At 44.1% G+C, this 140,036-nt stretch overlaps 1 protein-coding gene across 15 annotated transcripts; it reads right to left on the bottom strand.

Moving 5' to 3' along the window:
• Nucleotides 1-24,083: 24,083 nt before the first annotated feature.
• On the bottom strand, nucleotides 24,084-131,577 carry FGD3 (FYVE, RhoGEF and PH domain containing 3). Of its 15 annotated transcripts, none has more exons than XM_065074937.1 (20): nucleotides 131,199-131,443; nucleotides 75,137-75,307; nucleotides 67,641-67,809; nucleotides 65,947-66,544; nucleotides 57,919-58,008; nucleotides 56,623-56,759; nucleotides 54,822-54,978; nucleotides 52,381-52,519; nucleotides 51,689-51,747; nucleotides 49,077-49,223; nucleotides 48,471-48,563; nucleotides 47,956-48,035; nucleotides 47,491-47,521; nucleotides 46,874-46,975; nucleotides 43,007-43,069; nucleotides 36,482-36,604; nucleotides 34,510-34,662; nucleotides 31,564-31,704; nucleotides 27,229-27,331; nucleotides 25,247-25,466 (listed from the first exon to the last, which is right to left on the bottom strand). In XM_065074937.1, the coding sequence occupies exons 1-19, from the start codon at nucleotides 131,344-131,346 to the stop codon at nucleotides 27,266-27,268; spliced, it is 2,667 nt and encodes an 888-aa protein (XP_064931009.1). In that variant the 5' UTR covers nucleotides 131,347-131,443; the 3' UTR covers nucleotides 25,247-25,466; nucleotides 27,229-27,265. The 15 variants fall into 15 exon arrangements, with proteins under 15 accessions (XP_064931013.1, XP_064931015.1, XP_064931016.1 ...); XM_065074938.1 differs by having other exon boundaries at nucleotides 25,271-25,466; nucleotides 27,242-27,331; XM_065074941.1 differs by lacking the exon at nucleotides 27,229-27,331 and having other exon boundaries at nucleotides 24,084-25,466; nucleotides 131,199-131,577.
• Between the last annotated feature and the right edge of the window lie 8,459 nt (nucleotides 131,578-140,036).

Here is a 140,036-nt window from a genome sequence, read left to right as displayed (position 1 = left end):
TACCAAGGCAACTCACTACACTGGCCCTGCTCCTCCCACAGCGTGGTACCTTGATTCTGAATTTTATACGTACTTTTTCATGTGTATTATTATTCTAAAAAACAAGGCAACCTCGCTTGCACAGTCAGTAATGACGTTTCCATCCTGCCATTTCTGTCACCCATTAGCAAAACAAAGATGATGATTCTGACGTGGGATCCTCAGTTAGGCACTCTCCCACGTAAAGTTTTTAAAGCAAAGTGGCTTAAGTCCTCCTATTTTGGCAGAACATAATATTGGCATAAAAACCAGCCTATACCAAGTAGTTCAAGCCCTAGGAAATCCATCAAGAAGCAACATTTTTTTCTGCTTTCCCTTCTGCTCTGGGTGATGCTCAATGGAGCCAGGCTTAAATAGAAACCATTGTAAAACCAGCGACTCCAGAGCTTGCAAGGAGCCTTGAGAGATCTCCAGCCCTCCTGCATTCAGAGCAGAGTGAATGCCGATCTCAGACCACGTTCCTCAGTGCTTTACCCAGACCACAGCTGAGGATCTCCAACGTCAGTGATATCTTTGGAGGGCTGTGGGCTTCTGTTCTTGTGATTAATTATCCTCTAAATGAAAAATATGTTTCCTTATCTCTGGTCCTTTGTTTTAATCCGTGTCCACTGTCTGTTATTCTCCTGCTGTGCACCTCAGTAAAGACCCTGACTCTTCCTCATTGCTTCCAGAAAGTGGATATCGGGTCCACTCTAAGCAAGTCCAGTTTGCTTGGCTGCCTCTTCTAATTTCCTTACCATCTTGTTTGTCCTCCAATGGACTTGCTGCGGCTCATCAGCATCTCCCTTATATTCCCTTCATCCAAACCTGGGAGAAGTGCTACAAGAAAACTAAGAAAAGGACAAGAACATACAGAAGCCAGGAGAAACGTAACCTGTTAAAACCTCAAATATCACATACTACGGCTGATAAAAACCAATATCACTTAACCAATATATCCCATGGCCAGAGCGCTCACAACTGGTGTAAACAGTCTTACTCTTTTCCTGGTCTCACACACTCATGCACCTCATCCCTGCCCTAAAGGGCAGCCTTGTTTTAATTCTGTTAATGAATCTGAAAACACTATGGAGGTGCTTATGTGCTCCAGCAGATCTTCAAGAAAACAACAAAAGCAATGATTGATGACACAGGCGGGCATTTGCTGCCTCCCTGAGACAGTAAGATCCCCAAGAGCACCAAGATGCTCTCAGCTGCTTCCAGCTACGTGGGATGAAGACACTAATGACAAAGCTTCTTCCTAAAAATGTTATTTGCCCTTGTTAGTTGCTTAAGACTCAACTCTATTCCCCTATTACCAGAGGCAGTTATCTTGGAACTTATCTATAATTCCAGGTCAGGAATCTCAATTGGCAGTAGATTAAGTTGGAGGTGGAGAGAAGGAGTAAATGAGGGCATTTTTCTTGTATCTTACAAAATCACTACCTTTCCTTACAACTGGATATGTCATCACTCCAGCAACTGATATACCTGAATTATAGTGGGTCCAATTATTTAAATTTCACACCACTTTTCTTCACGAGCTCGGCATAGTCTGCCGGCAGATGCAGGTTTTCTTTACGCCTAGCAAAGCACTGGCTGTCCAGAACACTGGGTCACCTTATGAATAGCAATTAAAATCTGCAATTTTCACTTGGAGTATTTTACCAGTGATAGTTTTAGATATTAGCAATCTTATCAGAAAGTAACAAAGCAGCTAAGAAAGCCTCAGTCTCCTCAACCCCCTCAGCTCAAGAGGATAAATTTTAGCTGACAGGGGGTTGATCTGGTATCATATTATAGTGCAGTAATCATTTTCCCTTTGCTCTCTATGAAGTGGGAAGTGAAGTTAACCATCATTCTCTTAACAATGTGAAAGATTAAGTAGTCCATTTCCAAATTGCTGCAATAAAGCACAATTGGCAGGCGGGGTGAAGATGAGAATAAAAAAAAGTAAAACGCTACAAGTAGCGGGCTGAAGGAGCAAATGGCACTTCCGAAGGAAGGCATGGGGCTTGGCTGTGTGCTTGCCTTGGAAGATCTGTAGGTCTTGGTCTCCTAAGGAAGTCAGGAGGGGTGGAGGTGACAAGGAATCTCTGCAGAGCCAAACCCAAGCTACAGCTGCTGTGCATGGAAGGCCTGAGGAGGGGGAGTGTGATTTCACCCCCCCTTTCACACACCAAACAGCTCCTTCTCACTGCTTTGGTTAAACTATAAATACAAGTGTCCTGTCATCATCTTCTCTGATCCACCCCCTCTGTTCTCCTTAGGGATGGCTCTGGCTTTCCTGTATCCCGCATGGAGAGCCCAGGGAACACCACGGGGGCCTTTGGGTAGGAGATGTCCCTCGGGATCACCCTCCCCATGCCAGACATGATTCGAGATTCTCGTGATGGCTGCTTCGAGACTTGGAGAACAAGCCCCTGGGCCTCAGGTGGTTGGCTTTTAACAGCAGGAGTTACAAAGTCCACTCTTGCATTAATAGATTAAATATTAGAGAAGTGCCCAGGTGTGGTTTATTTTACCTTCTCTAACAGAGCACACAGCGCCCAATGCTTTCAGAGATGGGTGCAGTCTGTGCCAAACACAGGTGAAAAAGCAGTACTGGAGCAAAGAGGTCATTCAGCTAAGGACCACAGGATCACAGAATGTTAGGGATTGGAAGGGACCTCAAAAGATCGTTTAGTCCAATCCCCCTGCCGGAGCAGGACCAGCCTGCATACACCTCAAACAAAGCTTCATTTGAGGAGTTTGCTTTGAAAAAAAAAGAAAAAAAAAAAATGTTTGTTTAGTTTTCTTAAAAACAAAACCAAACAAACAAGAAATTCAGTATTTATATAGCCAGAGTGTGTATGAATGTATTCCTGTGGTTTACATTTTCACTTGCCTCACACTCCAGGTTACCTGGAATAGCAGAAAAATCTTCTTGAGACATCTCTGACTCAGGCAGGATCGCCTGTCCAGCCTGAAGAACCCTCAGAGCTGTGGGAGGCAGGATCACTTCGTAAAGTATCAGTCAAACAGCTACAGATTCTCCAGCTACTTCTCAGACTCCTAGTGCTTGAAAAACGTGATAATAACAGGGGAACGGCAGTGCCAATGCCTCTCTCTGTCCCCATTTGCCTTCTCTTTTGCTATCTTTTCTCTGTAGGATACAAACCCTTCCAGGCACCGGCTCTTCATTCCCACAAGGTGCATTATCCTGTGGAGCCCTTACTTGTGCCTATGGGTTTTTTTCTAATACGTGTGTACTCTACAACATGTCATCTTGCGGGTTGTTGGCTTTTGCATTTGTGTTTTTAACACAGGAATTCAGAAAAGACCAGAACCACTTTGGAATGCATTTTAAAAACATTTTCCATATTACAAATCCCCATCCTCCTTGCACTTGGAGACCATAAGGGACTTCAGATAAGAAGCGGAACCTTTCAGGTTCCCTTCCCTCCCAACAGGCACCGAACAATTTAACTCCCTTTTGTTTGTTTTCTGGATGGCTGCATCTGCTCAGCACAGGGTTGATTTATATTGGACATTAGAGCGCTGTGCTCAGGAGCTTGCTAATCTTTCAAAAAACACTTCAGTGCATCAGCTCTATCTGGTGCTCTGTGTGTTTGTGCATATATATTTGATGTGTATATTATATATACGTATAATACACAGACATATATATTATATATTACATATATAATATATATGCATAAACAAAGACACATACACATCTATGTGTGTGTATATATTTAATGTTTCTATGTATGTCTGTGTATATATATTTTATATTTATATGTACATAAATATATATGCACTTCTCTTGAGGGAAGGCTTAGGTTGAAACAATTATTTCAGCTAATGTGGGCAAATGAGCGGGCAGTGGACAACATCAATAACAGGAACCAAATAGTTCACTACAGCAGCGATCTTTCAGGACAATGTTTGAGATGCATTTGGTGAGTCCTACAGAAGAACCCAAGGCTTGATATATGGTCTAAATATTCAAGTTTTACATTGCACCCCAAAACTTTGATATCTGGTGAAGTGAAGAAGCTATAAATCAAAGAAGCATGCCATGCTTTTTTCTTTTTTTCCTATTTTCTTTCTTAGTTTTTAGTTTTAAATCTCTCATGTTATTTTTTAAGTCAGTGTGACCTGTAGTAGTCTGACCCTGGAGCATCCATAGCATAGACTGAATGATCAGAATAACATCTCAGGATATAGGAACAGACAGATTTCACTTTTTATCACTCTAAAGTTTTCTTTCTCCAGTCAGGGGAGAAAACTTTGGCTTAGGTCTATGAAGGTATTTGGATGTTTTATTCCTATTTAAGAACCTAATACTTCTTACGTAGGAGCTACATATGTAAACACCTCCACAAATCTGGGATTGGACATTTGAGCTTCACATGCCTCCATCTGTGAAACAGCGGTAACTTTACTACTGGAATGCATGGTTAATTTTTTTTTAGGCTTAATTTTTCTGGAAAATTAGTCCTTCAGTGTTAATCCAGTGTTTCACTAGTTAAACAGAAACAAAGACAAAAGCAAACGTTTATCCAAACACCCTTCTCCTGTTCACCTTCACTCATCCCACCCAGGTTTAGCCTCTCTTAGACCCAGCCTATCACAGCCAGCCCAGAAAGAGGATACTTCACAGAGAGGAGCTGAACGCTGTAGGGACACTCTGAAAACAAAGACAAATGCATTAAAGCCATGAAGTCAGCGCGCAGAAGTCACAGCACGCTGGGCTCCCACGTGCCGCCTCTCCCAGAGCGAGCCGTGCTCCTGAGTGGCAACCCTGCTTTCCGAGGATTATCGGGGATTAACGGCTGGCAGACTGACAGCCTTCAAAATGCAGCTGCGATCGTCGGTGTCACGTCACTATTCCCAGTGCATTCCCACCACGCCATTTAGTATTTTTACTATCTTTAAATCATCATGGATGGAGTCTGCTAGGGGCACAAAGATAGGAGAAAAGCGGTAACTGGCGCAGAGAAACCCGGTTAATTTGCTGACAACGTGCATTCTAAACCAGCAAGATGTGGAGTGTTTAAAAGACGCAGAGATGAGGTTCTTGGGGACATGGTTTAGTGCTGGAGTGAGGTTATGGCTGGACTTGATGATCTTGGTGGTCTCTTCAACCAAAATGATTCTATGATTTGCTGGACAGAAGAGTAAGGGATGGTTATAAGTACCTAAGGTCTGGGACAAAGCATTTATTTGGCTCATTGGTCTAAGGATGTGCATTACTGCACAGCCCAATCTGAGCTCACATGAAGTGTGTTCGTGTCTTCAGTCATGAGAACGATCAAGTGAGAATGTGCCAAACATGGCTGTGAAGTTACATAGTCCAGGAGAATCCTTAGGCAAATGGTCACAGAGCTGTCACAGTTTTACTGCTAAAATAATCGCTTCTTTCTCTTGCTGAGCTTTTTATTGGGAATATCGATCCCACCTTGTGTTAACTGGGTTGGGGTGCTCGTGGTCTGACTGAGATATTTCCAGCTGCCTGCCACTATGGTCCCGCAGTGCCATGACATATGTCACTTGTTCTTTCCTAAACCATATTATTCATTGTTTGCTTTTCTACATTTCAATTTCTATGGGGTTTGAGTGCCACTTTAAAAGCATTAATGTCAGTTTTCACACGTTTGCTACTGAAATTGAAAATAGCTTTTTGTGTTGCCTTGAATAAGGAATGAGTACACCATGAACTCTTAACAGTGAGGTGATGATATTCTCCGTAAATGCGGTTTTTGGTATTAATGCAGGCATCCTTTAAAACGATACTGTATTTCTAAAGCAAACACAGATAACCTCAAGCAACCTGTCTTCCACTGAAATTTAGTTGCAGAGTGCTTTTATAATGGTAATATATAGGAAACCTGTCATCTTGTGATGTCAAGAGCCGTGGTCCATCACTTTATAAACCATTCTGACACTGGCTGACAAGAAATGTCAATTTTTATTTACTACTATTTTTATATTTTTAAAATAGATTTGCTCTCTGTTCTCTTGGACTAATAGACTTAAAATTTTGTATCCAGCCTGAATTTCTACAAATAAGAAATTGATGGATTGTCCACAAGGAAAACCAACACCACCTAAATTTATAACAATGCCATATTGCCTCTGCATCCTGACATTCCCACTTTGCTCCCACTAAACTCATTCTTGGACTGGATCAGTGAGAGACTCCAAGGGTCATCATACCTTGTTTGTACTTCTGGAAAAAAGCCTCAGAGCATCTTACTTTGGAAGACCCACCAGAGGCACAGTGTTTACTACTTGATTCGATGTTCTGGCTCATGCAAGCAAAGGCTACTGGCCCTGGCACTTGCTGTTATAAGATTCTGCTTTTGTCTACCTCAGACTTGTCCAATTATAGTGTCTGGCTGAGGTTTCTCATCCAAATGAAAACTAGTTTTAATTCTCTCAGAAATTCTTAATTCCAATGGTAAGATACGGAAAACAGATTTCTTTACATCCTGTCTTTTATGGAAGAATAATTAATCTTTTACAAATTTTACTCTATTTTAGGGAAATAGGGGGAGCCAAAGCAACTTCCCCAATATCAAGTAAGTCAGTCTTGTTTCAAATGAATGCCATTCACTTAGTGGAACTTGCTTCATCTCTAACTTGGTCCGTCCTGAACCGCAGCACCAGGGTAAGGTTCGTGTAATGAGGCTGGCACACACGCAACTGCCAAGCCCCCGGGTCACACCAGCCCTGGGGATTTTGATCTGCGTAACTCAGAAGAGGATTGAACCCGTGTGATACCCGCGCCTGCTTTAGAAACTTTCACGAGATGAGCATTGGATTTGCTTTATCCCTTCAAAACAGCAACAGGAAGTAATCTCTAAGAAATATCGTGAAGCATTAGTGTACTGCTCCTAAGGGATGGCTCCATTACAGACTTATAGTAAGGCATTATTATCCTAAGCCTAGTGCTTACTTTGGAAGTCAGGGAAGAAGTGCTAATATGCCACAAATTTGACATGAAACTGATCTCTTAGGCAAAGAAAAAAAAACAGTGGCTATTACAATAATACTGTAGGGTCTGTTTGTCTCTGTGCTAATGGAAAATGGGGAAAATTCAACAAAAAGGGAGGAAATTAACTAAAGAGCTACTTGCAGGTGAAGCCAAATAGAAATCCCCTCTACATCTAGGGACAGCAAAAGCTGGGATGCAAATCCCTGATTATGTAAGACTTGGCAAGAGGCAGAAATTATCTCATGCTTAAAGATCAAACAAAGGTATACGGTCAGATCCTCAGGTAATTTAACAAACATAGTTGAAACTAAATCCATCTATTTGTACCAGCCAAGGAGCTGCCCACCATCCATTTTTATGAATTAAGATTTGTCTTCATGGTGAATACTCAGTGTTTTTCACGGTGCTACATTTCCCCCTGTGCAGTTTTAAATGGATTATTGCAATGATTTGTTTTATTGAGCCATTTTTATTTTAACCTTTTGCCCTTTTCACTTCATGCAATGCATTTGTCACAGTCTCTAAGTGGTGTATTCAAATAGATTTGCGCAGATGCTCTGCAAAATCATCAATTTGTTCATTTAGCGAAGGGCAGTGCTTGAAGGATACACAAGCACAAGTCTAGTATCAACCTCAGGAAAGTCTGTAGCTGATATTGGTTAATATTTCTTCTCCTAGCTTGTTAAGGTGACTGAACAAAGGAAATAACGCCAACAAACAAGGCGCTAACACATCACTATTGATTGACACAGTCAAAATGGCACAAGACACTGAAGAGGGAAAACATTCTTTGCCGCAGACACAGGCAGTCCGGGACAGAAATGCAAACATAGCCACTGCAGCAGGCAGCTGGCAGGGAAATATCGAAGGCTTGCGAGTGCTTCCCACACCTCACACACTGCAGAACAGCAAAAAGAGCTATTTTTTTACTCTCTTTCAGTCAACAGACTATCAACAACTGTCAACAACAGTCAACAGACTGTTGTACCCCTCGAGCTGTCAGCCAGCAGGCTGCTTGCAGGGTCACAGAGGTACGAACGTTCCAGCTCTGTCAAACACTGATGCCCGCTTTAAATGGAGTAACTGAGGTCAGGCTGGAAGTGTTAACAAATGTTGGGGAGGTTCTGCTTACAAACAGGACACAATAAATCACCTGGACAGGAGAGAACAAACCAGAAATGGGCTCTATGCCATGGTGCAAACCGGTGGTGAGCCACCTGCAAAAACATGGAGCGGCCTCAGGGCCTGGTCCTGCCCCGGTCCTAGTCCTTGCCACTGACCTTGACCCTGCTCCTGTCTCAGCCTTGACCATGCCCCAGCCCCTGACCTTGACCCTGCCCTTGGCCTTGACCCCTGTGCTTCCAAAAGGAGGTTTCTTGAACTGGGCAGCTTTGAAGCAAGGAAATCCAAAGAGGGGAAGCAAATATGGTCAAGGGTTCCAAGAGAGGGCTGAGCGAGCGAGTCAGACTCTTCAGCCCCCAAAAGAAACACCTGTGAAGATGCAAGTTGAGGTATGACCTCTAGCTTGGGATGTCTTTGAGCATCCCGTGGCTGGCCATCACACATTGCTAGACGCTCATTGCACATCGCCAGATGCTCCTTCACATCTGCTCTTGGCCATGGCTGGAAACAGGCTCCTTACCTGGCTGTGCTTTGTTCCCTGGGCTGACACTGGTGCTTGGCTCTTAAATTCATTGGTGTCACCTCCACAACACTGTCAGGGAAGGGGGACTGGCACAAACACAGCACCAATGTGCTCCAGTACCATAAGCATTTTGTTCCATCTGTAAAGATGTATATGATGAACATAAAGACATGTTCCTAATTTTCACTGCTCTACTATATGTTCTCTCTCTAAACACCTCCAGGGACAACCAAGAAATTCTGAGCTTTGTTCTCGTCCTCTCTGAAGCTGCTATAAGCATCCATCAGCAACAACACAATCCACAAGCACAGGGAAAAGACTTAGGACTCATGTGCCCCCCAGCCCACGCTGCTTTTAGAAGCAGATTTATGTACAGGGGCTATCAGCTACATTTGTGCTCACCTCGTGAGGCTTCATGTTGCTCAGATTTGGCAGCAGGGTCTCCCAATGAAGCTCTGAAACGGTGGCACTCGTTCTCCTCAAACCTCAGATTTGTTCTTCTATTTCTGGGAAAAAAAAAAGTCAAATGAACCTTGTGTATCCCCTAGTAGGCAACATGGAGGCTGGAGAACGAATAAACCAAACAAGTACACTGAAATCTAGACATTTTCATAACAGACTAAGGTGAATACTAAATAATCCAGCTGAACAGCTAAGTCTCAGTTGCCTCTATCAAAACCCAGCCCAGGTTACCCTGTGCAGATGGTCCCCAGCAGGCACGGTAGACAAGGACTATCCACCTTAATGTTTCCCATTTCTCACCAGATTTGTGGCTGCCCAGGGCCCGCTCGACCCTGCGCACAAGGTACCATGGATGCCATCCAGTAACTCAGGGCCAGATGTATTAAAAGGTCACACAGCATTTAGCGAAAACATAACTTCCACCTGAATGTTTCTTATTCCGTCTTCATCATTTTAAGGGCTGAGAGCGATTTGGAAAAAAGAAAATATACCTCTTCAGTGTGGGGGTTGAACTGCTGACATCAGGTCTTGTCCCAGGTCACAGAGCGGGTACAAAGAGCTCGGCTACCTCAGCACCAAAGGCCCAAGTGCAAGTGGAGGAGAGAGATCCAAACTGGAGCAGCTCATTCCTGGAACGCTGCGACATTCCAAGCTGCGAGTCCATCATCACCATGCTCCTCACTGGCTCCCAAATTATACACCTGCCAAAGTCCATCCCACGTCTAGGGAAGGGATAAAGAATTGAAGGCTCGCCACGTGTGTTTGCATTGTCACTGCCTTTGTCCTTGCACTTGGCAGCTCTCTTGTTTGTGTTTTTGCCTTTGCCAACTCTTCTTTCTGTCGGCACAACGCTACATTTTTAGTAGAATAAGAAAATTAATAGAAAAGCACTCAGACTGAAAATTGGGCTGGAATGATACTAAGTACACCTAATTGATTTGTTAATGAATGCCTTCTAAAACAAAACTGCTTTTGTTTCAACCCCTTAATCTGTGATTCTCAATTTCAATAAAAGAAAAAAAATGACAGACATCAGTTTAATTAAGCGCAGAGGGGGTGATGGGAACCTCAGCAAGACACAGCAGCTCCTGGTTAAGCAGCTAATCCAGGAGAGCCTCGGCTAACACCGCTGGGAGAAATGGAACAAGCTGTCTCAAATCCAAGAGCTTTAGCTCCCAGGAGCAGCGGTATTTGGGGATCCTGCAGTACCTGAGCTCAGAACACCACAGCTTGGTTTCGTTCTGCACCGACCGTGCTCAGAAAATGTGTTTTGTCACTCTGAGGCAGGCAGGGCCCGATGGCCTTGGTCTGTCAGCCGGTGCCACAAAGACCTGGTGTATTTTACTTCACAGTAGCAACCAGCAGAGTGGAATGGTTTGTTGATGCAGCTTGGCGCACTGTGTACCACACGCACAGAGAAGGTTGTTGATTTTGATAAATTGACCTCTTTTCGGTGTCATTTCTGAAATGTGCTTGACGTCAGGACATCTCACGCTGCTGCCATCGCACTTTTAATCCCCACTTCATTTAACTTCAGTCCCCTGTTTGAACCTGACTGCTGATGCCACAACTGGTCTTATCACTGCCAGCATATAACATTCAGCTGCATGCAGAGAGCTAGAGCGGGACTATTAGCAGCTTAAATCTTATTTATGCACTAATATGAAGGTATAAGTAGGATTTATGTGATGCTTAATCCCTGTGCTAGCCCTCTGCACAGAAGCAAGCTGTACTCAGACAAACAGATTTTAGGACAAAGGAAAGTCTTAAGCTTTCAGCTTCTAAGACAAATACTACCAGCGACTCCCATTTCCTCAGATTTGGAAGCTCCCGCTTCCTTCCAAATAACAGAAGGTGAAGAAAGAGAATGATATGAAGGTCCTGACCCCACAGCTTTTCATCTGGGCAAAATCAGATGGTGCTGCAGGTTCCTGACCAGCCCGCGGAGAACCGGGGCGATGTTCTCGGAGGAAGGCAGCTTGGCGCCCCGGGCCCCTCGCGCGGGTTTCTCTGCTACAGGAAACCGATGCAGACAGAGATAGACTCTACCACAAAAGCATTTTGTAGCATGTGCCCTTTCTCTGGTGATGCTTTGCTACTGCATTATTGTATGGTGCTTTGTTAATGCATTCATTGTCATTACGCGTGTTTCCCTTGATTTGCTTAGAATGCACATCCTTGAAGGATTTATGTTAATGAAGTCACAGTAAATGAGATTGAGGTCTCCTGCTGCATTTCTTGGTGCACACAGTTGCAAGAACCGCAACGCTGAGCAAGGGAACGTCATAGAGAGGAAATAGGTTTTGCCTACCAGCGAATAACTGGAGTGGTTCATTACGAGATGAAAAGAAAAACAAAACAAGCCATAGAAGATTTTTGTAAAGCAGGGTTTGTCATTTGGATACTTTCAGAATGAGCTGGTGTGGTCTGCAGTTTTTCAATGAGATAAGCAGACAATTCTCCTGCATGTCTGCAAACACAGAACAAAGCTCTGCTCCCACCTTTAAGCTGACTGTCAGCATTCTTAGCAGGAAATTTAGTGTGTTACACACCCCCTAAATTAGTGACCTGACTTGGATTTGCGACTAGATTTGAATTTATATGCAATAGCACCAAAAGACTTCAACTAAGATCCAAGATGCTTGGTGCTGTTGAGGCACGTAAGGACAGACAACCTAGAGACGGAGTCTGCGTTCAAAAACAGAGATCTGAAAGGAGGAACAGTAAGTAAAGAGTAGAAGAGTTGTCACAAGTCGCCGAGCAGGCTGGAAACAGGTGGGGAAATTGTCTCTCTCTGGCCGCTTCCTCCAACCTACTCCACTACACCCCATCAGCTTGGGCAAGACTTGCTTAGACCAGCCTTAAGCCATTGTGCTGTTGCCAGAACGATTTGTTTCCTAAGACATTGCCCAAGACAAAGTTAACTCATAATCAAGTGCTTCCCTCTCAAAAATGCTTTGAATACTTGGAATAACTGAAAAAAATCTACGTATTAAGAAAGCTTTTTCTCCTAGCTTGTAATTACAAAATGGATGGTTTCTGTATCAGCAAAGCTGCACAAACGGATGCTCCACCTTGGTCAACTCCTGCGCAAACTGGTGGAACTCAGTTTCTTTCTTTGGAGCAGTTTTCTGGAAAATACAACTACACTTACCAAAATAACACCAACAATGTAGCAGATTGAAGAAAAGCTTAATGAAAATGGTACCGCCTGTGCTTTCTACCTTGACACATGCTGACATGATATACATTTGGTGATACGGTTCAGTTCCAATAGTGTGGCTCTGAGAAGAGATAGGAAGAGGCATTATTAACAGTGGTGAAGATAATAACGTAAGGGAAACCAAACCTTGTGTCGAACAGTTCGCCACAAGGTTCTGAATATTTAGGATTTATTTTAAATATGAATGCATTGCTTCAGTTTAAATTTACCCCAAAGAAAATAATTACTTTAGTCCTGGAATTTTAAATGCAGATGTCTATGTAGAGACAACTATAAAAATACAAATAAAAATCAGATGTAAGAATTCTGTAGTCTAGAATTTGTGTTTATGTGAAGAAAACCTCAGCAATATTGTTCCTATCATATTTGTCCTCCTGTAATCCCTTCCCAGTCTTCCACACGTGCATGTAGTGCATGGGGCTTTGTTTCTATATTTTTGTTTGAACTGGTGATAAATTCAGCCCCCGGGGTGGTACAAATCTGAGCGATGTACAAAGCTCAGAGCAGGGCTCCTGCTTTAGATGTGAAACGAACGTGGAAGACAAATTGTTCAAGGAGCTCAGCTTCAACCTCAGACTGAATGTCATACGTCTCACAGGTTAGTACAGAATTCACAGGAATATTTGGGTCGCTCTTACCGCAACTGTGAATTTTCCAGAATTGCAGGCAAGCAGCTGAGCACATGGCTGGCTCTGTGCCGCTCTTCAGCCTGCAAACGACTGTCTGAGGAAACAGCTACCCCATCAGAGCAGAAATATGGAAATGAAGAAGAACTATATGGAATTTTCTGGATTTGTTGAAAACTTGTTTCACCCCTCTAGCATGCTCTGACCCCCCCCCATGCCAATGCACCGGGCTTGCAAGGGAACGAGTACATATGGAATTCAGTCCAAAGTGGCTTGAGAGACTGTAAAGGGCAGAAAGAGGTTTGGGCCACACTTAAGTCTTGCTCATAGGCAGCACTGGCCCTCTGCTCCACGGATACCCTGTGATGTGTGCTTAGCCCTATGAGGTTAGTAGTTCTGTTGACAGAGAACATTTATCCTCTACAGTTAAGCATCCGCTTTGGTAGGCTGGGCAAGGCAAAAGGTGCAATGAGTAATATGAAAACAAAACAAGCCAAAACAAACGAAACCAACTCCATAAATCTCGGGAGAAAAGTAAAACGTAGTTGACAAAGGACAATAAGGCTAAAGGGAGGTCAATGGGAATTTTACCACTGGATTTCTAAGCAGCCAGGATATGGTTTCAAACTGCGAAAACATTAGAAAGGGAAAAACTTCCACTTCCCCCTGTTTCAGAAAACAAAGCCATTATTTTAACCTGAACCACAGGGTTCGGAACGACTGTTTCCTCTCCTGGTCTGGTCCGTTATCACTGTGAGCAGCCTGCACAAACCCCCGCATTCTGCATTAACCAGAACCAGCATTATGTTGACACATTTCTTAATAACAGGCAACTAGGCCTATTAAGAATGTTATTAAACATAACGCTTGCAGCATAGTTTGGAAGGATACAGATTGTTTGTGATTAAAGCAGCCTTTACAGGTCTTATTCAAACTTCACCATAGCTGTGAACTAATCCACCCAACCCAAAGCTCCCTGCAACAACTGTGGCACACCAGGGGAAGCCCGGGCAGGGTCACCGGAGCACTGAATCCAAGGACTTACTGTGCTCCAGCACGTTCTTTGTGTAAATGCAAAACTGCTACAAAACTGGTGAGGCTCAGCTACAGACTGAGGCCTAGCTCTGTTTAAGAAAAGATGATAATCATTTCTTCTAGTCCATTGAAAATAAATTCAACCTAAATCGCATTCTAAATTAGCGTTTCATTACATGCAGTGTATATAGAAAACTCTGTTAAAAAGGTAGCGCAAAACAAAGCTTTGCACTTTTTAATTATAGCCATTATCCTCCCACTGCCAGCTCCTTTTCTTTTTTTCCTTTTCAATTTATCTGATGCTTGTGCAAAGCTCTCTATTAAGTCTGCCATTAAGGAAAGCGCTAATGGCAGTAATTAAACCTAAAGATTGTTGACTAGAAATCACTGTTTAGATTATTGGCAATTCCTGTACTGAGACCCCACTGTCGGTGAGTTCGTAAGACAGCAATATTCAAGAACATAATTTGGTGCAAGATTAAGAAAATACCAGCACCTGAAACAACTTCATGACTCTAAAATGAGTTGTAGGCTGGAAATAATATACTTTTTCATTCATTATTCGCTTTTGTGATGGTTCTCCTTCCCCTGGAGCGGGGGAGCACTAAGGCCACCCCACTGGGGTTGTTCTGTCACCCCTTCGAGACAATGGGACAGAGCCGGTGGCCCAGTTTGAGCCAGTCTCTGCCAGCAGCGCGCTGGGAACACAGCAATGGCACAGGCTGCAGCAATGAGGGTTTAATTAGTGGAGCAAACGGGACTTCAGGACATAAGCTGAGTGGGTGTACCTGAATAATGTCACCAGTGGGGCAGGTGTGTGTGCAGGAGCCACAGGAACTGCCCCCAAAGACAGGAGATGCACATGCTCACCCCGCACGTCCCACTGACCAAACCATCCCACGGCTTCTGTCTTCTCTTCATTCACGGTCCCTGGAGCCAGTTCCTTTCAGCTTTACGACACAGAAATGGTATGCCCATGATATATTTTTATAGAGGCTGGTGATTGAAACATAAAAATAGAAGAGATTGAGCTTAAACAGTCTGTCACAGTTTGCACGGTGGGATGGTTGTGATTAATACCCAAACAACATGTTGTTGGTTCTCGCTAGATCAAAGCAGGATAAATCCATAAATTTGAAAGAATTAATCCACTGTCAGAACACAAACTCCCAAATCCAGCAACTGCTCATTTTCAAGGATGAGACTGCTGAATAATAAATGACATTTAGGCATCCAGTGGTAATTCTTCAGAGTTATCACAGAATCCCAGAATGTCAGGGGTTGAAGGGCCCTGGAAAGCTCACCCAGTGCAATCCCCCCATGGAGCAGGAACACCCAGATGAGGTTACACAGGAAGGTGTCCAGGTGGGTTGGAATGTCTGCACAGAAGGAGACTCCACAACCTCCCTGGGCAGCCTGGGCCAGGCTCTGCCACCCTCACCAGGAACAAGTTTCTTCTCATCTTTCAGTGGAACCTCCTGTGTTCCAGTTTGAACCCATTACCCCTTCTCCTGTCACTGGTTGTCACCAGAAGAGCCTGGCTCCATCCTCCTGACACTCACCCTTTCCATATTGATCACCATGAATGTGTCATCCCTCAGTCTCCTCTTCTCCAAGCTCCAGAGCCCCAGCTCCCTCAGCCTTTCAGTTATTGTAATTATGAGTGTGAATATTATGGTACTGAAGTACCAGTTAGCTGGAGTTAGAAGCTGCAGTTTCAGGAGCACATTTCGCTTTCAGCGACAGGTCCCGGACTCACGGTGTTTCGAAGCTCTTCCTCAGCCAGGCACTGCGGAGCAGCTCCTTTGTTCAGAGTGAGCTCATTAGCAAGCTCACATTAATTTGCAAGTGATTATGTTGTGGGTATAGCCACAAAAGATGTGGGAAGGGAACTGGCGTTGAATTGAAGTCTCTGGAGAGTCAGAGGTCAGGAAGGTGCTGTGGGGTCACCACCTCCACAGCCTCCTCAGGACAAGGGGGAAATACAAACCCAAACTGTTCTGCTCTCGTTTCAGCTGGTGCCCACAAAGTGCCGTGGCTCAGCTGGAGCAGGGACAGGCACAGGTTTTATCTGAACGACTGGCTTTGCATCCCTGGGGCTGCAAGGTGGTTAACGGTCCGCTGTTGGGAAGTAAATCTTTGGACATCGCGCTGTGAATCCACAAAAGCTCAGCTGACTACGGCCCATAAAATAGTAACACCCTGCAGAGCTAAGCCATACATTCCTCTTTCCTACTTAGTGCTGCTGAGAGAGGAGGGGTAAATAGGATACTCGGTGGAAGCATCAGCCATAAAGCCACCCAGGTTAAAGAACAAAGTTATTTTTCAGCAGGAAGAGTTCCCGTTTCACACCACATTTAAGCACTTGTGTTGGTATGAGGCAGGACGCCGCATCAGGTGTTTGTCACCAAGATGTGGATTTGAGACCTAATTAGCAATGACAGAGCATGTTTAATGAACAGGGGCTCGTTATTGAAGACTCTAAGCCAGCACCACGTAACAATTTATCATTTGGAAAGAGTCCAGCGTAGGGCAACCAAGATGATGGAGGGAGAGGAGCCTCTCCCTTATGAGAAAAGGCTGAGGGAGCTGGGGCTCTTTAGTTTGGAGGAGACTGAGGGGTGACCTTATTAATGTTTACAAATATACAAAGGGTGAGTGTCACGAGGTTGGAGCCAGGCTCTTCTCGGTGGCAAACAATGATAGGACAAGGGGTAATGGGATCAAGCTGGAACACAAGAGGTTCCACTGAAAGATGAGAAGAAACTTGTTCCTGGTGAGGGTGGCAGAGCCTGGCCCAGGCTGCCCAGGGGGTTGTGGAGTCTCCTTCTGTGCAGACATTCCAACCCGCCTGGACACCTTCCTGTGTAACCTCATCTGGGTGTTCCTGCTCCATGGGGGGATTGCACTGGATGAGCTTTCCAGGGCCCTTGACATTCTGACCCCTGACATTCTGGGATTCTGTGATTCTATGATTTGAACTGGCCAACCTGCGGAGCAATGGCTGCCCGGTGGGAGGGAGCTCTGGGAGGACACCCCCGTGTCAGGGGGTGCAGGAGCGGCTCAAGATGGGGAGAGGGCAAAGAACAAGAAAGGTTTGGGCAGTAAACTGTTTGCAGAGATGGAAACTAAGACAAAGCAGAGGGAAATTAACAGCAAAGCAAAGTGGTTGGCCCAAAGGGGATGGAAGCATTCTGCCGATTCCATGCGCTCCTGCTTATCCTGAAGATGTCTATTGCATCTTCGCTGTTTTCTTGCTAGAATGCCATTTTCTTTGCAGCTTGGCAGCCCAGCAAGAATGTGGTATGTTTTAGAGACCTTTGTCTTCATCTTTGTTTCTAGATTTGTCTCATCAGCAAATTTACATTTTTCTTACATATTTGGCCATATTGCTGTGACTGACTTATTTTTAAAGGAACCAGTTTTGCCTAGGGGAGCAACACAGTTTTATCAGTCCTGCGCAACAAGTCTCCCCATTCGCAGGCAGGGCTCCAGCTCTTACCTCAGCAAGGCGCCATCTTCCTCACTTTTCTTCTTGTTATATTTAGAAAGGTTTTTAAAAGTCAGTCATGATCACCACAGGTGGCCCCTATTTGAGCAATACTAGCGAAGGACAAACAAGAAAAGGCACACGGGGAAAGGCAAAGGAGGAGTAAGAGAATAGAGGCTGCTCTAGAGGAACCCCATGAGCACCGCTCCGTCGGCACGGCCATCAAACAGACATTTTGTCACATTGCAATGTGACTTTGTGCACCCACCACACAACAAATGCCTGTCGTGACAGCACTACTTTGTAAGAAAAATGAGTATTTTAATGTGGTTCGCTTTTAAGGCTAAAATTCAGCCGTAGTTTAGAGTAAGTATGTCCTGCTCCCGCTTCCAGCTGGTATTTCTCTCTTCAACTAAAGATGCAAATCAGGCTCCACAACATTCTTCCTTGAAAGTAGAATTTCGAAGGGAGGAAAAGTGATCCACAGAGGAAAAGGGATGAGCTTGAAGAGCACAAAAGCTATCCAAAGGACAGGAAAGGAGGTGGTGGGAAAACAGAAATAATTTAGGAATTGCCACGCTCCTCTAAATGGTTTTGCATGGCTAGTGAACCTCCAACTGCGTTAACTGGTGCCTATCACCTCAGCGTGCCCTGTGAAAACAACCTGTAAAACATCTCTCTAGGAGATTGCTCTGGGATTTACAGGTTGCCTGGGGCCACACTTACCTGCCTGCACCCAGGGCACCATCGGGATGAAATGGCTCTTTGCAATGGCTGGAACAAAGGGGAAAAGCTTCGTAAAAGCTTCATTGCTTTGTCACAGGGCAAATACAACTTCTCTCTTTTTTTTTTCCAGTAAGCATCTGTTCTCAGGATACCTTTTTAAACATTTTTTTTCTTTCTTTCTTCATTTAACTTAACTCAGCTCTTCCCAAGCCATTTCTTTCTGTATTATTTATTGACCTTTCTTTCACATCCCCAGGGACTTGCTTCTTCAAAAATCATGCAAGTTTCTAGTAACTGCAGATGATCACCAGACTATAGCAAACACCACAGTCACGTTGTGGTTTCTTACCTTGCAATATATTCTCTAACATTATGCTAAAATGTGCATCCGTGGCCTCGGGCCGTGCATTATCAGCAGCTCCAGCGCTCTGCCTCACACAGCACTGAGAGCCCTGGCGATCGACACAACGGCTCCGCGAGAGCACTTCCCTTCGGTTCATTTATAAAGTCACCAACTACCGCGATAGCTCCAGATGCTGCGTGACGAGTGGAAAAAGGAGAGGAGGAGGATGAGGCTGCCAGTGCAGAGCCACCAAAGCCACCCTCCTCCCGCCTGTGCCCTGGGGATGCAGGCAGGACCTGGGGAATTCCTCCCTTCCCGTGTGTACCAGGGCCCGGTCACTCCTCAGATCCAGAGACACACACAGGTACACGACAATTAATTCAACAAAACCACTCGCACTACTGCCCTCTCTCAAATCCCTACCTGTAACTTGTTTGATAATGATAATGATCCTATAAGGATTCCATTTATTAGCTTGCAGTAGATATTTTTGGCTGTTGCAACTCTTTGGCTAACCAAAGCGAGAGCAAACAATACCTCATTTTTTTTTTTTTTTTAAATGAAATTACCTTCTAAAGCAAAAACTATCCAGGCCCCTTCCTCTCTCCCAAAATTACTTGAAAAACATTACACTGCAAAACTAAAGACTTAGACTTGGGCCGTGTTCAGAATATCCATTGTCTGTAGACGTTTATTCTGATCTCCCTCTCTGCACGTATTGCAATACGTATTCAGTGCACAGGATGAAGCTGCTCCAGGGAGGGTTCAGACCCACATAACCAAGGAAGTTGTTCTCTACCGTCTCATTTTGCGTGAGGACTGTAAGGAGGTTACAGGTATGCCCTATCTGCCTTTCGCCAGAAACGCTTCCATTAACAGAGACAAGGCAGACTGATTGGTTTTGTGTGAAGGGTGCTCAGAAGTGCACCAGCTCACAGGACAGGACCATCCATTTAGTTTTAAGCTTTGCTTTGATGAACAAGAGCCATATGGCACATCCCCTTCCTATGGACGTACAACGGCACCCGTGGACACATCGCAGTGTCACGCAGCAGTGACAAACCCGCGCAGACATGCCTGCAACGGCTGATTGAATCCATCCAGCCTCGCACCGTCACTTAACACAACCGTTTGTCTCCCAGCTCCAATTTGATGTGTCCTGACACTGGTTAAACGGGGGATTTGAAGCTTGATAATCAAGAGTGGTTTCCTCATGTGAACTCATGAGCACGTGGTCCATATCCTCTCTCTGGGCACTCAGGTCCTGGAAATAGATGCAATAGGTGAACTGGACATGCACAGGGCCTGTTATTATTTTGTCAGTGAGTGTCTCTGGCACAGCCTAAGGGGTAGGGTTCAGATTTTCTCTCTTCTGTAATACACAATTTTGCTACCATATCTAATTCATAATTGCTCCTTCTCCCCAGCTGTTGATACACCACCCCTGAAGCCCTACCCAGCTCCAGGAGCTGTACAACACACACCATTTTACTTCCCTTCCACGTTGTTTTCAGTAAAAAGCTTTTCCTACTTTAATTCTGTGGCTGAGTTATTCCCTTTCTCCATGATGTGGTTTCAATAGCGTTTATTCTAAGTAAAAAGACTTCCAAAGACGCAGTATAAAATTGTCCACCCTATGAAGAGCACAATGGCACTTGAGTTCCCGGTACCTTCCTACCCGGGGCCGCCTGTGGAAACATCCCAGCGCCTCCAGATTTGCCCAAAGCACCCAGACTACTATGATTTAACACCACAGGCAACTTCAAAGTGCTGGAAGTGAATATGTCCTGAGATCCCTTTGCAGCTTCAGTATAATCTGCATCAATACTGGCCCTTTTATCAAAGCAAAAATATGCTGTCCTATGTGGAGACTGAAATGAATAATGCATGTGCAAGGCCAGTACACAGTGTTCCATTTTTCTTACCCAATTCAGAAGTCAGCCATTACCAGTTTCACACCAAACATTGCCATCTTCACCCTGGAATTTGAAAGCTGTTTCTTCAGCACTAGAAGTGGGACTTTGTATTTTCCACTTTACCCTCTTCTTGCAAGTTATAAACCTCTATGGCGCAAGACCTTATACATCAAATGGCTAATTCTTATAACACAGTGCAAAAGGCTTGACAGATTCTTGCCCATTATGAGATAAATGACCATTTCTTTCCAGACTTAAATACAATAGCTACAGACCATATGAGATCTCTTCGATCCGATTAGGGAACTAAGAAACTCCCATGTCTGCAGAGCATCTTCCTGAAACACAGGAAAGTTATTCAACATTTGCAAGGAAAACAGGACCACTGGACAAATTTTGGAACTTGGAGATTAGATCTTTCCAATGCAACATGTGTAGTCTAGACACGGGAACATGGGCTCTTTTCTAAATTGTGGAGATTTATTGGTTTCCTCATCCAGCTCAACACGACCCATCATTGACCAGCACACGCTGCTCTGAACCCGGCTGGGGCGGGAGAGCAGAGCCAGGGCAGGGGCAAAAATACTGAGAAGAGGGTTTTTTGAAATCTCCTGTCAGTCAAAACCAAATTGACATTGCAGGCCGGATCCCAGGTTCATTGAATGCATTGGTGACGTTAATATAATTTATTCCATTGTTGTTTGAATTTTGAACCACTTTGATAAGACATGTCTACAGGAAAGTCTTTAACACTATCGATGCTAGCAGCAATTCTAAGCAAGCTAAGTTACAGCTCCCCAAAACTCTATTTCCAAGAATGCAAACAGAATTCTGCCTCTAATCTAATGTCCTGTGATCACAGATCACACAGTACCTGCGAGTACAGCCAGCAACCGCTTTCTGAAAAGCCTGTTTTACCATGATTATCCAGCAAAACGCAATGACTCCATGCCGCCGAGCTTCCCTGGGCCTGCAGCTGCCCACCCCAGTGAAAACGCAGCGCGAAGCAGCAGCCCCGTGCCAAACCTGGCCAGGCCCCATGCACACTGAAAAAGAGAAACGGGAGGTATGTAAAAAGGGAAGACGCTTGTTTACAGGATATGCACTCGTTTATATTTAGCAGCTAAATGTTCCGTGCTGCTGGTGAAAGACAATGAGGGAAGTAAGGCAGCTGTCAGCCAGGGCAACCACCACCTTTCATCTGCAGTTTCAGTATTGCTGGGCAGCTGTTTCTGGGAAAAGATGCCAGGATGCAAGAGGTAAGAAAACCATAATCGTTTGTTACATCATCCCAAAGAACATGAAACAAGTATTCCTGCTTTTCACATGAATAAGATCTACTAAAAGGTAATATTTACCTCTTCATGTCCTGGAGCTCACTTTGTGGCTTGATGAATGCCTGTTAAACTCATGACTTGATTGTCATTCTTTGAACCAACTCAGTAAATGAAGAATGATGCTCTCTTCATTTCAGAGCCAAATCAAACAGAGTATAACATAGTTCTTTCAGAATAAAATAACACTTTCAGCTTTATCATTTGACCTAAGTTCTTTTTCATTAACAGCCAAATTGCTGGAAATCCAGTGCCCTGTAGAGAAGCAAGAGATCTTCTCCTCCTTTCCTAAACCACTAAGAAAAAATTGCTGACCTTTGTATCACCCTCCTCTGAGTGACTCAGTTACATCTGACTGAGCCGTGCTTGTAATTGATTTACCGGAAGGACGATCGGAGCAACAAAACTTGACACACATAGGAAACCTTTCTTTATGTGTCATATGGTGCTCGGAGACAAATACACCAGATACACCTCTGGGCTCATGAGAAATGTTTCTGTATAGAAGGTTAGTCTGAACCGACATGTTATTTTCAAAACCTATGCAAATTCAACAAAAAACCCCATGCAGCAACCAGGGGAAGTGTTGGGAGGTTTCTGTACTATATCCATCTGTTCCATACGCATACAACAGCTGAAACACAGTGCCAACATCGCATAGGTTCGGACTTTGCCTTGTTCTATAGACAGCAATGGGAATATTCCACTAAGGCATATGCATCCAACTCCGCAGGATCTTCTGCTTTCCAACACTGAAGACCGATTGCCATCTCACCCACCATTTAATACTCTAGTCTCATCAACAGAAGGCTCCACGCAACCAGCACCCAGCAGGCACCGCACCCGTGTGCCCAGGGAGGGGCATCGCATGAAGCTGCTTTCATTATAAAATTAAATTATATGCTTAAAATATCAAACTAACCAGGGAGCACGCAGAGTTTGGAAGCTCAGGGAGCGTTGCTTGGCTTAGCCGACAAACTTTGACTTGCCTGTTTATCATCATGGGAACTACGTCGCCATCATCTTAGGCCTTTTGGTTTTAAATTAAAAAGAGTAGCTTATTTTCTTGCTGTGGCACAATACGTAAATGCACTACGATCCGTGTAAGCCTAAAGTGATTACTCCCTGTGTTCTTAAAGAGATGCGCATTTCGGTGCTTTGAAAGAGTCATCTCCCAGGATCACACTCTCATATTCTCAACCTTCCTACCACCGAACTCATGTATGTAAACAACACGTGTCCCAAGAACAGGAAAGAATAATTCAAAGCCTGAATAACACCTCAAAAAGGATGCGAGTTGGCTCACTGCAATACAAAGCAGCTCCAGCTGCGGTCAGACTGCTCCTCCAGCTTCCCGAGGGGCTAAAAATAAGGCTTTGAGAGAAGATAATGCTGTTTATTGGGGAAATACCCCTGATCTGAGCTGGGCAACGCATTGCTGACCGTGACAGAGGGAATGCGATCCCAACCTCTGGTTTTGCTTAAAGAAGCTGAGCTGAGGAATATAAAATGATCAGATGTGTATTTTGACATAGGGTTGTTTTTTTTTTTTTAAAAAAAGAACAAAACGGAGAAAAATTGCAAAAAAACGTGTGCTGAAGTTTTTTTTTGGTTAATAAAAGACATCTTAAGATGCATTAATTTTGTTTTGGTTTGCTATTCTCCCTTCTCATTCCTCTCTCGAAAAAAGAACAAAGCAAGTGGTGCAATAAAGGAAAAACTTTTAAATATAAAAAGAAGAAGCAAAAAACCCAAACCAACCCCTACCCAGAACTTTGAGAAAGGTGAGACCATTTTCCAAGCAAATGTGCTATATCGTTACATTTTCAAGGAATCTTGTAGGAGGAAATAACACACGCTGTAAATAACCCCTTTCCTTGTGCTATGCAATAAAAGTTACCCCACAAGAAACGTTTTGCATGCGAACAGATCGGGGGGTGGGGTAGGGAAGATGCAGGGAAATTTCCCAGGAGCTAATTAAACACATAGGATTTATTACACCAGTTATAAAACCAAACAAAAGGCCCAACCCAAAACCCAACCAACCAAAAACCCAAACCATAAAATGAAACGAAACACCACAAAGAGCCCCCCCCAAAGCCCAAAGAAGGGAAAATCAAGTCCTGTTCTGTAGGGAAGAAAAGCACGCACGGGTGCAGATCACTCATCTTCACCATCCTGCCAAACTCGGGCTGTGCGGAGAGGCCCATTCTCTCTACCAGTATCACACAACATAGGAGGCTGAAGAGGATACAAAAGTTAAACCAAACCATTTAAAAATACAGTACCGTGACAGCTTTTATTTCGTTTTTATCAGCACTACATGCTTACTACCACTAGGAACACGTCTTTTTTTGTTTCTTTAAATCTATATTAAATGTTGACCTAAAGCTTGCTGTGCCTTGGCAATCTGGCTCAGGAGTTAACTGCATGGATTTTTATTTAAATAGATAAGCACTTGAGATTGAAAATAAGACAAATACAGGAGAACAGAAAAATTAAATTACAGATTCAGTTCATACAAATATCTCTTATTCTATGCACTAAATCCTGTTAATTAGTTGAGATCTTTTAAAAATTCTTAAAATACTTATGAAACATTATTTACAAATTATATAAATAAACCCTAGGTCACTTTTAAATTAACCAATACAACAAAAAAGTCACCTTTTTGTGCTGTGTGTACTAAAAATGTTCTTGTTTATTGATCACAACCCAGTTTGCAGTATAAAACGTTTGTTCACTTACATCAGAATGGGATCAAATAGAAGGAAGGAAGGTATCGGCTTGGAAAGAAAACAAAACAGTATTATAAATGCTTAAAATCAATGAGGCTTCTTAATGTTCTTTTCTGCACAGTTTGCAGTCATTTGCAGAAGTCCCTTCTACAGTATTTGTCTTGGGAACAGGTCATCTCAAAATAGCAGAGACATAGTTTCAGCAAAGGGAAAATATTCAGTACATTGCTCACACATCACAAAGACCTTTTACCAGGAGGGAAAGGACAGAGAAGGGAATGTCAGTGGCCAGCACAAGCCTTTACAACATTTAACTTAAAAGGCAGCATTTATAGAACTAATCACAGACTATACACATCCTGCACTGAATAGCAATCGAAAGGACTGGAAAATATACATTTAGGAAAACAAGAGACCGATGGTTTTCCATTACCTTTGTTAAAATTAATGCTTTTCTCCTCGTCTTTTGTTTTAAAACCAGCATCGACACCACCGACAACTACAACTACCTTTTCCTTTAACATAATTATATGCCAGGTAACTACCGTACGTGAGAAATGTACAATAAAAGGAGAGAAACCACTGAATTTCCTATGCAGACACATGAAAATATAAAGCCATACAGATTCCAAAGTGCCATGAATACCGAATTCAAGTGATGGTTTACAGCATGTAGGAAAGAAACTAAGTGGAACTCGCTCTACGGGTTGCTGAGCCCTTCAGCTGTGTCTTCTGTTTCCCCTTTAGCTGCTTTGGTGAGAACTTCCATCCATTTCATCTGCAGTTCTTCATCTTCCGCACTGAAATACAGAGTTTGCTGGGACTGGCAAAGCTTAAAAACATGCTTCACTTCAAACTTCTCACCAGAACCTGGTAAACTGACTTCGTACCCAGGCAGAGGAACGGGACGTGGGCTCCGGCCATCCTAAAGAAGAAAGAACAAATGTAAAAAGCCGGCAACAAACGGGATCGGACGTGGGAGGACCGCGCGGGGAGGAAAGATTTCCTCGCAAGGGGATTGAAGAAGCGCCTGTTTCAAACCGTTTCAAAGTCATTTTGAAGAAATCAGACGTGGTTGGAGATGCGTCACCCTGCACCTGCAACACGGGCTCAGAGCAGGGAGCTGCACCCCGCTCTCCCCAGCCCCTGTGCCACCCCTCTTGTTGTCCCCCCCGGGCTGTCCCCCCAATGTTGTCCCCCTGAGCCCGCACAGCCAGCGCGGGGCCACACGTGCTGCAGCGCAGAGCACACATGCATTCGGCTTCTCCTTCAGTTCCGTGACACCGACTGCTTCACTTAAAACAATAAAAAGACAATGACTTGTTGGTGCTTTATTCTTCTTATTTAACAGACTCCCTCTCACAGTAAGAGAACGGCTCCAGCAGTGGCATGGCCGGGGATTTTCATGTCATTTCACACCACTTATGTGTGCTGTCTTTTACAAAAATCTCTTTGCAATTAGGTACAGGCAACCAGGTCCAGCTGAGAATAGTTCGGTGTAGTCCCTTTCAAACCTCGTGGGACATTTGTAAGATTGGTTTGAGGGAGGTAAATAAGCAGACCTGGACACTGAGGGACAGAAAGCCAATTAGAAGGGAAGAGACTTTGAAATAGAAGAGAATTTCAGATTTTAAATCAATCAGTGAATCTTCTCAGAAGGTCTTGGGTGACTAGCCCAAATGATGCCATTCAGAGCTGTCAAAGAAGTCAAAGCTCAGACTCTTGAGCATCCTCTAAAGGCCAGACTGATTCCCAGAGGTAAGGAGCGATCCAGCTCCTCAGCAGGCACGTCTTGGCCTTCAAGCAGCTCCTCTCCTGCGTGCTCAGGAACGGCACACTTTGGCAAGGCCGTGCCATGACCAAGCAACTCGTTTCACCTGATGCCAGCAAAGCATTTTCAAAGGTGGGTCCCCAAACTGAAGTCTAAACCTCGCACGCATCAAGCATCTAGAAGAAGCCAGTGTCTCTTGTAGCAGCTACTTGTGTAGCAGCCCACTCAAGTTCAATGCCTCACACCAAAGTTACCAAGGCATCCCACAGAGAGGTGACAAAGTCATTCTTTTGTCACCCCGTACTGAACGCAGATGACATGGTAAATCTGGAAAAATAAAATGAAGTTTCAGAACTGCTCACATCAATGCAAACACACACTTTAAATCAAGGGGCAAAAATTACACAGTCAAAAATGTGTCTACACATTTTATTATATCAACGCAAGTTTTCTGATTAATTAATCCACCACTTGTTATTGTTATGAAAAAATGCCAGAGTCCACCTGCTTGAAGACCAAGCGCTGTTCAAGGAGATTTACATCAACTTTGGGTCAAACACTGATTGTTTGAGTGCAAGTTGCGTTAAAAGCAGCGTACAACTTCTCGATCCCAACACCACAACTGCATCTGCACCACAGAGAGCTCTTGCACGTGCAGAAGTTTGAACCGGCATGTACAGAGTAGCTCTAGGCCTGGATACGTGGCAATGCTAAAGCAAGCAAATATGGGACTGATGAGCACAAAATGCACAAGAACACATGCAAGCTCAACCATGCCTGCTTTGCTGGTCTTGTTTTACAAAAATAGACACTAAGACTTGTCATATGTAAAACTGAAGGTTGCCCATGACAATGAAAAATGATTGTTTGTAGCCAAGAAGTGCAGCGTAAGAGCAAATTGATGTTTGAATTGTACCTGTTACACCTACCCACCACATGCAGACACAGGTAAATTAGGCAGAGTGCCTTTGGTCTTGCTTCCTCCCTTCTCTTAATATGATGCCTTTGTCACTCTGTACCTGCCTGATCCAAAAGGAAGGGATTGAAATTATCTCTGCACAGCTGCGCTGCTGACAGATACAGGTGAAGCACTCAGCCTGCACTCACACCGCACCCCAAACCAGATCTCTCTGCGGGACCCTGAGCACCTCTGGATCCAAGACATCCAGGAGCTGTTCTGAATTCGGGTCCTACACTGACCACGTCAGTAGGATTTACAGGTCTTACAGAGAGATGTCATATTCAGTTTTTCAAAGCCGACTGGATTTGGCTGGTTGATTATTTTTTTTTAAATTTATTTCTGTATGCAACACACCAGGGTTTCACAATATCAGTCTTTCATCAGACCAAACTACCAAGTGCTGAGAAGAGCTTCCCTTTAGGGTTGATTTCAATCATTTCCCTGCGATAGCGAGTGATACACAAAAATCTACTGATTGCATAATACTGTTAGCAATCACAAGCATTGTGCACTCTAAGCAGCGTAATACTAATGTATTATTTATCTAGATAATTACAGCAGCATTCATTTATTGTTCTATTACAGCCATTACAACACCCAGGCTTTAAGACTTGGGAATGGAGAGTTCGGTTCCACCATACGGGCAGTTCCAGATCCCGTGCTCCTCCACACAGACATCCCTCTCACACCGCACATCTCTGCAGCATAGAAGCTCTCTTACACAAATATACACAACAACAGTTACCCACTGATGGGCAACTGTCATTTTCCCAGACTACTGTTGAGCATGCAAACAAAATCTGTGGTTTTGCACCCAAACTCCACTCTCTACCCGTTTACTATCCAGTCCCAACCTTGCACAAACTGTTGGTAGACTCCTGTGACATGATGGTGTGCTGAGATGCAAAGCTCTGCAGGACCGAGCAAAAGGACAGGCAGAGTTTAATGCTGGGCCAATTAAAGCTTCACCTAAACAGGCTCAATAGACAACTGACAAAAATACTTCTCTAAAACCCAGAGCTCAACTTCAAAACTCAGCTACTCCCTCATTTTCTAGGAGTAGTAAATCACATTTACGTGATAAATAGAAGATTTTCCTTCAGAAATTGGAAAGCAAAATTTTCTCTTGGATCAAAACTGATTATTATTACGTGCACTAGCTATCACTATACTAGATGTACACTCCATATTTCTCCAAAATTCATTACTTTTCTGGTTAGCTGGGGCTCCTGAACTCTGCCTTTCTCAACCACATGTAAGTCAGTGTCAGAGCTCTGGGGGTAGCTGCGTATTTTACAAGGCCAACGGAAGCAGAAGCTCCAGGAAGAGTCCTTGGAAATACAGAGAGATTTCTATAAAACTGCTGATCCTTAAGCTTGAGGTGGTCTTTGCTTGTAAGGAAGCTCTTCTAATTCCACTCAGATTAACATGACAAACAGCTGCACAAATTCTGTTTCAGTTTGAGGACAGATAAAACTGGCATGATTTCCATACCAAAATGTGCTGTGAATTTTATCCTCACGCATAAAGCCTTATGCAAGACTTAAACCGTGAACACTCAGGGGATTAATTCATTCTCATGGAACAAGGATCTGAAGCAAAAGAGCAGTTTTCTCGCTATATTAAAGGCCACAAGTCGTATTTCCATTTGCACTGGCATACCCTTCTTCCATGTGAGGGCCGGGGGTGCAGAGAACAGAAGCTTCAAGGCTTTTACTGTATCAGAAGCTCCAGATTCAGCCTGGTTTACTCCGTCTTCCCAAGAGGCAACTATTCTTTCTGTTCCTTTTCAAAATAATCCCCCAAATTTCAAACTCCTACGGTCACGCTTCACTTGGTCTATGTTTCAAGACCTTTAATACCACTGTTGGCGATATTATTCCCAAAAAGCACCTCTTTTTTTTTTTTTAGGCACTGAAATGCTTCTTTGCAGGCCTAAAGAGATTTGAGAGAGGCATAGATGTGGTTGTACAAAACAAAACAACACCTGGGGAAATAACATCCAAGCACACGAGTAGCTTGATTCCAGACACTCACCCAGCAGGAAAGAAGCTCTAGAAGCGAATTTTCTCAGAAGTCTTGTACACTGTGTGAACCAGGACTAACAAGAATGTTGGTTTAATATCAAGGAATGGGATTTGCTTCATAATTTTTTCCTTCAGTTGGATGCAAATTGAAGAAAGTATACATACGAGTGGGAGCGGCGGGGCCTTGAAGAAGTGACTCATTTTTGTTGCTTCAGCCTCAGCCTGCAGCTGATTGTTCCTGATAGTAAATTCTGGCTCGGTTATTGAATGTGAGATAGATCAACCTTGCCCTGTGTGCTTTCCTGATGCTTTATTGGGAGATTTATCTCACACCTAAAATAGTGGAGGACACTAACCAATAAATTTAACTGTCATAAAATCGACAATCAGTGTCAAAGGCACCCTTTTCCCATAAAAAATAGGATCTTACTAATAATATCAACAGAGGCTCAAGATCAAATTTGGCAGGGCACGGAACAAAGAAATGTAGAATCTGAAGCACAGAAGCTCCTCCAGCTTCCAAGCCCTGGCTTTGCACAGCTCTCAGGAGGGGCCTGAACAATCAAGCACCATTCTGCTGTGCACTAAACACAGCTGATTTATGGCCCATGGGTTATTACTTGTGCTGTCCTGAGATGACTGGTTGGGCACTAGGAGAAACTCTCTCTCTAGGTCATAAGAGGTGTCGCTTCCTCTCACCTCCTCATTCCAGTCATCTCTTAGATGTATAGACGAGGTTCTCAGGGACATGGTTTAGTGTCAAAGTTATGGTTGGACTCGATGATCTTAAGTGTCTCCTCCAACCAAAATGGTTCTATGACATATGTTGCTCCTGGGTGAAGAAGGCCAAAGAATTTACACCTCTCTCCCCCTCTTCCAACTCTCCTTCCCCAGGCTGCCCTGTGCGAGATGCTGCCTTGCTTGAACGGGATACAGAGCATGCCCTGGTCCTTTGCTGAGCAAGGGTTTTCATACCAGCCAAAAAGTTTTGTAGCGACTCCATCCTCCCTGCTTTGCTTTTTAAAGCTTTCTTCCTCTCCCCAGACCCTGGCTCCAGAGAGATGTAAAGATCGGGTTTGTTGCACGCATTTCAGTGCTTTGTCGGAGGCCGTTTGCTTTTCCAGCTTGTAATTTCAGTCCCGCGTCTCCTGCCGAGCTGGTTGGGAGGCCAAGGGGCCTGCAGCTCCTGGCTCTCCAGCACTGCGCTTCAAACATCACACACTTGTTTGAAACCAGAGCTGTTCTTGCTGACAAGCAGCAAAACGAACACACTTCCAAAGACAAGGTGTAGTTTTTGTCGAAGGTTTGCTATGGGGGAAGCTTGACGTTATAAGCTTTACTTTATAAAATCACGGGTAATACTGAGTTCCCAGACTGCTCCAAGCTACAGCCGTACAAACCGACGCTGGTACAAAGCAAACCCTCCAATCACAGCAGGGTAATGGTGGACTGAATTCAGACCCATTTCTTCTTCCATCCCACCCAGGAGATAAAACAAAGCTGCACATAAACACATCAGATGCCAAATACAAAACTGGATAGGGGGAATCTCATTTCAGGATTGTCATCCTTTATCTTCAGCAGTAAGAAAGCATGAGTGATATTTCTATTTCGGATGTTCTGTCCCGGACATAAGTATTTCCATCACTTGGCTTTCATCACACACAACGCTAGCTAACTTCAACAGCACACTTTAAAAAATAAATGATCCTTACCACAGTAATTATTTCAAGTAAAGATAAAAATCCCATGATGCTGTGACAAGGAGCTGTACCACACACAGTCCATTTTTCATGCTGAAGAACATCCACATTTCCACAAATTCCTCTACCCTCTCAATCCAGAACTAGGCTTAAAAAAAACCAAAAAGCTTGAACCAGCAATTGCAATATTCAGACTGCTTTGCAGCCCTATACGTTTTACAGGAAAGTGCTTTCCTTAATGACAGGGTAAGAAAACCTTGAATATACCTGTGTAAAACCTCCAAAAAATCCAAAGCACAACCAAATGATCCTTGTTTTGTCCTTTTTTGTTAAAAAATGGAAAAGCTATGAGCTTAAACATTTGTTCACAGCCCTATCAGCAGTAACTACAGATAACAAGGAAATCTGAAATCTCTGAGGTTTTGTGCTAGATTCAGAACACCAAGTTCATTTTTTGTTGTTGAAACCAAGCCAAATCCTTTGACCTATTTCTCAGCTTGATATATTTAAACTTTTTGGTGTTTTTTTTTTGGTGTTAACCCTCATGAATGTCATTTTACCTGGCTGCTTCCTTGCAGATACAGAACAAGAGGTTCAGTCTTGGGGATGGTCACCCACATTTTGTACCAAGTCTTCCCTTTTTCAAGGAACTGGAGGTAGCTGCTGAAGAGGCTGTTTTCAGCTGCTAAGATGCTTTGCTTCTGCACAAAGAAGAAAAAAAGAGCCATATTCATTGATGCTTACATGGGCAAAATACTTAGAATTAAGTATAAAACATACTTAAGTTGTCCAGAGTAAAATAATAGTGTAGGGAAAACACTGGATAGCCTGTAACTGAACAGAAGTTGAAGCATCATTATATACCCCCAAGAAACAGCACAATTCCATGTCACAGAAACGGATATTGAACCAGTGTTCCCAGTGTACATGAAGCTGAATTCCACTCCCACCCAGTAAATTCACAATAGAAATTAAGATGATGCAGCTAGTATCTTACTTAGCAAAATAGGCTGGAAAATGTTTTCAAATTAATGAAAAAGGTGTATTAGCAGACACTCCTGGTGCATGGATGTGGAGACGTTAGACAAATCAGAGCACACCAGGGCAAAAAAGGGTTGAAAGAAATGTTTGTCTTTTGATAGAAAGCAAAGAAAAACAGAATCCCTGTTCAGATTGGACTTTGCACAGAAGCCTCCTGGGGATTTTTAGCAATAACATTTGTAAGGTGGGAATCTCCTCAGCTGCTATTAAGCTTGTTAAGAAAGTTTAATGTAAATAGGAGGGAAAGCAGCAGATCGGCTCTGATCTTTCTTTTCTATATACCTTTCTTGCATTTTACTGATCCTTTGAAGATTTGGCACAAGGCTAGAAGCCTGAGAATATGAGGGAAAAAAGACATTTCCCTGTTTTTGTACAGCTTTCTGCTCTAATTTGTTTTCTGGAGTAAGACCATAGGTCACATTTCACTGCTTTGCTCTTTGCCTTTTCAGATGAACTGAGCTCTCTGTTGCGCTGGGGTAGGTTCTCACTTCACTGGCCAACAGCTCCGTGGAAACAGCGCTAGAAAGTTTATCAGGAGATAGCACAGTCTGTACTGAAACATATTAAGTCCTGATCGTCTGTAGGCATAGCTGTTGTGTATATCTGAAGTTCCCGATGGTACCAAGCTCCTGATCCAGAATCTTCTCTGCAGACACAGCAGTTCAGGAGGGACAAAGTGCATTTGTAGCTGTGCCCCACTTTGTGTTCCTGAGATTCTGGCTGTGCCTGGGTACAAAACTTGACAAAGCACCTGAGCAGCACTCAGCTGCACTCTGGCACACCGTGCTGGTGTGAGTATACCTGTGTAGGTACATTTAGCAGCGTGGAAAGAAACCTGACGTATTGGAAAGCAGAGCAGGGTAGAGCCTAAGACTCCTTGAGGAAGCATTTATTCCAGGAGCTCTGGAGATGCGCGGGCAGGTTTACGTCTCTTGCTCAGAGTCCAGCTCTTTCCCATGTCACTTGGTTCTGAGGAGTATAACAAGGCTGGCAGCAGTCTGGTGGCTCTCAGGAGTGGCTTCCAGAACAACATTTTTCAAGGTAAGGTGATTTTCAGTATAGGCTGCAACTATTCCCAGTGATGGCATAGGTCAGCACATCAGGGGAAGGATAATTTGTGATGACCTTCTCATTGTGTAAGTGGCTGTTGTGAGAATCTGATGTACCCCCAGAAGATGTGCCCCTGTGAGTCCACTTTCAACTGAGATGAATGTCCTCTTTTACACCCGCAGTGATTTCTGGCTGTGTTTCACAGAATCCCAGAATGTCAGGGATTGGAAGGGCCCTGGAAAGCTCATGCAGTGCAATCCCCCCATGGAGCAGGAACACCCAGATGAGGTTACACAGGAAGGTGTCCAGGCGGGTTGGAATGTCTGCACAGAAGGAGACTCCACAACCTCCCTGGGCAGCCTGGGCCAGGCTCTGCCACCCTCACCAGGAACAAGTTTCTTCTCAAATTTAAGTGGAATCTCCTGTGTTCCAGTTTGAACCCACTGCCCCTTGTCCTATCACTGGTTGTCACCGAGAAGAGCCTGGCTCCATCCTCCTGACACTCCCCCTTCCCATATTGATCCCCATGAATGAGGTCACCCCTCAGTCTCATCTTTTCCAAGCTAGAGAGACCCAGCTCCAGTAAAATAAATACAAAACCTTTTCTTCAAGGTGGACTGCGAAAAGCGCAGCATGTAACGGTACTCACAGCTCTGCCCATCATCTAAAAAACCACTGGTAAGTGAAGGTTCAGTTGTTGTGGATGAGGATAAAACAAATCAGTTTGACAACATGTTCCTTGTTCTTGTTTAAACAATAACGGTAGGTTGTGCTGTTATGTTATACAGCTTGGTGACATCTGCAGTGCTTGTGAAGCGGCAGTTTGCACAGGATAATTTGCAGAAGTCAGGTCTTGGAGAAAAGAGTCTGCATTACAGCAGGTTCAAGAAAGTTTCAGTGAATCCTTAGAGCCTTCCCAAAGGATTCTGTACTTTTGCATGATCAACCAAGAAAAAAAACCGTTTCAATGATATTTTGCCAGGATGTGAAATAAGGAGTGCAAAAGGATCTTCTATACAAAGTTTAAAGTGAAAAAAACCAATTCTGATTTTGCCAAGCTTGGCCAATAGCTATTGTGCATAACTCAAGATTGGAAACGCACCATAATAAAAAGAAGCCAGAAGTTTGTCCTCTTTTTTTGTTACTTTGAAAGCTGAAGGTTGGCTGCAAAACCTGTGTGCTCCCCTGTATGATCAGCATCCTACAATGAACGCTCACCATTTACTAACAGCATTCAGGCTGCCATGCACATTCAAAGCGAATTACAAGCCAGAGGGTCAAATATCATGGTTAGGGCAAAAAAGATAATGAAACGATTTTATCTATAAAGAAAAAAAAACCACCACACACATTAAAGAAAAGAAAGAAAAATAAAGGGACACCAAAGGTTTCTTAGGAAATACCAAATACCGTACCTCTGCAGCTGCTCTTCTCTTTTGTTCCCCGGCTGCTTCCACTCCAGCGCTGCACGGGCTTGCTGGTAACTGCAGAAAACACTCTTTACACACTCGATTGTGACGGCTGTTATCAGCAAGTGGTTTAAACTCGGAGCATTTTGCACAGATCACCTGTAACAGAAAGATGGTGCTTTATTAGTCATCATTAAAACATAACCCTTCTCCAAGGAAAGTGACTTGCAGAGCAGATGTTATTGCAGTAAAATCCAGAAAAGTAACGTAAGTGTAAGATAGAGCGGCCGATATATTATCTTTATTTACCTCCAATAAAAATTCACATTTTTGTGACCCGGTGCTGTGCACTAAGTGAAAACATACGCCTTTTAGGAAACACTTGATGATTAACACCATGCAAGTCTGCTTCTCTTATAAGCCTTTATGAGTCCAAAAGAGTTTAGGTTGACAAAGGAATTAGTGCTTTTTAATGCCCACCATATGATGGTCTAAGAAGGACTGATTTTCAGAGTAAATGTGGCTGATGCTTCCTCATCACTTAGGCAGTTCATCCTGAAAGAACTAAGGAATCCAAAAATCACTGCCCGTTTCAAGAACATAGCCCAATATATTATCCATTATATTTGTCTGATGTCAAATTAACAACTTTTGACTCCTTTCCTCCGTGCCATGAAACCAGTGCCTGTGAGGAGTGATGGAGCTGCAGCTCTGGAACCTGTTTGCACGCTAAAAATCCAACACCCAATTGGAATTTACTGTACAACACCACACTACAAATGCCCTTCAGGTGCAAGTACATGTTATTATATGCTTCACTGTGAGACGTTAATTACTATATGAAGGTAACTGCCTTAATTCACCAAGTGTTAAGTGAAGTTATATAAACAAAAGCAAGCTAGCATCTTTAGAAACACAATAGTCTTTCCTTGAGATTAATTAACTTCTTGATTTGAATGCTATTGCCACATCACAAAACATCACATAACCAACAGCTGTTTAACAATAAATCATTAATAATGTAATCTTTGTTATCTCTCTGTCCATGGGAGAAAGCTTTTATTTAATTTCTTTAGTAATACTGAGCTTTGCAATGGAACATTTTAAACCTCCAGAAATCTATTTTATGATTTTAGTAATTATTAATAAAGACAAACCTGGAAGGATGAAAATCCCAACTCCAGTGCAAAAGTGTGATTTTATTTTAATTGCAGAGACTGAAGTTCCTTTAAACATCCTAAACATTTAGGCCTCTCTTCAGCTGAAAATTTATCTTCACTTCAAATGAATAATGGTATTTAAATAACACTATTCTGTACTAGTTACATTAGGAACACAAGTCAAGGAAGGCAGGTTTCAAATCATATTGCAGAAATCAATCTCATCTTGGCTGTGGTTGTGATTTTCAGAAAAAAACCTGAGAATTAAGCTGTCAGTAAATGGCACTGGAGAAGGGCGGCTGAGAGCCTTCAATAACCCGCCCTGAATCTCTAGGACTGGTTTCTTCTGACTTTTTAAGCAGGAGGAATCCACTTTGGCACAAGCAAGTCTTGACGACTCTACTTTAGGGAAAGAAGATCCCATCCATCTTTAATATCGTACATTCAGCTGTTTATCCTGGAAGAGCTGGTGTGTGCAGTACGGCTGTCAGAAGGCCATTCTGTCTCTGCAAACAAAATAGAGAGGACAACCCTCTCCCCAGACACACGCACATCCCCAAGGAAGGCACCACCTTTCTTTTTATCCACCGAGGTGCTGTATTTGCCTTTAAAACAGCACAGACTAGGCCCATTGCACCAGAGTTTTGTCCTTTTTTCCTGTGATTACTGCGGGGAATAAAGCAAGTGGAAGGATCTGCTCTGTCACTGACCTGCCATGAAGCAGAACACCTTTTAGTTCCTGCACTGAAAAAATTAACAATTGTCTCCAATGGTCTCTGCAGAAGAAACGACAAAGCTCAGCGCGTCCTGATACTTACTGCCCCGCACTGCTTACAGTGGTGCCGCCTTTTAGTGATGGAGTTGAAGCTTTCGCTGCAGCTCTTGCAAGCCTGTTTCTCCTTGTCTCGCTTGGATTTGGAAGATTTCCTACAGGAATCACTCTGAAATGAAGAGCACAATTATGTGATTAAGAGGAAAAAAATACATAAAAGAGATCACAAAACAATTCATGGTGTTCTACTGACGAAGATCCTCTTTGGGTTTCACACCATTTTAGAAAAGAATGCCCGTCAGCTCTGCCCATGGCCTCCGGCTGGATGGCTGTTTCTGCTGTGGCATTATGTGATCGCAGATTGCTCGAGCCAGTTCTTCAAGTCCCCCTGCCTACTTGTGCCCTGACAGTCACCGAGCGACCTCATGTCCCAGGCTGGTGAGGAGGAACCGGCAATGCGGGTTCTCAAGAAGAACTTTCCTTCCAGCACTTGCCTTTTCCTCCCTGCTGCAACGTGACTCGGTGAAGGTAAAAGCTACTGACTTTGTGAGTGTGTTGTAAACTCTTCTGTTTTTTTTTGGGGGGGGAGATATGAAGGTTTTGGGAAAAATAGCTGGACTGAAGATGTGAATGGTGCTGGCAGTGGATTTTTGCACCGCCCCATTTCAAATGCTCAATGTAGGAGTTTCCGGAGGTTCCTTCCCAGCCCAGGAAGAAACACCGAACCCCTTGGGAAGGCATGGACACCAACACCAAGCACCTGCTGTCAGCTTCTCTTGGCAGAAGACGCTTTCTGTCAGCTGCCCAGGTAGCCAAGCAAGTTCACCCCCTTACGCTAAGCACCTAAGCTGGTGCATGAGGTCACTCAGTATAATTAAACACAGTTGTAAAATTTTCTGATAGACTGAAGAGCATTAACACAACCACGTGCGGTTCATAAACATACAGCTTCCCATGGAACTTCAAGCAGGACCCTTGTTTTGTTTTCTTTTTGAAATACGTAAACACTGTTCCCCCTCCCCGGCCGGGACAGCCCTGTGAAGGGATCAGCAGCTTCCCGGGGATGCACCCGGGGCACCCCCAACCAGGCAGCATCTGCACGGAGGTCCCAGCCCCAAGGAGGTGGCTGTACCGTGGTCCTGTGGCACAGCTCTTGCATGACAAGAGGCTGGGTAACTCTCTTCATTTTTGTTTGCTTGACACAATCAGTTAACAAACCACTGGGAGAAGAAACACTTCGTCTACACTGAAAGAGCAGAAGTATCTTACATTCTGTCTGCAAGTCAACCAGGTGAAGATCAGGGTCACTGGAGGTTACACACATTCTGGACTCCTTGACACCCTCATTCCCTTTAAACCACCCGTGCACACCATGTCACAACTTAAGTCCACTTGAGAGAGAAGAACTGGCTCAAATTCCCCCTTCTTCAAAGCCTTTATTTAACACAAGGCTGTGGGCATACGGGGTGGGAGGCAGCAGCAATTACAGCTCCCCAGGAGCATCAGGCAGGTGTCATCAGCCCTGCGGAAACTCTGCCAGTTGCCCTGTGGCCTCACCTTAGTGACAACTAACCTGCAGAAGTCACTAGTACAGATTTTCAGGCCAATTAAAAACCAAACCAAACAACCAACAACCAACAAATCCCCACCAAATTTTCCAAGCTGACACGGCTCCCCCATCCCACAGTCTCCACAAGTCCCTGCTGTGCAGGGAAGCACATTGTTTTCAGCAGAGCTATTGAAACCACCCGGGCTTGTCATGGCATTACACAACAAAACCACAACTAATTACTTCTAATTGGATTGGCCCTTTTCATTTTTATTATCTTTTCTATAGCTGCAATAGTAACGTTTCGAACTTGTACACAAGCACAGAGGATGTTTTGCAATTCAGCTTGGTGAAGCACAGTCACACGGGTTTGTTCATTCAGGAAAATCACTGCACCGTATACGTACACCCCAACTGCTCGGCTAAACAGAACGCCCGCAAACCCAAGTCCTCGCCCACACAAAAGTGGAGTGCAGTATTTCACTTTTCTCGTGAAGAACCAGATGTAACCAGTATGACATGGAATTACACCACCCAAACAATGCCTAATGAATCGCTGGCAAAAACATCCCTTTCAGACTCTATTAGGCCCCTCCACACAACGCACATAATTAAGGCGATTTGAAAAGCTCTTACCGAGCAATCTACAGAGTAACTTTTTTATTTGTAACATATATATTGGCTAAAGTCAGCCGTTTCTCATTCTGATTTTGATGCTAATGCTATTTAATTTTTTAGAAGAGTAATTTTCCTTCCACTGGCTAGGGATGGGTTCCCCTGAAGTTGTTAGATCAGAGCATTTCCTCACTGGTCAATCTTATTCTTCCTCTTCTTAATAGTTAAAATTAGTATATAGCATAACGAGCCTTTTGATTCTTATGTTAAATACAATTTCACTAGAGCTACTGGCACTGCAAGAGCGTAAATGAAGGTGCCATTTAGCTTTGTGAACTGTGACTGGAAGATCATCTTCACAAATGCTAAACAAAAGCAGGTTTTGGCTTTCAATCGATACCTACACGTGCCTGCACAGGAAAAATGCTGAAGTTCCTCTACCATGACTTGAATGGACTTGCTTCATGTAGAAATTGTTTAATTTGATTTGTACTTCAATAGGAATATCCATCATGACCCACGTGCATGTTTCTATAACACAGAGAAGACTCAAGCTGGATGGATCCTCTAATGGGTCTCATATTTGACTTCTTCCTTGATGTACAACAGCTGGGACAGTGTTCACTTTTAGCAACACATGACCCATACATTTGACAAAGGAAAAAAGCAGAAGGGGTATTATATTGGACAAGATTTGTTATGACAGTTATGCATGAGCTTTTATTTTAGACCATTTAACTTGTGGTGTAGTGTACAACAAACATTTAATACTAACTTCACTAATAAAAACAGGCCCTGTAGAAAGAGGTCTTTAAGTGTTTGATGAATACCAGCAATGTTTCATAATATTTCTCAACATTATGGGAATACAGTGAGAACACAACTATTTGAAACACTGCTATTGCAGCTGTAGAAAAGATGATAAAACTGAACATGTATTTTCTTTATGACTTGGAAAATTTCAATGAGCAATTACAGAAGAAAGACTTACTCAATATTATGTTATTTAACTGCTGACACTGAGAAGGAATTAAGAAGCCCTTTGCTTTCCATCCCTGTGAAAATGATGAGACCTCGCTGCGCGGGCAGCCCCTGATCCCAGCCGAACGGCTCAGGATGGTGACCTTGCCATGTACTTTTAACTGCACGCCAGCTGAACAGAGCGGGTTTTGGAGCAAACAAGGACATGCATTATAATTCACAAACGTTGTTCATCAAAGACAAATTTAACAGTCACTTTGCAACTGTGTCCTTTATTATACAAGGAACATTATTTACTGTTGATGCATGTTAAGAGGGAAGCTAACACAGAGCTGCTATAGCTTCAACTGGAATATCTTGATACTAATGCACTGGAATAATTGTTGTATTTCTCATCTTTCTTGGCGTACCCAGCTCTGTTTTGAAGCTGCTGAACCTGATGCAATTGAGCCTCAGTGCTGTACGTGCAATATGTACATGGTCTGATGAGACTCTTACATGGGCAGACACACAAGCAACAAAGGGCGTTCAAATAATTTTCTTCTTATTATGCTTAAGCAGCTTCATGTTTTCCATTTACAAATTACACACTTGGACATACCCGCAACGGGGAAGAACATCAGCAGGTGCTACTGGAAATGCTGATTATACGTGAGAAATTGATTTAAATTGTATAGTATATTTTGTATTTCATAATGCAGCTGAATTGTTTAGTTTGTTTCTCTATACGCCAATGTCATACATGCGAGATTACATGTAAGACAATCTTCCACTGGCTTCTGTTTTCCTCGTGCATGATGATGGTTGAGCACAAACTGCACAAACAGTGCGAGTAACACTGTGCAGCACCCAGCAATGCAGCGCAGCACATAGTGATGCTGTGCAGCACCCAGCAATGCAGCGCAGCACACAGTGATGCAGTGCAGCACCCAGCAATGCAGCGCAGCACCCAGCGACGTTGTGCGGCACACAGCAATGCAGCACAGCACACAGTGACGCTGTGCAGCACACAGCAATGCAGCGCAGCACCCAGCAATGCAGGGCAGCACACAGTGACGTTGTGCAGCACACAGCAATGCAGTGCAGCACACAGTGACGCTGTGCAGCACACAGCAATGCAGTGCAGCACACAGCAATGCAGCACAGCACACAGCAATGCAGCGCAGCACACAGTGACGTTGGGCAGCACACAGCAATGCAGCGCAGCACACAGTGACGTTGTGCGGCACACAGTGACGCAGCGCGGCACACAGCGATGTAATGCAGCGCAGCACACAGTGACACTGTGCAGCCCACAGCAATGCAGCGCAGCACACAGTGACGTTGTGCGGCACACAGCAACGCAGCGCAGCACACAGTGATGCTGTGCAGCACACAGCAATGTTGTGTGGCACACAGCAACGCAGCGCAGCACACAGTGATGCTGTGTGGCACACAGCAATGCAGTGCAGCACCCAGCAATGCAGGGCAGCACACAGTGACACTGTGCAGCACCCAGCAATGCAGGGCAGCACCCAGCAATGCAGGGCAGCACACAGTGACGTTGTGCAGCACACAGCAATGCAGCACAGCACACAGTGACATTGTGCACCCCCCAGCAATGCAGTGCAGCACACAGTGATGCTGTGCAGCACACAGCAATGCAGGGCAGCACCCAGCAATGCAGGGCAGCACACAGTGACGTTGTGCGGCACCCAGCAATGCAGCACAGCACACAGTGACACCGTGCACCCCCCAGCAATGCAGCACAGCACACAGTGACGTTGTGCAGCACCCAGCAATGCAGCGCAGCACACAGTGATGCTGTGCAGCACACAGTGACGCTGTGCAGCCCACAGCAATGCAGTGCAGCACACAGTGACGCTGCGCAGCCCACAGCTCAGGCTGCCTGCGCTGGGCTGTCGCTGCCGGGTTGTGTGAATGTGCAATGCTGCAGAAAACCTGCGAGAGTCGGCAGGCGGCTCAGCAGAACCTGAGGAAGGAGACACCAGTTTGCTGACCACCACTACCACCAAGTGGTTTGCATGAGGAAGCTGTTTTAAGCACAGAATGTCCTCTCTCGAGCACTCACTGAGATGTTTCTATAGTGAAGTCATCATTAAAAATTAATATTTTTGAAAGCTGCAACTAACATCTGAATTCTTGCTCACGCTGATGTTATCCATTTGCTACAATACAGCTAAATGAGATCCAAGAATCAATATTACAGAATTTTGGATATTTTTAGCTTTGTGTTTTTGATCAACTCAGTTTTATTTCTATCTCAGAAACTGAATTTTTCTTTAAATATGCAACTTAAGGAAAATTACTTAATACGTCAAGATATACTATACAAATCACTAACATGACTACGTATAATCAACTAAAAAGATCTAATTTTTCTTTTTTAATTTAATTCCAACTAAAATCCGCATTCCCTAAGAAACTGAAGACCCACAGGTAGCTCACTGTACCATCTGTAACTTGAGGAACAGGGGACTAATACAGGGGACTAATCACAAAACTGACTACAAATACGTTAAAAATTGCTAAGGGAAAACATGAAATGTGAACAGACAATAAATAGCAAGGAGTATACTAATTACAAACACTTATTTTTAATGAGCTCTTGTTTGTGTAGGTCAGGTTGCTGGCTTGTTTAAAAGCTTTTCATGGATACTCTGTAAACTCTACCAGTAGGTTACAAGCTTGGTCTGGAAAAGCCTGCTAAGGGGCGCCTTTGTTATTTAAAAGTTCATGCTAATATTAATACACAATATCCTATAGTATGAGAGATGAGAACACTAAAAAATAGACCTTATTAAGGACTCAAAACCTCTGGTTTGACTCAGCAGCAGTGACAAATGTTGTACAGAGCAAAATGAAAAATACCTTTAAAGGTATATTTTGCTTCCACAGCAGCCAATCACTTACAGGCCAGAGATGTATGAAAGTACTATCATCTCCTCTGTATTGGCAGAAATATGAAAGGCACACTCTGAAAGAAGCCTTAATCAAAATGTCGTTCTGGAGATGAAATCCCAAGTTACACAGTCTGACAGTATTAACCAGCCAGGTTTCCTCATCTCTGCCCTCCGCTCCCAAGCAAGCAGTGTAGCTCCCTATCAGAATCCAAAAACAAACACAAAACCCCCAATGCCACAGCTGTACCCATCAACTTCCGTCCAGCCACTGTCCCCATAACCACGTTCACACACGTGTGCAGATATATCTGGAAGAGGAGGATTTAAATTCCCTGATGGTGCAAACTCTGCAAGTAGCTGTGGGTGTAACGTGGCCAAGAAGTTAAGGACAGGACAGCTGCAGCAACAGACGGCAGAATACAAACTGATATACTGAAATATCTGATTTTCTTTTCTCCTGCTACAAAAGAAACACAATGGCCCTCCCTTGCTCTATGGAAAGTATCAGCTTCAAATGACCTACCCCTCCGAACGCACCGCCACCATCTGCTCCTGGCATCGACTCCACCGAGCTGGTGCTGGCTATCTGAGGGACAGAGAACGACACACAACAACTTCAACATGGACATTCTTCCTGAAATATATTAAATGTTGAGAAAGAAAACATGGCATCATTTGCTTTTAGTCCCTCAACTATTTGCTTGTGAACACACTTTAATTGCACAGGTAGTCAGCCACCCCGATGCTGGGTTGACTACAAAGAGGGTGACGTTACCGATGGCATGGACGTACCGAGGCTGCAGTCCATGGGTTCCATTCAAATAGCACTCAGGTCAGTTTTTCTTAGTTGCAATACATCTCTCAACCTCTTAATAAATGCACATCTCTCAACCTCTTAATAAATGCAAACTGGCATCTATACATACTTAATACATATAGAGGGCAAATAACAACCTTAGATACACCAAAATCATAGGCTACATCCTAAAAGGAAAACCACCCCATCTGCCATTAATGTACAGGGAGTTTGCAAGTTTACAGGTGGTTCTCAAAATATTGGACTCTTTATGATAAATTCTCTTCCTTTACTGATTAGACAATGTCTCATATTTCAAGGTTACCCAAATCTCCAGTGCATTTTTGCTTCTTTCGATTCGAAAGCAAAAAGGTTTAACCTCTGTTATTGCAAAAAAGCCCGAACTGTAGCTTTGAGTAAGCAGCCAAATCAAAGAGCTATTCATTCTGATACCCAGTTGTATCTGTTTATACACTAATACAATCAGTCGACTCTTGAGAACAAGCAAATGAGCGACTGCATTCCCTGGGGCTGGGGCTGTGTCACAACTGGAACAAGTCCTCAGAAAATGCAGTTTAATGAAAGGGAGGCAGCACGTACAGCTCCAGCCAACTACTTCTGCCTCTGCAAAAACCCAGCAAGCTGTGGGTCTTCACAGCCTCTATTCCCCAGTCCTGCAGAAAGGAATCCTCATCAACCCATGTATTTTGATCCCTCTGTGTAGTAAAAGGACATCTGTGTGCTGTGACACGGGACTTGGGAAAAGAAATACAAATGTAGAGAGAAAACGGGGTTTGGATGAAAGACTGAGAAAGGCCCCAGCAAGTTTAGGGAAAAGAGTAAACTTCTCTAGATGCCTGTTCAGATTCCCATGCACTTTTAATATTTATTTGGAATAATGTGCTAAAAATCAAATACCATCTACTCTTAACCAGGAAGAGATTTCAAAAGGGCTTGTTCCCCTTATGTTACCATTATCAATCCAAGCGAGCGAGATGCGGTGTGGATGAAGACGTTTGTCAGAACTACCCCAGGGCTTGGGGGAGGAACAGAAACGGGGGCGTGAGGGGGAAATAACGATGGTTTAACAGGATCTAAAACTCATGGTTTAACTACCAGAAGCAGTCCCAACTCTGAGATCTCGAGGACGCCACTTGTGCAGAGTCCTCTGCTGCACTTTTCCTTGCCAGCCTTCCAGTAAGGCACAAACAGGGTCCTTCCCACACCCCATGAGCCTCCAGCTCTTCTGAGACAAGCAGCAGTAAGAGAGATCCTCCTCCTCGGGAACAGGTTTAGATGCTTTTATAAAAACCCTTCACACAGCCTTGAAATGCTGCAGGTGAAAAGGGAAAACAGGGAGATGAGCGTCCTCTTTCTGAAGGAACTAAGCCACAGAGGGACCCTGGAGCTTTCTGAAAAGACAAAGACACCGTGACAGAGAGCGACTGGCGACAGCTCTGAACGTTCACCTCCTGACAGCTGGGACATCACAAATTCCTGGACATTGTTCTGCAGGCGGTATCTTAAGAATCAGATCGAATGTCAGATTTCTGCACTTCCAAGAACCCGCAGGTCTGTAGGCAGGTTACAGGTGAAGATCAACCTCAGCGCCTGCCTGAGGCTGTGGAAGCCAGCAGGGAAAACAGCAGCACAGGAAGGATTGCGTGCAAAGGCACGGGCTGGTCTGCAACTGAAATCAATCCTAAGCACTGTAACACAGCACACGCATGCTCAGGGATGGAGAAAAGCAATTTGGCTCTTTTTCTACAGGCTTATTAGAACCAATTTCTAGTAGCTGTTACAGATCCAGCCAGGAATCCATGAATGCATATCTGTTTCTTGACTCATGAGAGCAAAAAAAGGAAGATGATTGTCATTTTTTCCTCTACAGAACACTGCCCAATGTTCCATAATGATGATGAGATACGTATGGTGGATGCTGCCTACAGCAGCATATTGCTACTAAGAATGCTCTCAGTATTTGTCCAGTTTTCCTTACAGAACTACCTTCAGCTCTTTTTAACTGACAGCAATTTAGCTGTGACATCAGTTTTCAAAGCTGATTATCTAGATAAGATAATCTCCTAAAAATTCAGGTTAGCATTCTGGCATGAAAGAAATTAAAGTGCATACTGCACTAATAACACAGTCAGGAGATAAACCAGACTCTGCACTGCTCGACTTTTAGGAACCAGAGGAGTATAAACATGTGGCTACCCCATTAACACAGGAACAAAATAAAATGGAATTTACAAAGGAAGATGATAATAATAATAATGAAGTTAAACAGACACTGTGTCTTCATTGGGTAGAAAGAAGTGTGCTTATTAGTTTGCTTATTAGCAAAAGATTTTTTGTCCGTCAGAGCATCCTGGTTCTGACGACAGCCATGAGTTAACTTAAAAATATAAGTAAGAATTGACTATTTTTCCACGTTTTGTCCAAGTGTTTCTAGCTAGTGAATAGTTCATGATCCGTAAGCTCTGCCGTATTCTGAAAATGGCTCATTGTTGGCTGCTTTCAACAACAGGGTCCCAGATCTGTGGAGGTTTGTGGAGATCTGCGCTGGCAGTCTGGTTAGCGCTGGGATGAAAGGAACGTCTAACAACGCCCCTGAGCCCCCTGGGAAATCAGTCAGATAAAAACCCAGCATTATTGAGTCACTGCAGCAGATCTGGGAAAGGCGAGGTTTCCAAATGGTTGGGTATCCAAAAAAATGATTTAAAAAAGAAAAACTTTATGAGGGCAGGGGAAGGGGAGGATAAAAAGATCCCCAAGTTTAATCACTGCAGATGGACCTTCTCTCCCTGCACTCCATGATCCACGATGTTTGACCACTGACATTATCAATATACAGGCAGCTCTGCACAAAATTACTAAGAATTTCCCTCTCCCAGGCCTTCTCCCCTTTAGGTTGTAGCAAATGACTGTGGTTAAGGTTATCACCATCATTTTCAAGTCGAATTAAGAGATACTGTTATCATCCTCATGTGAATACTTCCAAACCAAAATTCCTAGCAGACACAGCATAGAGTAACACATTACAGTTGTAGAGAAACACAACAAACTTTCAAGACTATTTTGCATATTTAGTTGAAGAGTATTCTTTCTGAAATCTATATATTATCTACAAGACACTACTTTAAAGATCCTTTTAAAATGCATCGATTTCCTTTCAACCCTTTAGAACTTTTAAAAGAATAATAAAATGAGAAAAGAGAAATAATCCCCAAAACGATCTCTGAGAAGATGGGGAAAGGTAATGAAAAAAACCTCCCAGGTACACAAACATAATTCCAGACAGCCAACCGCTCATAATGTTGAAGAATTACACCTGTTATGCTAAATGAGCCACTACTCTGGAAAAGATGACTGATAGGTCTCTTGCAGGTCTATTACCCTGGATAATTTATTCCATACCTGCACGGCTGAGTAACCGTGACTGATACGCATCTGAGAGCCAGAGAAATGGAGCTGACTGTACCATAATGTAATATAAAAATCAAGAAAAAGGTTACACTACTTTAAAGTCAGCTGTGTAAGTCTAGTTTAACTGCTGGTTACAGCAAAGGAGAAATAAGCACCCATACTTACCGAGGCATCAGCAGGATGCTCTTCCTCTTGAGAAAAAGAGCTATTGAAAGCTCTAAACGTCTCACTGTTCTGTTTGTGCTTTTCAATTGTTGCTTGAATGACCTGAGACAAAAAGTCCAGCAAAGATGAGAAGCGTCACAAAAGGAGCCTTGGAAAACTTCTCTTATAGGAAGACAGTTAGGATTATCATTTTAGTCAAAACCCCTTAGACTTGCATAAATGAAATGGAAACTTAAAAGCCTTAATAACTACCAAGGGTGGTGTTAACTCACTGCTGTTGAGGTTAAAAACCAGGACTGTCATCAGACAGTGTCTCTACAGGTTCTCCTGCTGGCCTTGGGGGCTGCAGGACACGGGAACCCTCCAGAAGCCCCGGACGCTGCCCGGGACCCTGCGGCACCCGTGGGACCCTGGGGTGGCAGCAGAGGGACCCTGGGGTGGCAGCAGAGGGACCCTGCCTGTGGCTCCACATTCCTCCATAAGCAGCTTCACCAGGCTGGACTACTTGGTTTCCTAGCACAGACACATTCATCTGCAACCCCAACAAGATCATTTTAAAAACAGAAGTTCTAACTGCATGGTGCTCTCCACCCGTATCATAATGGTTTTGTATTAACCTGGATCCATTCCCTCTTCTCCTCTTCTGTCCTGTTAAAGCAAAAGGAAAAATACAGGAAAAAATCATAATTCTGCTTCAAATGTTTTCAGTAAATTCAAATTCACATCTTTGCAGTTTTATATGCATTAAGATTTCAGCTTTGCTATCCACTACTTCATAAACATTATTAATAAGTATTGACCTAAATTATTACCAAAAAAGTGCCAAAAATGCTTGAATTACTAATACAGTGCAACCTATAAGCACTACTATAAACACCGTAAGCACTCAATAAAGCAAATCAACATAGCACTTCAACACAATCTGACTTGGGACCAACAAATTCTCTTGCATATTTAAGTCAAGCGTCTCTGATGTTCATCTCCTGATTTAAAGCTATGTCACACGAGCACAGCCATACCCCTACATCAGCAATTTCTACATGAATATTCGCAAACCTCAAAAGACAGAACGAGCACCATACCTGGCTTGTAGTTCCAGCGATCTCTTTTTTCCTGTTATTGAAAATGTATGAGCCACATTTTGCTTGGCAATTTCTTGGACCTGTAAAAAGAACGTCAGCTTCTTACTAGTCCCCACTGTCTTTCAGTCATTTTTAACGACTTACAAATATATACATTCTTTGAAATACTGAGCTGAAATGATTGCTCAGAATACAGTATAGAGGCAGGAAAAACAAAGGATTGTTTCTGTAATTACTCATCTTGCTACAAACCTTCTGAATCTGTATCCCAAACCAGTCCCCTAGAGCAGCAGGGGAAAAGTTGGGTGCTGGCTTTCCAGCAAAGCATGCATGAAGTCACCCATTTCTCACCCACCTTTGGATGATTACCTCATAATTAAAATTAAAAAGAGCTCCAAAGCTGGACTTTAAGATTTTATTATATTCCTACAAACATATATTGATATATTTTTAGTTTCAGAGGGATCTGACGCTATCGAGTGGGGAAGCAATAAAACAGAGGAAAAGATGCAAACCTGCAGTCCTGCAATGTCCATCTTCTCTCGAACACTGAACTTCTGGCCTATGAGCCTCAGTTTTGGCACACAGTACAGCACCATGCTGTTAAACTGCAACAAGGGAAGATCTGCAGTTAAGGCATTACATGCTGGACAGAGCCTGCATGTTGGCAGTTTAGGAATCCGGTGTGTCTTACTCTAAGATGTAGTTCTTAGGAGGAGATTTAAGGAGCAAGCTAGGCTCGTGTGTCATCACTTGGGAGAAGCTGGACAGACAGAAACATGTCAGCCAATCGCTTCTCCCTTCTCCCCCGCTCTGGTACCAATTCAAGCACCTTGAAAGCAAAGGAGAGCTGTTCTCTCCGTGCAGCTGAGTGTGCGGCTCCTCGGGCGCTTCACAAAATCGCAGCCGCTGAGGAGGGAGGCAGGAAAGGCCCCGTGGGGCCTGACAAGCCATCGGCAAAGGCACCAGCCTGGGAGAAGGAAGGAAACCCCCAGGGAAAAGACATCAAGAGAAAAGTGCTGCTGAGAGGAGGGAGCAGCTGCGCTCAGCTGGTGAATGCTTTTTGTAGCTATCATTTCACAGCACAACTCTGAAAATAGGACAGCAACAGAAAAACTCACCAGGAATAAATACCTATCCTGCGCTGTGCCGTTCTTCGCTGAAAGTTTCTGAATGTGTCCTTCTTTAATGAGCTCGTTGGCTGGGTTAACAATGTCCTCTTCCCCACCAAGTCGCTCATAGACTTCCAAGAGCTTGTGCATCTTTTCCTGCAAGTGAAAAACCCCCCGCAATTTAAATAAATGATTCCATTTGGCCTGTCACATTATCATTTCTGTGGTAAGTGTAAATAAGTAGGAAAGAAAAAAGACTTTCACTTCTGCTATTGCTTTGCATTTTCAAAAATTAATGAATACCTGTTCCATACTCTTCAGTCACCCCTCTATTAGTCACTCATGAGTCATACTTGGATGGTACCATTTTGAGATCAATCTATTTGCTATTTTTAGATGTTCCTATTCAACAATAAATACGTATCTTTGGAAGCAATGGCATCGGGTGCAGTAAAATCAATGGCCAAGTTGAAGACAAGTACATTACCAAGTTGTTTCCAAGTTTGAATTGACTAACTCAGCTTCCACCCTTACATCTCAGACCAAGATTTCTGCTACAGTATGAACATATTTCAGCTTCTGGGAAGTTTCACCTTGTATTGTTGTCAATACTATGGCAGGTAGGTCTCCATCAGGAAGCAAAGTCATATTCTGCATTTCTAAGCTCAGTCTAAAACCTCAGCTCTGTGGGGAATGCTACAGGGGCCTCCATGGCAAAAAGAACCTCTGAAACAGGCCAGGATAAAATGATTAAAATATAGTTTTATGTCATTCAGGCATCCTTACATCTTGGTCAAAATTCTTTATGAAGGGATTACTTCTTCCTTTGCAGCAAAGCACTGTTTCTACTTTATATTAAGTCATTCAAATATTAAAGTCCCTCTACATGGTATTCAAATGGCTAAAGGTAACTAGTTCACCCACTTGCAGCTGCTGTATTAAGCACTACCACAACTTTAACAAGTCAAAATAAGAAAAGTGTGTAAATCTTGCTACTGAGTTATAGCATTTGGAAGGGTTTGGCTTTCAACCACGAGCTGGACTGATGTGCTCCAAATGGCACTGTCAGCAAATGGTCAGAAAATAAGCAAAGAGATCTATGCAAGTACACCCAAATATGTCCAAACACATCTCTAAATCGTATCTCTACCTATCTATAGATCGAGCTGGAATTTCAGGTCTTTACACGCTTTATTTACCACCATTTGACTTGAGAATTTTCACCACAAATACCCATCACACCAGTTCCTGTCCTAATCAATTCTTCTGACCAACGATTAAACAAATGAACAACCAAAAAACCTCAGCAGAAAAACCCAAACAAAACCAGACCACTGAAATGAATATACTGTAAATCAAAATGGCAGGTGGGGGGCTGTGGATTCAAAACAAATAAGCAAATGACCTAAGCTTCAAAAGGCAGCGGATTTTTTTTTCCATCAAATGGGAAAATGAGCAATTTAATTTAAAAACAAACAAGAAAATAAAGCCCATTTTCCTTTGAGTCTCTGCTTGGGTAAAACCTATTAATTACAGAAGAAATCAATGCCACAAGATGAGAGGGTTCAGGTTGTTAGCAGCAATGAATGGGGGTTGCAAAATTATTATAGCCGACTTTTCTAACAGGTTTTTGTGTACTAACAGAAAAAGCACCCAACACAGAAAGCAACTGGCTGTAGTTTCATATTCCTGCTGTCTGTGGAGACACTGTGCACAGTCCCCAGCAAAACAGTTGCTACTTGTGGAAGAGTTGCTCAAGGCCCCAAACCAGAAAAGCTTCCACCTAAATTTATCCTTAACAAGAGAACATGCCAGACTCCAACAGAAGTAGACGGTTTCGAAACTGGTTGTCACTGAGACATACTGAAAATACCCAGCCGTGAGCTGGTTCCTTCCCTGTGCAGCCAGAGGAGACGTGTCTCATGGTGCCTGTGCGGCCACCAGAAGGAAGCGAGGATCTGTCAGGGAAGGGGACACAGACCTGGGACCCGCTGTCGCTCAGTGGGTGCTATGCCAGATACGCAGTATTTCAGATCTATTAGATATACAAGCTCCCGAGGCACTTGGGTGCACAAAAGGGATAACACCTGTAACTATAAAGTCAGTTTACCTTAATCATAACGCACTCACTGTTCTGTATGTGCATGTGCCATCATTCAAAACCTCCATGGTCTCAGGGTGCCCAGCTTTGGAAGTATAGCTTACCAAAGCGACCGACACCTGCTAAATGCACTCTCTGTGCATTTAAAATGAGCCAAAATCAAATCAAAACAACTTCCAGTCCAGTGAAGTCCTGCAGGGCTGAAAAATTAGTGTGAAAATCTGCAAGGATAACTTCTGTAGGGACCTAATGCTTTCAACTTTTTTCAATGAAAAGCAAATAATGAGTTTTATGAAGACGCCCTTTTACAATGGGGTACCTAAGAGTACCTAAAAGTGACATTTAGGCCCAACAACCCATGGTAACTGCAAAAGGATCATTTATGATCAAGAACTCAGATATCAAACTGAGGTTTAAAGCCTGCCTCACTGTATACTGCTAAGCCTAGTGCAGTGGGGGACCATTGCTTCAACCAAGCGTTTCAGTCAGATTACAATTCCATTACACGATTTCTACTCACCATCTTTCGGATGGCTGCATTCGAATGGTTCGCTGCTGTAGATATGAGCTCCAGTGACTCTGCAATAAAGGTAGCGGCAGTTATGCATTCTACAGATTTTATCTGTTAATTGCACCCTGGGTTTTCTTTTTCACCTCCCTCAGTGTTCCTTCTGTAAAACCGCTGTTGCAAAAGCAAAGACTGCATTTTTTCGCTCCAAAAAGTAAAAAGAACGCTTGTAAGTGATTATATACACAATCACTTCTGCATGTTCAGCTGGTCCATGCACATCTAAATGTTTAATCTTCCTCTCCTAAAAGTCTAGGCAAAAAAAAGGTGCACATGTTCCTTGGGAAGCACATACATTTAAGACCACTCTCATTTTCTTCCTCTGGCTTTTGCAAGGCTGTCCTCCTGTATTTGTCCTTGGACATACAATGGATTAAATAAAAATGCCAAATGTTCTGCCATTATGAACCTCAATATTTTGTCTTAAGTTATTTGCCAAAGCTCCCTTCAGTCCTTGAGCCAACATATCAACCCTTCTCTACTCTAAGAAGATCCGAAACCCCTTTGCACTATGTTTGGCAATAATTCGATTCATTTAAATGCCCATTTATACTATAGCCCTAGTTAAATGTATCTGAATATGTGAAGAGAAAACTCTCCAGGATTTTATTTTACTCATTATCTAGAGAGGAGTTAACACGTACTTTCAGCATCTTTCCTGTCTGGAGACTCTTCTGGAAGTTTCTTTAAATAGTCTTTGAGGAGAAGCTCATAACGAGGAATCCTTTGCACTGGTTCAAGCATGTGATGCTGTAATGTCAGGTTTCCGCACACCTCCTGTTTCTGTAATGGAGAGAAAACAAGCACAGAAGGGTTTGGTTTTGTTCCTGCCTTTGCTGTTGAACAGCAATGAAAAATGACCATTCACATGAGGCAGAGGAGTGCAAAACAACTTCTCAAGCTATCATAGAATCATTAAGGTTAGAAAAGACCCTTAAGATCATTGAGTCCAACCATTAACCTGGCACTGCCAAGTCCACCACTGACCCATGTCCCTGAGAACCTCATCTCCCTGTCTGTTCAGCCCCCCAGGGCTGGTGACTCCAGCACTGCCCTGGGCAGCCTGTTCCAATACCCCACAGCCCTTTGGGGAAGAAATTGTTCCCCACATCCAACCTCAACCTCCCCTGGCGTAACTTGAGGCCATTTCCTCTGCTCCTGGCGCTTGTTCCTGGGGAGCAGAGCCCGACCCCCCTGGCTCCAAGCTCCTTTCAGGCAGTTCAGAGATCAGAAGGTCTCCCCTCAGCTCCTGTTCTCCAGCTGAACCCCCCAGGTCCCTCAGCCGCTCCATCACACTTGTGCTCCAGCCCCTCACCAGCTCCGTTCCCTTCTCTCAACTCGCTCCAGCACCTCAAGGCCTTTCTTGGTGTGAGGGGCCCAAAACTGCCCCCAGGATTTTTGCTTTTAAAAATATGACGTCACAGCGTAACAGAATACAAAATATTTCTGTTTATGGGAGATTAAGTGAATTTATTACCTCTCAGACTTTTACGGCACCATGTTTCCCAGAAAATACAACTGGCATGTGAAGAATCAGAGATTCTGGCAAAAATTAAAAGGCACATGAAACTGCACAACTGCCTGTTAGTGCTTGGTTTATATCCCCATATTCACTTATTACAACCTTCTCCGTTGTCTTTTTATTCCTGCAATAGGATGAACCGTAACATCAATGGGGAAGCAGAGGAGAAGTTGCTTCAAGGCTCATCAGTTGTACTCATGTGCCAAGTGTATTGTCTCTAAAAAGTCAGCAGTGACAAAACAAACTGTTCCAAACATGAAAAGTTCAATGGTATGCAATTTTTAATACTGCAATTCAAATGACTTTATTAGAGGAAGGATAAATGTTTATTCTGCTTAATTAATGTGAGAATCCAAATCACAGAAATATATATATATTAAAAAAGTACTTATGTGACGGCATAAGGAGAAAGCTGACAAAAGAAAAGTCCTAATAAACTCTCCAGCTATTAAGATTTGGTCCCAGTACATGGATGTGAACTGAACAGAACGTATGTTTTACTTACAGGTCAGCTAAAGTGAACTTGATAAGTCAGTCATTCACTTATAAGTAGCATGTTATTTTTATTTTCTGTTCTCCCTAGTTTAGCAAAATTACTAATTGTTAATGCCTTAAGCTGTGTAACTGTTCCATTAACAGCCATAGGTGGACAGTGTGTTGCTGCAGGATCACAACAGACTTCAAGTGTTATTCTGAAAAGTAACGGTGGCTTTTGCTAGCACAGAGATAGGGCAGATGAGTGGGCTAAGTGTTCCGTGTCACATCTTTGCCTCCTGCAGCTACCGTTATTGACAGAAGCAAAAGGTGCTGTGATGTTGCCGCTGAAATAACCCGCAGTGAAATACTGTCACGGGTAGGCTTCAGAATTACACCTGCCATTTGCAGTGCCTGTGTCCGTGCTGCCTGTCAGCGTTTTGCTCGAGCAACAGCAGAAATCCTCCCGGACTCGGACAGCTGCGGACTGACAGCAAACACGAATCATTGTGTTGGTAGCGTGGTGGTGAGAAGAGACAGATGAATTTTAGGGCAGGCAGATGCCTGTGCTGAACGGAAACCAGTCATCAACTGATTGACATTTCACAAAGCAGTTCAGTGGCTTGGCACAAACCGAAGACAGCAAAACAAGGAGTGAGAGCCTGGCAGGAGAGGAGCGTCCTCAAGCTTCTGTCTGCATCACCCAGTGACAACCCCAAACTCAAACTCACTCACCTCAGAATGAAAACGTGTTTTTTAAAGAACAATTAAAACGGCTAATGAGGAAGAGAAATCCAAAAGAGTTTATAAAAGGACATGTTTGCAGTCGGATTGCTGGGCCAACAGCACAGTTTCATTCTGTGACTTCTGATACTCCTCTTAAACACGTGAGTGGAGAAAAAGCTACCTATGTGAAAAATCTGTGCCACACAGCAAAAGAGAAGAAGCACTGCCATTGAAATTATATATTTTTAGTATTAGAGCAGTATTATCTTGTAGCTAAACACTGTGTGTCGTGCACCGGAAAAAAATAAACTCATGCAAATAAATAAGGATTCCCAAGCCATATTATGCCAATTAGCAACATACCTGTATGTTCTGAACAACATCTTTGAATGGAGAGGATCTCTGCATACATGTGTTCACCATGTCCATTGCCCTGTCAAAGTTCTTTACATATTCTCCATACATCTTCAGAAAAGGCGCCAGTTTCTGGAGGATATCTCCCAGCCGTGGGTTGACATTCCTACAGGACAGAGCTGGGTAAGTACTGACACCTTTGGAAATCAATACCATCTTCAGAGAGAAAGCACAACTCTAAGACTTTCACAGTTGTCTCCCACATGCACAAGCACTTACACACAAGCAATCAAGGTATTTCAGGCTAAGTTTAGTTTAAAGTGATCTACATGGTGACCTAGATGAAACTTTAGACATTAATCTAGATGGACAAAGGATATTTCTGCCCCCACTGTTACTCTCTTAAGTGAAGATCAGGTTCAAACTGACTATGTATTATTAAAGAAACATCTGTATGTCTCTATTGTCCAGTGCAAAAGCTTGTGGGAAACCTATCCTTTTAAAAAATCACCTTTTCCACCAAACATCTGAGGAGGCTTTAATGCGGTGGTACCCATACACCTCTGTCTCCTCCAAACCCATGGCCAGGCACAGCACCAGCTGTTTTCCCCCCACATTTTCTCTCCCGCTGAACTCGTGACTTTGCAGTCTGACCACATGAGACCCCGTTAGCCGTTTAACAAGCTTCTGCCCTCTCCTGACTTCCAAACTCCCCCTTTTTTGCTGTAGTTGTCCCTGTAAATGCAGGTCAGGTGCAAAGGGGCTGAGGCTCATTTATTCCCTACTTGTCGATGAACTATGTGAAGACAGGACTCAGCCATGACTGATGTGAACTCTGGTCTTGTCTTGCCCGCTTGGGGTGCGCGGGAGGTGTGGTGTCAGCACCATGTGCCCCTTGCACCGTGGGACTCTCTTTGCGGCCAGCGTGTCATCTCAAATCACGTTGTGTGCATCTGCCTTAACAACCAGCCTGTCTACCTAGGGCTGCATTTCTGCATCTGCTACAACTCATTACAGCTGCCACATTTTAATTGGTGTTTGGCCACTATTACCCATTGGAAAAAAGCAAAAGCAAAACCGAACAACCCACATCTGTTTTCTTCAATAAAGTACATATACACCGTCACCAACAATTATTATTATCCCCTACAGAACGTGAACGAATTCTGGGGTAAAAACTCTTGCAAAGCTGCGGTGCTCAACAACAGAAGACGTTGCATAACAGACATAAGATAGATTACTTTACAGCTATAAATCTGCTTATCTGTCCAGATTTTCCCTTGGTTTGCTGCTATACTACTTATTTTAACCTTAAACTAAATTGTATATAACCATAACAAAATTCATTGAAGAAAACAATAATATGGATGTTTCTCATGAAGACATGGAATAAAATGTCTAGACTGTGACATGATGATGCATTTTCCTTCTTCAAACGGTAATTGCATTCTTTAAATACGTCACAGTGGGGCCAAAATACTTCATCTATGGGGCCAAAAGAAGCAATTTCCTTCCTTCCTAGTACTTCAATTTAACAGCACTGCAATGATAGGAGAGTGGAAATCAGTGAGGTGAACAGCTCTGGCAATACCTTGGACTGAAAATATTCTCACAATGTACTCCAGAAATTTTGAGTGCTCAGGTCTGTTTCTGTATTCAGAAATGCTTAAGAGACTCCATACTAATGTATTAAATGACAAGCAAACTAGTACGTGAAATAATTAAAAACTCTGAAATTAGACAAGCCCTTATGGTTGCTATAGTTTCACAAAAATGTATTTTTAAAATAATTGCAATGTCAGTTACCCACCATTCTTGTGTAATTCTTGTTTTGAGCTCAGGAAGAAGAAATTGTCCATGGAAACAATAGATGGAAGAAATATTTGAAAAGATGCCCGTTATCACTTCAGATGAAATTCCCGCTTCTGACAACTTAGTGCAAAAAACCTGCATGAGACAACAAGACAGGACCACCAGAGATTTACAAAAACCAGTCCTAGACACGCTGGCTTTAGATGATGGCAGTGTGACAACGCTGACCGCCTTAGAAAGAGAACTACAAGTCTTGACTTCTGAGAGTCAGTCCTAGGGGGGGTTTGGAAGCTTCACAAAATGAAAGTCCACTGCCAGCTGGGGTTAGATTTACACATGTACATCAGAAAAATCGGGGGGGTAAATTGAGAAAGATTGAAGCTACTGAGACATCTCGTATTTGGGAGTGCAAGTTGCAAAGAACAACCAGTCCCCGAAGAGCGTTCACTCCTATAAATGTGAAGCAAAATAAACCGTGTGATTGTTTTGTTTCTCTGTGGGAAAAATTACACTGTGCTGAAGAAAAGGGAAAGACACTCCCCTAGAGTTCTAAGGTCCTGAAACAGTCCCTGCTCATCCAAAGCAAACACTGGAAAGTCTTCCAGAGAGCTCCTGGAGTTGGAGAGTAGAGGGGTCTGCAAGTTACAGCTTCTAACAAGATTTCTAGCAAGGTGACAATTTTCTTTTCCTTTTTTTTGCTTTCTCTATTCATTTTTAAAATGCACTTCTTCAGCAACATGACTCATCCTCATTTTTACTTCTTTCCTGCACATTCTTTTTTTTCCTTTGAGATAATCATAAAAATGCTGGGATTGTGTAGATTCACTTCAATGTTTACGTGAAGAAAGTTGAGGCTCATCACACCAGTTTACCTTTATCTCCCGTGTGTAAACATGATGGATAAACAATTACAAAACACAGTGGGTAGAAAAAACAAACACGCTGTGAGCACAGGGCTGACCCAGGTGGCCCAAGCTTAGTAAAACTCAAACCTCTTGTGCATTACAGCGCAATCACGGATTTCATCATTTCTCTGTCCCCTCAGCGTCCCTGTGATTTCCTCCCCAAGTAGGCTCAGGGAGGAACTGAATGCTGATGGGGTTTGCATCCTGGGCTTTCCCATTTCTTCTCCGATACCCGGACCCTTGGGCTCAAGCCCAGGGAACCCGCCAGCAAACTCCAGCTCCCACCTGGGAACAGTGTTTCCACAGTGTTGGGCTACAGGTGAGGGGGAGAACAGGAGACAGGGCTGCTGCTCCCGGAAAATAAAGCAGTTTATTCACAATTGGATTACCTGGTCCAACAGGTGAAGTCTCTTGACATACGCTTCTTCCGTATGGAGCAGTTCGTTTGCGATGTTGAATAGCTTTTGGGGCTCTGTACACTGAAAAAGAAGTTACAAATAACACAGTCCATCTGCACCTACAAGCTTAAGTTTCACCAGCTGTTCTTTTTTCCTTTTTCTCAGTGGGCCAAACTCCCTGCCAGAAGAGAAGCCCGAAGTGAAGGAGGTTAACACGTTTCAGACTCTGCTCTGCATCCCTCATCAAACCATCGGTTTGTTCCAGGGACGTTTTGAAAGCTATTTGCTGAAAGAGCAATTAGTAACGCAGTCAATGGCTGGTCAGGACATCCCTGTAGTTCATTACTGTTTTCTATAAAAAACCCAGAAACATCCTCCAAGTCTGGAAATATGTCTAGTCTATTTGGTAACTAAGGCACTAGACTGTAAATCAACTGTTCTCCTTTTTGGATTCAAGTCCTGTGACTAAAAACAAAACTAGAAACCAGACCTATTTGGCCACAGATTTCTCACCCCGGCCAGCGCAGCATTACTCTCTATGGCATATTTCTAAGATTTTTGTGTAGCTTTAAACATCAGCCAGTTCCCTGGAAAGAATTTTCGGCAACGTAACCCACATCACTCAGCGAAGTCTTTAATTAAGCTCATTTAAAAAAATAAAATGAGAAAGAACTAATTAAAAACTGGAAAGCAGTTATGAAGCACTGACTTTATCCACAGTTTAGACAAAAGCTACACACTCTTTGCTCTCTGAGCGTGTAAAAATACGTGAATTGTTAGGGTACAAGCTTTAGTTTTCCGATAAACTCGTTGATACCTTTTTAAGGGCCTACACTTCGAACACCATGCTTTCCTATAACCAAACCAAAACTAGAGCCCAGAACAGGGGGCTGGCAGGTTTGTGTTCAGGAACATAAACATCCAAAATGGGCAGCAAGGATGATCAAATGCAGGGAAATTTTCCTGGGCTGGATCTGTTAAAAAAACGACAAACGATAGGAAGGAAAGAGAGATGTAGAAATGATTAAAAGGACAGAGAGCATCAACTGGGTGCAATTATTCACTATTTTTTCCATAGGAAAACTAAAGAGCATCAAATAAAATCACCCGGGTGCTGCTTCAAGACCAGGAGCCGCTTCCCCGAGCGACGCGTCCCTGCGGACGGCAAACCTTGCACAGGGTCACAAAGGGACCGGCAAACCCAGCCATCGAACGTCCAGCTGAAGCCTGTGAAACACACGGGGCCGTTTCCAGCTCAGGAACCACCTGGGCCCCTCTCCAGTAAGACTGTTTTCTGTTCCAAACGTCAATCTCAAACGTCCATCGCTCGCTAGCATTTATGGCAGACACTTCAAGACATCAGATTGTTAGAAAATGGCAATTCAACGCTCTCTTCGACATCATCTTGTTTTGTTTCTAAATGAAATTGGTGAGAAAAATGTAAATAAGCCCCCAGCACACATTTAGGCAAACTGCAATACATCTGTAAGACCTTGCAGACTTTCCAAAGCCAGCTGTGAATTCCAGCACACCAGACCCACACGTGTCCTACACCACACGAGGTACCACTGAGCACAGAGCAACCACAGTCCCATCAACCAGCTGGTACCTGAAGGACAGTGAGCAGCTTTTTGGGATTTGAAACAGCATCAGTCTGCCTTTAAAGTAATCTTTCTCTTTTCTAGGGACAATCTTGGAGGGGGAAACAACTCCATGAATAAAGCTTCGACATGTACTCTGCCTACCTGGCTATTCAAATTATTTCAAGCAGACTCAAATATTCTTTCAAGCTATTCTAACATGCTGCACAACACCTTGCTCCATTCGTTTACATGATATATATTAATATTTAGGGGGAAGAAAAAAAAATCACAGCACAACAAGGTTTGGAACTTGTTAGAAGCAAATACAACGTATTACAGCTTACAATGAAACGTGCTGCTGGCCATTCCAATTCCAACAACCACGGGGATCTCTCACTGAGAAAGAATCTCTGGGCCAGTTTTGCTGGGCGCAGAGGGCGCCTGAATGGGAGGCAGTGACACAACAGGCTGGCACACCAGCCGCCAAGAGCAGCCCTGGATTTGTTTGAATTCGGAATTTGAAAAATAATTATTCCCAACCAAATACATTTGTTCTTGGAAGTAAATCTTTACATAGCGTAGGCACTTTTTAACCTCCTGACCTTCACCATCTGCCACTCAGTTTATATTTCCAAAAAGCTTGCTGACATCTGCTTAAATACCAAACAATGGCTGAACAAACTCTCAGCTTGAGCTCAGTTTTAAACAGTGACTCTATCTCCAGTTGCTGTTTCTGCTAGTGGCAGAGATAAGCACATTTTCTGGACTAATTTGCAACACATTTGCCCTTCAATGGCCATAATGTTTTAAATGAAATAGTAGATTAATTAAACTTGGGCAGTCCCATTCTTCTAACCTTATTCTGTGCCGTGGCAGGACGGCTTTGACAAAGCCTGAACCATAATTCAGTTCACTATGAATAAGATATTTCATAGTCTATGTTTCCAAAGGGAAAGTAAAATAAATTTACAAACTCAAATATGGATTACGTTCCTTGTTTAAGTCTTTAAGTCACACCAGTGAAGCACATTTAACCTTACTGATGAAGTCCTAGAAAAACAACATGACATTTACAAGGCACATAAATAACACAGAAATGTAAAGCACTTGCAGTCTTACACGCTATGCAGACTTCAGGCTGTTCAGTTCTTGTAACTACACGTCACTCCTGCTTTGCCCAAAGCCCTGGTGGCTCCCACGGCCAGGGCACCACACGGTTGCCCTCCCAGCACCGGCACAGCGCCCGCCTGCTGCAGGGCTGGGTGAGAACAGCTCGGCTGGAGGAGGAGAAAGGGGAGAGGGTAAGGGAAAGGGACCTGGGGGTCCTGGGGACAGCAGGGTGACCATGAGCCAGCACTGGGCCCTTGTGGCCAGGAAGGCCAATGGTACCTGGGGTGGGTTAGAAGGGGGTGGTCAGTAGGTCAGAGAGGTTCTCCTGCCCCTCTGCTCTGCCCTGGGGAGACCACACCTGGAATATTGTGTCCAGTTGTGGCCCCTCAGTTCCAGCAGGACAGGGAACTGCTGGAGAGAGTCCAGCGCAGCCACCAAGATGCTGAAGGGAGTGGAGCATCTCCCGTGTGAGGAAAGGCTGAGAGAGCTGGGGCTATGTCTTCATTGTATTAAGATCTCATTTTTTTTAGGGTATTACAAAAAAAAAAAATTATGAGAACATATCTCATTTTTCTTCCCCAGCATTATGACTAAAACATTGACCTTTGCCAATTTTTTCCAGAATATACGTGGAGATGATCTTACCCAAAAGGTCTGACTTGCAGGACCACAGGCCAAATTTCCCAACACAAGCTGTCCAGTGAAATCAGAAGTGAAATTCCAGCTACATACAGGCAGAATGGAAGCACGTCAGGGATCGTATGAGGCCCACATGGGACTTCATTATTAGTATTTACCCATCGGGAAGCAGGAGAGATGGAGAAAGGCATATTTTCATGATTACTAGTGAGTACATATTATTCTCAGTGACAAAGATCTGAACAAAAAGATATGAAGAAGTGTTAAGCCATCTCAGCAGCATTGCTCTGTTGCTCCCAGGCACACGTACACGACTACAGAGCATGACAGCCCCTCAGTCTCACTTTTGTGTAATTTCTATTTTTTGTAACCATCAAGGCTAACACGCCTCACTTCTTGGAGCTCCTGACATTATCCAAACTAGTAAGCTCCCTTCATTCATTTTCATTTTGATAAAAGATAACTGGAAATCCCAGTAAGTCATTCCTGAGACCTTGAAACATATTCCAATAATTGTGTGCTAATAGTGAGACCCGTCAGCCTGTTCTGCAGACTCCCAGGGGAAGCCACTTCACACTGCAGAGCTAAACCTAGACTAAATAAAACGAGTCATAGATTGGGCAATGTTATTTCACTAACTATGGGATGTGTGAAAGCCCCAGTGGTGGATGGGGAGACATCTGAAGTAGAAACTTAGAGAAGAAAAAAGCTAATCGGACTTTTCTTTGTCTTACTGCTGTTTATTCATGAGCTTCACTTAACTTGATACCCTAGGAGTTACTGAGCCATCACTAAACCATTCTGCAGCTGTACCTCTTATGCATCTTCCTCCAACCACAACAAAGCTTTCTGGAAACCAGCACATGTAATGAGAGTGCTGGTCACCTCCAAGCCTGCACTGGGGTGGGCAGGACAAAGCCGCTGGATTCAATGATAACAAACCTTTCTCCCGCCAGGAGCTGCCGCCCACTGAACCCTGCTCCTTCCAGCGGGGCAGGTACCTTGTTTTCTGGCAAATTACTAGTTTTGCCAAAGGTGATGTGAACTTCCAGCCTAAGAATAACCACCGAACAAGTCAACCTGGAATCGCGCTGGCTCTGCCGCTGGCAGCCATGGCCCTTTAACCTGACTCTTAGTCCACAGAGCCCCAAATCTGCTACAGTCTCTAAGGGGAGATTGGGTGGGTGACGCTGGGCACACAATTGGGCTTCACACGCCGCATCCCCAGGAGAGGGCACAGTCCTTACACTGCAGGGATGCAGCACATCCCTGAGCCTTCCCCCTACACATGGCTGCAAAAACAAGCTAACTTAGAGTAACTTGGTCAGTGTCAAAAATGCCTTTTTGAAGATGAATTAGCTCAAAAGGGAAGGGAGAACCTGAATGCCATCACATAAATGCACTTCAGGAAGAAGAGTAGCACAAGAAAACAAGCAAACAAAATTCTTAGAGATTTCTCTCTTTTAAAAATTCACCAAGCATGCTACAGAGAAGTATGACCTCATAATGCTGTGATTTATCAGCATTATTTCATACTATATGGATACTTAACCTCAGGAACAAGGCTTAAAAAACAGCCATCACAACTCTGATGTCTTACAAAACATCAGCATTTGTGAGCAAAACACTTCCTAATCATACCGTAAAGTCTTCTGCTTGGCTTTGCCAGAGTTGGTTTGACACTTCATTCCCAGTCCAAACAGTAAATGTAATTACCAGACTAAAGAATTTTTTTAAAATTATTTAATGCATTATTTTCTTGCTGGCATATTTCAACTAATAAACAACCTTTAAAATAATACTTCAGTGGCACACATGCATATATGTATTACGAATATAAAATAATTACAGTATTTTGCAGTGTTTGTGTGTATGTGGAGACACACACAAGTGAAAACCAAAGGCGAGAAGCATCGCACCACGATGGTGACGCTGCCCATCTGAGACGTGAACGAGCTTTCCCCTGCAGACTGCTGAGGAGATATCGGATGTCAGGGATGTGTTAGGTGCGGTGTTAATAAACGCCACCACTACGATGTTTCCTGCCGACCCTCCCATTACATTCTTGCACACAAGATAGAAGCCAGAATTCTCCTTTGGCAGGACAGACCCTGCAGCCCTGGATTCCCTGACTCGTACTGCCACAGATCCACTCCAGCACAAGCCTAAGGCAATCTGCATCATAGCTTTCCTTGGCCAGGAGTCATGTCTGATGTTGCAGGGTGTCCCCCAGGCTCCCAGGGAGGTGGGACAGGCCAATAGGTTCCTCCTCCTGCCTCCACACCAGCTGCCAGGTGGGGCTGCAGGCTGGCAGAGAGGAGAACGAGATTGCAACCTGCCCATCTCCTGAGAGCAGATAGGCCTAAGCCCCTCAGCTCCAGCAGGACAGGGAACTGCTGGAGAGAGTCCAGCGCAGCCACCAAGATGCTGAAGGGAGTGGAGCATCTCCCGTGTGAGGAAAGGCTGAGGGAGCTGGGGCTCTGGAGCTGGACAAGAGGAGACTGAGGGGGGACTCATTCATGGGGATCAATATGGAAAGGGGGAGTGTCAGGAGGATGGAGCCAGGCTCTTCTGGGTGACAACCAGTGATAGGACAAGGGGTAATGGGTGCAAACTGGAACACAGGAGGTTCCACTGAAAGATGAGAAGAAACTTGTTCCTGGTGAGGGTGGCAGAGCCTGGCCCAGGCTGCCCAGGGGGGTTGTGGAGTCTCCTTCTGTGCAGACATTCCAACCCGCCTGGACACCTTCCTGTGTAACCTCATCTGGGTGTTCCTGCTCCATGGGGGGATTGCACTGGATGAGCTTTCCAGGGCCCTTCCAACCCCTGACATTCCGGGATTCTGTGCAACACCTGCTCACGCAGCCTTCGCTGCTCCCCAGTCTGCTGGGTCCTCTCCATTGCCCCGAGCAACCTCGTGCCAGCACCTGGCGGGTTTGACATCCACCCAACATGCAGAAGGAGCAGCAGGGCAGCCAAACACTGGAGCGTCCCAGGCTTCAAAGGCTGCATCTGAAGATGAATGAAAGGCGAGTCCAGTCACATCAGGCAGAGCTTGAGATAATGCAGCAGGAAGAACGACAAATTAAAGCAAAAGGAAGTCTGGGGCTTCTTCCTACCTCCCTATAGTTATGTTTGCCTCATCAGCTGTCTTCTGCTCTTCGAAGAAAAGGGGACACCACAAAGCATTCGTTGTACTCCAAAACGGGACATGTCAGCTCTGAGGGACAGAATATCTTACACACCACACACCTGTGTGCAGTTTTCATCACTCATCAATAGCCACTGGACAGTTTCACCCAGAAGCTACTGAATGAGTTTTAACTGCCACAGAAAGAAGATCAAGACTCCATTTTTACAAGGAGTCTCATGGAAGAGATGAGGGGTGATGGGTACAAGTTGCTCCCAGGGAGATTCCACATGGACACAAGAGGGAAATTTTTCCTGATGAGAACAACCAGCCATTGGAATAATCTCCCCAGGGGAGGGGTGGATCCCCCAACGCTGGACACGTTTAAGATTCAGCTGGGCAGGAGGCCGCGCCAACTTATCTAGACCAGGCTTTTGCCAAGAAAGCTTGGACCAGGTGATCCTCGAGGTTGCTTATCTGGTATTCTGTGGCTCTACGATTTCCCAAGGGACAAGCTCTTGACATACACAAACCAGGTGGGTGGGTGACTTGGTGACTTCAACAGAATGACCTGATCTGCACAAACTGAGGTGTGAATGTTACAGTTCACTAGCCACAGCTCGTTAGTTGCTAGTGCTCATCATAGTCTTAAAGAAAACCAAACCCCCAAATCCAGTATATTTGTTTTACTGTAAAGATGGTTGAGGGAGGAAAGAGAAAAAAGCCCAAAACACCCCCAAACACAAACAAAAACCCCAACAGACAAAAAAGTGGAATAATTTTGCAGATACTTTTCTCAAAGCCTCTGTTTTGTTTTGCTAGAAAAATCTAACACATTCTATCATCACTAGTTCTAAAAATATCTATCTTGATATGATAAACAGATAATCAAAGGAACCTGTCACTAATCTTACAGACCTGCAGCAAACACACAGCCTGGACTACATTAGTCTGGATTCAAGGAAAATCTCTTCTAGCTACAGTTTTGTGAGGAGGAATTTGATTATATCAAATTATATCAAATTACCCTCAAAACAACTTCTTTGTACTCAAAAGCAGTCACAGCAATAGAAGCACAGCCCTTGTACAAAGTAGAAAAAAATACTGTTAGAAGGTGTTTCCATCAAGTGTGTCCTTCCAGGATGCGAGGCCCTGACCCTGCAACAGGCACCATCCCATTAGCCCCCACATGTCATGGGGCCTCACTGAAGACAACGTGATCTAACAACTGAAATGTGACCTTAGACAACTCCAACCATGAAACACAAGGTGCGAGTCTTCATCTAGAAAAGCACTTAAATTTTAACAACTTTCCTCTGGCTATGATGGATTCTCTTACATGAAAACCTTTTAAATCAAGACTGGGAACCTTTCTGAAAGATACTATCTAGGTCAGGAACAAGCATCAAGCAGGAAATTACTATGACTGTCACGATCCTTTGACATAAAGCCAACCAACCAAAGAACCCAAACAAGGTATGAAAGTGATGCAAGGGATCTCTGGTCAGCCAGGAACTGGTTTCAGAGCATGTAATAGTAACAAACAAACGAACTTACCTTGTTTACATCCAAATATTCTAGCTTTGGCACTTCTGCTGTCTCTTGCTCCTCACTGCTTCCTTCATCGATGTCACTGTCTTCGTCCTGCGTGGAGTCTCTCTTCTGCTCCACAGAGGAAGGTTTGGTGCCCTTTTTGTCGGGTTCCATGTCCCCCGGGTTCACAGCCACGCTGGGTTTCTTCTGCTCCGCGCTGTCTTCACTGGGGAAAGTTTCCGCGGCCACGCTACAGGAAGGGCTGTCGATGCCACTGTCTCTGTTGGGAATTTTACCATTCCCGTTCAGTTCTGCAGTTGAGTCTTTATTGCCAAGCTCTCCAGAGGGCTCTTTGCTCACAGTCACAGCAGTACAGTCTTCATGGCTTTTGTTATCGCCTATGCTTAGCTCTTTAATTTTCATTATGTCTGTGCTAGATAGATCTGCACTGCACGGTACGTCTGGCTCATTTTCATCCGGTTCACTTTTGTCATTTGTGAAAGAGCCGCTGGAAGCCACCACGTCACAGTCACATGAGCTGGGTTGTTTGGATGAGTCTAGGCCAGGTTCCATCTTAAGAGCTAAATTTAGCTGGTTTCGTTGTAGAATACGTACAGGTTGCCTGCGGGTGAAGAGAAAACACCACAGTCATTCCTGTTAACATTCAGGGGTTTCAAAAGTGCCCTAAAAGAGAGAGGGCCTGATTATAACTCGATCCAAGTTCTATTTCTTGCACTCCCCTTACAATCCCAGGAGGCAAGTGTGCGCACATTGCTGTAATAATATCCAGCCAACAATTTCAGATAAAAACACAGCACCTCTAGCTGTAAGTTTTACTGAAATGGCACCACTAGGCCTTTAATACTCCCCACATTGCCCTGAAGAGCAGGGAGGGAGGAATCACCTTTTAAAAGAAGCATTTGGTTGTGGGTTTGTTTAAACAGGAACTCACACTCTTCAACAGAACAAAGCCTTTGGGGCAAGATCTTTTCTACCAGAGAAAGGATGTTTTTGAAATGCTACTTGTCCTTTTTGAAAAGCACCGTACCAGATTTGCCCAGGTGACAATACACTCCAAGGCACAGGATGGTGTCTCTGTCTCCATCTCCCTCTTTAAGAAAAAAATCACTTGGCTCCATCAAGCAGATTTAATCTTCAGAGAGAATTTTCATGTGTTTGTAAAACAAGCTGGTTTTACAGCAAACTACATATATTTTATCCTACTTACTTATCTCATACATAAAGTTTCAGAGGAAACACTGTTCTCCATGATGTTGTTTCACAGTACATTGAGATTTAACTCTCCCCTACCTCCAAGAAGCAAGCTACCAGTATGTCTGCTGTTTGTTCAGTCTTAGACAGAAAACTCAATTATTTTACATCACAATAACCAAGTTCCTATAGTGCAAAAAACTAATCCTGACATCAGGTCAACTTACTGAAAGCTACTTGTTTCTGGTAGAACACTTACTGAATTCAGCAGGTCATAAGTTCCTTAAGAAGAATATGTTACAAACTAAAAGTTACTGAATCACATGCTAGTATAAAAAGGAAGAAAAAAAATATAATTGTGCAGTCAGTCAAGTTTTGCACTTTCAGTAGAAAACATCCTGAAAGGAGTTTCTACATGATAATCACTATTGTTTTCTATTGTTATGTTCCGAGTTAAAAAATGTAGAAAAGGGAGGTTAGAGCAGATCTCACAAAGCCATATTTACCTAATACTTTCAAATTTCTCAATGAGCGTGTTGACTCCCGCTGATATTGGTATTTCTTCCTCTCCAGGTGCTAAGCTCCTCGACGACTTGGGATCAGCTGGCAAAGGCCGAGAAGGTGCAGGAGGAATTCTTTCCTGCCCCGGTTTGAGATGGACAGGCTTAGGAGGTACTAATAAAAGAGAGGGGAAAAAACAGGAGGATATATCTCCATCTTCTTTATCCTAAACTGTGAACAAAATCCAAGTGCTCAAGGCAGAACAAGGGCTGTCCTTTCTTTCACCATCCTTTCAAACCCTCATAGGTGCAGTCCCGAAGTATTTCTTACACCGAAGCAAGCTGCCACACGCGACAGAAAAACGACGGGCCTCTATTTTGTATTTCTACAGCCGTATCCGACACGTTAACGAACAGAGTGGCTCACAGAACTTTACCGCTTCCTTGTTACCAAACAGGATGCGCAGCTCACACTTCGTTTTTGCAAATGTGCACGCCATCTCAATCACACTAACAAGTTTCCCCTCCCATGACTTTTCAAAACTTAAGCACTTTGTTGAACTTCTTATACTGGGGAAAAGAACCCAACCAACCCCAAACAAACCACCAAAAAACAATCCCACCATGGATGTCAGTGCCTTGTTCTGCTTAGTCAAAAGCACCACAGGCAGAACATAATAGCTTTTCTTCCTCTCATTCTCCCTCCCCCATATCTTCTGTGGTGTAGTCTTCATAAATTTCCTTCCTCTTTTAGTGCTACGTTGAGTTGCGTGTGATATAAATAAAACACACGTTGTAAGAACGTATACATTCTGCTTAAGAATTCACTAGGAGGCAAAGGGACAAAGTTTAATACGGTATTTAAAAAAAATGTAACGTAATTTAAAAGTAACATAATTAAAACAAAAGTTATTCAGACCTTACATTGATGGCAGAGTAAATGGGTTTGGAAATACGCAAGCAGTAACCCGTGGCAACAGGTTCCCGTGCTGTTACTGTTCCGTACAGTGACAGCAGCCTCAGCAGGCAGAGCTGACAGCACAAGGCGCGCGCTCCTCGCAGTGGCGCTGCCCCGTGTCCCCCTGGCCTAGACTATCCAGAGTTCAAACACTAAATGAGGAAACTCTATGTGTTTTATTTAACAACATTTCTTTCAAGTGTTTCCAATTTTTAAATGGTCCATACGGCACATTAGCATAATATGACTAATGTTGTAATGGAGCTTCAATTAGCAACTGCTCTGAACGTAACTTCAGGGTTGCTTTCTTTATGAGGCTAAAGGGAGGCATACACACCCAAAAAGGCAATTCCTGCTGTCCCTACCCTGCAGGCAGGCCAGAACCTGCTCCACATCCCCTACCAGGCCCTTTGGAGTCTCAGACTGGTCCACAGTGCTCCAAAGCTCCCTGCCAAGGCGCTGACACTGAGAGCACTGGGGGGTCACTGCAGCCCACGGAAACATTTCGTGTTTTCCCTGTTAGTGACCTGAGACAACACACTCTGCACTGGACAAAAAGCAAGGAAGAAAACACTCTTGTTAGTTCTGGGCCTGTTGCGATAGGACAAGGGGTGATGGTTTAAACTAAAGGAGGGAGATTCAGGCTGGACAGGAGGAAGGAATTGTCACCCCTGGGGATGGTGAGAGCCTGGCCCAGGTTGGCCAGAGAGGTGGTGGATGAACCATCCCTGGAGACATCCCAGGCCAGGCTGGATGGGGCTCTGAGCAACCTGAGCTGGTGAAGATGTCCCTGCTCATGGCAGGGGGGGACTGGGGGAGCTGGGAAGGTCCTTTTCAACCAAACTATTCTATGACTCTAAATCTCCAGTGAGAAGAAAGCAAGCCAGCTGCATGGAATAGATATTTCTATTACGGAGCATGTTTCAGGTGGTGCCTGAAGGCTGAAGCCACACTAGAATGGTATTTCCCCAGTCCTCCTCCTCCCGAAGGTTTTGCACAGCAGCCCATGGCTATTTGGAGGCAGCAGAAACCAAGACACAACAACTTTGTGGCAAAAGGAACAAGTGAAATAACAAGAAGCAGTGAGGCAGAATTAGAAAAGAGAAAGGCAAGGTTAAAGGTATGAGAGGAGGTACAGCTTACGCTTGGCCCTGGGTCTGTAAACCAGCGGGGAATAAGGACCCTTGCTCACTGCAAAACAAGCATCTTGGCCTTTGCATCACTTCAGCCACCCTGCCCATGAATCCCTCTCTCACAAGTGCCTCCCCTACAGCCAACATGTATTTATCGGTGACTTGATGGAGACATCTACACCAATCACCCAGTAGTGGGTCTGTTGTGACTCACTGGGAAAGCTGGGAGGCCCTAATAAAGAGAAATTCAAGCGGTGCGAGTTGCACTTGCAGATTTACTTCAGCTGAGGTCCCTTGACAAGAGAGACCTAAAAAACTACACGCGATGAAGCAGATTATGAAGGGTTATCCTCTGGGGAGTGGATACACGCAAAAAACAAAGAACGAATGACCCAACAGCACTGCTGTCTTCTCTGCAAATGTAAAATGCTCCTCGAGCCTCAGGTGGTGACACCAGCACATTGCACCCTACAAATCCACGAGACATAGGCCTTAATGATGGTCCATGTAGCTCTAGGAAGAAAGCCCTGGGAAAAAAGGTTCTTGCATTAAAATATCAATGAAAAACTGAGGAAAGATTTATGTCTGCTGCAAGGAAATGCACCACACTGTCACAATGAAGTTTTTTGGACATGGCCATCATGAGAAAGCAAGGATGGTTTACAGGCAAAATGTCAAGTTCAGTCAATTTAACAAAAACTACTTTTAAAATAAATTATTTTGACTATTTGTCCTGGTTTTGTTAAAAACAAGTTTCTCTTTTGGTGAATTTGCCTGTCAGCTAAAGCTTCATATTAACTGCATTTTCCTGGAGAACCAGACACATGTTTTGGTAAACCTAGCAATGGAATGCAAACTTATTGATAAGCATGGATGGACATCTCACGAGAGGGGCAACGAGAAACCCGTGACCAAGAAACTGACCAACTGTGTATAACATCCCATTCACGTGAATACTTCATATAAAAGTGGGAGATCACGAGGATCTCGTCCCTTTTCCCTTTTCCTTATGGCCGACATTAGGAGAGGACCTTGCTAGTCGTCCCTGTGAACTGAGGCCAGTGACAGACTGAATCCAGCTCCGGTTGGCTGCAGAGTCCAGTCCAGGCCTTCGGGTGCCGGCTCTGCAGTTGCTGAGACTTTCAAGATTGGTTTTGTATATTTTGTATTATTTTATCTATTCTTATTAGTAGCATTAGTAAAACATCGTTAATTTTTTCCAACTCTCTTCTCTCTGTCCTTCTTTCCCTCCTAATCACCTGTCCTGAGTGGGAAGGGGGGAGAGGGAGGGGCAAAAAGTGGGAAGTGGGGGGGAGAGGAGGTTAACAATACATCTGCCAGGGTTTGATTGTCACCCCGCAATCTAAACCCTCAACAGATAATTGGCGCCCAACGTGGGGCAGAGAAAGGGGTAAATTTGGAGATTTTTGGCTTTTCTACTGCTCTGACGTACCTTTCAATTTTCTTGGCACGGTGACAACTCATAGAGTTGTGATATTCGCGCGTCTGTTTGCTCTGGACATTATTTAATGCTATTAAGGCAAATTGAATTACATTGATTTAAAGATGTTATGGCATAAGTTGTATCAGTTATTTTCTACATTGTGCTCACTGATTCCATATCTGTGTTGGGGTTTCTTTTTGAATTGAAGTATTCATTATGTAACAACAAGGAACTGGACAATGACCATGATGCTATTGTGTGGTTTGTCACTGGTTTATTTAATTATATTGCAGCCGCTAATGAATTTCTACTTGCTTCTGCTTTACCTTGAAAAGCCTCCAGGAGAGATTAAAGAGCAGTACGGCTCTGTGTTTGCTAATTGGTCGGGCGAATCTTTAGAAAGGCTGACTAACAATACTTTTGTTTTTCGCTAGGACAGTTCGCACATGTTTTAGAGAATTTTGAATATCCTTGGAGCTTTGATAGAACTGTGATGGTGTTATCTGGTTTGCTGAATGTGTGTCAGTTTGTGCTACTGTTAAGAGAAATGGGGTTCAATAGGGGGTTTGCGTCTCTTTTTAGTCCTGAGATTTGCGGTGCGTCTTCGGAAGCTTTAGCAAAAAGCACTCCGAGCCGCTCGAGAAAGAGCAAAACAGCAAAAGCTGCTGCTGCAGCCACTGCCCCCACAACGGCGGCTTCGCAGGTTGAAGCTACAGCTCCTCCGCAGAGTTCCTCTGCCAAGGTCGCTGCAGATAACATTACTTCTCCAGCCTCAAAGGCTAACAAGGCAGCCCCCCCTTCCTCACACACTGGCCACTGTTGCTGCTGTAACCATAGCAATCACTGTGACAGTCACTCAGACTCTGAAAATGAATCAAATGATGGTGAACCCATATCAGCATCAGTCGCCGGTTGTAAGAAAGTCACTAGAAAGACTACCCGTGCAGCAGATGATGGCACAGGGCCAACATCAACTCAAGGGGCATCATCAGGACAGGGAGGAGATGAAGTGACCACCACTCGGTCCTCTTCTCCAGGTGAGCTGAGAGATCTGCGAAAAGACTTTAGTCGTCGTGAAGGCGAGAATATTTAAACCTGGCTGCTCCGATGCTGGGACAATGGGGCAGAAACAATTGAACTGGAAGGTGGTGAAGTGTCTTGAGGCATGAAGTGTCTTCCTTTCTTTATTGGGTATACAACCCATACAGTAGCAGAAGATCAATGAATTATACAAGGGAGAAAAGCTATTTCAAATTTATCAAGTCAAAAAAAGTGAAGAGGAAAAAAATGGTATCATCTTCCCTTCCTTGCAAAGTATCATACGTATTGTTCTGTACTGTCATATGTAAGCTGATTGCAGATACTTTTTAAAAGTGGTTTTATTACAAAGAAGGGAAGTGAAATAACGAAATCACTATTTCGAATTTATGACAAAGAAGTGTCTTTCAGGAAGATGAGTGGCACATGCAGGACCAAGCCTTGTAACACTGATTGGAGCTTTGGCTGAGCTGGCTCAGTCTGAGCCAACATCGGGGGGCTGATTTCAAGTACTGGGTCCTACACAACAGCCTCTCCTGTTTCCTCTTGGACTCCTTTTACAATGACATCAAGAAGCTCAACAAACTGAGTTCCATCAAAAAAGTATTAGCAAGAGTAACTAGTCAAGAAAACATTTTACCTTGGAGTGCTTGTTTATCCCGTTAACAAATTTCGATCCTTTTCAGAGCATTAACCAGCCAGTAAGATGCACTGACTGGTTCCGAGCTTACGGCTGTCATGGGAGAGAGAGCTTGGACGTGTGTGTGCAGCAGAAAGCAGCAGCCCCTGTCTCCGGGATGGAAACAGATTATACCAGTGTACCTGGGTAACTTTTCAGCATGATTTGAATGATCTGAATCCAGCTCCAACTTCTCTGAAATACTTACATATAAAAACCAGGCTCTGTTCTCAGTAATTGGAAATCAGTGCAATCAGTGCAACAGCAAAGGATCTACACTAACTGAATTAATTCAGTTTGTTACCAAACAAACACTTCTGCAATTTCTTTTTGTTGTTAGTATTAACAGCATTCATGGAACACCCACTAATTAAACCTGGACAACCAAGACCTCAAAGTGAAAGCTCCATAAGTATAGAGGCCTTGTGATATGTTTCAATCGTGAACTAATATACTAATTTAAGATTTAAGGTCGACTTCCACAATCAGAAAATACAATCCTTTCTTTGTAGTTGTTTAAGGCTGAATGTGTATCAGAAAATCGCTTTCGAATAAGCATCTGAATTGGGCAGGGGGGGCTGGTGCAGAGGCTCAGTTTGTCCAACACACCCTAACAGTGACCAAAATACCTTTTACTTTTTTCTCACATGACAATACTTGTCTATCACATGGACATGTTTCTTAAAAATAAAATTTGGTTTATGAACTTAGCATCTGTTGGAGAGCAGTGTAGGGGAAAGGGACCTGGGGGTCCTGGGGACAGCAGGGTGACCATGAGCCAGCACTGGGCCCTTGTGGCCAGGAAGCCAATGGTACCTGGGGTGGGTTAGAAGGGGGTGGTCAGTAGGTCAGAGAGGTTCTCCTGCCCCTCTGCTCTGCCCTGGGGAGACCACACCTGGAATATTGTGTCCAGTGGTGGCCCCTCAGTTCCAGCAGGACAGGGAACTGCTGGAGAGAGTCCAGCGCAGCCACCAAGATGCTGAAGGGAGTGGAGCATCTCCCGTGTGAGGAAAGGCTGAGGGAGCTGGGGCTCTGGAGCTGGACAAGAGGAGACTGAGGGGGGACTCATTCATGGGGATCAGTGTGGAAAGGGGGAGTGTCAGGAGGATGGAGCCAGGCTCTTCTGGGTGACAACCAGTGATAGGACAAGGGGCAATGGGTGCAAACTGGAACACAGGAGGTTCCACTTGAATATGAGAAGAAACTTGTTCCTGGTGAGGGTGGCAGAGCCTGGCCCAGGCTGCCCAGGGAGGTTGTGGAGTCTCCTTCTGTGCAGACATTCCAACCCGCCTGGACACCTTCCTGTGTAACCTCATCTGGGTGTTCCTGCTCCATGGGGGGATTGCACTGGACGAGCTTTCCAGGTCCCTTCCAGTCCCTGACATTCTGGGATTCTGTGATCTTCCTCAGGCTCACTCTCCTTTATTTCAGTCATCTTTCAATCTATATGCTTTCTGCGTCCACAATTACACTGAGGCAAGCACTCATTATATACAACATTTTAACCAATGCTCCAAATGGTGGTAGCGGAGGCTGTTGACAAACTGAGATCACAAAGAGACACTGCATATAGTTTCCCTGATGGAGAAACACAAGAAGTTATCCTCTTTCAAGAAAATTTCCTGCAGCTTTTGTTGGGCATTCCCGAGCTTGAGGGGCCCCCAGCAGACCTGCCTGGGGGGCAGGTGAACACGTTGGTCCCGGCTCCTCTCCCGCCTCTGGCCCGCCAGCCCGGCAGGTCTGTGCGATGACACCGGCCCACACGCGACCCCTGTGCGGCTGCTCGAGCTTCTAGTGCTCATGTTTTAAACACATTCATTCTATTGAGGCATTTCCTGTTGGCATGCACAGTTCTTTCAACAAATGGAAAACAGACCGGATTTAAACAATAAGCTATTCTTACCTAAAAAAACCCAAAACAAAACGAAAATACAAAAAAAACCAACTCCAACAGTACTGCTAAATTAAACTTACACTTCACAGCTGCATGAGGTATAACAACAGCACAGGAAATATAAATTCACAAGTAATCAGTTATTCCTGAACCGATTTCTTCTCGAAGGCTTCCCTAAGATGTTATCTACCACTGGAAAAAATGAAGATAATAAAACCCTACCAGCTGTACTCAAACTTTAGAACATAAAGACAATTATTTTGCTGTGACTCAAAATTAAAACAATAAATTTAAAAATGTGACATGGCACATGCAATAGAAGCCTCAAGAACTGCTAGAAGGACAAAGCCACTTGCCTTGGGGTTTCTGCAGAGGATGCATTTTGGGCAGCGCAGGTTTGGTTTTGGGTTTCCTCCCGGTTTGCTGGATACATTGTGCCGGGCCGATGTGCTGCAGCTCCCCACATGCTTCCAGCACCGGATTCGAGTCAATGTGACATTTGATTTGAAAAGGAGAACAAGGGCAACCTGAGGGAAAGACGGGGAAAAAAAAGCAATATTTATTTGGTTCTGTTAATCCTGAGGAAAATTTGTGCTGTTTCTAGAAGCGTATCGCTCACCCAAGCTCCTGGGGGGGGAGCAGAGGGGTGAGCCATTCACTCACAACTTATTACAACCAATATATCCAGCCTTAATAATCATGTCAAACTAGCTGACTGATAAGATATACAGAATGTCAGTAATCCTATCTTTAGTTAATTACTTCTTTACTATGGACACCCAAAATAAAAGAGTAAATTAAAAGATAAAAACCATGTCAAGAGATTTCTCCAAACAGAAATACAAGTACCCCAGCATACAGCATCATGGTAGTTGGTAAAATACACCCAAGTTATGATGAATTAGACGTGTGTCCCATGCGGGGGGAATGGTACCAGCAGATTTAATCATTCAAGCTGCATTTTACCGCTATTTATTATTCCTCCTCACATAAAATATTAACTTGCCTTCAAAAGGCTTCGGTCTAAAAGATGCCATTAAGATACAATCCAGTGGGAAAACAGAAAAAGAAGTGATTAATATGTTTATCTTTTAATTTAATGTTCTTGATTCATTTCTGTGGGCACTGTGGAAATATACCCATACATCCACTTTCACTTAGTGGATATTCCATTTTTTATTGGGGTTTTTTTCTTGGCTTCTAGCAATACTACAGCTACGTGAAGGCTGGACATGCAGCATTAGCTTCACAAATGCAACCTACTCTTGGTCAGATTTATATTAAGATCAAAAATCTGAAATGACACGCACCTCCATCCACATCAACTTAATTATCCTGGGTTTATACTAATGGTATTAAATCAGGATGTGACCTTACGAATAAAGGCTTTGAAATCGGAGCTGTACAGACTGCTTGGGAAGATTAGCTGAGAGATGGCTCCAAAATGAACCAACTTCCACAGCAATACGGATTATTTTTTAAATAAGCATAAAATATTAAAGTCAATTTTGCTGACAAAAATAGATTCAGCTGCCACAAATCTGTTGACTGATCTCTGCTACCCAAACACACAACCCCAGAGTCCTTGGTAGGGCTGCTGGTTGTTGCCGTTCAAGCTTCATTAACATTTCCACCACAAAATCTGCTTTTCAGCAGATTTGAGACCAGCTATTAAAACATTCTTCCAGCTGAAACCAGGAATTTATAAGTACTAGGTTTTATTCAAATATAATTTCACTTATCAGGAAAATGCAGTGAAAGCAGAGTAGATTATTAGAGCAGATTAATAGATTATGGCAAACACATCATCATGGAAAGAGCTTACGCAGATGGCTCAGCCCTGGTATGGGAGCTCCCGGTGACACAACAGCCGTCGGCTTTTCAGGGGAAGGACCGAGGCTCTTCCTTATGAACAGCAGTGAGCACAGCAAGAAATTAAAATAGTGCACAGGGGAAAAGCTTTAATCCATTAAAATGAAGAGGACAGCACACAGAGCTCAGTGTTCACCAGTGCCCGTGACTGGAAGCAATCCAGCAACGCTGGATTTTCCTAAAAATTACTTTAATGATCCACTTCTCAGTGAACAAATCTCTGTACCTACAACAGCTTTAGAAGAGATGAGAGGACAGCTCTGAGCACACACATCATTGATGGCAGCCCCGGGGCTGCAGGAGGTGACGGTTTCCACAGAGTTGTCCCCAAGGGGACCCCCATGGACCCGGGATGCAGTCCCGGCTGCCCAAAGTGTCCCATGTTCCCCTCAACCACTGCCACAAACAGGCACTGCGTGTTGGTATCACTTTAGAAAGTTTCTAAAGGAACTAAAACCCAATTCCTTTTTCTTCCTCAGAGATTCACCATGAGAAAGCAGGTCCCACTACCTTCCTCTCTGCTAAAAACAAGAGCTTACTTACTTACTTGCTTTCAAGTGCATGGCACCACCAGATACCTCTTTTAGGTCTAGGCTAAAAGTTCTTACAACCTGCTTAAGTCACTGAAAAGCAGAGCGCTTTGTTCCTTATTTTATAAATCCACATACAAGTCTTTCTCTTCTACTGCATAACCCTGTCAAACAATCCAGGTAGAAAATGCTCCTCTGGTAATTACTCAACAAACACGTCCATTTTGAACGAAACAACCTCTAAACTTGGCTCCAAATCCTCTAGGATTTGCGCTCAGATGCATTTGTAGAGTGAATACTTAGCGAAGCCTTACGCTGCTTCTTGTTAAACAAGATCTAATATTAAAACAACAAACCAAAACAAAACGTCATCCAATATTTTATATCGTCTGGTGTACTGCATGTATAGGTAACTGCTGAAAATATATTGCTGTTCACCTGCTGCCCACACGTAACTCACACGTTTATTGAGGATACATCCAAAGAGCAAGCGGGTACAAAGCAGAAAATAAAACTGGTAAGAAGCTGGAAAGAAGAGGAACCTGGAAAGCCACAAGTGCCTTAAACACCAAATGTCGTGCTGGCCCTAAATCAAGAAAAACACGTGGGGGTGAAGCACAGAAGTGCCTTTCATTCTTTTTTATTTAATTTAAGCCAGGATGGTTCTCTCTGTTCATCTCTGATGTGGCCCCTAAGGGCTACTTTATGCACACAAAACAAAAAAACCCTCACTTTCCTTACATATTTTTTCAAGTGCTATAAAATGATCTGTGAAAACAAGATTCAGTGGATTATTTCAGATGGAATTCTCTGAAAGGAAACCGCAGGGTCTGCCCAGCACGGTCCAGGATGCTCCTGGGAACAGCAGATGAGGGACAACACGAACAAGATCCAGGCGTAGCAGAAAAGGACAAAGATGAGGCTTTCCAGAGATAATTTTTTGTATTATATTAATAAAATAATATGGATTTAGGCTCCTGCTAAGGTAAAACTTAAACAAAACTTCTGAAAACACCCAAGATAATGTACAACTTATATTTCCACTAACTGGAAAAATAACTTCAGTCTTTATGACAGAATTCAACACCACTGAGAAACTCTTTCATGCACAGAGAAATTTCTCAAGTGTCTCCCCTTATTCTCACTAAGCTGTTTGCATCCAGAAGAAAGGCCGTCTTTTTGAAAATTTCTTAGATGCTGTCACAAACTTGAGGGTTATGACAGATTTTTCTATTAGATTAAGATAAAATGTGAGGATTTTGGGTGCTCCACCGAGTGGAGTCGTAAAGAGACCAGTTGAACCCAAGTGGCTGAACTTCAGTTCTCAGGCTTTTCTCCCGGCGCACAAGCCGGATTCCGATCTTGCGCTTGGCACCTGGTCCCCAGGCAGCAGTGTTCAAAATAATCCCAGTTTCAAATCAAAAGAAGTACCCTAGAGGCCTGTGATGGCAGCAAGAACCACAAATGTTATGACAAGCTACTGGTTTGGCACATCCTATGTTTGCTGATCTGGTGGAAGGATTTCTTAGCCAGCCCTCTTGCAGAGGAAGAGGTTTTTGCAGTATTGTGCTGAAATGAAGAAAGGCCCCAGTTCACCAGGCTGGCCCAGCTCCCGCACCCCCTAGGCTAGGGAGGACAAGGGGTGACAAAGCCTGGACTGACAGTAAAAGGCTCTACAGACTGGACACACCGCAAAGGCACTGATAACCAACGCCTACTGCGGAAGTTTTGCTTTCACGGAGAATTAATAACCACTGGGGGTGTCCCCATCCACCCAGAATGATGGACATGACTTTGCAACAGGCTGCCCAGGGCAGTGGTGGAGTCACCTTCCCTGGAGGTGTTTAAAAGGCATTTAGATGAGGTTCTTAGGGCCATGGGTTAGTGCTGGAGTTGGGATGGTTGGGCTCAATGATCTCGAGGATCTCTTCCAACCGAAATGATTCTGTGATTCTCTGACTGCCCATCAATTCTTTGATGATTTAGGCTCTCTGCAACAGCAGTGGAGTCAACAGCTCCACAAGGCAAATCACTCTATTGTAATTCCCTAACCTTTCTTCAGGCATCTAAAAGTGAAAATATTCCAGATGGAAACTGGCTATTACATCCAGAAATGCATCCAGCAATGGTGTCTCCATTTCTAATGCTGTTTGGTAACATGCATCATGCACATCAAATGGATAAGCAACTACTCCCAGTCAGATTTAAAAACCTGTCTGCAGGAAAATACACAAAGATAAATCAAGTAGAATCATATAATGGTAAAAGGTATTTTTGCAGTTAACAGGAGTCCAGACAACTAAGCATGTGCCCAGAGCTGCCCAGATTTAAAAATAACAACAACAAACCCCTCAGCTGTTAACAAGTATGGTACTTTGACAGCTAATCCTTGTCTAGTCATCTTAATAGACATCTTAACAGGAACTGGGGAAAGGGACCTGGGGGTCCTGGGGACAGCAGGGTGACCATGAGCCAGCACTGGGCCCTTGTGGCCAGGAAGGCCAATGGTACCTGGGGTGGGTTAGAAGGGGGTGGTCAGTAGGTCAGAGAGGTTCTCCTGCCCCTCTGCTCTGCCCTGGGGAGACCACACCTGGAATATTGTGTCCAGTTGTGGCCCCTCAGTTCCAGCAGGACAGGGAACTGCTGGAGAGAGTCCAGCGCAGCCACCAAGATGCTGAAGGGAGTGGAGCATCTCCCGTGTGAGGAAAGGCTGAGGGAGCTGGGGCTCTGGAGCTGGACAAGAGGAGACTGAGGGGGGACTCATTCCTGGGGATCAATATGGAAAGGGGGAGTGTCAGGAGGATGGAGCCAGGCTCTTCTGGGTGACAACCAGTGACAGGACAAGGGGCAATGGGTGCAAACTGGAACACAGGAGGTTCCACTTAAAGATGAGAAGAAACTTCTTCCCAGTGGAGTCTCCTTCTGTGCAGACATTCCAACCCGCCTGGACACCTTCCTGTGTAACCTCATCTGGGTGTTCCTGCTCCATGGGGGGATTGCACTGGATGAGCTTTCCAGGTCCCTTCCCATCCCTGACATTCTGTGAACTCAGATCTTCCCAGAGTTTGGCTACAAACTGAGCAGTGCCCTGTACCTCTAACCTCTGCTAACAGGTTTGGTTCTGCCCAGTTCAAGCATCCCTGCATTTCCAACTGAACCATCCATCCGGCATTCCCTAATGCTGTCACTGACAGGGAAGTTCTTGCTCCCGTCATCCCCTCCTCCTTAGTCAAAGCTTTTCAAGGAGAGAGCTCCTCTTACAGCAGAAATCTGCTCCTAGAAAGCAAAGGGCTTCAAGGGCAGAGCTAATGTATGTATCTGAAAAAGAAAAAAAAACCTCGTAAGAGGAACTGACACAAATTAAAAGGTGCTGATTATGTCTTCCTTATGTCAGCAGAAATCTGGAGAGTGGTAAAATAGTCTGTCCTTCATGCTCAGGCTGTGTTGCAGACACAGCTGGGTAAGAACACCTTTAAAGAAGGTCCAGCACACACTACACTGTAGGAAAATCCAATGTTGACAGCCTTACCTGCCACGCATTGCAGCCAAATTCATCTCACGGTGTCAGCATTAGTTATGGCACATTATCCTTGTGTTACAGGCAGTTACCCAGCACCAAGCCCATCCTGCGAGCGGCCCAGGACAGCGACTCCGCAGCCGTGTGTCCCCTGACCTCCCCAAGGCCGCCCTGTCCCGCTGAGCAGAGCGTCCCCTTCTCCTCCCTCTTATGCTGCTTCATTAACTCCAGCATCTTCCTCAAACCCACTTAAAAACCCACCTCATCCCCCTGCCCATGGCCATCGGAATCCCACGGCAGGAAAGCCGTGTGCACCGGGGCTGCACACGCCCCCTTCTATCAAACCCACTTCAGTGACACTGACAATGGTTATTTCACACAACATCTGCTTTTCTGGCATTCCAAAAATGCCACCTTTAGTTAAAAGAGTGACAGCAAAGTTATCACCATAAGCTTTCAGAAACAGATATAACCAAGAAAGCATTATGTGCGAAAGCAAGCGAGGATCTGGCATGGACTGCAATTCTGTAACCTCATCTGGGTGTTCCTGCTCCATGGGGGGATTGCACTGCATGAGCTTTCCAGGGCCCTTCCGATTCCTGACATCCTGTGATTCTGTGAGATGTGTGTTGTGTTTGAGCAGAGACTTCCATATTTTCTCTTATTTGCTTTCTGCTCAGATACAGCTCAGTATTAATGCATGAATGGTAATTATTAATTCAGTATTAATGCATGAATAATAACTGCAATGACATGGCATGGAAACCAAAGGAATCCCAGTTCTCAGCACTCAAACTCTCAGGCCGCTTCCCAGTCCCTCAGGGAAAGGACAGGCCATAGTGCAACCACACCTGGTCTTCCCCAAAGGGTTGGATTGGGACGTCTAAAGCTCTTTCTGAAGGTAAAGGTACTAAGTCTGCCACGAAACAGCCCTCAGAGTGATAATAAATGCAATTCGGCAGGCATGGGATGGAGCTGCTTAAAAGATTTCCCTCAAAAGTCCTGAAAATTTTCAACACTCCATATCCTCCTCCATCTGCTGTCCCAGCAGAATCCTACCATGGGAGGATATAAAGGAAGAAACAAAATGTACAACTTCTGAATGAAACGCTTCATTTCAGAGCAAGCGCCGTCCCCGGGGAGCCACAGAAGGGCTGCTGGTTTGTGTCCTTGTGAGAAAAACACAAAGCCTGCAACCCATGCCAAACCACCGGGTCTGAGGAGGGCTGTGAGAAATTTGGCAAATTCAGTTTAACAGAAAACAACACAGAAATACATCCAGAAAAAAACAAAACCCCAAAAAAACAGAGGATTTTTAACAGAAAGAAACAAATGGCTAAAATAAACCAACTTATGCATAAAAAGCACAAGAAGGATAAGTAGCTTCCCCGGACGTGTGGTGCTAGGATTTGGCGTACTTTCATCCTCTTCTGACTACTTCTAAATGCCTTAGGTGAGGATGCTTCCTTTAACAGACATTTCTATAGTGTCCTGAGGGTGTCTATTGAACATCACTGTCATAGTATGTTCCGTAAACCTGCATCAAGATTTCCCAACATTAACCTCATCAGATTCTTTTCAAGTAAGTTCCTGAACACTAATCCAGATAATCCGAGGCCACGCTTTGCCGGCACTGGCACACACCTTACACCTCTTGTCATCTGAATCACAACAGATACATTCTTGAGAAATCAGTTTCCAGCTCTGACTTTTTCTGTTCTTCTCAAAACTGGTGACAAGGGCCACGAGCTGCCAAGCACGGCCGTGCCGCAGAGCCACAAATGGAGGGAGCTACACAGCTCGCGTTGGAATTGAGGATATTTGTCTGACCACTGACTATTTCACTACTGTCCTTATAAGGGCCGAGTTGCCATTGTTGATTTATAACTCTTTCTAGCGCTTCTCTGTTTTTACGTGCTCCTTTCAGTGCAGTCTCCGTATTTCTCATTATGACCTTGTTTTTATCGCCCTGTCTAGACCAGGGCCTACTCCCATGCAATGCCACCCAAACCCTCCACTGCCTCTGGGACACATCACCCTTGAGCAGCAACCAGGGATGGTGCCACAACTGCTTTAAAGAAGCATGATTCTTTTAATCTGATTTAATTTCATCTAAAGAATTAGCTTTTCAACAGACCTCCATCAGTCCTTTCCTCACAACACCGAAGCACACCCAGCGCTGCCTGCACAGGGCACAGTCCCCATTTTCTATATAGCACAGTCCTCACTGGCTATAGAAGTGATTCTTAAGTGTTTGCTTGCTCTACATTTATATGTAGGTATCACAGAATCCCAGAATGTCAGGGGTTGAAGGGCCCTGGAAAGCTCATCCAGTGCAATCCCCCATGGAGCAGGAACACCCAGATGAGGTTACACAGGAAGGTGTCCAGGCGGGTTGGAATGTCTGCACAGAAGGAGACTCCACAACCCCCCTGGGCAGCCTGGGCCAGGCTCTGACACCCTCACCAGGAACAAGTTTCTTCTCATCTTTCAGTGGAACCTCCTGTGTTCCAATTTGTCCCCACTGCCCCTTGTCATGTCACTGGTTGTCACCAAGAAGAGCCTGGCTCCATCCTCCTGACACTCCCCCTTTCCATATTGATCCCCATGAATGAGTCCCCCCTCAGTCTCCTCTTGTCCAGCTCCAGAGCCCCAGCTCCCTCAGCCTTTCCTCACACGGGAGATGCTCCACTCCCTTCAGCATCTTGGTGGCTGCGCTGGACTCTCTCCAGCAGTTCCCTGTCCTGCTGGAACTGAGGGGCCACAACTGGACACAATATTCCAGGTGTGGTCTCCCCAGGGCAGAGCTGAGGGGCAGGAGAACCTCTCTGACCTACTGACCACCCCCTTCTAACCCACCCCAGGTACCACTGGCCTTCCTGGCCACAAGGGCCCAGTGCTGGCTCATGGTCACCCTGCTGTCCCCAGGACCCCCAGGTCCCTTTCCCCTACACTGCTCTCTAACAGGTCATTCCCCAACTTGTACTGGAACCTGGGGCTGTTCCTGCCCAGATTCAAGACTCTACACTTGCCCTTGTTATATTTCATTAAATTTCTCCCCACCCAGCTCTCAGCCTGTCCAGGTCTCTGATGGCAGCACAGCTTCCAGTGTCAGCCACTCCTCCCAGCTTGGTGTCAGCAGCAAACTTGCTGACAGTCACTCTATTCCCTTGTCCAAATAATTGATGAATATATTGAATAATATAGGTAGATAATAAATATACATATATATATATATATATATATGCATTTTTATAATGTACAACAGCCAGGAGAAGTGGAGTGACAGAAACGAGGAGCTTCACATCTAATTCTATATTACAGCGCTATTCAACATAGGTGTGTAAACCAAATTCCTGCTGAGATCTTTATATTTATTATGTGACAAGGTAAATAAAAAGGCAGAAACGTGTCTCAGAAATCCTGCTGCTAGAAAGTCATTCCACACAACCTCACACCAGGGCAAGGAAAAAATAAACCACAAAAAACTAAGCTGGCACTCACTTCTAGTTTTAGGCTTTTTACATTGCTCTGAATGCCACAGCTGCCATAGGCAACACAAAGCAAGGACTCCTAAAGCACCCTGCAGGTATTCCACAGTCCCACCAAGGTGGCAATGACAATATCTGCTGAGGTGTGATACAGGATCAACTCAACTTGCCATTGACGGACAAAATTTAAATTACTTTCCAAGACAAAAAGGTAGAATCTAGAATTAACTGTATGCACAGTCATTTTTCGCTAGAAAAAAAAGTTATATTTATTATTTTATTATTATTATTATAGCAGATTGTGAAGCCAATTCTCACCAAAAATGAGGCAAAGGGAAAAAAACAGCAGCTGAAAGGGAGGAAGAAGCGGCTCCCGGCCCTGGTGATCGCAAGAGGCTGTAGGAGCAGCAGCAGTGACCAGAAAAACCACACTGAGAGCGGAATAAAAACACACTCGCTTCAAAAGGAAAATGAAAAAGAAACCCAAGTAAAGCAACACATAATACGTTCTCCATCAGGACTAAGATTGGAGCCCCAAAGCAGAAATGTTTTATTTTCCTGTACGAAACAGGATGCGGTACTGCGGTCAGCAATCTCTTACCTTCGCCTCCTGAGGTTATTAGCGACACGAAAGAGAGAAAGCTGTTGCCTTTTCAACCGATGGGGGCTCTTGGTTTACACTGCATGGGGACGGAGGACCCAGATGTCCGGGTGGCACCGACCCCTCCCCATGGGGACACCAACTCCACACCTAATTATCTCCTGGCTAATAAGCTTTGAGATGAATTTAATTTAAACTCTGCTGGAGTTTAAGTGGGGGCTGATGGATTTTTTTTTGAACTTTCTTTAAGTAGTTATGTGTGTTCTCTCTGGTTGTTTAATTCATATATTTTAATTTCTAGCTCTGATTTCTGCATCCGTAACGCTGCTATCTGCGCTATGATAACAAACCACAGTGAATGATGCCGATGTTAAAATACATGTTCTCCGTGTTACCCAAGTGGCAACTCTCAAGTTCGTTCCTGCTATTTTGTCACAAAGCTGTGCCAAAGTAATTCTTTCTTGCTTGGCTTATATTCTGTTGCCCTCTGGAGAACATGAGGCTGCCCTCAGCTTTTCCCCCCACAGATCCCCCCACCTTTGCAGTGCAACAGCGTTTCTATCACATCTCAAGATCTGGACACGTTTTACCACATCTGGTCCTTGACTTGGGCAATATAATTTCAAGCCTCAAGGGACACTCATGGAAGGAAACAGATTTTCAATTTTTTAAAAAGTGCTTAAACTCTCTAGTGGTGGAGACTATTCACAGGTAAGTCAAATCTTGAGTTTAGCTACAGTTTTCTCAAAATTTGCACCAAGTCTACTTTTCATACAGGCAGACAGGGAGTAAATATTGGGGGATATCAACATCAAATCTCCATAAGTGGAAGGCAGAGTTATGAACTTAACAAAGTAAAACAGGCTACGAAAATCTCATTCTTCTGGAAGAAGCATTTAGCTGACTTTTCCCTCCAAATGTCATACCTTAATAGCTCTAGGCTAAAATAATAAGGACCGTGACTTTCTCTGACACTAAGATCAAAGGTAGAAGGAAAAAAACCCAAAAAACCCAAATCAAAACAAACAAAAATCCCCCACCACACAAACTGAAACAGAAACCCACCACAACTGAGACTTTTCCATCTAGTAAGGAAGGCAGGTTAAATGACATATAAAGATTGCGGCATAGAGATGGACAAGGTAAAGGAGCAGGAGCCTGGGGCAGATGTCACGAGCCCAACATCAGGACATCGGGCACTCAGGGATGTCAAACCATGGTCCTCTATCACACACCAGAAAAGGTGAGAAGAGAACAGCACCCAGACTCATCCCTTCGGTGCATACAAGTCCTGTCTTATTTTCGCATTCTGAAGTAGTGTGGTGGGTGCACTCGACCTCCCCATTGACAAGTACAAAGCAACTTGTTCAACTTCAGTGCCAGATTTCAGACTTAATTCCTGCAGCAGGCAAGGTCTAGATACCAAAACTGCAGCTTGAGTTGTCGCAGGTGCCTAATTTAGAAGAGGAAGGGCGAACAGGATTTTCATTCGTATATTTCATTACAATTATAATGAAACCTAGAACTCATTATTCCATAAACCCATGTTTTGCTTTGTTTCTCTCCTTTGCAAAAAGATTCAATCATGATGGAAGATAATGCCCCCTTCTCCCTAATTTATTCCTGATTTCTTTTTACAAACAAACTTAGTGGTGTTACATAGTATTGGGCAGACAATACTCCCAGAGGAAAAACAAAAACAAAAAAAAAAAAAAAAAAAGGAAATTTTATTGATAGACAAGCATTTCTGATCGTAAGTTTACCATCATACTTCTCATTCTATGAGGTGATAAGAAGAGGGGGCAGCAGCCTCAACCACCCTCCTCCTCTGCACACTGCAAACTGCCTTCTCATCCTGCTTTGTTCTGCTTTTTAACTCGGTTTAGCTCTGGTCTCCATATTTAGCCTGGATGTTTCTTGCACAACACAAGGACACCCGCCCAGGGCCCAGCCTGGTGCCCCGGAAGGGAACACCCCACACAGCAATGTCTCTGCTCGCTATGCACGGGCTCTCACGCACCAGCTGATCGGCCACCGAGTGCAACGTGCAGTATGGAGCGGCAACTACAAATGCATTTTCACCACGGATTTCCTAAGTTAAAGCTATCATATTGTCTACCTGACAAGCTCAGAGCCCTCAGGGATGCTCTGGCCTGATCCTCTGAGAAGATGCACACGCTGGACCAAGGAAGGGATGCAGACAGCACTGGTATCCAGCCTTCTGAGATCTTCCTCTTAGACGAGCACAGAGCTGCTTTTTCCCGTGCCCCCCCCCCCTTTTTCTCTTGACAGGTAACAGGTTTTTCCATGATGATGAAAGAGTCTCGATTTATAATTACACTGATTATGCAAATCAAAGAACATATTTCAACCTAATAACACTCCTGGGCCTTCACATCTGTCCTCCTTTAACACAGGAATCGTAACACCAGAGCAATCCATTATTGCAAAACCCTAAAGAGATTTTGTATCCGTTAAGAGACAAACGAATTATCCCAGCCAAAGCTGTTTCAATTTGTTCTTTTCAGATGACCTGCATCTGGGTGACTGTCTTGAGGATTCTCTCCCAAGAACAAAGAGGAAGACAGCAGACCTGCAATTCCAGAATGGTTTATATGGTGAGAATACAGGGGGAAAAAAAAGGGAAAGCATTACACTGCCCACCTTACAGGGGTTTAAAAGACTATTCCACACACAGGTGAGAAACAGCCAGATTCTAGTGTCTATAAGCAGGATTCTAGCCTTCATTTAAAACTGCATCATAAAAAAGGCTTCATTACTCCTTTTGCTAGAAACAAAAGATGCAAGACTCTCACGCTGCTCAGCTGATGTGCTTGTCAGTCTTCTAAATGGCACACATTATGAGTAAACTCTCATTTAACCAATAATAAGAGTAAAAATTATCTTACGCTTAAGATTTAATGAGACTGTAATGCATCTCCAACAGTGACCCAACTAATCGGCTTTCTTTTTCAATCTTGAATTGCTTTATTAGTTTTAGTAAACCAATAATTAGCCTCTGCTCATTTAAAAGTCTATATAGGTGCTGAATAAAAGTAGGTAAAACTGAGCTTAGATTTTTTGCTATGGAACTGAGCTTTGCAGGACAGGACTAGCTTTTCTGTGTTATTGCAATGCACTGTCACCCTATCCTGCAGAAGAAAATTTACTTCATTATCAAGAAGCATAATGAGTATTTTTACACGGATACACTATTTTGGTAGCAGAGCTTCACACTGCAAGACACAGAACAATTTCACAATGGTGTATTTCCAGTAGCTCACAATAATCATTAAAGGAGAACATACGCCAGCTCTTAGTGCTGCTTGGTAACTCTCTCCTTGAGGTTCTCTGCCTCTGCAGACAACGACCCAGCTGCAGAGCCTCTGGGGCTGGAAGGGGCTTCTGGAGATGGTCGGGTCACAGGAGCAGGTTGCTCAGGACGCGGGTTGACTGTCTCCAAGGACAGACACACAAGTGACACATGTATGACATCTATAATAATAAAATATATTTTTTCTCCTATTTAATACAAACATAATGAAAGAACAATGTAAATTGTTCTTTCTCAATAAAGAAGCACTTTCTTGAGAAAAGGAGTCACAAGAAAACAGTTTATTTCTGTCTGATGAGGTTGAACACAGGAAGGAACTGGCGGGGAGCGCAGGGGTCACCGTGGCACCCTCTGCTGCATACGGGAAAATCGAGCAGCACACTGGGCCACAACTGTCACCACGGCTTAGAGAAGCCTTTAAAAGCCTGTACAGCACTGAGAAGCTAAAAGCAAAAGCATGCTTAGCTGTGTGCCGGTTCCTCAGGCCTGCACTGCTGCCCAAGCAACCCCACACAGGCACTGCAGTCATGCAGTGTGAGCCCCGCAGTGCTGCAGCTCTGAGCACCCACGTACCACTTTGTGGACAGCCAGAGATCCACACTACACTGCCTCGGTTGGTCAGCTAACTAGAATCCCAGAATGTCAGGGGTGGGAAGGGCCCTGGAAAGCTCACCCAGTGCAATCCCCCCATGGAGCAGGAACACCCAGATGAGGTTACACAGGAAGGTGTCCAGGCGGGTTGGAATGTCTGCACAGAAGGAGACTCTACAACCTCCCTGGGCAGCCTGGGCCAGGCTCTGCCACCCTCACCGGGAACAAGTTTCTTCTCAAATTTGAGTGGAACCTCCTGTGTTCCAGTTTGAACCCACTGCCCCTTGTCCTATCACTGGTTGTCACCCAGAAGAGCCTGGCTCCATCCTCCTGACACTCCCCCTTTCCATATTGATCCCCAGGAATGAGTCCCCCCTCAGTCTCCTCTTGTCCAGCTCCAGAGCCCCAGCTCCCTCAGCCTTTCCTCACACGGGAGATGCTCCACTCCCTTCAGCATCTTGGTGGCTGCGCTGGACTCTCTCCAGCAGGAAAAACCAACCTCCCCACCACCCCTGCACCCCGGGCCCTGCACGCCGCTTCCAGCACAGACCCGCGCAGCAGGCCCGAGCCTGCCGGGTCACCCCACGGCTGCTTCACAGGGAGTGCTCCCCATGTCAAACTCCGCATCGCTTCCAGCTCCGAGAGGCTGCACAAGTGTATTGGGTACTTTGCGGATGGAGGAACCGAGAGCAAAGCGCTATTTCCCTTGCACTAACATCTCCTCAGCCTAAATCAATGCTCCTTCCCTCCCTGATCCACAGTCTCCAAGGGCTGCAGTGACAGAAACAAAAAACCTGGAAAGGTTAAAGGTGTTCCACGGAAATAATCCACAAATAAATAAACTGGAAGAGGCTGAAAACCACTGAACCAGCTCCAGTATTTTGGATTGCAGAGAGTATAATACACAGCATAGTATAAAGCAACATTTACATTTATTTCAGCCTGGCAAGCTCCAAAGAAACACCAGCTCAAAGGCCTGTAACATGGACTACACAAAAAAAGCTGCAGTAAAATGAACTATTATTAGTTTTCCCAGTAAAACTCCCATTAATTTATTGTATCTGTAGCAACCATTTCATCTCTCCTGTTACCTATAATTGCACTTTCATCAAATCAGTAACTACAAGATGCGAACACAAGGGCATTTTGTAAGCACCTAGGTGATTATTAGGGACAACAGTTATAAATCACAAATAAAAGCCTTGTGACTAACTGCTAAATCTTCATTCTAAAGAAAAAAAACATATCATATTTCATCTCAAAAATGCATTACAACTCTGTCAGTAATGATTTTAAAGACATTTTGAAGAAATTTGAAGCTCAAGATGAACATAAAGAGGTAACTATTTCAAAATCAGATCACTGACACAAAAAGATGTATCCAAATTAACACCCTGAAAATTGTACACATATTCTCCTGCTCATGTGATAGTTTTCCTGTAATAAACTAAGAAAGAGTTTGGTCTTTCATTACATGAAATTTAACTGGCAAGTAGCATTTTCAAATAGAAAAGCATAGCTAATAAGGATCATTATAAGCCATGTTACTTGCACAGGATATATCTGAACATTTGTCTTTAAAATTATATTACGTAAAATAGCATTTACTAGATGGTAGTCACTGTTTCAATAATTACTGGTTTTCATGACATTTCTGCATCATTTTTCCATATTGTCCTTTTATTGACGAATGTTCAATGCACACAACGTATGCGTGCTGGCACTGTTGCGTTATTAAGGAGAAAGGATGGCTGGAAAGAATGGAGGGATTTATAAATACAAGTGATTACAGAAATTTAGAGGCTATTAAGAAAAATGAATTCTCATTGTAGAAGAAAAACAGCCCAAACCATATTATTTCAGATAATGAATGACTCTTGCAATGAATGTATAATTCTGAGCTCGTACAATCATTGACAGTGAAAGTATAATTGATTTTTATCATCACAATTATATCAGTTCCTTAGAATGGGTTATGGATAAATGATGTTTGATGATGTTTCATGGACAGATGAAAGACTAGAAAGGGGTCAGTAGTGGTGACAGGGAGAATCTGCAGTCAAGAGGTCTGGAATCTTTTCTAGCTTGAATTGAAGGTCAGGTTTTTTCCCCAGGTCTAATTTTTCCTTGTTTGATGAAGGAAGGAGACCACAAAGCTGGAAATTCTCTGGAATAGGCAGATGATGCATCGGAAACACTCAGACCTTGCAATGACAGTCATGATGCCAAATGGCTAATCACTGTGTGTTATAACGGGGTACCAAACTGAGGAGAGTTAAGGTCAAACTATAACTAACAGAGGGGTATGAGCAGGGAAGAAACGTCAAACACATAAAATACTCTGCACCTATTTAACCTTCCTTGACGGCCTTTATTTTCCCTTGCAAGATAGCTGTAAAAATCGGTATTTTTATTTGCCCACGGGTGGTACTTTGCACTATTTGACAGAGATGCAGTCACCCCAGTGTGGTACCAGCTACGGAGCAGTAAAGATAATTCTTTCCATTTTCATTAGGTACAAATCCATATTCTACCCAACACTACAACAAAGATGGGTATTGGCAAGAAGCGCTCCAGAAGTCAGCAAGCAGAAGAAATTCCTGATGCCAACTCCGGACAGGGGGGCACAGCACCAGCGTAGCTCAGATTCACCTGGCACCCCCAGTTCCCGTGGCTTAGCAAATTACTGCCCCCTCAGAACACCTGCCATCGTCGCCTGTGTGATCACAGAGAACAAGAAACCTCAAAGTGACACATTCTGTCTCAAAATTGGGGCAGGCTAAGAGCTCGCATGTTAACCACTGAGGATCTGAGCTGATAGATGGCAACTTACTGTTGTGCTGTAATTTGACTGCAAACGGTCGCATTCTTGGATTCTTAAAAGGTTAAAATTCTGATTTTGGTTGAGTGCATTCCTTAATTTAGGACAAAGGGAAGGAGAAGGGAAGGAGAAGGGACCACAAACCCTAACCCTCCAAACTTCAACAGGAGTATATCAAAGGCCAGTACTGGTCCCTAACTGCTTCAGTGCAATTAAAATTCCCAGGCTACCTGAGAACAGATCCAAGGTCCAACAGCACAAATGGGTTCTGTATCTTGCTTTGGAGAAGCCACATTTAATCCTCTTTTCTCACTTGACTCAGAGGTTAAAATTGGGAGGGAGGGGTGGAAATCATTCCTGGAGATTTTTCAGATGTTCTGTTTTCCAATAAAAATGAGCATTTCTTTTAAGAACTTAAAAGGGAAAAAATAAAACTCCCTTAAGGAGCACTTATCCACAATCAAAAGAGAATCAACACTTAGCTATTTCTAAATCCATTTTACTTTGTAGGTGTTCAGATAAGGGAGAAGGATCAGATTAAGCAAGACAATGTGGGTAGCAAGGTGCCTTGTCAAAAAAAGGTATTCCTACATAATTTAGGCCCTAATCTTTTGCTATTAAACCATAAAGGGTAAAGGTAAAATCAGCTTAAAGATTTTTCAGATGTCACACAACCATTCACATACATTTCTTAGATGAACAAACTTTTGAAGCTGTTATTATGTTAGAATACATGTGTCAAGCGACAATGCATTCATTTGCTATGATGCAGCACAACATGGCACTTATAAGGTCAAAAATCTATTTTACATACGCATCCACCTGCTTTCTCACAATCGGAATAAATCTGTGCCCTGGATTAATTGCTGTTGCTTAAATACTCTGTGTGCATACATGTATATACAGAACCGTTCCCCAGTGTGACATCGATCAGCCCCCAAACTTGTTCCAACATGCAGTTGACTTCAGCACCGTTCTGAGCACTGATATCCCACCTTGCCAACACTTCTTGCACAGCACAAAACCATGAATGCAAATACTGAAACCAGTGACACTTTTGAGAAGGACTGCAAGCCCCAGGCCAAGTTTTAATTAGTTTGGGTTTGTTTGTTTATTTTTACAGAGGCACATGCCGAATTTTTCTTTTGTATTTGAATATCGAGGAAGAAATAGGCTACTATTCATATTTACTATGGGTAATTATCTCAAACAGCCAAGCTCGTCTTTCTGCTCAGTGCTTTCAGAGGTAGACAGACAAATTATAGCAGATAGTATCAGTACCATTCACAATGCCATATTTTGCAGAAGCTATTTATTCTTCTCTTTGTCCTTAACAATGCTCCAATCCAATTGCTGATTTGTGTGGATAATTAACATCCCAAATCCAGTCCTTCACAGATGAATTGTAGGGTGCTGGAGTACCAGAGAATGCAGCTGTTCATCAGCACAGAGTCCTCACCAGGTGGACAATGGCTTAGATTTTACTCCACATTGAAGACAATGTAATTACCAAGCTTGAAAGGAATGTAATCTGTACCACTAAAGAAAGTATTAATAGTGGTGTGACCAGTGAAGGATAAACAAGAAAGCAATATTTTATTATTGCACGAAACAACACTGATTTGCAAAACCCAATTGCCTACATATGCATAGCTGTATTGAGAAATAGCGACTATATAGGTGGAAAACTCATTATGAGGGGACCTGGATTGTCCAGAGCTTAATGAAACCATACGAAATCTGGTATCCTTAGAGGGCTATCAGTCCATTCACTCATATCAACATTATTATTATTATTATTACAAGTAAGCAAAGGTATTTTTAACTCATGTCTCCAAGACATACATCCGAATTCTTCCAATGATTTGACTTCCCTTGTCAAAATTTAAACCCACAAATTCAGCAGATCTGGCACAGAACCAGTTTTGGGCCAACACTATCACGTCTTTTGCAGCCTGTAACACTCCAGCTGCCGCAGGTCCTGTCTACGATATTCCTTGTGTTGATGGCAAGCTTCCTAACTAAAGAAATCAATGATCATACCTGCTGCATTCCATGTATTGAATATACTTCTATTTTTTCCCCCAATTATAATTTATAGTATCTTGAAAGCTATTTCACATGTCACAATGGATCCGTCCACATCCAGAGAAATTACTCTCCCACCAGTAGATGTAACCTCTTCACAATTTGCATCTTTTGTCCCTGGAACTGTGGGGTTAGAGCCATAAACACAAGGATGGAAACATTACCCACTTTAATGTAGCCTCTCAATCAGCTATTCTGAAGAATTTCTTAAGCCACAAGCAACACCGTGGAGACAACGCTATGTAGTAATTTTTTTCATATATATATATATATGAGGCTGAAGTCAAAGAGAGCACATTATACCGTTTTTCCTCTATTTGCTCCATTCAGTAACTGACCCAAACAGGTAAACCAATGCTGGACACCACTGCTTGAAGCAGAAAGTGTGTCTGTGGGTGGCTCCTGATATGTACAGCTTCATTTCCTTAAACACTTTTCTTCTGACCTTTTTCAATTAATTATATTCTTTAAAGTCAAGACACTTTCTCCCCACCCCTGACCCGCCAGCACTGGGACCCAAAGCACATCGCTGCGGAACCGAGAGCTCGCGCTCCAAACCGCAGCAAACGCGGAGCCTGGGAAGCTTGCACGGCCCCCTAGATGTAATTAAGGGCCTTAGAAACAAACCCATTTCACAATTATTTAATAAACAGATTCATATACTATTTGCGAGAGCTCTTCAGTGGGTTTCCAAGCACAACGCCCAGGATTTTCCCTGCTTTGCAATATTCTCTTAGTCTTCTCTCACCCTACCTCAGCACAAAAACATCCACCCAACCACTGTACTTTGGGCACAACGTGGGACACGTGCGGGAATAAATGAGGATGAATCGGTCAGAAATTTACTTGTTAATTGAATACTTCAGGCCAGACTGGCAGATTCTATTTCTACTATTTTAAAAAATAATAATAGGAAAAAAAAGGAATCGTTGCCATCAGAATATCCTGCTCAGAACAGGCACAAGGGATGGCTGCTCAGAAAATGCATATGGTAGAAAACATATGCACAGACCAATCTTTGAACAGAAGGTTACAGGTATACTCTTGAAGCTCTGTTTCCTTCAGAGCACGAGATGCAGCTACATTTGAATTTTGTGAACACTTTGTCTCCTTCAATTGCAAAGATGCCACCATCTAATCTAACCAGCAATGTCCCTGCCTTGATCTACCCAGGCTAAAAATCATTGCCAAACAAAATTATTATGGAAGCAGGAAGCCAAAGTGTGTAATTGCACTTCCCTTGAAATAAAAGAAACCAGGAGAAAATACCATATTAATGGGAATGTTTGCCTGTCTTTCCTTGACATTTTAAAGTCACCTCTCTAATCGTGAGCGCAGGGGGTACTCAGGGTTTATATCTCTACTAAAGTCGCTTTCCATTTCCTATGAACTTTGATGATAATAGTGTAGTTTGAGCAATTCCCAACAGTGGAAAGCAAAAATCCCAATTCATTGCAAAGTACAGATAATCCCCTGAAAATGGCAAGAAACTAACCAGAAACACCAAGTCTGGGGATAAGAAAAGAAACAAAAGAGAAAAACAAGAGTTTTTGACAACGTACAAATTCTAGCATAATGACCAAAGGCATGAAATAAACCTATTTCCACAACCAATTCTTGCTCTTTTAGAACATAGTCACTTCTACGCTAGAGCAGCAAGTGTTTCAGCATCCCATACTCATTCCCACCCTGCTTCTCCCATGTAAATACGGACACTAACCATAAAAGAAAAGAAGTCCTATTAATGTAGCATTTTAGTCAGCTTCATTCAGTGGATTCTTCTCCAAACCATGGCTGCCCAGCCCTTCTCACAACACTATTATACCTTCTGTGCTAATCCAACTTCTTTTCTGGCCCTATTAGCACGACTGTGCTTGGCCCAAGGTCTCCCTGAGCAGAACCGCTTCCTACAGCTGCACAAGCACGGCCAGAAAGACACAACGGACCAGACCTGGCCCTTGCAGACCTTAGTGAGGATGCAAAATTAAAGGTTTTCCAAGCCTGAATGTGGACACGGCCAGACGGGTGAGTAATCCCGTGGATTTCAGGGGGGCTGCTCACAAGACTACAATTATAACATGCACCATGCAAACACTCGCCCACCGTTTTCAAACCCATGAGGTTGAGAAATGTTTGTTCTGACATTTGAGAAATGCCAGAAAGACATTGAATTTTGTAAGCACTGCCTGAGAAAAGACAACAAATTACCTGTGTTTAATTTTCAAAACACCTACTGGTATTAGGAAGCCAGCTCTGACTAGGACTGCAGGACATGATGAAAGACACAAGTAATGGTTCTAGAAAGCTCATTTAGAGACTCATTGCACACCTCGCCTCTTGCAATGCAACAGGAATGCAACTAAGTACGCAAGCACAACAGAAAGTACCATTAGAAACTCAAACTCTGGGGTTAATACTAGATAGAAGATATTCTCCAGTCTCTCTATTACCACTTAAAAATCTCCAGCTGTCAGTAATGTTCAGTCTTTCTCCAGCCTCAGTCCTCCATGACCTAAATATTCACTGATTAGTACTTCTGTGCATTTAACTCTTTAAGGGCCCCTTTTATTTCCACGGAAGGACATTTTAACAAACCAGACCAAACACTCAACGGCAGAAAGAAATGGTAAACCCTGTGCTAAAGGACAGAATTTAACACAGAATCACACAGAACCCCAGAATGTCAGGGACTGGAAGGGCCCTGGAAAGCTCATCCAGTGCAATCCCCCCACGGAGCAGGAACACCCAGATGAGGTTACACAGGAAGGTGTCCAGGCGGGTCTTGAATGCCTCCAGAGTAGGAGACTCCACAACCTCCCTGGGTGCAAGATACAGAGGGTGGGACTAATGGTGCAGTTTTATTCTACACTTAACCTTCTCCAACTGAAGGAGTCCTCCTGCCCTGTTCTCTCAGCCACAGACACTATATTCTTCTTGGTCAGAAAGCTCTTGTCAGGAGGAGACACCTCCCCATGGTACAACCACCAACAGCCCCTGGGACGGGTCCCGCATCTGCAGAACCCCCGGAACGAGACGCTTGGCAGCGACTCAACTGGCCAGGAAGAAGAAGCACCAGGTCTCGATGATATTCTCTAATGGTAAAAAATACAGAAACCTCTTGTTCTTCAACAAAATTGGTGGTATTGAAAGGGAAATGGGAATTGGTGGTATTGAAAGAAGCATCCAAAAATTGATACTTTTTCTTCTTAAAAATAAAGTTACCTTTACAAGCAAAATAACCAGAGTTTCATCTTCCCACCTTCTCAGACCGTGGCATTCAATACATTTAACCCAAGTTAAAACCTGGTTTAAATTTAACCAAGTTAAAACGTCTTTGATAATGAAAGAGGTTGAGACCTTTAGGTTTTTCAGTGAAGCGTTTTTTCCAGACCTCTATCATTTTTGTGGAAAGGGTGTTTTAATGCCACATCTGCATTTACAGGGGAAACAAAACTTCAACTGATCCCATGCTTAAGTGAAAACGCTCCATTTTGGTTTCCTCATGGAACTTGCAAATGCAGACACTTTTTTGGGGGGGGGTTGGGGCGGCAAAGAACAATAGCTCTATAAATACAGGATTCAATTTTAACAATGAATTGTGAATATATCCACTATGTTGACTTTTTCACTTATTCGGAGGGGTCAGAAGGAGGGACCCTATAAGTTGGAAAGAATTTTTGGACCTTGGATGCAGTTCTCCATTGCAGCCCATATGCAAACACGCCCCACGTACTGGGAAACACTGAGAAGAAAATTACATGGCAACCTGACACAGAACAAAACCAGGCTCTTCTTAAAAAAGTCCTGCAAATGAGTATGATCCTAGGAAAGAAACAAAGCCTTGATCTCAGGTGAGTGTCGGTGAGCTCTTAAAGCACTACTGCTACCATCAGACGGAGTAAAGAGCAAAATTTAAATCTCCAGGGCACTTAAGTACCAAAAATACTGTAATGCCACCTTCATTGCTAATCTGTCCTTTCCTCATAGGATCCTCATATATCTACAGTGTTGAGGGTTTTGATTGCAGGGTGACAATCAAACACTGGCAGATGTATTGTAAACTTCCTGTCCCCCCCCTCTTCCCCCTTTTACTCCTCCCTCTCCCCCCTTCCCACTCAGGACAGGTGATTGGGAGGGAAAGAAGGACAGAGGGAAGGGGGTGGGAAAAATTAAAAATGTTTTACTAATGCTACTGATAAGAATAGAGAAAATAATACAAAATATACAAAATGAATCTTGAAAGTCTCAGCAACTGCAGAGCTGGCACCCGAAGGCCTGGACTGGACTCTGCAGCCAACCGGAGCTGGATTCAGTCTCTCACTGGCCTCAGTTCACAGGGACGACTAGCAAGGTCCTCTCCTAATGTCGGCCATAAGGAAAAGGGAAAAAAGGGACGAGATCCTCGTGATCTCCCACTTTTATGGGATGTTATACACAGTTGGTCAGTTTCTTGGTCACCTGTTTCTCATTGCCCCTCTTGTGAGATGTGAATCTGTCCTTATCAATAAGTTTGCATTCCATTGCTATGTTTACCAAAACACGTATCTGGCTCTCCAGGAAAATGCAGCTAATATGAAGCTTTAGCTGACAGGCAAATTCACTAAAAGAGAAACTTGGTTTTTAACAAAAACAGGACATACAGGGATTTCTTTTCGTTTGGATTTCCTGAGAGCACCAAGCTTGGCTCAGTCCTTGGGAATAAGCAAGTTTTGGTTTGTTGTTGGCAGTTGGTTTGGGTTAGGTTTGTTTTGTTTTTTAACTACTCCTAAATTCATGTCTTTTCAAGTTTTTGCCTCTAGCATCTAAGGATCTTGAAAGCAAGGTCTGGAACCACAAAAGTCTGCATAACCTGACTCCATTAGACTCCTGCTCTTACTTGTTCTCATCACTGTTTTATCTCATTGTTTTGAGCCTCTGGCTCAAACGAAATCTTTTCTCAGATACTTGAGATGAATTTCCAAAGGACTGGGTTTTCTGCACAGTTGCTATATTTGAAATGATAACATCAAGTAACACCAAGTCGAAGGGGAAATAGGCTGTGTCACGTAGACAGGCGGTTCTTCAGAGGACACAATCCTACCCACCTCTACGTAACTCCTGTTAAAAATTGCTTGGAACTTCAACCCCAGCATTAGACAGAACACAACACTTTTCCAAATTAAAAAAAGTCATTATATTATTCATGTGGCAGCAAGAAAAACATCAGGTTGATGGGAGCAGAGAAACATTTGGTTCTTCATTTTCCCATGTCAAGCATGTACGGTAGGTAGTAAGATCAAGACAAAAGTCACTGGCATGTTGTATTTGCTTTTCAGTTGCCTCAATACTGAAAGATGCTCAGCACTCTGCCACAAGAGCAAGTAAATGCATATGTTCTGAGAAGACATCACAGATACTATACTTTTCTAGGTTTACATAGGTACAAGTGAAAACTGCAATGATTTTTACTTCCATTTACCCAAATTAGGGTGTTTTTTTCTGTCAAGAAGTATGATGATAACTTAGAAATATTTAATCGACATTGAAATGTCGCCTTCACAAAACATCTACTACTACTTGTTATTCCACTAAATTGACTATAAATTACACAGGTTGCCATTACGAGTGTGAAACCAACGCTTTCCCTCCCATCCCACAAGCGCTGCCGAGAGGAGGCGAAGGCGGCACTAGGCAGAGATCTCCCGTGAGGTGTCTGCTCCCCAAAGTAAATACTCACCTACAAGATTCCCCAAGCCGCGGCGCCCCAAAACACTGAGCACAAAGTAAGCGCCTGTCCAACTCCACACAGGTGGCTGTGGGAGTGGAGGCCAGGTCCAAAGGCTCTCACACCGTCCACAGCAAAGCCCCAGGATGCGCCGCCGCGGCCCCGCTCACACAGCGCCACCATGGCGCCTCTCGGCCCTTGTGCACGGCGGCCTGCACGGTCTGACCCTTCCCAGGCCGGAAAAATGTGCGAGTGGTGAAATGTTAGTGCCTCAGACGCAGAGGGGAACTGAACACACACCTCCCTCCACCCCGGGCAGTGCATCTTCAGTGAGTGTCAGCGCGAGGGAAGGAACAGCCGGCGCCGCGTCTTGAAAAACCTCCAGCCTCTTCCTCCCTGGGAGGTGCATTCGGCACCTCTCAGCGAAGAGGGATGGAAGAACCGGTTGTTTCTTGGCCACAATCAGACTTTTTTCTTGTCCTCCTCAAACTCCAGCCATGCATGAAGAAAGACGCTCTTCCACCTTAGCTGGTGCCCAACTTTGAGAAGCCCCCAGGCTCCACATCCCACTTGGCAATGGCCCCAGGACACAGGACGCCCCAGAACCACGCGGGAGCTCAGCAGAAGTTGGCAGGGCTGCAATGCCAGAATCATGGGGATGGAAAACCCACAACTCCTGCCACAGGTGCTCATGTCCTTAGTTGTACAGCAAATTATATACACCGGACTGTGCTTAATCAAAGAAAACCCTGCAAACATAATTTACTTTGAGATCTGGGTATCATTAAAAGGCCCATACTAACAGGAGCTGAAAGATACTCCCTCAAACGTCTCAGAGAATGCATAAACAACACATATTTATAAAACAACAAAACAGAAAAGGGGTGGAGGGAAAATCTGATCCAGGTCCCCATGTTGTCATGGTGACTTGACAGCCATTATGTACTTCAGACACATTTAGAAGAAAGCTACATTTTTACCGCTCCCCAAGCAAATAATGCAAGAAATGACAAACAAAAATCCTGCCAGCTTGTCAGAAGCCAATCAAACATTAATCCGATCCTTCCATCAGGCAGCACCCCTGAAATATTTTCATCAATTCTATTACTGCACTGTGATTCATCTACCCAGACAACATGGAAACAGACACAGCAGAAAATTCAACAATCTATCCAATCCACACAGGGTGAGTATACTGTCTGAAACATTTCTGACCACACTTGCATCAGACAGGTTTCTGCTTTCAGAATACTTAAAAAATAATTACTTACAACGTCATTTCATTCTTCTCTGTCTGCAGATACTGTTCGCAAGGAATTGCTTTTCTTTTACTAAGTACTACCAGTTCCACATGCTACTCTTATAGCAATCAAATAGCCTTAGCCTGCTCAAATATAATAAAATCCTCTCAACATCTACACGCAAATGCTGCATAAATACAGATTTTAGGAAGCACGTACAGTGGAGATCATAAAATCAATCCAGCTCATTACGGCACAAAACACAGCAAACGCTTTACTACAGCTTCTAAATTGCTCACACAGAGCACTCATTGCCAGATGCCGCTAAACATCCCCACTTCTACGCCAATAAAAGGCAAATGCATAATAGAGTCAAAGAGCAGGCATCTGTTAAGACACCATTTTCGAAATGATACCTGAAAAGACATTAAAGACTCCATGAGAAAGCAGGATTTGCAGCAGGTCCCAGCACACACGCTTACCCGCGGCTCTCCCGCACAGCCCACCCGCCATCTGCCCCTTCCCACCCCCCAGCCCTGCACAGAGGATCCTTCCCATAGCCCCCACCCTCCAAGTTAATCAATTAACGAAGCAAGATTGTTTTTTCCTTACTAAGCAACGTACGGACACCAGGTCACTTGAAGGTTGCCTGTTCTTTCCTGCTGTAAGGCCTCCCAAATAGCAGCTGCCCATCCAAATTCAGCCTTTTTTTTGTTTTAATTTATTCTTTCAAAGCTGTAGGGATACACTCAGCCCTTGACAATGCCAGCTTGCATGATGAAAGAGCAAAAGTAGTTTTGAGGCTGCAGAATGCCTTCCCCGGGTTACCATGGCAATAAATGTGGGAAGGGGAGGGGGCTGCGCTGCTGGCAACTGCTGCTCCTGGAGATGCTGTAGAGCCAGGCGGAGGGACGGACACCAGGGGAGAGACACAACGGGCTCTGCTACCGCTACAATTTTACCTGCACTTCCATTTTCACCAAATGCCATATAGTGGTAAAGCACGAAACTCCTCTGAGACACAAGGGGGATGCTGTTTGAAACAAGTGTGGTGTAAGAGCCGGAAAATGGGAACTTTACGCATTGGAATCGGCACAGATCGGAATGAATGCTCAATTGCAACTAAAAATCGGTTGACAACGATGAACCTGTTGCAGAGCTGAGGCTGTAGCAAGGATGACTGGTTTCAGGAAGGAGCATCAGCTTATAATTAAAACACAGGGTGGCATTTCAGTTACACACAACTATTACACACAGTACGAACCAGATCACCTCAGTGATTTTGGTGTCATTTGCAGAACTGAGAAGAGCAAAAGCAGGGCTGGCATGGTGACCGCTGCTCTACGGCTGCTCCCCGGCGAGACCCCGACTCACGCCAGCGCTGCGCTCCCCGCTTCGGGTCTTGGCAGCGCTCCCATTAAAAGTCAGCCAAAATAATCCACGGTAGACTGAAGCCTGGCACCAAAATCCCGGCAAGCATGACCAGTACAACTTCATAAAACTGATCAAATTTGATACAAATTTAATTTGTGTCCATCCAAGAGCCGCTGGGTACAGGGACAGCAATGCAATGCTTCTGACTGAAGCGTGATGCTCACTGCCCAATGTCTGCCACAAAGCAACAGCCACTTCCACAGACATCAGCTCACCATTAACTATTACTAATGTATTTAGATTTAGTCCTCATGCACTGTCTGAACACACAGGAATTGCTAAAGGTTTTTTTAATAATATTTATTAAACAGAGAGCTCCACACTAGCCTCAGCATCTCCTCAGAGGACGCTGAGAAGCCTACGCTACCCAACACCCCGTTTTGGGTTTGCAAGCATGACAGCTAAAGGCGATCCACTCCAAATTCCATCATACATTTACTTATCATTTCCAGTGGGTTTGTTTTAAAAGTGACGCCAAGAAGAGAGAAGGGCACTGACTTGTGGGCCGTGCAAAAGGACAGACACCATGAGAACTGCTACAAAAGCCAGCTGGGGACACGGCTGGAGGTGTCTGTGCAGAGAACCCTGGTGGTGGTGGTTGCTCCAGCCAGGCCCACAGCAGCTGCAGCTCCTTCTCATCCCCCAGCCACACGTTGGGGGAAAAGGAGACACCACCGGGGTCCCGGTGCCCCTAAAGGGGTGACTAATCTCCCACTCATGTGGGGCCAAGGGAGAACTGGCAGGAAAAATATCTTAAAGGTGGGTCCCTTTCTGACCCTCTTACTGCAGCCATTTCCACCTTAGTGTGAGTTGACAATATACAGCTTGTGCAAGAGCATCACATCACTTGAAAGAGGAAAAAAACAAAGTAGGAAAAAATGTTTTCCCCAATAACATCTCACAGCAGGAAGATGAAGTAATATTCCATTTATATGTACAGCATCCCTAGAAGCCATACTGCTGGTACAGCACTGGAGAAACCCCAGGGGCAGGCAGCCCATCTTCCTGCAGAGAGCAAACACGCTCATCCACAGATTTTGACCTGTTTTCTTCCCCCTGCTAAACAGGATTTCAACATTTCTTTACTAGACCACAAATCAAAAAGCCTAATACAAATAAAATGCAAATCTTAGAGATTTGGTGACATCACAATAAAAGTTAGTTGCTGATTAAAAGGCACCCAGATTACACAGAGCAGGTTTCCTGTGCTTTCCAGTGCTCCTACAGCCACCCCGCCATCACATCTTTATAACCACTAATAGCAAATTCCACTCAAAGCAAAATCCCAATTCCTACACAAACCCAAGGAAGAGCAGAACTAAATCTGCCAACACAAACACGGCAAAACACCATAAAACACCAACTGCTACAAGCAAGCAACAGGGAATGGCTAAAAAGGCTTAAAAATCCCCAAAGCAGAAATGAGAGCAGCCCAGCACTGCTCTGCAGGGCTCAGCCCTCCCACAGCCACCAGCCGTCCCTATGCCCCTCGTGTCCCCAGCCCCCCGGGCAGCGCAGGACGGGGCTCGTCTGCAGCAACTCATGTGCCCATTGCCCAGCTGGCGGCTGCCAACCCGATGGTTTTGCCCGCTTGTCTCCTCCTCTCTAGGGACCTGTCCATTTGGCTAATGAATTCTGGAATAAAACAACCCTCTTTACCCCTTTTCTCGAGCTGCTCTGAAGTGAGCCTGCTGTCCCAGGAGCAAAGAGGGACAGACAGCACAATCGCATAAACCTCGCTTCCGCAGGAAACCAGATTAAAAAGCCACACTGTCAACTACCAGGGAAACGGTGAGACCGGGGGAATTCACATGGGAGCAGCTCAGACGTATTATTATTTTCTTTAAAAGGTAACCTACCGGGGGAGACAAAGTACCAACTGAGGCACAGCAGAAGGTCAAGAAATTGCAAGAAGAGCATATATTGATGAGCAAAAGTCGAAGACTATACATATTTTTATACGTATATAAAAACCACAGGCATGTCTGGAAAGGATAGCCAGGAGATTTCTCGAAAGACTCCCTAAACAAATAAAAAAGCTTTACTGTTTTAGGCTTTCTAACAGCTAAATAGCAACAGTGGTAGTCAATGGTGTGGAGTCCAGTTGGAGGCCAGTATCTAGTGCAGTGCCTCACGGGTCAGTGCTGGGGCCAATATTATTCAATATATTCATTAACGATTTGGATGAGGGAACTGAGAGCACTATCAGCAAGTTTGCTGATGACACCAAGCTGGGAGGAGTGGTGACACTGGAAGCTGTGCTGCCATCCAGAGACCTGGACAGGCTGGAGAGCTGGATGGGGAATAACCTAATGAAATTTAACAAGGGCAAGTGTAGAGTCCTGCATCTGGGCAGGAACAACCCCAGGTTCCAGTATAGGTTGGGAAATTACATATTAGAGAGCAGTGTAGGGGAAAGGGACCTGGGGGTCCTGGTGGACAACAGGATGACCATGAGCCAGCACTGTGCCCTTGTGGCCAGGAAGGCCAATGGCATCCTGGGGTGTATTAGAAGGGGGGTGGTCAGTAGGTCAGAGAGGTTCTCCTGCCCCTCTACTCCGCCCTGGTGGGACCCCATCTGGAGTATTGTGTCCAGCTCCGGGCCCCTCAGTTCCAGAAGGTCAGGGAACTGCTGGAGAGAGTCCAGCATAGGGCAACAAAGATGATTAAGGGAGTGGAGCATCTCCCTTATGAAGAAAGGCTGAGGGAGCTGGGGCTCTTTAGTTTGGAGAAGAGGAGACTAAGGGGGGACCTCATTAATGTTTATAAATATATAAAGGGTGAGTGCCATGAGGATGGAGCCAGGCTCTTCTCAGTGGCAAACAATGATAGGACAAGGGGTAATGGGATCAAGCTGGAACACAAGAGGTTCCACTTAAATTTGAGAAGAAACTTCTCAGTAAGGGTAACAGACACTGGAACAGGCTGCCCAGGGAGGTTGTGGAGTCTCCTTCTCTGGAGACATTCAAAACCCACCTGGACATGTTCCTGTGCGGCCTCACCTGGGTGTTCCTGCTCCAGCAGGGGGATTGGACTGGATGATCTTTTGAGGTCCCTTCCAATCCCAAACATACTGTGATACTGTGTGATGCTGTGAACAGACTCTTACCAGCCTCCACTGCTGTGATTAAGGGGCTAATAGCAGTGTTCTCGAGGAAGGGAACACACGGATCATACCATGTCTATAATAACAAGGCGAGATATCAGATGTGCAAAGCTGAGGGAAAAAAAAGATTTTAATCTTTCATAGAGAAAAAATAAACAGAACAAAAATGACAAGTGAAGGGCTATTTACTACTATGTGATCCTCCTCTAATCTTCTCGAAGCCTTTTATTAGAATTCTTCACACTCAAAGAAATGAAGAATTCATCTCTTGGTTGCTGGTAGCTTTTATTAATGATAACCTCTTGGTAGAAGAACAAAATACATATATAATTGACAAAAAAAGAGAGTCCATTGTTAAGAATAAACTAACACTTCAAATCATGGGAAAAAAAGGGAACAAGAAGATACCTGTTATTTGTTCACCCTTTATATAATACCCTGACAACTACATTCACCTGCGAATGAAACAAATGAAAACACAGTCAGCTTGCCTTACTGAAACACTATATATATATATATATATATATATATATATATACAATGCAGACACTTGACTGGCTGTATATTAATAGTAACTGTAGTCGCAGGCAGCAAAAATCAGCAGAACCCCCACAAGATGCACTGAATCACTCAAGCCATATGGTAACACTGTACAAAAGAGGTGGGGTTTGGAATAGAGTTATAACTTTTAAATAGCCAACAGAAAATTCACAATTATTAATTTGTCTGAGAGCTACACAACAGCACCATGTGAACACATTACAGCTTCTCAAGTGAAGCAACTAGAAGTGAAACGGTACAGGAGCTCACAAGAATGGAGATTTCCAGAGGTGTCTGTTGTATACGGGGACAGTCTGTGGTTGACAAATACGTATTTTTACACTTTTCTCCTGCACAGAGCTGAGTGTGTGAGCGGACAGACGACTCGGGATGCTTTTTGTGAGCTGAAGTGATCTTTTAAAAGGTGACTTTTCACAACCCTCCTGAAGTTCTCACCATTTTAAACGCCACCTCTGCTAATGGGCAGCATTTCCTTCTCATACAACAGCAGAAGAGTTCTTCATATGCACTAATAAGGCTTACAGATGCTACCCTAAAAACTAAGGCCAAATCCACCTGGCGTTTCCCTGGTGGCATTAAGCCAGCAATGGGGTTTTATCACTGTCTGGCTGCAAGGTAAATGTTTGAAAAACAAATAGATGTTGAGCAAATAGAACCAGCTTTGCTGTCAGCCACCTCTACCGCCAAATTCATTCCTCTGAGAACTCCGCAGCTTTGCGTTTTTAGGCTTGAACAAACTAAACAGAAAATTTTGCCCTGAATTTCTGCAACTTATTTCATACATGCCCCCTCAAGAGCCTAAAGGAAAAAGAAAGAGAGAAGTTTAAATCACTTGTAGAGTGTAACTGGTGTCAAAAGGTTAAACACCCAAATAACTTTGACCACTAAATTTTGCCGATTTTTTACCTAAAATGACAAAAAAATACTCAGCAATAAAATGAAATGAATGGTCTTTATACAAGAGACCTTTGATACATCCATTTCATTACCTGAAATCTATCAGAAACAAATAGGAAAGGTGTGAAGTGCCTTGTTTCTGTTCTCATTTTATTTCCATGGTCAGCAGATGCTTTGAAAGTAAGTAGAACTTACTTGTATGAAGTCACTGATGTGAGCTTTGTAACGTCTTCCAAAACATTTACAAAAGAGGAACAAAACTGGAAAGCAGAAGCCATAAAACATGACATGCATATTTATTCACAGTTGACTTTGCAATTTCCAATTCGTTTTTTATCAGGACAAAAAAGCCACGGACTCATTTCCTCCAGTTTCCAGCAAAATTCACTATTAAAACAGTTTTAAATAGACCATGACTTCACATGAAAAACAAAGATAGCCTTTGTACAAGGGAGAGCACAGCTGTGTACTCTGAATGGTGCACAACACTGCACAGCTTTAGCAACAGCAAGAGCCAGGCCAACTCTCTGTACATTTTTATACATATAATTGTTAATTATATATATACACACATGTGTGCATATATTACATATATGTGTGTATATCTATATATATACATACATACACCCCTTGAAAATCCCAGACTGGTTGGATTGCAGGGCCCTCTGTAGATCCCCCAGTCCAACCCCTGCTAAGACTGAGGGGGGACTCATTCATGGGGATCAATATGGAAAGGGGGAGTGTCAGGAGGATGGAGCCAGGCTCTTCTGGTGACAACCAGTGACAGGACAAGGGGCAATGGGTGTAAACTGGAACACAGGGGGTTCCACTGAAAGATGAGAAGAAACTTGTTCCCAGTGAGGGTGGCAGAGCCTGGCCCAGGCTGCCCAGGGAGGTTGTGGAGTCTCCTTCTGTGCAGACATTCCAACCCGCCTGGACACCTTCCTGTGTAACCTCATCTGGGTGTTCCTGCTCCATGGGGGGATTGCACTGGATGGGCTTTCCAGGGCCCTTCCAACCCCTGACATTCTGGGATTCTGTGACCAGTGTCTACTTTTAATTTTATTATTACTACAGAAGCACCTAACAATCCCAAAGGGAAGCAGAGCCCAGTGAGATAGGCACTGTACAAATACTTACTAAAAACAGTCTTTGTTCGCAGTCCAAACAAAGAATGCTTGAAAATGAAAGGGGGAGGAAAAAAAAGTGTTGCCAAGGCTTCCCAGCGGGAACAGCACTGGAACAGGGACTCCTGGCCAGGGGTCGTCCTGCCCGGCTCCCGGACAGGGCTGCCCCCCCTCCAGCACCACTTATTGAGCTGCTAGAACCGTTTCAGACTAAAAAAGTAAACGGGAGCCTTTGTTTGCCCACTCTCCAAAGTAAATAAATAAAGTACATGTATTCATAATGCACACAGCTCCTCGGTGGCACACAGAAGAGGCAGGGAAATTCTTGTGGGAATCCCCTGCTAAAACACTGGCAGAACATCACTGGCGCTACGGAAAGCAAACCCGTACATTAGTCACAGTCCAATGCAAACAGAATATGCAGTTCTGCGGGAAAAAAAAAGGAGCACGCACCGTGCAAAGAAGTTAGGACCACAATAGCATTTCATGCAAGAAGTAGTAAAAAGAACACAGTATTCTAGTACACAGATTCACTTGCACTGAGCAGTAAGTGTATTTGCAAAGAAATCGTTCCCTTAAAAGATTTAAATCAGGGCTTCCAAGCAAAACTTCAAGTCTTTCAAAGAATGGGCTTCCTCTCCACGCTGCGCTGAAGCAGGGTCATTCACAGCTGCCACGACAAGGCTTAACCTTTGAGAGGTCTTGTCCTCCACAACCAGAACAGCATTGGATTTACTGCCACAACTCTATTAAAAATTGCTTTTAAAGGTATCCGTTGAAGTTGCTTATATAAAGCTTTATATCAAAGTAGTATTATACAGAATAGAAGACAAATTTTTATAGGGACCTATATGTAAACACGGGATGCTCTAAACAGGGACAGATCCTCATCCACGTGCCAAAACACAGCAGTCTTAGCCAAAAAAACTGAAAGGTTCAACTGAATTAATGGAATTGCATTAAGAGCTATTTTTCAAGACTAAAGGTGCCAGAACCCACCAGAGGAGCTGGTTCTGGGCTCAGCACAAGCACCTCCGGCTGGGGCGGGCAGAACTTACACCGCACCCCTCTACAGAACACTCGCTGGGCCCAGGGCTCTTCTGCTTTCTCTCACTCGGTTTGCAAATTGATTCAGAAGCAAAAAAAAACCCCACAGTGTTAGAAAAATCACCCTGCAGAAATTTGCACGGAACAAAGAGCCCGTGATTATATTCGCAATTTTAGCAGAGACTATTACTCTGCTTCTGACTTCTGAAAAACGCGTTTGCATTCCGAGTTTTATTCTGCAGCTTTTACAATTATCTGTGCATGTGTATGCTTTCATGTAAAACAAAGCAAAGGCCTTTATTTTAATTTTCCCCTTCATTTTATCCTTTGCGGTAAAAAGAAAGGTTACAATTCACTCAATTGCTCATTTCTCTACCAGGTTTAAGAGGTCCAAAGGACCCAGTTTCCCTGCCAGGAGGCGGCAGCAGCGCCTGGCATGGCAAATCAAATCCCTGCACCTTGCTACGCCAAGGAAAAAGTTAAAACCGTATTGATACAAATCTAAACAAAATAAAACTTCTGGACATTCCTATTAATTTGTCTTGCATCGATTAAAAGTCGGTGCCTGTACAAAGATCTGTAAAATTACAATCAACCCAAGGCTGTAGTTTCTAGAGTTTTCATCTCGGATTCTGGAATGTGCTCAATCATAACTAATCAGGCTTAATGATAATCTTATTATACAAAAGACTTTGAAAAAACAATCCCAAGGCACTTTATAAAGTATCATTTCTATTGACATGGAATAACATATCAATTACAGAAATTAAATCATCTCCCAGCTGAGATCTAGCAGGTTTTTGCTTAAGGGAACCAGACAAAGAAACAAATCAATGGACTGAATGATGTGATTTTTGCCAGCTGCTATTTTGCAGCATCCTTACACAGCTGTTTGGGGAGCGCTGCCCCGAGACCACAGCCCGGCCCAAGATGCTTCGGACCCAGAACAAGCTCAGTATTTGCAGGAGAAGGATTTACTTCTGTTCTCTAACTCTTCACATAGCCATGAAACTACACCTTGGCTTGAGCAATGAAGTTACCAGGCCCTCTTGTCTTGCACTAACTTGCCTATTTTGTGTCACCCAGTGCTTCTATTTTGGATGTTGTTCTTTTAAACACAATCTCTTGCATGGGTTCAAATGTCTGGCACAAGAAAGTCAGAAGTGTTCTTTGTCCCAGCTTGCTGCCAAGAGGTTTGGATTTGGGCTGGTTAGCGTTTGTTTCATCCATACTAATAACATGCTTTAGACAAACATTTGGCAATGGATTCTTGGCTCAAGAAACCCATTTTCTCAAGGAAATATCTTTCCGTATCGCTAAAGGAATACAAAATAAAGAGAGGATCCCTGTATGGAAAAGGTGAAAACTACTGTACCGGTTACAAAACACAAGTTGGACCTGTTGCTTTTATTTTAAGAAGGATAAAGGGCTTCCGTAGCTCTTGCAGCAAGGCTGGCCCAGCACACAGAGCCCCAGAATTGCTGTTACTGGTCCCACAAACGCATCGTGATGCGGCTCCTCCAGAGCCCCGCAAACACCACTAACTGCGTCTCGGGCAGCAATTATTTGCTGTAATTCACTAAGCTGAGCTTCAACAGATGTTTAATCAGGGCTGAGATTTATCATCAATAACTTCGTAATGCTCGCTTAGCTTTGCTTCTAATTAGGCATGCATAAACTCCTATCGCCTCATTTCAAACCTCCTTTGAACACACAGTTTACAAGTTGGGCTTGTTTGAGAATTACAGTTTTATGTTTTTGGTGTAATTCTTTCATGGGGTTTTGAGACAAAACTGAAGCTGAAAGAGTTGACCATAAGCATTACAAGAGGAAAAAAGAGTGATGATAATTAAAACCAAAGGATTTGGCTAACAGATGGAAAGGAAAGAGGGAGGGCAGCAGGGAACATGACAAATTCATACCATGGCCTGTAAACTATTTCGCAGCTTTCCTGCGATCAGACATGGAATTCCTCTATTTTAATATACTGCCCAGGTATGAGGAGTGCGAGAAGCAAAAGACGAAGCGAGATGAGGCTGTGTTTTAAGTCTGTGCACAGGATAAAAAAAGACTAATGGAAATTCAGATTTAAATTACAAAGGGTACCGATTATTTGATGCAATTTTGCCAACCCTCCAAACAGAAACTTTAATGTTCCTCCTGACATTTAAGAGCTTTCCAAACTCTGCAAAGTCAGGTCTTGTAGAATCTCACCCAGACAGACCACAAGTGGCCCCTTCGTAACCACGTTTCCCTTTGACTGAATTAGACAACATCTGAAATTCTTCCTGGGCTAAAGACACATGAAAAATACAGAACTGAGGGAAGGGAAGGGAAGGGAAGGGAAGGGAAGGGAAGGGAAGGGAAGGGAAGGGAAGGGAAGGGAAGGGAAGGGAAGGGAAGGGAAGGGAAGGGAAGGGAAGGGAAGGGAAGGGAAGGGAAGGGAAGGGAAGGGAAGGGAAGGGAAGGGAAGGGAAGGGAAGGGAAGGGAAGGGAAGGGAAGGGAAGGGAAGGGAAGGGAAGGGAAGGGAAGGGAAGGGAAGGGAAGGGAAGGGAAGGGAAGGGGCAGTGGAAACCCACAGGGTGGGCCACAGAGCATAAATCTGAAGCTCCTTAAAATGAGCAGTGATGAACAGATGAGCAATCCAATCCTTCCAGCTGTGCACACTGAACTACATTCCTGAGCAAAGGTCCACTAATGAAAATGACCCATCCCCAATTTTCCTAAGATTAATGTTAGGACAGATTTCAAACACAGGTGGACCTGCCAACATATATACTGCAATTTCACTAACTGATCATGGATTTTATCAGGGGAACATTATAGGAAGAATGTGCATAAATCCATGAGCTACACACACACACATCTAAAAGTAGAATAGTTGCAAGACTTATTTTTAACATCTGCTGGGCAGATGATTCCCAGGTCTTCAGCAGGAACTATCATTCCCCTTCACTTCTCCTGTTCTGCAGGTTTTTTGCCCTTTACTAGTTGGCCAGAGAGAGTAATAGGTTATATTGCATTAAAATAGATAAGGTAGAATAGACTAGATCAGGTGGGGGCCCTGGAAAGCCCATCCAGTGCAATCCCCCCATGGAGCAGGAACACCCAGATGAGGTTACACAGGAAGGTGTCCAGGCGGGTTGGAATGTCTGCACAGAAGGAGACTCCACAACCTCCCTGGGCAGCCTGGGCCAGGCTCTGCCACCCTCACCAGGAACAAGTTTCTTCTCAAATTTCAGTGGAACCTCCTGTGTTCCAGTTTGCGCCCATTGCCCCTTGTCCTGTCACTGGTTGTCACCAGAAGAGCCTGGCTCCATCCTCCTGACACTCCCCCTTTCCATATTGATCCCCAGGAATGAGTCCCCCCTCAGTCTCCTCTTGTCCAGCTCCAGAGCCCCAGCTCCCTCAGCCTTTCCTCACACGGGAGATGCTCCACTCCCTCCAGCATCTTGGTGGCTGCGCTGGACTCTCTCCAGCAGTTCCCTGTCCTGCTGGAACTGAGGGGCCACAACTGGACACAATATTCCAGGTGTGGTCTCACCAGGGCAGAGCAGAGGGGCAGGAGAACCTCTCTGACCTACTGACCACCCCCTTCTAACCCACCCCAGGTACCATTGGCTTCCTGGCCACAAGGGCCCAGTGCTGGCTCATGGTCACCCTGCTGTCCCCAGGACCCCCAGGTCCCTTTCCCCTACACTGCTCTCTAATAGGTCATTCCCCAACTTATACTGGAACCTGGGGTTGTTCCTGCCCAGATTCAAGACTCTACACTTGTCCTTGTTATATTTCATTAAATTTCTCCCCACCCAGCTCTCAGCCTGTCCAGGTCTCTGATGGCAGCACAGCTTCCAGTGTCAGCCACTCCTCCCAGCTTGGTGTCAGCAGCAAACTTGCTGACAGTCACTCTATTCCTTTGTCCAAACCCCCAATCCTGGGAACATAGCCTGACACGTCAGATTGAAAATGCTTCTGTTACACATCTGTGCACACTGTGGCTCCTTTTCTCATCATGAATGACATCAGAAGAGAAACAAGAATGTGGAATAACTCGGAGAAAGTTACTTGAACCACTAATACCAGGTCACAGCCACACAGAGCACAAGAGCCGCATGGGATCCAGGGCCCCAGAGCAGATCCTGCTGAGCAACACAAACCAGCTGCTTAACACATAAAAAAGGAATTACAAATAACTTACCTGCAAAAACAAGTAAGGCAAAGCCACAGATCTATGTGCTAGCTACTTAAGTTGTATTATTTCAAAGATAATGTAAAAAAAAAAAGTTAGATTAACCTTAAAGCTATTGAATTAGAACACCGGTGAAGCGCATTACTTCCAAAATCGTGGTGTAACAGATGACATTGCTTATACACAGGACCTTAATCATTCATTCAGCAGAGAGTAAAGAAAAAGACATGAAGATAACAAAAGCTGCAACAAAATAGGTTATTTGGCGGGAGGCGGATTACTTCATATAAAATTACGTGTTTTACTCACAAAACAGCCACTGACCCTTTTTATGCATCTATAAACCTCCTAAACACCACAGAACTCAAACTGGAACAGCTAAACGTGACCCATCTCGCACTTCTCTAATTACGAATTGTTTCTTAGGATGAACAGCAGTGAGAAAGTGCCACAAAAGCGTTGCTGAGATGAACACGGTGCGGCCGAGGCTGCATCACCTCCAGGATGGGCTCAAAGGGCCTGAGCCCCACTCCTCCCTTCACCTGTGGGTCCGGGTCGATAAAAACACATCACCCAGAACCCTTTACAACACAGTATTTTATTGACTTCAGAAATATTGCTACAACAACATTTTCTGGCGCATACATCCACTGTTTTCTACACACACAAAACCAAGCTAACACCAGAATTTAGTCCTCCGTCTCACCGCAGCGTTGCTGTTCAGCTCTGCGTTGGTACAAACACAACAACCTTCCCTTGGTTTCACATCACGCCTTGCTCTGCACGGACAGGTACGTGCACAAGAACACTCTGCATTGCCAAAGGTGGGTCTGAACTATCTACATATTTGTACTGTCTGTCACCGTTGTGGTAAAACCTGTCAAGGGACCAGGGCTCCACCGCAGAGATGGTGAGAATGAGCAGGGTGAGAAGGGCCTTCCAGGGCCTGCGCTCCTTTCACTAACCTCTCATTCCACAGTAACAGCCCATCGAAAGGTGATGGTGACTGTGGATTTAATCTACTGCCCAGTTTTGTTCAAAGCCTGTATAAAAAAGTCTCCCCTCAACTTTTTCTTTTAGGAAAAGCCCAAGTAGAGTATATAAGCATTTCTGATACACACCCCTAACATTTTACAAGTACCATATGAAAAATGAAAATAGAAAAACCACTTTGAAATAAAATGCTCTGAATTTCACTCTCTTTCTAAATTAACAAAGGAATACATAATTTCTGACACAAGACCACTCATCTTTCTCATCTCTAAGCATCAAGTGTCATCTGGTGGATTGACACAGAACTGCACTGCAATAACCTGTCCTTAGAGCAAATTGTACTAGGCGAGTAAAAATAAACAAATTAAGCAGAGATCATATTTACCTGTGACTTCAGAGACGCAAATAACCAGACTACAAACCTCTATCAGGTGCAGGTGTTTAGAAGAGGATCAGCCATCAAGACTCTCCTAACACATCTAGGGATTTGGTGGACTTACCCACTGAAATTCAGGAAACTCGAGTTATTTATGACTTACTGTCCAAAAGCTACTAAAAAGCATTCAGAAAGCAACTAAAAAGCTGTGTGTCTCCAGCAAAGACATCAGAAAAACCTTAGTCAAATTACTACTTCTTCTTCTTTTTTGTAATGTAACCTGAGATCCGGAGCTTTAAATGAAACCAGTCACCTTTGGTGATATATCAAACTGTTCTCCCTCATGGGAGGTGGTGGGGGGAAGAAGAAGAAAGAAATCAGATGCCTTAATTAAGATCAACAAGTACGTTTCAATGCTTTAAATAAAAGAGCAATCACTGAGCTAGAAAACAAACTTCCCATTTATTTTCTGTGCCTTTTAAACGCACATTCTGGCCTCCTCTCTATAATACCTCTGACATAATGATTTAAATAAATATACATCTCCTTTGTTATCATTGAAGTAAGAAACCAAGTCAAGAAGAGAAGAGAAAGAACAAACCCCTAATGAGTTTGAGGAAATAAAAACCCAACCTTTGCCAGGCTCACCACCAAATGATTAACCTCAAAGTAACTGCACGCCTCCAAAAAATGTGATACTTTAAAGACATTGATCTTTAAATACATTATTTAGCAATCTTGATAGGCCAGCCATGGGGTAGATACCTTTGGGAAACATTAACACTTTTCATCTTCCTAAAAATGTGAATCAAGTTCCAAGGTAGAAAAAAATTCAACAGTATCTTCCCAGCCTTTCAAACCATTTCATTGCTGTGGAAGATCATGGCTATTGATGGCACTAAAGCACCTTTTAACTGTTTGAAATCACAGCAAAATCTGATTGCCATGAGAACAACCCACCCTCCACAACATGGTCCTGTCTGCCAAAGTCTACGGAAGCTGGAGTCCATCAAGTTCAAGTAATTAATCCAAAATTAACTTGATGAGCGAGGTACACCGTTTGGATACACAACCAGCCCACACTCCTACGCTCTGTCAGAGGCAGCGACACAAGGAGAGACAATGTCCTGGTTTTGTCAAAACCAAGACTTTTTTAGTGATTTTTCCTTTCAGCTAAGTTCTTCCAAACATCTTCTAAGTAACTGTATGTGAGCACACCCAGTGCGTACCAGCAAACAGGCGAGAGCTCACCTAAAAACCCTTCAAACACACCGGGCAGATGTCGGGTCCTCAGCACCAGTTTCCTTCCATGGATCCACTTCTATAGGCTGCATTTATTGCTGATGGAGACACAGCCAACAGGAGCTATTTTTATTTTCTTCAATATATTTAACCTAAATGTTTTACCTAAGGAAAACCTACTGCTAAACCTTAAAACCTAAGAATACATGTCAACAGGGCCAATACCAAGTGGAACTGCTTCCCACTCCTGAACCGGGAACAGAAATGCTGCAAGAATTGTTTATATGACTCCCCTTATTGCTGTCTACAGCTACCTGAAAGGAGGTTGTAGCACAGAGGGTGTTGGTCTCTTCTCCCAAGTAGTAAGTCATAGGACAAGAGGAAATGGCCTCAGGTTGCACTGGGGAGGTTTAGATTCAATATGAGGAAAAAATTCTTCCTGGAAAGGGTTGTCAGGCACTGGAACAGACTGCCCAGGGCAGTGCTGGAGTCACCATCCCTGGAGGGGTTGAAAAGGCATTTAGAGGAGGTTCTTAGGGACATGGGTTAGTGCTGGAGTTGGGTTATGGTTGGGCTCAATGATCCTGAAGGTCTCTTCCAACTGAAATTATTCTCCTCTCCTCTCCTCTCCTCTCCTCTCCCATTCCCCAAACCCAGTCTTTTCCCAAATCTGACACAAGAGAGAAGCCTACCTACCACTGCAGCAGATTCTTAAACAAAGCCCAGGCTATTCAGGAGGAGGTGAGGGCAAACTTCTCAGCAGGGATTTCTAACAGGCAGCACCCGCTGGATAAAACGTTTGTTACGGACTGCTCCCCTGTGCATCCCAGGTCACAGCTGCCCTTGGCAGACGCCGATGCCAGGGCTGGAGAGCTTATCCACCCGGCTGCAAGGGAGACTATGCTTACACACTCAAAATGAAGCTGAAACCCTAAAGGTTATCCAAAACACCAGCAGACCCAATGCTTCATGCAAAGAGCTGCCTTGCTAGTAACAAGCTAGCCTATATCCAACCCCAGCTTTTGGGCAGGCTTAAAGCTGAACCTCCAAAGACCAGTAGTTTCCACCAAGTTCAGACTCCAAATAAAATCCTCCACTGCCCCAGATGAGGTAAGGAAGAGACAAAATACTGTAATACATCAGAGGAAACAAGGCCAATCCTCTTCTCAGCTTTCTCAATCGCTGTCAGAAATCCAACTGTGCTGACAAAGACCAAAAAGCATTACCTCAAGGCTCAATTCAGAGGTAGCTGATTCACAGTCAGATTAAAGTGCATGTACTGTATACTAACATCTAAACATTCAGTTGTTTAAATAATACAGTGTAAGTCAGTACTTGAAAAAGGCCAAGTTTCTAGTTCTCCTGATTAAAAACTGTCAAGTGACTAAGTGCAAAACATGGTCTGCCTAACTGCAGACAAACCTGACACAATGGTCACACCTCACCTCCCAGCAACCTCCAAGTTCCACACCAGTTGTTTTGGGTGAAATCTAAAAACACTTAAGGTAACTAATGAGGTTAAAATATTTAATTTTAAAAAATATATATAATAATCAGTATACTGCCCCATGAATGTACCTCTGGTGCTCCAAGGTAGAGATACGGTCTTGCTATTAGTCCTAGGAGGATAAAAAGGCTCCTAACTCCGCACATAGGACAAGAGGAGCCCTCCTCCACAAACTGCAGCGCAGCAACGGTGCCAGAACCAAGTTGTGTTACGGCTCAAGGCCTCAGAATGTCTTAACACAGTGCCAAGTAAAGCCACTTCAATGCGGTGTCTTCATACCCCATTAGGGATTGCAAACCCTGTGTTTAGGGGCATGGAAAGAAGCTGAGAGATTTACGAGAATTAGCATGGCTATATCTAGAGTTTCCTACAACACACCCACTTTTTCCAGTAGAGATCTACGGTCTTCTGAGGACTCAATTAAATGCCAGTTTTTTCAATACAAATAGACAGAACTCTGCCCCAGCAGCAGCTTCTAGGTAAAGAAATCTCCTGACATACATCTTCCAGATTCCTTAAATATGCATATTTCTAGCATCGCTTGTATTGTTGGTGGCAAGTATGCTGACAGTACAGTGGTAACTCAGGCTTGAACGGGGGGGGTGGAAAGGATCCCTACTGGTATTAACAATTAAGAGCTCCCTACAACACCAGCCAAGTAGAGCTGCATACTAAGATACTAAGATACTTCTCTTAGACTCGATCAAGCTGTTACGAGATGCCAAGACAATCTCTGCTACCACTGTGACTTCCTGCAGGACACCCCGAACTTCTGTAGAGGTTTCCCCATTCAATAACATCATTGCAAAGCTCCTTTCTCTGACAGAACCCAAATCCCCCCACTTTCCAGCATCCGGCACCTTACTTTTCCCACAGCCCTCATAAGTATTTCTGTAACCCCTTGAGCCACTAATCATAAAACATTTTATATTTACCACAAGAATGACAGATACCTTTGCCTGCTGCAATTTTTCCTCGTCTCCCAAGTTCAAAGAAATCTAGTCTTTCCAGAGGTACCCAGGTTCTTCATAACCAGAGCTGCGACTGGAGCCTCTTCAACTCATTTCCATTCTAATGAACTCGCAGTCATCCGAGTAAGAGGAAAATGAAGGGGGAAAGAAAAAAGTGTTGTTCTGACTTCTATTTTCCCATTGGAACAGAGGGGTGTAGCAGACAGTAAACATTTGTCCCTGTCATTTCCTGCCCTGTTGGACCAAAGTCCGTCATGCCACCTAAACGATAAAACCCATATCAAGCCTGTAATTAGAGAGTGGAAAAGACAGTAGAAAAACAACCTATAATAGCCTGTTTTCTTTCCTAATGATATTGATATGTTGAAGAAAATCATTACTGTTAAGCACCCTAGATTTTAAACAATGACACTCCTTTACAGTCTGTATGCTCAAACACTTCAAAAATAACCTAAGGATTACTCAACATCTGAACATGAAGGAGAAAAAACCCAAGCCACGGTTTGCAGGGAAGTCTAGGTTTGGTTCAGGTCTCTGAGCATACTTGCAATGTACGCCTGAGCAAAATACATATACATTTTCTTTCAAAGCTGCAAGGGAATAGACTGAATCCCCACAAACTCAGAAGAATCCTTTTTTCCCCCTGACAAGACACTGGTAAATATTTTATCTTCTGCTGTACTGGATCTGCTTAGTATTGTAGGCTGCCTACAGCACTAAAAATCAAGCATCAGCGCTTGTTTTTGAAGTGTCATCCTAAAAATCATGAAACTAAACACGACTGTGCAGAGAACAGAAAGTATTTCACTGTTTATAACACTCCTGGCTACATGATATAAGGCTATGGTGTGCCCCAGCTTACAAACACTGCAAACCCACTTTTAATAGGGGGTTAGCCAACCTGAATTCAAAAGATAATGTTCCTTTTCTAGGGGCAAATCTATCTGAGGATCTGGTGACACACATTGCAAGCTAAAGCTGAGCTTGTATGGCCAAGGACCTGCTGTTTGCCTGAACTGGGACGGAGGTATTTCACCCTGTGTACAACAGATGATGTTATTTTCAAAAGCCTTCTTAAAAAACTAACACACACACACACAAAACCAACCCACCCACACCCCAAAACTATTACTCGTAACAAAGATTTTGCCGTTCTCCCCACCTCGGCCACCCTGGCCGTACCTCGGCCTAGTTCAGACCGTCAGGCCCGCAGAGCCCGGCTGCAGAAGAGAGCAGAAGGAACACTCCTATATTTGGAGGCTAGCAGGAAGAAACAATTCCAATTTAAACACAAATCGTTATTTTTACATAGTAGGACAGAGGTTAAGGGAAGGAAGAAATGGTGTTTGCATTAACCTTCTGGAAAGGCGACTGCGCCAGGAATGGATTGGGAAGCAGGGCTGCCTGATGGAGCGAGAGCTGCCGCTTTGGACCAAATATTTAGAAGACAATTGTCAGCGCTGAAAAACAGTCTGCAAGGAAGGATGTCATATTCTTAATTGCTCTCAAGAAGGGATTGTACTGCAATTTATCTAACAAAAAACCAACACCACAACTACATGGAAAAGCCCACCACATCCTACAAAACCCAAACGAAAAACCATACAAGATTTAATTTCAATAGACAACAAAAACTGAAAATGGGTTTAACTTGGTTTTAGCCCTTATAGTCAGACTACACAGAGGACAGATTTAATGGATGGGCCTAAACAAAGGGCAGCAACACTGACCCCTTTAGACCAGCTCCAAATAAGAGAAGATATGTCAATATCTTTATTTAATATGCTACATATTTCACACAGGGCACAGCACCAAATACTGTCATTATCTAACTTACACAAACACTTCTAAGCTCTCTAACATTCTGTTTGTAGAAATCCATAGCTGAGACTGTGTTACAAACCCCACATAAATCAGACCTTATCACGACTGCCCTTAAATAATAACAACGCAGAAAAAACGCAGACTTCCAGTTTTTGTTGTTTTCTTGTTTAAACAAACTAGCTCAAATCCTGCAATTGTGAGATCCAGCACCGAGTTCTTAAAAATACATTGAATGTATTTTAAAAGGAGAAAAAATTAATAATAATCAGGCACTGTAGTTTAATCAGTACCAGCAAGTCCAAATGAAGGCTCCACACAACATTTTGAACAGGTCAGCTAGGTGCAAGGAATGGGGAAAATTCAATGTGTATTGAAGTGTCGGCTAAAGACATAGCAATACCTTTTCATCATTAAAACACAAAACCAATAGCCAAAACAAGGAAGTGAAACAATCTACACACAGTTTCTGAACATTTTCAACATACAAAGAACAATACTACTTGCTAAACACAGTTCTTACAAAGAAAAAGCTTGTGAATTACATTACTCTGGACATAATACACAGCATTAATTACACATTCATTCAATAGACACATTTCCACAGGTCTATTACCCAGCCAAGATATCATCTAAACACACACATAATAAAGAAGCATCATTTTAAGCAGAACTCTGCGTATAAATCTAACAGTAACTTGAGCATCCCCAACATTTCCCATCCGGGCTCTCTTTCGGATAAGCATTTTCCAAACAGATTCCTTTCTCTACAGCCACGCAACACGGCTGATGGACACGAGTCCTGTGCAGTTTAGCCACCGACATTGTACGACATGCAAGAAGAACGGCAGCCCAACCTCGGGCTGCTCACATGAGGCTTCATCTTGCTCCATCCTCTGTTAATCCCTTTAAGTACGAACTCCCCTCAATATCTGACAGCAGAAGCACGAGGGTAAAAAGGTAAAATTCCTTTGGGTCATGTCTTTAAACAACAAACTTGCTGAAACACTAAAAACCAGAGCGCTCTGCGTACTCTGCTCATAAGCGAAATAACTGAGTTTTCTCTTTTGCATCATTACACCAGACCGAAAAATAACACTTTTGATTTTGAAGTGTGCCATATGGCTCTTCAGCACGGGGACACCACTGCAGTCACGATCGTCAGCTTAAGAAAACGTAAAGCACCACCAGACCACCAGATTTTCAAGTATTTAAAATAAAATAAAAAGGAAGTTACGGAATCGAGTTACAGCTGAACTGCTCCCCTTTTCTAACTATGGGAACTGTAACTGCTCCCCTTTTCTAACTATGGGAACTGTAACTGCTCCCCTTTTCTAACTATGGGAACTATAACTGCTCCCCTTTTCTAACTATGGGAACTATAACTGCTCCCCTTTTCTAACTATGGGAACTGTAACTGCTCCCCTTTTCTAACTATAAGAACTATAACTGCTCCCCTTTTCTAACTATAAGAACTATAACTGCTCCCCTTTTCTAACTATGGGAACTATAACCGCTCCTGTTTTATAACTACCTTTTAACATCCTAATCGACGTTTTTAAAAGACAAACTTCAATTATATTCCACCCAAAAAAAGAGTATTTTAAGGCCTTAAATGCAAATGAAGATTTTGCAGTATTTTTAGAAACTATGGCGCATGACTTTTCGACATCTTCCACGCATTTCAAAAGATAGATCAACATGAGATATTGATTTACTAATCAAATGGATGAAGCCTCAGCTTTTTTTCCCCGCTAGGTAGTGAAGTAAAAAAGGCAAAACTCAGTTTTAAGTGTGAAGCGCCTCCTCTGCAGGGAGCGCCAGGGACTCCCCGTAGGATGCACAGTTCTCGGGAATGACAACGATGATCATTTTCATTAGTTATCGTATCACCACACCCAGAATTCTGCAAGCTACACCCACATCCTACACGCTCAAAAGTCTGATTTAACACTTCAGATCACTTTTTTTCCATCACGAGATAGAAGAACATAAATTCTAAGGGGGAAACAAAACAACAAACAAAAAGCAACACCAAACACAAACAGGGAAACAGCATTATGCAGCGATCAAAACGCACTCGCATGATCCATCTAAATCTCAAGGTTTCGGATTTAAAACCAAGTTTCGGAGGGAGGAAAATACAAATGTGCATTTTTGCAATCTGGCCACCAGAAGGATCTGAAGATCAATGCTGAGCTGGCCTGTAACTGCGGCAACTCGGTTTTTATTCATTTTAATTACAGACTGTCAGTCAAGCAGATGCCACAACAGAAACACATCTTGGAAAGAGATGTCATCAGGACTATCGTGAAGGTACCACGGATCTGCAAGATGTCAGGAGGGGCGAGAGACAAAAGCAGTGAGCAAAGGAAACAGAAGGCGGGAGGCTGATGCTGAGGCGCAGCGGGAACACACGAGGTTCCACTGTCCTGGGGCCCTGGAGTGGGACAAACAGGGGACCAGGACTCAACAGGAGCTCGAGGTTCCTCCGGTGAAGCTGATGGGATAAATCAGGAAACAGGAGACAGGATAATCTAATTTGTTTGGCAGATTTGGAATATATTCTTACAGCAGCCGCTTGGGAGAGCCAAGCAGTATAGGTGCAAAAGCAGATGTAGCGGAAATCAAATAGCCAAGTTTAACACCTGGGTTCTCGGGGTTTAAGATCTTTAAGAGCATTTCACCAAACCATTCTCAAATTACAGGCACCATCCACAGCTCCTGGGTTTCGGAACATCCACCGAGCAGAAAACACAACATGGCCCTCCTGCCAGAGATCACCACGACACAAGATCCTGCACCACTTTCAACAGCGGTTTTGCCCGAAACCTGATTCAACAAGGAGGGAGGAGAGCAAAGGGAGCGCCCAAGCAGTGCACACTGTGCTGCCGTCACAGGCAACTTACCCACGGGTTTTTTATTGCTTTGGGAGAGTCACCTTCAACACAAAATGTGACTTTCTGCCTGTGGACACTGCAGTGGGGCTGAACATCTGCCACCTCCCCAAGTTTATTGTCAAAATACATTTTAACACTTTGAACATACAAATAAAACAGCGGCACCACTCTGTATATATTTTCTCAACAACTAGAAATGAATTTTTGTTAAAAATATGTACTAACAACCCTAAATCTCTTACCAACCATAAGAAAATTTCTGTTTCAGTGAAGGCCGTAACTTCTGCAAGTTTATGAACCTTCATGCTTTAAGACACGATCCAATTTTAAAACAAGGGTAAGAAGAGGGAAGAAAAAACCAAAACAAACCCCAAACAAACAAAAAACCAACCAACCAAGAACCCAACACAAACCAGACAAACCTCCTGGTGCCAGCTATGCCATAACCATTTGCTGTATGTTCCCCACAGCTGAAGCGGCGCTGTAGCCAGGGGCAGAGCTTGAACATGGGATGGACCATTAACACAACAGTTCCTTTGCCCTCAAAATTTACTTCCACAGTTTCTTTGTCCTAACAAAAGGATTAGCAATTTTTAAAATAACTTCTGGGACTTGCATGGTCTGGGAAAGAAAAACATTTAAAAACTCAGGCTATCCTTTCAAGTGAATAAGAAAAGCATCTGTTCTGCATTCCAAGTGAAGCAGCTTTTTTGACTGCACAACCATTGAAATCAAGCAGCTGTAACTCAGATCAATGACCAAATTCCAACAACTCCAGACACTATGGATTTCTTAAATATTATTTTTTTATTTTACTATTTTGAGGGAATCTTGCTCTGCCATAGCTGCGAACACTTGCACCTCCATTAGTAAACTAGGAATGGCAAGGCAAGACATGTATTTGCTCAAGTCGAAAAAATGTTTAAGAAATTCATTTCTCAAACGCATAATAATTAGGGGGGGATTGATATTTGGCTCTGCATTTTTACAGCTGAAAAGGAGGCTGTAAGAACCTCAACAGCGATTAGCAAGGCAGATGCAGGAGGGCTCGTCAGGCAGCACCGTTTGCTCCTCCATGGGAACTCCCGTGTGAGCGCAGGACTGTGCGGGCTGAGATCTCCCTCCAGGCAAAACTCATCCACCCCCAACCTGGGGCTTTGCAGATATTCAACAAACAGGGGAAAAAAGGGGAAAGAAATTTAAATAGAAAAACCATATATGCTACTTCAATGCGAACTCTAACGGTTCCAACATGCAGCTATACGCTGCTACAGCCTGGGGGCCAGACCTTTAATCAGTGTAGATTCAGCCACAGCTCCAGCAGAACCGTGTCAACCAACAGTACAAGTTTAGCTGGAGGGGCACAATCTCTCTTCTGTCGAATTTAAGAGGGAATGCAATACCCAGTTTGGGCTGGCTCACACGTTCAGCTCTCTCATGCGAGTGCATGCTCCCGGCAGCTCGTCCTCGGCAATGCTGCAGCTGCAGGACGTGGCCAAGGGCAGAGCAGGACCCTGGGGCTCCACACACAGCCCAGCACTGCACTGGACATCACTGGATTGGAAGGACCTTCCCAGCTCCCCCAGTGCCCCCCCTGCCATGAGCAGGGACATCTTCACCAGCTCAGGTTGCTCAGAGCCCCGTCCAGCCTGGCCTGGGATGTCTCCAGGGATGGTTCATCCACCACCTCTCTGGCCAACCTGGGCCAGGCTCTCACCACCCTCAGGGCCAACAATCCCTTCCTCATGGCCAGCCTCAATCTCCCTCCTTTAATTTAAAACCACCACCCCTTGTCCTGTCGTTACCTGCTGGGGAGAAGTGAGCGTCCAGCCTTTGCTGAGGACCACCATGAGAAACCTCCCACAAAGGCTGCGAGAATGGAGTTCATCGTCATCCTCTTTCTTTCCCAGAAATTGTGCAGCCAGCACAGGGCTTGCTGTTGGATGGCAACAGTAAGATCCAGAACACAAAAACACAGGAGGCCGAGAGCTGGTGGTATTTTCAGCCATTGGTTTTGGGGGAGATCACTCCCTCCTGTGCCTCAGTTATTCAGTTCTCTGGAACTCTGTACACAGGAAAACTGTTCATTTCTGCAGTGTCCACAGCTTATTTTCAAGCATTGTCTTGTACAGGTTTCCTCTTTTACAAACTTCAGGTTTCTTAACTAATTTTGACTTTAAAACCCTCTTTCTTCAACACGTCTTTCAATGCTTTTTTTTTTTTTGCATTGTACTCACCAGTTTTCCCTTCTTTTCCATTTCAGTCCTTCATTTCCCTTCAAGTGGCCCATTCACTTCAATTTTTAAACACACATTTTAATTCGGCATTTTGAAGACATGGGTGAAACTCAAATCACAAGCACCCATCAGATGCATAGGGCAGTGGCAGGAAATATGGTATCTCTGCAAATCTTATTCTGGAATGAGGCAATGTTTGCAGAGTGACAAGCAAAATACACTGAACAGGTGATTCCTACCAAACATGGTTAAATCATATTTGGATGCTCCTTCAGGCTTCCTTTCTCCACTTTTTCCCCAGCCCCAATGTTTGGTACAGTAACTTTCACCTTGTCCCAACCTCAAGGCCCAAAATGATTGCTGAAGTAGCAAGAATCTCATGAATGTAAATATTTGCTCAGGGTTAAGTTACCGAGAGAGAATTTCTGCTCAGAGCCTGCAAGCTCAAAGAGAAAGAACAAAAAGAGGCCAAGAGTTTAAGAAAACTGGAGCCCAGTGTTAAATTCCTTCATTATAGTCAGACACCTGCCTGCTTTTCAGAGGGCTAAAACAAACAGGAGAAATCTCCGGCACCCAAGCTATCTTTAGATATCTCTGGGACTAGCAGGCTCTTTGGACCTTTAGAAATCCAATTCTTTAATATGAAGGCTGGTGGCCTCCAAAAATCTCCATCCAGATTGCCACGATGACACACACAGATGTGGGGGCTGCTGTACGCTGCACCCAACTGCTCTGTCCATAGAGGTTGGGCTTCCAGTAACAGGCTGACGTCTCACCAGAGTCCAAAGTGTGTTTTAGCCTTTCACATTCATTAACCAGCTCAATGAGTACCATAAATTAACAGTAGAGGTAGGTACACTTAAAGCAATGGCCCAGTGCAGTTCAGCAACAGAATATTCAAAATGCTTGAGGAGAGAAAAATGGCAAATATAATGCAAAATTTATCCATTGAGCAGTCCAGCTTAAAAATACTGTCTCTGTGAAACTTCATTAAGATGAAGAATTTCTAAGAAGCGGCATTAAATCAGTCTCTGAAGAACAGGAGCACGGTGTGCAGAAGAAGGAAGATACGAAGGCAGAGATGAAGGTGAAGGGTCTAGAGAACAAGTCTTATGAGCAATGGCTGAGGGACCTGGGGGTTCAGCTGGAGAACAGGAGCTGAGGGGAGACCTTCTGATCTCTGAACTGCCTGAAAGGAGCTTGGAGCCAGGGGGGTCGGGCTCTGCTCCCCAGGAACAAGCGCCAGGAGCAGAGGAAACGGCCTCAAGTTGCCCAGGGGAGGTTGAGGTTGGATGTGGGGAACAATTTCTTCCCCAAAAGGCTGTGGGGCATTGGAACAGGCTGCCCAGGGGAGGGCTGGAGTCACCAGCCCTGGAGGGCTGGACAGACAGAGATGAGGTTCTTAGGGACATGGGGCAGTGCCAGGGGTGGGATAACAGTTGGTCTCGATGATTTTGAGGGTCTCTTCCAACCAAAATGGTGATATGCTATGATATCTGAAGGGTTATTTAGACATCCCAGCTCCAAGGTATGAACCTCAATCCTCTGTTAACGGATCTTCTGAAGGTGACGAGTTGATGAAATCACCTCTCTGAGCCCCAACTGGCCCCTGCGGGGAATCCTGCAGCAGAGGACTGAGGTTATGCTGTGTCAACAACCTCCTCGCCCCAACCTTCCTGCCCAGTTCCCCACCCAGCCCTCCCACAGCAGCTAAATCACTGGCTTTCTGCTCCACACCAGGGTCTTAAGACCGGCCAAATAATACGAGAAGTGCAACCAAGAAAACAAGGAAGCCGGTAATACCAATAAAGCCTGAAATACATAATTGCATTTCAGAGAAAGACAAAAATAGCACCCAAAGTCAGTGACGGCAGAAGAAAAAGCAGAGAGAACAGCATTTTGAGAGGTAGTGGTCAGGGACCACAGAAGCAACGTGCTTTAAATAATGCCTTTTAAACTCAGTAACTGAACCCTGAGAAGCCAGGTCACAACTGCACACCCTGGGTATTTCTGCTAGAAGTGCATGGTGACTAGTGCCAGAAAAAGCAATGGCCATACCAACGAGGGAAGGGAGACGAACGCGAGGCTGCCGCCCCATGTAGTGCCGCAGGGGAGGGCACCAGGCGCTAGCGTTTCTCCTCTGCGCTGGCTGGTACGGCATTTGCTCAGTGTCAAGGTAGAGCAAACACACAGCGCTTCAGTACCAGAAACCCCTAACGACAGCCAGCACAGATAAAGTGAAAAGCCACAAACTGTGAAATAAAATTCAAAGACCCATAAAGTTTTAAGACACAAAACGCAAATATAGTTATACAAAACCTTGCTTTCAGGAGATGGCTGTGGAACAGGAACGGCGTGAGTAGAGGGAGAGGCAAAAAGTTTCTCTGGAAGCACTTTGCAGTGTACCTCCACTATTGTTCCACCAACAAAGGCCTTCTCAGATTTCACTGCTCATAACCTCCAAACCAGCCAGAGTTTCGTGCCGGGACTGCCTGCCTTCCAATTACTGTATGCTCCAGAGAATGCACCGCTGATCCGAGAACATCTATTCCCAATTTCATGGTGGATTTTCACAGCGAAGGTCTGGGGTCCTGTGCTCGGGGGAGCCAGGTTTGGTGCTCAGTGGGGAGCTGGAAGGGGTTGGCAGAGGACAAGACAATGAGACCTGAGAGCTGGTGGTGGGGACACGGCTGGAGAGCGGCCACAGCAGGCGGGAACCACCCCAGGAGCTCAGAGATCCTCACAGCTTCTCTCTGCCCTCTCTCTCACTTGTACCTTAGGCTACCTCAAACTCTCTGTTTCTACATCTGAAAAACACACGTAGTTGTTGTTTTAGTTAAAGGGAACTTTCAACCCGTTTAGAGAATTTGGAACAAGAGACCTATTTTGCAAATGGTACCCATATTCATCATTATGCGAGAATCACAAACCAAGGTCTCTCAAGGGAAATGTTCATTTTCACATTAAAATTTGATAACACTGACAAAAATGAATACTGCAGTAGTTATTATTACTTTTAATCTCCCACACTGTTTACCCCACTCAGACCAGTTAACATCTACATAATCAATAGCTCATATCTCTAACACAGTATCTGTTACCAGTCCTGGGAGCTAGAAGTATTTATTACTTAGGCTTTACCAGCCACCTCTTTTAAACACTTTCAAATTGTCCAAGGTTTCATTATTTAGTAAATGAAAAACATTTTAAATGTTTACAAAACAGCTTGAAGAAGAAAATGAACCTTACTCAAAAGCATTTTACAAGTTTATAGCTTGAGTAGAACCCGGTGTACAGTCAGAGGGGAAACAAAGCATTAATCACATTGTTGCATTTGCACTCTCCATCCTTTCAATTCTCATATAAACCACTTGCTCACACTCACTAACCAAAGCAGGACCATTTGCAGATATTACTGATGTCTGATAATCTTAACAAGATCTCTAAAACTAAAAAAAAAAAAAACGGTACAATTTGAAAAAAATATCCATTCATTATTGTTGAGCTGGGTTGGTAGTGTTTTCACCACTGCAATGCAAACAATGCACAAGAGAAAAATCAGCACCTTGGATCCTGACTCCCCAGATCTCCCCCGGTGCCCCAGGGTCTGACAATGCGCTTCCACTGCTCCTGACCTAACACGGCGTTGCTCGTTCTGGAGCGTGCTACGGACACTCATCCCACACCAGAAGTCACGAGGACCATCACCACTCTATTTCAACTCCACCATTTTACTGGTTTGACGGTAACATCTTCTCTTGCATCTCTGAGACACTTTAAGACCAAATAAGCAAGTCCCAACCTCCTCACACCACCTCAGTTGATGTTTGGAGGACATCCGCAAGAACTCTGTGGCATTACTACACCACATTAGATTTCCCTAAGGAAAAGGCAACCTGCTATCAATCCCGTCGTTCTTCCCCATCTCTGTGGAAGATACCCGACAGGAATCATCTGTGCGTTTGGAAAGAGGCAGAGCTCCTCCGGGACAAAAGAGTCCTGGCTTCATTTTCAGCGAGAGTTTCAGACATACATTTAAATGCAGGGAGCTGCACCAAAGGGGACTGGACGAGGGCAATTCCAGCTCCATTCAAGATTGATTCGAGCCAGGACTACACAAGCAGGGCGCATTTGATCACAGTCATAAAAGCAAGCAACCTCATCCTCTACAAAGCTTCTGTTAGATCACCTACTCTAGGCGCTGGAACACTTAATACAGAAATAACTCTCACTGAAGGCTGCCACGGTCAACAAAACTACATAATCACACCCAGCGTGGGCTATGTATCTATCTACAGGCACCTAACACGAGAGCCCCAGGTCCTTCAATAACTAATGGACAGAGAGGCTGCTAACACTGGTATTCCAGCTCCTGCAGGCTCCATCCATGCGGGAGGACCCGTCTCCAAACTTAATGTACTAAAGATGGGTACCCGAGTAGTTCCGGAGCTCAGACTGTCTGCGTATCCCTGGATCCAGGACAGATGAGGAAACCCAGCTGCTCCGCAGCTCACCAGTATCTTTCCTGGCTCAATCCAACCTTTACCTACCTGAGCAGCAGGGTAGAGAACTTCCATTTTTTCTAAAATAAGGATGTATTTCTTGAAAACAAGGAATACCTTTAAACCTAATTTCATTTTTAGCATTTTCTCCACCTTTACTAAGGTAAGGAGCCATAAAAGATAAAGAACTGGGTGATAAATGAGCTAAATCAGGAATGGAACCAGCCTGCTTATTTCAGGGTAGGATTTTATAAACAAGCTCTGCTAGTTCTGAATATGAACTGTATAATTAAACCATCCTAACAGTACCGTGAAAACTAGCTTTCTACTAAAAATAAATTTCTTCAAAAGAATGTAAGAATACTTTTATCACTGTATTTGTCAGCATACATATTGCATTTACATTGTGCATACTCCTCCGCTTGGACAACAAAACCAGTTCTGGTCATTAACAATTGCCAATAGTCTCTTCTACTCCTCGGTGCTGCTGTGTATCAGGCACTGCAAGAAGTGGTTAGTCCCAGATTCTTTTACATTGCCATTTTCCTTTGTGCTAAAATTCCCTAAAGCTTGCACGAGAACTAGAGTATATCCCTTTAACATAGTTTAACCACTCCTAATATCTGGAATGGAAAATGTGACTTAGGTACTGAGGTTTATAAAGCAGCTACCATGTATGCAGCCAATCAGCCAATTTTCTAAACATGAATCTCATAAGCTTTTTTTCAAGGTTTTTTTTCTTTTTTGCATGAGAATGTGGGGCTTGCAAGAGACAGCCAGCTAAATGCAGCAGACCATTATAGCTCAGAGGTTTCCAATTTGCAACTAGAAATGGTTTACATTATAAGTACTAACAGCTCCAAAAGGTATTTAAAAAGGAGAGCGTGGAGAAAAACTTGGCATTTCATAAGTGCCTAAACACGGATTGGCAGGAAATAAATTTGATCTGTGCATTTAATAACAGCCTTACCAAAATAAGTGTTTAACAGAACTGGTTTATGTGGTTTTAGAAGAACTAAAAATACATTTACACGGCTTAGTGCCGTATTTACTGGAAGGTGCGGTCTCCAGCACTGTCAGGGGCGTCCGGGCCCGCACACACCCGAGTCCCGCGGGGCGAACCCGCAGCCGGCGCTGCCCGCGGGCGGACCGCAACATTCGGCAGCCCAGCCAGAGAGCTCGGGCCTAAAGAGGGCTGGGACCCGCTGACAATGGGTTCGCCTCAGACACGCCAGCTCGCTCATGGCGGGGGGAAAAAAGTTAAGCGTCGCCCGGGATCCGTTGAGGCGGCTCCGCTCCAGCCCGGCGGGGCAGCCCGATCCCCGCGGCCCCGGGCCGTGCCCGGCTCCCCGCGGGCGAGGGCGGGGGGAGGAGCGGGCAGAGCCCGGCAGGAGGGCCCTGGCGCCGGCAGCGCCCGCCGAGCGGCGAGGGGAGGTGTTGGGCGGCGGGGCCGCAGCACCGGGAGGGCCGCGCTGCCCCTCCGGCCCTCGCACACCTGGAGCGGGGCGGCCCGCGGACCCCACCCCGCCGGGACCCCCGCGCTCCCCGCGGCCCCTGCCCGCCCCAGCCTCCGCTGAGGAGAACGCTTGGCGGGCGAGCGCGGAGCTCGCACGGAAACCTCTCCCCGGGGGCGAGTGGGTCAGCGGACGTGCCGCCGCCGGGACAGCTCCCCGGGCGGGCGGCGGGGCCCAGCGCGGCGCGGGGGGCGCAGCCTTACCCTCCGGCTCCATCTGCTCCCGCCGCCGCGCTCCGGCGCTCCCCGAGCTGCAGCGAGTTGGGCCGGGCGGCGCGCCGGGCTGAGCGGTTACAAAGGCGGCCGCCGAGCGAGGGGGGTGGGTTTCCTCTCCCTCCCACTGCAGCTGCATCGCGCCATGAGGCGCCGCGAGCGGGACAAGGCGCCCCCAAAGGCGGCGGAGGCGGGAGCTGCTCCCGCCGCCGCTCGGGCCCGCGCCGCCCTCCCCTCCCCGGCCCGGCCCCGGCGGCCAGCGGGACACGGCGGGACGGACCGCGGCGGCTGCCGGGGGACCGGGTGCTGCCCCCGGCGCAGGGGCAGCGGGGAGAAGAGCACCCGCCCGGTCTGGCGCTTCCTCACGCCGGGAGGAGGGGGCCTCTGCAGGCCGCGGGGGCGGGGAGGGAGAGACCCCCCCTCCCGCCGCCTTCCCGCCGGCCGGGCGAGCGGCTCCGGGAAGGGACGTTCAGCGCCGGCGGAGCCGAGCCAAGAACGGCCCGTGCTGGCAGAGCCGCATCCCGCGCCTCGGCAAACCGGGCGGGCCCGGCCCGGGAGGAAGGGGCGCACGGGCCCCCGGACACCCACACGCCGCAGGGAGGTTCTCCCCTTTTCGGTGGTCAAGAAATACGAGGCGTCCCCAGAGCAAAGCCCCGAAATCCCATCAAGAGCAACAGACAGGGAGGCTTCAAGAGGCTACGGGGCTGCCACACCAGCTGTTGCCTTTGAAGCCAAACGCGGGGCATGTGGCCGAGGGCGCGTGTCCCAGGGCCGTGGGTGGCTCCCCAGGCCGCCATCCTCTCCCTCATGTACGTGTCAGAGCAATTCAGATACAAGCCCTGTTGTTTGGTCTCCTCAGACAACCCAACCTCTTCCCACCTGCCAGGAACCCACCCCAAGCCATAAGGTCTTCTTGAAAGATGCCCCCTGCCCCCCGGCTGTCTGCCTCGGCCAGGGAGCAGGACTCGCCAGGAGAACCGCGGTGGGACGCGGGACGATGCCATCTCTCCTTCCACAGAGGCTGTGCCGCAGCCAGGTGGAACCCTGCCTTTTCAGGTGAGCTACATGCTAAAAGAGAGCTTTCCGAGAGTTAAGATCTTCAGCTCCTCATTGCAAAGAGTAAATAATACTGAGCAAAACAAACGTATTAAGCTCAAAAGCATATACCAAGCAGTCTATCTTTGAAAGAACAAAACTGTGTAGAAATGTCTTCACAAAGGCATTTACCTTCAGGGAAAAAGTGCAAAATGGCAAATTCAAAAGTTAGCTACCTCAGGCTTTAGTCTATCGGTTTTATTACCCAGTAATTGGTCATTGCTCCTTATCTTTCCCCTGAAACATCCATCTTTGATGTAGGTCCCAATGTGGAAATACACCTTTGGGTAACTTCAGTAGTGTGGTGAAATGGAGTAACATTTTTGTAACGAAATTCATAAAATGCATTTATTTGGCACAATTATTCCAGAATAAAAGTGTTCTAGAGTAACACTATGAATAGATCTAGTTAAACTAGAGTAAGAAAGCAGATTTATCAGTAATGTACCAACCTGGATTTCTTGATATTACTTTCAAAATCCTACCTCAAAGCATTAATAGACATATACAAATTTAACATACGACCAACTGCTTTAGAGGTTAGACCCTGCATTTATTACTGTCCAAAATGGTTATAGCTCCCTAAAACTAGTCCCGTCCTTAGCACCATGAGGCCGGTCATCTCAGCAGATCTGAGTTTACCAACTATTGCTACATGGTTATCAGATGTAGCGGCTGTTCAGCAGCGGAAACAACGATTGCTATAAAATTACTCAGGTTCTTTTCTCTCAAGAAAGCCAGGTCCATGCTATAAAGTATAAAGCTGAGACAAAGCATTTAAGCATATTTGATACAGCATCAGAACACAAAATAATGTTATTTAAAAGGATCAGTTATGTCCTGTCCAATTCTTTCCCCACCCTCGCCAGCATTTTGATTTTTGGTTGCTGTTGTTTTTTTCTAGAGAATTAGAGCATTTTTTCATTGTAGATGCTCTCAACTCTTGCAGTCTTGGCATTTGCAGTGTTTAATGTGTATCTCTGACCAGAATCAGCTGAATAATTCTGGGGGAAGTTTACAATTTAAGCAAACGTTAAATTGCAGCCATTACGTTTGGCCAGCTAAGACTGTAGCAAAGGGCCAGTATAAGTTTCTCCACATCTAAGAATAAGCCATTTCTTCAACCAAAGTAAATAATTTGGAGTCAGAGAGCAGCTTCAGTAGATAAGCAACAAAGAAAAGAGGGGCTCTTTTTTGCAACTTTGCTAGGGATTTGACAGAATAAAAGCTACAGAGAGGTTAGGCTGACACTACCAACAGAAACCAAACCAGTGCAGATTGGGGGTTAGAACAGGAAGGTGTTTGCTGGGACACTGTTTCTGAACTGAGAGACACCCAATCTGTTAAAAGCATGAGGAGCAGAGTCTGGGATTGTGCTTTGAGGCACAGTTTATGACTCCTGAGTAAAAGCCCAGGACTCAGCCTTTGATTGAGTCGCAGGCTCTGGATCCATATCCAGCCCTTTCCTCCTAACCAGTCTTGGGCCCCCAGCTGTTTGCCTTTGGTGTCTCATGAAGGAATCATAATAAGAACAAGTCCGTCTTGCCAATGTTTCTCTTACTTCTGCCCTTCTCAGGCTTAATCTCGCAGAAGCCAAAACTTATTAAATGGAACAGAAACTGACTAGCAATCTTCTGCATTGAACTGGATCTTTCTGAGCACCTTAAGGTCTTGGTTTTATTATTTGCAAATGCAAATTACCCTTTGTACCCAGTACAATATGTTTCTTTAAGCTCTGAAGCACTGGGCAATGTCCATTGAATGTGGTCTTCATCGCGAGGTGTTTTTTATTGCTTTCAAACCCTTGGTGTCAAATGCATGTGTACACAAGAGTAACAGAAAAGGGTCACTAAATGCAAGGTAAGCAGTTAGTAAAGTTCACACAAATATGCATTCTTTCTCCCCCCCAAAAAGAAAAAAAGTTGCCTGTCATATCACATTAAAATGCTTTCTCAACTTATTCTCCCCCTTGTCAGGCTTTGCAGTTCAATAAGTAAAGATAAATCTAAAGAGGGTAAAAATAACCTCTATAGATTTAATGAGACATTGAGGACCAAGAAGCTCAGGCTTTGCAAATAGTTGGATTTTGTCTGACATGCTTTTCATGTACAAGATGCATGTTGTGTCCTCTTCCGGATGATGTAATCCTCAGGGTGACCCTCATGTGCTTTTGCCATCATATGACACTCTACTGAATATACAAAGTTCCTTTGTGTACAGAGCACTTATTTATAACTCTCAGAAGTTTGATCAGACCTTTTTTTTTGGTCCTTTCTGAAGAGACTACTTTTGATTTGAAGATGAAGACTTGAAGGTTACTGTAAAAGTCTTTTGAGAATTTACGCAACCTCATTTCTGTGAATTTGAAACTGAGCCTTTTCAACTGCAGAGAAAGAAGTACTGCTTTATGTCTCATTAACAATGAGATTAAACCAGCAATTGCAATCAAAAGTAAAATTTTATGGCAGCACTGAAACGGATTCTGTTGCTTTCACTTTTCATTTGCAAAAAAAAATGTGGGAAAAAGTGATTCATTAAAGGTAGCTTGCAAGGGGAAATATTTTTAAGCTGAAATCCTACTGAGGTAAGGTTTGGGGTTTTTTAATGATACCTTAGGCAAAAGCAAGTTTATCCCATATTCACCAACACCAGTGGCAAGAACAGCCAGGAATCCAGAGGAAAAAAGCACAGAAGAACAGACAGAGAAAAACAAGGAACTGCAGGTAAAAGTAAACCCGTCCTCAACTCAGGACACAAGTCCTGCAGCAGCTTTCATGCTCTGGCATAAGATCTTTACAGCAGAGTGGAATAGTCTGTATTTTATCCCCACTTCATGAAGGAGGTGAACTTCAATATTTATTAGGGCTTGTGTTCTGAATCACTGTTAATTCTCCTTAACAATGAGGCATTTCAAATCCTGGTCTTTCTAATTTCGCTGTTATTCTTTGTACACCGGCCTAACAGTTTGGTCATACAAATTGATTCAGATCTTAAGGTCATATACATCAAAGTTGTTATCTGGACTGCCTGAAAGCACAAGTAGGTCCATACCACAGATAATGGATGTTCGGAGTGTGTCACCTCTTTCCAGAGCCGGATCTTCCCAACAAATGTTCTTCTTGGAGTCCCCAAGTTGGGCAGCAGAGCCATTCATCTTTTAAATGCTGGGGAAAACTGTTGCTCTTACTTCATAAATGTAAGGATGGTGGATCCACTTCCCTCTATGTGTCTGGTGTAAAATGAGAGTACCACCCTAGATCATCAGGGGACCCTGACCAGAACACCTGATGTGCGGCTCTCCGCACGCACCGGAGAGGATGATGAGGACGAGTTACCGACCCCCCCAGCTCGAAGCCAGCGCGTGTGGCAGCCGGCAGACTCCTGATCTCTCAGTGAGTGCCTCTGTTTGCTGGTCACAACCACAATACCCAGGCTGGACTTGCGACAGAACACAGTAGTGTTACAGAAACCTCTGCGCATACATTAGATTCTGTTTACTGCAGGTTTGCATTTCTATTTTTAGGTTGCTGAAAGCCGTGGGCTTGTCAGATGCATATATTCATCTGCAAAACTGGGGATGAACTCAGTGACCCAGAAAGTCCCTTCAGCTCCCATGTTTGTAATTTATTTTGTGTCACATTATAAAGTAAATGAGGAGTTACACCTTGTCACCGTTCGATTAAACATTTCCAAACAACACTGACTTTCATTCTACCTTCAAAAACAAGATATTCTTTATGAATTGAATCATCTGACATGGCACAGATGCACTGAGGGTGATATTTTTCAAAAGCAATGTCTTCCAGGAACACAAACTCCATTATTCAAAAGGAAAGGGACAGAGGTACCCAAATGCTCTTAGTGTTGAGGGGGATTTACGTTGAGCCTTTTCAGAAATTATTATTTAAATATTTGAATAACATAAAGGGCATTGTAGATTTTATCCCAAAGTTTTCAGTAACCTAAAGTCAGACAAACTGGGATTCTGTCAGTTTGTTGCTTTGATTAGAGAAGTACCAAACCTGGAACCTCTGTCAAACAACAGGGGGAAATACTGGTTCTCTGGGCACCATCAGATGATAAACTAACTCCAGCTTTGGCCTGAAAGAGGCTAGAAATGGTGACTCTTAAGACACGCCACAGTGGTCTGGCAGACACAACCTTTAACTTTTAACTCTCTAGAATTATGGCACTTGGTTTTTGTCATCCTGGTCACTGTTAATCTGGGTTCAGAAACAACCACTGACTTATTTTGAATTTTGATAAAGACATTCTCATCTCTTTTTTATGTTACTCTACATACATCACATAAGTTATGTAATTATTCCATGACTTATGGATGACCCCACTAATCAGTTGAAGTCAAAATATTTAGTTATCTTCTTTACTCAGAAAAAAAAACAGCAAAATGGTTAGTACAATATTTATGTAACCTATAACTGAATAATCCAGAAAACCAACATATATTCTTTAAAAATAGATTCTCTTTGACTCTTCGTGGAACTACTAAGAGGTTCTCATATGATAACATTCTTGAATGATCATTTATACAAGTTTCAAACCAGTGATCACCCATTGCTCTCATTGCGGACCCACTCCACGTGTCATCAGGATCCCAGTGAACGCAATACCCACAAGAATTACCCACAACTTGCTCCTGCAGCCCCCCAAGCTGCCCTTACAACCACAACTTCATATGGTGATAATTCCAGTTCTGCCCAGCCCATGGTTGGGCTTAGCTAAGCTTAGCTAAGGCACAGATCAGAGTGGGGACGATGCTCCTGCCCTGCAATGATGTGCAGGTTTTGTGTCACATGGAGGATCTTGTGCTGCCCCTGTCCCCAGGAAAGCAGGGAATACATCTGATTTATTAAAGCACAGTCAGTTTGCATCTCCTGTCTTCAAGGAGCCAAATGGCCAAGACTCTCACTGAATCTGTTGGGCAGGCTGAATCAGCATAAGCATCTTGTGTGACCTCTTCAAAACCAGTTTTAAAAGTATAACTCGGTTTATGTACTTGCATAAAGCCCAAACTTCCTTGAAAGTGGAATCTGCAAGCGGCTTTTTAGCCAAAGGACGTTTATTTCTAGATCTTTGTCTACTGAATTATATAGCAGGTGTAATTTTTACCTCGTGCTTACATTTTGGATATACCTAATAGACAAGAGATGTTAGACTATCTGTTTTTCTTCCTACCTGTACTTTTTTAGATGTCACTGTAATGAGAATAGGCAAGCTTTAATTAGCATGGTCTTAACTAGGGATCTGTTTGTGAAGCTTGAATACACCAGCTATTCTACCACATTACTCTTGAGGGAAAAAGTAGAATTGAAGATGAACTACAGACCCAAGAATGGAGTTTCTGGTGGAGTTTCTTTAAACCTCTGAGAGAAATCAAGTCTTTTGTGGAGCACTACAGGGCTTTGTTTGCTGATTGAATAATGGAATTGCTAACTACTTTTGATGTAGCAGGTCCATCTGTTGAGAACTGACACTGCTTTTAGCAGCTGTGCCACTGGAATTAATTACTGTGGTTTCTACATTAGCACCAGGCAGCAAAACTTCATAAACTAATGTAACGAAATGAGGTTTTCATTTTGATAGTTAGGATTCAGTCACCTAGGCCTTGAATTTGCTCAGCTTCGCTTTCCTGCCCATTATTATTAATGACTGAGTAGCCTATCTCAGACTTTTCTCCACCGGTGTCCGGAAAGGAACAAAACACATTTGTGTGTAAATCCTTTCTGCCAAAGAGAGAAAGACTGAACCGCTAAAAACAGAAAACGTGGCAGCGTTAGTGCAAGCCATTAAATTTATGTCCTTTTGGTATATTTATCAAATTCCCTTGAAACATTCTTGGGCTGATTTTTTGCCCATGTCTCTATGGACACCCACATCTTACCATGATTCCGTAGCGAAGCTCCATCCTCTTTTTCTGGCCTTCATACCTCAGTGATCCCCACTGGAGCCCAGATTTTCAGTCTGTGTTATCAGCGACAGGCCATTTGGCACTGGAGTTGTTTTTTACCAGATGCTAAAAGCATCTGTGGTGTTATTGCTCTTCTCTGAAGAGTGATAATAACCAAAAAGGTCCACCATGGGTTCAGGTCCAGTGCAGAACAGAGCGATCCACCAGACACCACTTTCTTTATGACTTTTAAGACCATGCTATGAACAGGCGCTGGATTTTTCTGCAGTCATTGAAATAGGAGAAAAAAAGATCTGTTAAGTAAGGAAATTGCCATTGAAGCCATAATGAGTAGGGGACACAACCAAAGCACCAAAGCAAGCACCATTCCACAAGCAAAGCTGTTCTCTGAGCGACTCAGTGCACACAGGGCCCTGAGCCGGCAGGTCACCTTCCCCAAACGTCAAGGGGAGCAGGTTGGAACAGAAACAACAAGAAACAGCCCATAAGGACACAAGAAATGCAGGAATTCACGGTCACCCCTTAATGACAGTAGCTTGGGGGTGGCTGGAAGGCCAATATACATCTTCCTGATCAGCTGCAAAGCAAGAGCAGGTTCCTTATTCTCTGACTCCTGAAAGTAGCATGAGATCCCAAGCAGTGACAGCATGACAGGGAAGAGAGCCAAAGCACGACAGCTTCTATAAAACTCCATAATTAAGTTTCTTCTATCTGCCATGCATATGTGGCCATGCTATCCATTAGGTAACGAGATTTAATATTTATTTCAATAGTTTTAGCTTTGTTCCTCTCTGTGCAATGGGACGTGATGCCTGCTGTAAGACCTTCTGCAGCGCTTGCCAAGCTTCCTACCTTTCACAAAGACCCTGTGCAAACCGGCAATGCGGGTAATCGGTGAGCCAAAAAGATGTGGAAGTTCTCACTTATTTGCAACCAGCTCGCCCAGAAGTGGCCACAGGCTGCTGTACTCACCCTTGGTGAAATCTCGGCCATGCTCTTCTGAGACAGCAAAGTCTCAAATTCTGGATTAAGGACAAGCAAAGTGGAAGATGCAGCTGAGCTCTTGCTGGTCGCCAACCACTCTGTCGAGCCTCTTGGGCAGCTTTTGCTGGCCCACGTCCCGTTCCTGCTGGGCATTAAAATCAGCAGGTTCCTGGTGACAGCAGGGCCAGCCTAAGCCCAAACTGGTTGACGATGTGGCGCACTGACAAACGGCACACGCTGGAGGTACCAGAGGGACCCAGAAACAAAAGCAGAAAATCTTCGCACTTGTGGTTCTATTTATTGTCCATCACGTGATTCTCAGGGTAATTGGTTGCAGCAGTGATAACCATTCATAAAGCTTCATGTTCCAAACCTGCCCCGCCAGCAGCTCATGAGAAGGGCAAGAAATACATTGAGGATGAGCTGGGAAAAGCCCCAGCGAACACAGAGGAAGAAGAATTCTTCAGTGTACTTACGCACGGGCTTTGCCTTTTAAAATATTGTAATGGTCTATAGGCAACACCTCAAAAATCAGCCACTGGCACTAAATTTAAGCATTGGCATTTGGGCTTCTGTAGTTTGTTTGTGGGTGTTTTGTTGGGTTTTTGCTTGTTTGTTTTTATCCTGATATCTGCAAAAGAGTTCTTGGAAAGATGGGGACAAGATTTGTCCCCCCTTCTCATAGATCACAGTCCATCTTATTTCACAGAGCTGAGATTACCAAGAGAGCTGTTCCAGAAATTTAGTAGTTCTATAATTAACAGAGCATGAGGGGGCTGAACTGGAAATTTGGCACTTTCAGCACAAATGCCACACAGAAG

The sequence above is a fragment of the Columba livia genome, chromosome 10 (genome assembly GCF_036013475.1).
Source record: "Columba livia isolate bColLiv1 breed racing homer chromosome 10, bColLiv1.pat.W.v2, whole genome shotgun sequence".
Taxonomy (NCBI): Eukaryota; Metazoa; Chordata; class Aves; order Columbiformes; family Columbidae; genus Columba; species Columba livia.
Note: the sequence above shows the minus strand (reverse complement) of the source record. Positions and strands in the feature narration are given on the sequence as shown.

Excerpts from the sequence above, each read along its gene's own strand:
- FGD3 (XM_065074941.1), bottom strand. The coding sequence starts at position 131,346 with ATGCAGCTGCAGTGGGAGGGAGAGGAAACCCACCCCCCTCGCTCGGCG. Across the intron at positions 67,810-75,136 it reads TCCTCTGCAGAAACCCCAAG|TACCTCCTAAGCCTGTCCAT; the intron begins GCAAGTGGCTTT and ends CTCTTTTATTAG. Across the intron at positions 43,070-46,873 it reads AGCATCCTGCTGATGCCTCG|ATAGCCAGCACCAGCTCGGT; the intron begins GTAAGTATGGGT and ends TCTGTCCCTCAG.